The sequence below is a fragment of the Macaca fascicularis genome, chromosome 15, assembly GCF_037993035.2.
Source record: "Macaca fascicularis isolate 582-1 chromosome 15, T2T-MFA8v1.1".
NCBI lineage: Eukaryota > Metazoa > Chordata > Mammalia > Primates > Cercopithecidae > Macaca > Macaca fascicularis.
In genome coordinates this window covers 43453310-43557359 of record NC_088389.1, presented here as the reverse complement: position 1 = coordinate 43557359, position 104050 = coordinate 43453310, and the positions used below count along the sequence as shown (strand labels likewise).

The 104050-nt window shown below is 45.2% G+C and overlaps 3 protein-coding genes, 1 long non-coding RNA gene and 1 other non-coding gene across 11 annotated transcripts; 2 read left to right on the top strand and 3 right to left on the bottom strand.

The window, feature by feature from the left end:
• Positions 1 to 1494: 1494 nt before the first annotated feature.
• Positions 1495 to 10436, bottom strand: LOC135967386 (uncharacterized). The gene is made up of 4 exons (XR_010581465.2): positions 10142 to 10436; positions 9405 to 9626; positions 2762 to 2840; positions 1495 to 2213 (listed from the first exon to the last, which is right to left on the bottom strand). It is a non-coding gene; the product is annotated as an uncharacterized lncRNA (long non-coding RNA).
• On the bottom strand, positions 9395 to 9494 carry LOC123569300 (small nucleolar RNA U13). Its single transcript, XR_006692936.1, has one exon. It is a non-coding gene; the product is annotated as a small nucleolar RNA U13 (small nucleolar RNA).
• A 19177-nt stretch (positions 10437 to 29613) lies between the features above and the next one.
• ATP6V1G1 (ATPase H+ transporting V1 subunit G1) lies at positions 29614 to 39737 on the top strand. The gene is made up of 3 exons (XM_005580963.5): positions 29614 to 29799; positions 34288 to 34388; positions 38924 to 39737. The coding sequence occupies exons 1-3, from the start codon at positions 29718 to 29720 to the stop codon at positions 39095 to 39097; spliced, it is 357 nt and encodes a 118-aa protein (XP_005581020.1). The 5' UTR covers positions 29614 to 29717; the 3' UTR covers positions 39098 to 39737.
• A 13742-nt stretch (positions 39738 to 53479) lies between these two features.
• On the top strand, positions 53480 to 89111 carry TMEM268 (transmembrane protein 268). 7 transcript variants are annotated; one of them, XM_005580962.4, is made up of 9 exons: positions 53480 to 53594; positions 57982 to 58165; positions 65926 to 66035; positions 68466 to 68573; positions 69646 to 69795; positions 76544 to 76654; positions 80130 to 80210; positions 81695 to 81877; positions 86545 to 89111. In XM_005580962.4, the coding sequence occupies exons 2-9, from the start codon at positions 58060 to 58062 to the stop codon at positions 86722 to 86724; spliced, it is 1029 nt and encodes a 342-aa protein (XP_005581019.1). In that variant the 5' UTR covers positions 53480 to 53594; positions 57982 to 58059; the 3' UTR covers positions 86725 to 89111. The 7 variants fall into 7 exon arrangements, with proteins under 7 accessions (XP_005581019.1, XP_015292284.1, XP_073872805.1 ...); XM_015436798.4 differs by having other exon boundaries at positions 68463 to 68573; XM_074016704.1 differs by lacking the exon at positions 76544 to 76654.
• A 10644-nt stretch (positions 89112 to 99755) lies between these two features.
• Positions 99756 to 100911, bottom strand: TEX53 (testis expressed 53). Its single transcript, XM_045373723.2, is given in 3 exon segments — positions 99756 to 100083; positions 100804 to 100884; positions 100887 to 100911. Coding segments are annotated over 3 exon segments (210 nt in total). The 3' UTR covers positions 99756 to 99979.
• Between the last annotated feature and the right edge of the window lie 3139 nt (positions 100912 to 104050).

The window sequence follows — 104050 nt, the reverse complement described above, 5'->3', positions numbered from 1 at the left end:
TTAGGCTGTTAGTAAAATCTCATTTTGACATTTCCAATACAATTCTGTGTTTTTCAACTATTTCACTTCAATTCCAAATGCAATTAAAACCCCTTTTCTCCTCTTTTGTGTGTTATGAGCTAGCAACAGGAGCTCCCTCTGGGTGGACAGAGAATGTGATGACTTTGGCAGGCAGAGTAAGCATTGGATCTCAGCCCCTGTCCACATCTCAGCTGGGAACCCTTGTGCTGGGCACAAAACATTCATGGTCCTATGGGCACACTCCACAGAATACACACCACAGAAGGTGCCACGTAACCATTGTCCCTGGAGTTGTGAAGTGCCATTACCCTGGGCTGCTTCCTCTCCTAAGAGCTGACTGTGCTGCAAATACAGACAGTTCCACTATAAAATGATTTATGTGTTCCTAAAAATCATTGTGCTATGTAAAATTGTGTGATTAAAAATCATAGGGTAGGCCAGGCGTGGTGGCTCATGCCTGTCATCTCAGCACTTTGGGAGGCTGAGGCAGGTGGATCAGTTCAGGTCAGCAGTTCAAGACCAGCCTGGCCAACAAGGTGAAACTCCATCTCTACTAAAAATACCAAAATTAACCGGGCATTGTGGTGCACACCTGTAGTCCCAGCTACTAGGGAGGCTGAGGCACAAGAATCTCTTGAACCTAGGAGGCAGAGGCTGTAGTGAGTCAAGACTGTGCCACTGCACTCCAACCTAGGCAACAGAACAAGACTCTGTCTCAAAATAAAATAAAATAAAATAAAGTCATAGGGCTTATGGAAAAATGGAGTTAGGGCACACTCAAAAACATTGTCAGTGACACATTAAAAAAAAGATAGGAAACTAACAAAAATGGTAGCACAGTCTCACACATATTTGATGGTTAAGAAAGACATAAACACCATACTATTGTTTGAATGTGTCCCCCAGACTTCATGTGTTGGAGACTGAATCCCCAATGCAACACTGTTGAGAGGCATCACCTTTAAGAGGTGATTAGGTCATGAGGGCTCTTCCCTAATGAATAGATTAATGCTGTTATCATGGAACTGGGTTAGTTATTGTGGGAGTGGGTTCCTGATAAAAAGGATAAGTTCGGCACCCTTCCCTTCTTTCTCTCTCTTTTTCACTCATGTGCTCTCTTGGCCTTCAGCATTTCACCACGGCGTGATGCAGCATGAGGGCCCTTGCTAGAAGCCAGTGCCATTCTCTTGGACTTCCCAGCCTCCAGAACCATGAGCCAAATAAATTTCTGTTCATTATAAATTACCCAGTCTGTGGTATTCTGTTGTAGCAACACAAAACAGACTAAGACACACTACAATAAATGTGGCAGTTTATCTTGAATAAAACCTGAAGTTTAAAGTTGAAGAAAGGGTGACAGCTTGTGAGATACTGTGCAGTGGTAGAAATGTTACCAGAAAGGAATCCTAATCCAGACCCCAAGAGAGGGTTCTTGGACCTTGTGCAAGAAACAATTTGGGGTGAGTCCATATAGTAAAGTAAAAGCAAGTTTATTAGAGAAGTAAAGAAACAAAATAATGGCAACTCCATAAGCAGAGCAACCCCAAGGGCTGCTGGTTGGCTGTTTTTTATCATTATTTCTTAATTAAATGCTAAACAAGGGATGGATTATTCATGAGTTTTCTGGGAAAGGGGTGGAAAATTCCCGGAACTGAGGGTTCCTCCCCCTTTTAGATCATATAGACTAACTTCCTGATGTTGCCATGGCATTTGTAAATTGTCATGGCACTGGTGGGAGTGTCTCTTAGTATTATAGTAAGTGTATAATGAGCAATGAGGACAACCAGAGGTCACTTTCATGGTAATTTTGGTTTTGGTGGGATTTGGCTGGCTTCTGTACCGCATGCTGTTTTATCAGCAAGGTCTTTGTGACCTGTGGCAACCTCCTATGTCATCCTGTGTCTAAGAACACCTAACCTCCTGGAAATGCAGCCCAGTAGGTCTCAGCCTCATTTTACCCAGCCCTCTATTCAAGATGGAGTCACTCTGGTTCAAATACCTCTGACAGAAGGAGGGTCATCTGAAATCGGAACATCAGCTGTAACACCATTTGGAGGGAGGTGTGGCTTATAACACACTTGGAGAACTGGGACAGCTGGTAGGTGTTTGAAATGTATGTATTTGTATGTTTTGTTGAATTCCTATTCAGCATTCCTATCAATGCTGTTGAATTTTACTGGTGTCCTGTTATCCTGGAAGACAGCAATAGGTAAAGAAATCCCGTCACCCTTCTGTGTTCTGGAAACAGCTTACTACAAAGAGCGACACTTCACATGTGACTTAGATAAGCCTCATGGAAGCCCCCTTGTTAACCTATGACAAGGCCAGACAGATCCTCCAAACTGCTGTTCTCATAAGCCTTGTAAAATGCTTAGCTGAAGTATTTTGCCCCACTGATCAATCAGAAACAAAATCTTTGTTAACTAAACTTAAGTTAAGCTTCTCTCCTTCCCTGAGGCCCCTGAGCCTTGGCCCACCCTCAACCTCAGCCAGCAGACAGCCCCTCCCTATGAGAGATCCTCCTGGGAGCAGGCTGACATTCTCTGATCTGCTCTATTTCATCACACATGGCTTTTTATCTTAGTGTTCACACTGGTTTTTTCTAGCTTTGTTGACTTCTCTCCATAAAAGAAAAACTGGTTTTGCCTAACCCTGGAGATGCTTACAAATCTCGTGGTTAAAGTGTTCTTTCTTTTGCAATAGTCCACTGACCCTTGTGAAAAAATAAAAGTTTTCTTACCTTGGTCCAGATTGGTTTTTTACTTGACACTTTATGGCTCAGTTCAGCTGGAAGCCGTTTTCTGCTTTCACCTAGCGTCCTGTGGATGAAATCACACATAAACAAATGCAAAATTTGCATTACGCTCAAATTGTTTTTCAATATATCAATTGCATTGGAACAAATTTGCATTTTCAAAACAAATGCTAAAGCAGAACAGACTATAGATGTCTGGCCCAGACATTTTGAACCTCAGTGGTGGACACAGATTATTTACATGCCAGGTTCCCTGTTACCTGACAGTTTTGTTTGTCTGTTTGTTTGTTTTTTAACTTATGGAAAGAGAGATGCTAGGTGAGCATTTTGGTACTTGCAAAAATCCATGACATCTCAATCGTCTCTCACCCTTATCTTTATCTTTAAGTAAAGCCTTTCCTTTTTTTTTTTTTTTTTTTTTTTTTTTTTGAGATGGAATCTCGCTCTGTCACCCAGGCTGGAGTGCAATGGCATGATCTTGGCTCACTGCAAACTCCACCTCCCTGGTTCAAGAGATTCTCCTGCCTCAGCCTCCCAAGTAGCTGGGACTACAGGCACCCACCACCATGCCCAGCTAATTTTTGTAGTTTTAGTAGAGATGAGGGTTTCAATATATTTGCCAGGCTGGTCTTGAACTCCTGAACTTGTGATCCGCCTGCCTCAGCCTCCCAAAGTGCTGGGATTACAGGCGTGAGCCACCGCGCCCAGCCAAGTAAAGCCTTTCTTCATGGGCTTCCTCTTAGAATTGACCTCAGATTCATACAAATGATAGAAACTCAAGGTGAGAAGGGATTTAAAAATCATGTACTCTGACACCTTCATTTTACAAAGAAGGAAAGCAATGTTGCTGATCATGAGCTCCCTGAGGCAGACCCTGAGCTAGATTCATATCTGAGACCCTCGTGCCTAGCTCCAGACCTGGTACAATCAGGTACTCAGGTGTGCTTGCTGTTTTGAATCGAAATGAATTACCCAAAGGGAAAATAAAACGAAGGGCACCCATGAAGAGCTTGCTTCATGGCCTTTTTTTTTTTTTTTAAATCAGGGTTTCACTTTGTCACCCAGGCTGGAGTGCAGTGGCACGACCATATCTCACTGCAGCCTCAACCTCCTGGGTCCAAGTGATCCTCCTATCTCAGCCTTCCAAGTACCTGGAACCACAGGCACACACCACCACAACCAGCTAGGTTTCAATTTATTTCTTTTTACTTTGTAGAGATAAGATTCTCCCTATGTTGTTCAAGCTGCTCTTGAACTCCTGGGCTCAAGCAGTCCTCCCACCTCAGCCTCCCAAAGTGCTGGGATTACAGGTATGAGCCGCTGTGCCCGATCAGTGGCCTCTTGAATGACACCAACTGGCCAAAGGCTTCCTTCCAAGGCCAACCAACAATTCCCATTGTTGCCAGTCCCACCCTCCAGTTGTTTCCTAAACCACCAAAAATACAGAGCACCTTTGTGCTCAGGGAAGACTGAGTTGAACCTTTTCTGCTTTCCCTCTTTGATTGGTTTTGCCTGTATCAAAGTGGGTGATGTGGACTACAAATGGTCAGACTACACATTCTAAATTGTGACTCCTTTGAGAGTTTTTAATCTATCCGAGACACAGACAGGCACAGCACAAAAACAGAAACTATCTCAACTTCATTAGGGGAAATTTATAGCTTGCCTAGGGTCACCATGACGACCAAAAGACAGGACCTATTTGTAGATGCCAGTATCTGTAGAAGAGCTCAGGTAAGGGACAGAGCTACATTTACTGACAACAAACTATGTATCAGGTTGCTTAGCGCACATTGCTTTATTTAGTCCTCACAAACACATGTGAGATAGTGTTCTCCCATTCAGAACTGAGGAAATTGAGGCTCAGAGGCTGAAAGTCATTCATTGAAGACCACACAAGACTGATCTGAACTGAGGTCTGTCTGACTCTAAAGTCTCCATGAGTTGGGCCTTTTAAGATTGTGAGGGTAGCTGTGCTCAGGTTGAGGCAGGTGGTGGAAGTTGTTATAAAAGTGCACAGATGGCCGGGCACGGTGGCTCACGCCTGCAATCCCAGTACTTTGGAAGGCAGAGGCAGGTGGATCACAAGGTCAGGAGTTCAAGACCAGCCTGACCAACATGGAGAAACCCTGTCTCTACTAAAAATATAAAAATTAGCTGGGTATGGTGACGCATGCCTGGAATCCCCGCTACTCAGGAGGCTGAGGCAGGAGAATCTCTTGAACCCAGGAGGCAGAGCTTGCAGTGAGCTGAGATCATCGCGCCACTGCACTCCAGCCTGGGCGACAGAGCGAGACTCCATCTGAAAAAAACAAAAAAAGTGCACAGACATCTTGGCACTCTCAGGGAAGCCCATCAGTGGGGTGGGACAGTCAGGACTCAGGAGGACACTTGCCTCCTCCAGGATGCCACCATTCCCAAAAGCCAGCTCATTCATTACTCTTTCCTTTTTCCTACTTTAATGTCTTCCTTCTGTGCTCCTTGAGAAAAAGTCGGATTGCTTTCCTAACCATAACCATGTACACAGCAGAGTTGTGGCCAAACACAATGGCTGTCTTGGGTCAAGGCTCTTTCCTTGTCTAATCAGTTGAGTCTGGTGATTAGCATGGGTTCTCAGAAGAAAGGATTTGAATACAAGTTTGCCTTTGGAAGGTGCAGGGCAGACTGATAGGGGAGTGTGGAAGTGACACAAAGACTGCCAGGCGTGGTGGCTCACGCCTGTAATCCAGCACTTTGGGAGGCCAAGGCAGGCAGATCACCAGAGGTCAGGAGTTCAAGACCAGCCTGGCCAACATGGCAAAAACCTGTTTCTACTAAAAATACAAAAAATTAACCGGGCATGGTAGTGGGCACCTGTAATCCCAGCTACTCGGGAGGCTGAGGCAGGAGAATCTCTTGGACCCAGGAGGCAGAGGTTGCAGTGAGCCGAGATGGTGTCACTGCACTCCAGCCTGGGCGACAGAGCAAGACCATCCCCCCACCAAAAAAGGAAGTGATACAAGGAAGGGAAAGTGCATTATTAAGCAAGCTACCATAGTGGGCAACTAGAGTTTAATTCCCTGGGGGGAAACCCAGCATGAAACATATGCTTCAGAATTATCCCACCCAAAGGAGGAGGGAATAGATGTATTTATATACCAACTTCCTGCTGTTACTGTTTGAAGGCTGCTCTCTGAGGATACTAATTCTCAGTCACTTTCACCCTCCCCTGTGCTGGAAGGAGCCAACTTCCTCAGTTCTGTGGAAAATAAAAAAGCCTCTGGGCTAAGAGATGTAGATACTGGAAGTTGGGAATGGGCTGGAGCCCACTAAAAGGTCACAGAGAAACAAGTGGAGCAATGACAGCTCTGCTACTCCTGGGCTGCAGGTCACATGAGTAAAAGCATGGCAACCCGTGTGCAAGGATCTGCTGCCTCTGACCTCTTGGCTTATAAATGAACTGAGGGAGTGGCAGACACTGAGTGTGGTCTCGATTCTTCGGTCAACCCAAATAACAGAGAGAGAAGCTCTCTAAGAGAAAATGATGTTTGTTATTGAGGAATGAGCATTGCAATGGGAGTACACATGGGTATATTCAGGGAAGTAAAGAAAGACAAGGATTGTTTCGTTTCGTTTTGTTTTTGAGCCAGAGTTTCATCCTTGCCGCCCAGGCTGGAGTACAATGGTACGATCTTGGCTCACTGCAACCTCCACCTCCTGGGTTCAAGTGATTCTCCTGCCTCAACCTCCTGAGTACCTGGAATTACAGGCATGCACCACCACACCCGGCTAATTTTTTTTTTTTTTACTTATTTTTAGTAGAGATGGAGTTTTACCATGTTGGCCAGGCTGGTCTCGAACTCTTGACCTCAGGTGATCCACCCGCCTTGGCCTCCCAACATGCTGGAATTATAGGCATGAGCCACTATGCCCAGCCCACAGAAGTATTTTTTTGTGTGCTGTTGTAGCAACTTTTGTGCAAGGTTGTTTTTGTAGTCTCTTGTGACCGTTCTTGTTACCACGTGCATGTGCATGAGAATCCCCCTTCGTGGCTTCATTTGTCAATCTGGTTTGACACAAGTGATTCCATTTTGATTCTGACAACTTTTTTACATTTCTTTTTTAATTGAGATCGTTCTCTGAAAGCATCTTTGATTAATTATCTTATGGTTAGGTTTTGACTGTCTCTTGGTGTGGAGGTAACCTGTTCTGAGTTGTTAGTCTGGTCCCACATCAGAAGGAATTGACTGGCAACTAGGAGTAAGTGTCAAAACCCTTTTAGCTACATTTGAGCTACAAGGGAGGTTTGGAGGGGGTGCCTGTCAGGCTAAGTCTGTCTAGAGGCCATTGTCAAGTTTAATTTGGTCTGTTCCGTAGGCGTTGGCTAGCATTCAAAGCGCTGGGACAGTATTATTGTTAGAAGTCCTACTCCTGCAGAAATTTAACAGACAACAGATACAAAGTTTAAAAAGGAAAACACAAAGTATCATTGATACTAATATGAGAATTTTAGCTTGTCTAATAGCTTTGAACCATGAAGGAATGCTTAAAGGCAACCAACTAATACATCAAATGACTATGGCGAATTAGGTGAGACCTATTGCTTCCATGTGGCCTGTTTTCTTATTTTGTGTATTGGGGTCTCGACTTCCCCAGAGGAATTTATCCAGGTACAGCATGTAGTATTAGCAATAGCAAAGACACTGCCTTTTTCAGCTAGACAATCAAGAGCAATTCTATCATCTATGATCTCATGACTGGGTTGAGTTAAAGCAAAGAGTAGCAGTTGTATTAGGGATTTTGTTAAAGTTACCTATTGGATGGACTAAACCTTTTTTTTTTTTTTTTTTTTAGGCTATGTAAATATTCAGGATTGGCATGACAGCTGCAACATTTGGTCAAATTCCCTGCAGAAGTTGCTGACTGTGAAATTTTAATTATATCATTATTATGCCAAGTGAAAAAGTTAGGCATAAGCAAGGAAAAATTCAGAGGGGCAAGAGTTTCATTATGATGGGAAATCTTGTTCCATCACTTTAGGAACAGCATGTCCACAGCATGAAGATGTCAGCTGCTCACCCTGGTTTGTAGTTTAAATGTCTCTGGTTATGGCATTGGGTGGTTTGGTGAACTTTTGGTGTGGCCCACACATCAGGCATGAAGCTTGACCCTTGAAATTTACATCAAGTTGTCTAACTTCAGCTTACAGGGCTTTAGGAAAGAGCAGTTCCCATTCTTAGTAATTTCATGGGAGAAAAGTGGACTGGAGGAACCTAGAAGAATTTAAGATCCAGTTCAGTCCACAGGTAAATAATAAAAACTCAAACAAACAAACAAAAATACCCCACACAGGGTTACAATCTAATAACAGGTATATTTTAATTTTTCTTTAGAAATATAGAAACACAACTTTTCTTTCTACAGTCATTCTGATTTCTAACAAAGATAATCCTAGTAAGACAAATTTGTTGTTATTTGTGTTTTATCAAATTTGGCCTGATAAATTCACACAAGCACAGCAGAAATAGTAATTGACCACGTAGGAACCTCAGATTTGACTTTAAAAGCTAGAAAGCTAATCTAAGGCAGACTTCAGACTTTTTCTACTATACCTATAAATAACTTAAAAATATGACGTTAACATTTAAAAGCTTGGTAACGTAACCAATGTTTCCAATTGTACCTTGTTATTAAAAAAGCAGCTTCTAATTAAACTTATACAAACAACTTCATTGCCATAAAAATTAGGAATACTCACAAATAGTTTCCAAATTTTGGAGGGACAGAGAAAAAGTAAATGTTGCCAGTTTTGTTCACGAAAGTATACTTTACCAAATGGTTGTAAACTATAGCTAGATTGAGAGAGAAAGTCTCCTTAAATCTGGAAAACAAAACATTTAAGTAAAAAACTAACCATGTTTCAAATATCTGTCTTCATTAGATATTTAATCTCATGTAATTAATTTTTGTTCTGTTTAATCTTAGTTGTTAGTTTCATGAATTTATCAGTTTCTTCATGGGGGTCCTGAATATCTTTACTTAGTCCATTGATCTTAAACTTATCAGAAACCTATATTCAGGCATACTGGCCAGAGTCTTTTCCATGAATCTGATTGCAGATGCATTTAAAGAAGAATTAAAACTGTGGCAGACAGAGGCTTAAAACAGCCATGGTTAAAAATCTGATGAGGGTTCAGCAATTGAAAAGGAAACTCAGTTATGTTTATTGCATACAGCATTTTAAGACAACAACCAGAAAAATGACTAACAGCATCGCATTAGGACCATCAAACATTTATAAATTTTACATAATTTTTAGATCTTTCACATCAATAACATAGCCGTATAAATATAACTTAGAGAAGATTTAGCATCACTTTGTTATTTGATCCCATCTGTGCCTCCAATGCTTCTTATACAACTCAATACATCAAACAAGCCTAATTAGTTTAACATCTCTACAAGCTGAAAAATCCATCCTTTGAGGTTCTCCAGGAGCCCAACTAGAAAATCTCAAAGATAATTCTAGGTTGAAAAGACTTCATTTAGAACTCTGATATTGAGAAGCCAGCCAAATATGTCAAAAGGTATAAAACATTTAATTAAAACAGAATTGCAGATCATAGTGAAATAATAGTTGTTCACTTACCAAGAGTGACTGCAGATTTCAAGGTCTGAGGGTGGCACATCTCACACATGAGTGTGAACACTCAATCATCCTCATGAACTACAAAAGGATTGTGACTGAAGATTTTAAAAGTAAGCTGAGCATGGTGGCACGCACCTGTAGTCCCAGCTACTTGGGAGGCTGATGCTTGAACCTGGGAGGCGGAGGTTGCAGTAAGCCGAGATCACGCCACTGCACTCCAGCCTGGCAACAGAGTGAGACTCAGTCTCAAAAACAACAACAACAACAACAACAAACTAAAAAAGACAGCATGAAGCACAGGAAATTACCTTGATAAAACACAGAATCTTTGTTTCCTAGGCCAATTACCAAAAAATAAATACTCCTGCAGTGTAGTTGCTTCTTATAGGAAGTCCTTTTAGATAACCTGAAAATCTAACCTAATGAAAAGGTACTTGAATTCAATTTGACACTTGATGAGTGTGTATCCAAGGTTATGAGTATACACTATGTTATAGAAGAAGTAAACAAAAAAATAAGTACCTTGAGCAGGGAAACATATGGCTCTTAGAAAAAGTAAAAGCACATTAAGTTTCCTGGTTACATGGAATAATTCAGACATATCAAGAAAAGCCAATAGCACAGAATCAAGTTATTCTTGAGGAAAACATTGCTTTTCTAGGCCTTTAAGACAAACATATCAGCATTAGGCCTCAACAACAGAGTTAGAACCAGATAAAATAAGTACAGAAGCTTACCAAAATGTCAAGGGAGAGAGTCATTAAGTTAATTAAGAAAAAAAAAGTGTGGCCAGACGCGGTGGTTCATGCCTGTAATACCAGCACTTCGGGAGGCCGAGGCAGGTGGATCACGAAGTCAGGAATTCAAGACCAGCCTGGACAACATAGTGAAACCCTGTCTCTATTGAAAATACAAAAATTAGCCCGGTGTGGTGGCATGTGCCTGTAGTCCCAGCTACTCAGGAGGCTGAGGCAGGAGAATTGCTTGAACTCGGAAGGTGGAGGTTGCAGTGAACCAAGACCACGCTATTGCACTCCAGCCTGTGTGACAGAGTGAGAATACGTCTCAAAAAAAAAAAAAAAAAAAAAAGGTGTGCCTTCTTAAGAGGAGAAGGAGGAAGAGCAGAAGGCAATGGTGTATGACTTGCAAATCATGTGCAATGAGGTGCAGCAGAAGTTGCACTTCTGAGACATAAATCTGAAAATCTTCAAGAGAAAGACTCTAGTTTGAGAAATTAAATTACTATAGAGAAATTAAACAGAAACCATAAAACAGGAAGAGGTTATAGTTCAGAAGATGGTAAAAAATTTGAAGAAATAGATTTCTGGGGTTTTTTTTTTTTTTTTTTTTTTTTAGAGATAGGATCTTATTCTGTTGCCCAGACTGGAGTGCAGTGGTACCATCATAGCTTACTGCAGACTCAAACTCCTGAGCTCAACTGATCCTCCCACCTCAGCCTCCTGAGAAGGTGAGGGGCAAGGGAGGAACTACAAGTGTGCACCATCATGCCTGGCTAATTTTTAATTTTTTTTTGTAGAGATTGGGGTCTCATGATATTGCCTAAGCTGGTCTCAAACACATGGCCTCAAGCAATCCTCCTGCCTCGGCCTCCCAAAGCACCAGGATTACAGGTGTGAGTCACCACACCCAACCAGATTTCAGAATTAAAAATCAAAACCTCTTGTAATTTTTTTTAAAAAACTAAGAGCAATGACACTCAAGTAAACCCTTATCACTTTAAACATAGATAACTAGTTTTAGGTTTTGTATCAGTATATTCAATTTTCAGAAAAATTTATAAACAATTTCCTTCTAAATTTAGCCAACTTGATTACATGCAAAATTCATTTCATAAGATTCATCTTTCACAAACCTTTTGCAAGTTGCTCAAACATCTTATGGCTTGCTTAGGCCTAATTTTGTTTTAGATTTTCTTTTTTAATATTGAAACAAACAATTATTCTACCTTAAGACAAAAATTTACTTTTCTTTTTCTTTATCATTTTTACCACATAAGATTCTTTCTCATACAAATTATGTATCTTTTTCATCTTTCTTACCAAAGATATCTTCTCATATTTATAATTTTCTTTGCATGTCTCTTTTACTTATTGATTTCTTTCTGTCTTGTCTTTATTTTCATCTTAAATCTATATTTTGAAACAACGTTTAAATAATGTCCAAATTAGATATAATTATTATTTTTAAATTAAAAAACATATATTCATGTTCTTTTTAAAAATAATTTTGTACTGGCTAGGTGCAGTGGCTCACATCTATAATCCCAACACTTTGGGAGGCTGAGGCAGGAGAACTGCTTGAGCTCAGGAGTTTGAGACTAGCCTGGGTAACATAGCAAGACCCCATCACTACAAAAAAAAAAAAATTGTTAAACTAGCCTTATTCATCAAAGAATTACACAAAGATAATTTTGCTTTTAAGGCTGGATTTGTGGGTCTATGACCTTACAACATCTAGCAGAGACAAATATAGAACTTCCTGACCAGTAAACTCAGGCAAAAATTTATGCTAAGAATTCTGAAGACATTTTTATTTTAATTTTACCAACAATTTTTTTTTTGAGGTGGCGTCTCACTCTGTTGCCAAGGCTGGTATGCAATGGCACAATCTCAGCTCACCGCAACCTCCAACTCCCAGGTTCAAGTGATTCTCCTGCCTCAGCCACCTGAGTAGCTGACATTACAGGTGTGCGCCACCATGCCCAGCTAATTTTTGTATTTTTAGTAGAGATGGGGTTTCACTATGTTGACCAGGCCAGTCTCAAACTCCTGACCTCAAGTGATCTGCCCACCTCAGCCTCCCACAGTGCTGGGATTACAGGTGTGAGCCACCACGCCCAGCCTATTTTACCAATAATTTTAAGATTAGTTTACTTACAAAAGATTACCCACCAGGTGCAGTGGCTTACACCTGTAATCCCAGCACTTTGGGAGGCCGAAGTGGGCAGATCACGAGGTCAAGAGTTCGAGACCAGCTTTGCCAACATGGTGAAACCCTATCACTATTAAAAATACAAAAATTAGCCAGGAGTGGTGGCACACACCTGTAATCCCAGCTACTAGGGAGGCTGAGGCAGGAAAATCACTTGAACCCAGGAGACGGAGGTTGTGGTGAGCAGAGATTGTGCCACTGCACTCCAGCCTGGGCAACAGAGCAAGACTCTGTCTCAAAAAAAAAAAAAAAAAAAAAACGATTTATGCTCATGTGAACGTAAAAGCATTTGTATTAATTACTGTATTTCTAATAAATTACTTTTTTAAGCACTTAATTATTTTCCTTCAAGCCAATTAGAGATCTTTGTAAATTTAAAATCATATACATAAAATATGTAGACACAAAAAGTAAAAACATATAGATGAAGAAAAACAAAAAATTTACAGTTTTTACTTTAAAATTCTAATCATAATACAGTAAAACAGAGTAATATAAACTTGTCAGCTTATAAAAATACAGTTGGATCCAAATTATATCTCTAACAAAATGGGACAAGTTAGGTTCATGTTCATATGGCTAAACTTGAAAATTTTTATTTGTCCTGAGATGTAATATAATGAAGGTTGTGAACCAAATTTTGGGCAAAGCAGTTTCCATAGCAGTTTGGTTTTAAAAAGTCTTTTTTTTGTTTTAAACTTCTCCCCACCTTTTTTCAGTTTCAAATGAATTGTTTTAGTGAACTCTTGGATGTTTATATTTCATTTAGGGGTTGGAGAAAAAATGAAAACCTCCAAGTAGCCTTTAGTAAAAGATTTATCTTAATACAAGTGAAAAAATTAGCAGATTCAGAATAAACAACAACAGCAAAAGTACATACAGAGGTTAGAAGCCTCTTTATGCATCCAGCGTTTAGACTGCTTAACTCTGTAGTTGAGGTTTTCTGAGAAAAACAAGTTTAGAAAATTCAAATAATTCCCATAATGGCCACAAATTATCATTGGTATAGTTTGCCCATCAGTTTAAAAATGTGCATGAAAAAGGGCCATCAGTTTTGAACATCTTTCCAGCTGGAGTCCCATCCCAGAGAGTCTGGCATGCCTAGAATTTTAAGAATCCTGTCCCATTTTTTATTAACCTTTTGAAAGCAAAAGAAACCCCTATAAGCCCTGCTGGGAATGTCAGGGGCTTGGACCCGTGTTTTTTTTTTTTTTTTTTACAGTGTACAGAATACTTTTTTTATGCCTGGCAGATGGCCTTTGCCCGAAATTGTCCAACCTGTGACCAAGTTTTCCCTAGTCACGTGGACATTTTCTTGAGACTGGCAGGCACTCCCGTAGTAATCATACCTGTTTATCTTAACATGGGAGACTTTTTCTTCAGGGACAAGAGTCCCTCATAGATGGTGGGCAACTACCCTAGTGGCTTTTATTTTTTATTATTTTGAGATGGAGTTTTGCTCATGTTGCCCAGGCTGAAGTGCGATGGCATGATCTTGTCTCACTGCAACCTCCGTTTCCTGGGTTCAAGCAATTCCCCTGTCTCAGTCTCTCGAGTAGCTGGGATTACAGGCATGCACCACCACGCCTGGCTAATTTTGTATTTTTAGTAGAGACGGGGTTTTGCCATGTTGGCCAGGCTGGTCTTGAACTCCTGACCTCAGGTGATCTGCCCGCCTCGGCCTTCCAAAATGCTGGGATTACAGGCATGAGTCACCGCGCCCAGCCCCTAGTGGCTTTTAATAGGCCCACCTGTGCCCACCACTTAGAATTTTTTTTTTTTTTTTTTTTTGCCCTCAGAAGATGTTCAGAAACAAGCAGGGAAAAATAAAAGAACCCCAAGTCATTTGCAGATACACATAACCAATCCAAAATGAAACCAAAGTAAGATTGCCTCAAAACTTTTAAGCCAGGCGTGCGGACCACATGAAATATTGTATCAGGCATGCAGAAAAAAACAAAAGAAAATTCACCGGAAAAGGCATGCCTCACAGACAGAACATAAATTCTGTAGAAACCAGACTCTGCTCTGTGATGATGCTATCCTCATAGGAAGTGCTTGCCAGAAAAGACAAAAGCTTTTTATAGTCCCAAGAAGGATGCAAGGCCATTTATTAAGGAGGTCTTGGCTGGGCACAGTGGCTCATGCCTATAATCCCAGCACTCTGGGAGGCTGAGGTGGGCAGATCACTTGAGGTCAGGAGTTCGATACCAGTCTGACGAACATGGTGAAACCCCATCTCTACTAAAAATACAAAATTAGCTGGGAATGGTGGCGCATGCCTGTAGTCCCAGCTACTTGGGAGGCTGAGGCAGGAAAATCGCTTGAGCCTGGGAGGTAGAGGTTGTAGTTAGCTGAGATCGTGCCATTGCCCTTCAGCCTGAGGAACAAAAGTGAAAGTCCGTCTCAAAAGAAGAAGGAAAAAAAAAAAAAGACCTTATTACCAAACTAGATCCCAGATAAAGTCAAAGAGCTTCTATGAAAAAGAGGGAGGTTCAGCCTGAGAGAAGACTCACCAGAGGCTGGGCATGATGGCTTATGCCTGTAATCCCAGCACTTTGGGAGGCCGAGGTGGGTGGATCGCTCGAGCCCTGCAGAAACATAGAGAAACCCTGTCTCTACAAAAATACAAAAATTAGCCAGGTGTGGCGGCGCACACCTGTAGTCCCAGCTACTTGGGAGATCGAGGTGGGAGGTTGCAGATGAAGTAATTCAGGATTGTCCTGTGAATGTCAGACATCGTCCCTGCAAGAATATTGTCCTCTCTGGAGGTTCAACTATGTTCAGGTACTTTGAATATTGCTTATGAGAGATCTGAAAAGAACTCTAAGATGCCAGGAATTAAGTGAAGAATTGAGTAGCAGTAGATTGAGGCCAGAACCTACTGATACACAGATCACTATGCAACACATGCAGCAATACAGTCTGATTTGGAGGATACATGCTGGCGTCTACTGAGTATGCCATGCCAAAAAGGATTATGAAGAAACTGGACCTAGCATTTCTCATCACAATCCAGTGTTTGGAGTCCTGTCATAAAAACTGACTTCATAGTTATTGGGGTTAGAGAGGGGGGAAAGAGATCAACTTTCTGACTACCTGTTTTTTCTAGATGGCTGGCTTTGAGGTTTTACACCTGGCTGGCAGCCGGGTGCAGTGGCTCAGGCCTGTAATCCCAGCACTTTGGGAGGCTGAGGCAGGTGCATCACCTGAGGTCAGGAGTTCGAGACCAGCCTGGCCAACACGGCAAAACCTCGTCTCTACTAAAAATAAAAAAATTAGCCGGGCGTGATGGCACACACCTGTAATCCCAGCTACTCTTGAGGTTGAGGCAGGAGAACTGCTTGAACCCGGGAGACAGAGGTTATGGTGAGCTGAGATCATGCCACTGCACTCCAGCCTGGGCAATGAGTGAGAGTCTATCTCAAAAAAAAAAAAAAAAAAAAAGAAAGAAAAAAACCTGGCTGGAAACAGTAAGACTAAACATGATCATACAGGCGTATTTTTATAAGTGTGCCACCGTGCAGATATGGAAGACAGCGAAAATGATTAAGTGTATTTCTTCAGACAGAATATTTGAATTATATGTGTAACGAAAAAAAAGTGGGTTTTAGTTCTTTCTGGGCCTTGAGATTTTTAAGGAGTTGTTTAAGATTTGATGGTTTTTTTGGTGTAAGATAGTTCCATGATGCTTCAATTGCACACCTCTACATGTGCAATGCAAAAAAGCCTGTTTATATTTCATGCTTTTTATACTTTGAGAAAAAAAAAAGTAAAAGAAAAACTGTAATATTTGAAGGGGGGAAGTGACCAAGTAAAGGATACATTTTTAAAAATAGACTCATATTGGGAGGCCGAGACGGGCGGATCACTAGGTCAGGAGATCGAGACCATCCTGGCTAACACGGTGAAACCCCGTCTCTACTAAAAAATACAAAAAACTAGCCCGGCGAGGTGGCGGGCGCCTGTGGTCCCGGCTGCTCGGGAGGCTGAGACAGGAGAAGGGGGTAAACCCGGGAGGCGGAGCTTGCAGTGAGCTGAGTTCCGGCCACTGCGCTCCAGCCTGGGCTACAGAGCAAGACTCCGTCTCAAAAAAAAAAAAAAAAAAAAAAAATAGACTCATAGGGGCCAGAAGTGGTGGCTCATACCTGTAATCCCAGCACTTTGGGAGCCCGAGGTGGGTGGATCACGAGGTAAAGAGATCGAGACCAGCGTGACCAATATGGTGAAACTCCGTCTCTACTAAAGACATAAAAATTAGCTGGGCGTGGTGGCAGGCACCTGTAATCCCAGCTATTTGGGAGGCTGAGGCAGGAGAATTACTTGAACCCAGGAAGCAGAGGTTCCAGAGAGCCAAGATCGTTCCACTATACTCCAGCCTGGGTGACAGAGCAAGACTCTGTCTCAAAAAAAAAAAAAAAAAAAAAAAAGAGACAAAATGCATAGGACAATTAAGGATATCATTTTATTGAGGCTATTGCAATAGGGAGAGCCATGTAGATGTGAAGATCAAAGTATTGTGGCAAAGTAGCTTTGCCTTAGACCTTTATAGTTAAGAACAGGCAAGTCACAGGTGCATGATGAACAGTTTAGAATAGTTTTGCAATCAGGGGAAGTCTCTGCCAGCTGAACAGAAAATGTTTACTTTTGTCTCTAGCTAGTTTCAGGGGGACAGGAAATTCTAATCTTAATTGCTCATGAAAAAAGGAACACGGAGTTGAAGGGTCTGCATTTGACCTTGTCACAAATACCTGGAAGTCATGTGTGAATCCTATGGAAGGGAGTCTTATCTAAATTAGTGGAGCCTGGAGCAGTGGCTTACACCTGTAATCCCAGCGCTTTGGGAGTTCCAAGGTGGGTGGATCACCTGAGGTCAGGAGTTTGAGACCAGCTTGGCCAGCATGGCGAAACCCCATCTCTACGAAAAATACAAAAATTAGCTGGGCATGGTGGCACACACCTGTAATCTCAGCCACTCAGGAGACTGAGGCAGGAGAATCGCTTGAGCCCGGGAAGCAGAGGTTGCAGCCAGCTAAGATCGCTCCACTGCACTCCAGCCTGGGCGACAAGAGTGAAACTCCAACTCAAAAAAAAAAAAAAAAAGAGACAGAGACCTCCATCTCTACAAAAAATTAAAAAGCCAAGAGTCCCAGCTACTTGGGGGGCTGAGGTGGGAGGATTACTTGATCCTGGGAGGTAGAGGCTACAGTGGGCTATGAATGTACCACTGCACTCCACCCTGGGCAACAAAGTGAGACCCTGTCTCAAAACAAAAACAAAAACCAAAACCAAACACAGAAGAAAAAGAAATAAGTAATCAGTTAATTAATGGGAGGAGCCAGTGGTTCTTATAGGTAAGTGATTTCCAGCAACACACAAGGATGAGGGGAGTTTGAAAAACAAAAGGTTGGGAGATGTCTTAACTATTGCTGTTTTCCAGGAGCATAGGGCTTAGGTAAAGTTCAACATTGTTAATCTCACGAAAAAAGTATGAAAATTAAACAAACAAAAAAGGGACATGCACACATAGGCTCTGGTTCCCTGTGTTGGAGATGACAGAAAGAGCAATCTCTTAAAAGGCATTCCTGCCATTCTCCTGCTGCCTTCCCATTGCTTGCTTGCTTGCTTGCTTGCTTGATTTATTTGTTTATGATGGAGCCTCACTCTGTTGCCCAGTCTGGAGTGTGTGGTGCTACCTTGGCTCACTGCAACCTCCACCTCTTGGGTTCAAGCAATTCTCCTGCCTTGGCTTTCCTGAGTAGCTGGGATTACAGGTGCCCACCACCATACCCAGCGGATTTTTGTATTTTTAGTAGAGACAGGGTTTCGTCATATTGGCCAGGCTGGTCTCAACTCCTGACTCTCAACTCCTGCCCACCTCAGCCTCCCAGAGTGCTGTGATTACAGGTGTGAGCCACTGCACCTGGCCCCCATTGCTTTGAGATAAAGGCCAAAGTCCTTAGCAAGGCCTCCAGGCCCCACGGAACTGGCCCCTGCCTACTTATCTGGCCTCACCTTAGGGCCTTCTTCCCCTCTTTCTATGCACTCCAGTTACACTGCTCTTTCTGGAACACTCCATTCTCTCTCTTGCTTCAGGGCTTTTGCTCAAGTTGTTCTTTCTGCTTCAAAAGCTCTCCAACCCTCCTAACCTCAAACCCTGCCCCGAGGTGGACACCTCAAGCTTCGTTAGTTACCTCTTCCTCATTCTTCAGTCTATATTGTCAGCTGAAGAGTGACAAGGGTCACAAATTTTGAAGGCAGGGTTCTATTTCTCATAAAGGGTTGCAGCCTGCAAGGTGGGTCATTTTTTTTTTTTAATTGTTTTGAGACAGAGTTTCAACTCTGGTCTCGAACTCCTAACCTCAGGTGATCCGCAAGGTGGCCATTCTAACAGGTTGGGAAGCATAGCCTATGACAGAAGATGGGGAAAAGGCGCCTCAAGAATGGGAAGTGTAGAGGCCGGGCGCGGTGACTCATGCCTGTAATCTCAGCACTTTGGGAGGCTGAGGTGGGTGGATCACGAGATCATGAGATCAAGAGATCGAGACCCTCCTGGCCAATATGGTGAAACCCTGTCTCTACCCAAAATACAAAAATTAGCTGGGCATGGTGGCGCATGCCTGTAGTCCCAGCTACTCGGGAGGCTGAGGCAGGAGAATTGCTTGAACCCGGGAGGCGGAGGTTGCAGCGAGCTGAGATCGTGCCATTGCACTCCAGCCTGGTGACAGAGCAAGACTCTGTCTTCAGAAAAAAAGAATGGGAAGTGTAAAACAGAAATGTATGCTGAGCTGGTTGACTGAGTATACATATGCAGTAAGCTATAGAAGGAGTCATGAATATTTATGAAAGGAGAAACATGCACATGTGCAATTGAACTTCATGCCTCTTCATGGGTAGCATGTTCCAAAAATTGCGACATTAGCGTGATCTGAAGGAGCTGTTTTCAGCCCTCTGATGTCAAAAGGTGAAGCAGAGGACACAGAGCTCACTGTCCCTCACTGTGCAGCCTCTGTACCCTGCCCAGAACTGCTCCGTGGTCGGTGACCTCTTCACAGGAAGGAGAGCTGGTCAGTTGCTGTGTGGAAACTACAAAAGAGAGGGGGAGTCTGGTCACGGCCTCAGATGATTGACTAGAGGTGATAAAGGAATGAATTGTTTGTTTCTTGTTTCCTTTTTTTCTGTATTAATATTATTTTTAAATTTTTTCTGTAGAGATGGGATCTCACTATGTTGCCCAGGCTGGTCATGAACTCCTGAGCTCAAAAAATCCTCCCAACTAAGCCTCCTAAAGTGCTGAGATTACAGGTGTGAGCCACCACGCCTGGTCTGTTTCTTGTTCTCTAGAGTTGCTTTCTGCTTATTCCTTAGGAAAGAATTCTGGTTTAGGTTAGTAAGGAAGGGGCCTTTTGAGGCGTGTCTGACCTCCTGTCACGACATGACTGGGAGCTCAGCATTTAAGTTTTTCTGGAATTCGGTTGGCCAAGAGGGGGCCCATTCAGTTGGTTGGGAGGCTTACGATTTTATTTTTATTTCTCATGATCAAGTTACTTTGTTCAAAAACCCTTGGATATCAAAGTTCTGTTTTCTAGAGTAGCACCAACAGAAATATAACGCATACCAAATGTGTAATAATAAATTTTCCTGTTGGGCACATTTTTTAAAGTAAAGAGAAAAAGTAAAATGGATCTTTTTTTTGTTTTAACAATTTTTTATTTTATTTTATTTTATTTATTTATTTTTATTTATTTATTTTTTTTGACATGGAGTCTCGCTCTGTTGCCCAGGCTGGAGTGCAGTGGCTCGATCTCCGCTCACTGCAAGCTCCGCCTCCTGGGTTCACGCCAGTCTCCCGTCTCAACCTCCTGAGTACCTGGGACTACAGGTGCTTGCCACCACGCCTGGCTAATTTTTTGTATTTTTTAGTAGAGACGGGTTTTCACCGTGTTAGCCAGGATGATCTCGATCTCCTGACCTCGTGATCCGCCTGCCTCAGCCTTCCAAAGTGCTGGGATTACAAACGTGAGCCACCGTGCCTGGCCAATATTTTATTTTTAATTGTGGTAAAATACACATAACATAAAAGTTATCATCCTGACCATTTTTAAGTGTACAGTTCAGTAATATTAAGTATATATTTGTGGAATTAAACTCCAGAACATCTTCGTCTTGCAGAACAGAAACTCTCTACACATTAAATAAGCCCTGATTCCTCTCTTCCCTATTCCCCCACCGCCTGCCTTGCTCCTGGCAACCACCATTCTACTTTCTGTCTCTATTAGTTTGACTATGCTAGGAACCTCTTAAAAATGGATTAATACAGTATTTGTCCTTTTGTGACTGGCTCATTTCACGTAGCATAATGTTCTATCGTATGCACATATGTATATATACATAGCTATTGAGCACTTGAAATATAATATTTTTATATACATATATTGTGTTTAAATGTTAAACATATTATTTATGTAATATAAATATAATATTAAACAATATCTGTAATATATATTTTTTTTTTGAGATGGAGTCCTGCTCTGTCACCCAGGCTGGAGTGCAGTGGCACCATCTCAGCTCACTGCAACCTCCACCTCCCGGGTTCAAGTGATTCTCTTGCCTCAGCCTCCTGAGTAGCTAGGATTACAGGAGCACACCACCATGCCTGGCTAATTTTTTTGTATTTTCAGTAGAAATGGGGTTTTGTCATGTTGGCCAGGGGGGTCTCAAATGCCTGACCTCAGGTGATGCTCCTGCCTTGGCCTCCCAAAGTGCTGGGTTTACAGGCATGAGTCACTGCACCCAGCCTAATAATTTAAATATCTTAAATTTAAATACCTTTAAATAGCCTAAATAAATTAAACACTTCATTCCATAAAATAGAGTAAGTGTTCCAATGAGCTGAGCAGAGGAGTTTGGTTTCATTGATGGAGAAGGGCTGAAAAAAGCAGAATAAAATAACAAAACGTGGATTGGTCATTTCAAAGTTCTCTGTAAGGCAGGAACAAGGAAACAGAACAATAGAGAAATAAATGATTGTTTCTTTAAATTTCCTTTTCCTTTTTTTTAATTTAAAAACAATTTTTAGACTTCTACTTTTTATTTTATTTTTCTAGAGAGAGTTTTGCTCTGTTGCTCACACTAGAGTGCAAGACTGGAGGCAAGACTGGGCTAAAATCTAGCCAGTTCTCTGAGCATTTGGCCCAGAAGGAGCATTATTTTAATTTTTTAATTTTAAAAAATTTTTGAGACAGAGTCTTGCTCCGTCACCCAGGCGGGAGTGCAGTGGCGTTATTTCCACTCACTGCAAACTCCGCCTCCCAGATTCAAGTGATTCTCGTGCTTCAGCCTCCCAAGTAGTTGGGATTACAGGTGTACACCACCATACCTGGCTAATTTTTGTATTTTTAGTAGAGATGTGTTTTGCCATGTTGGCCAGGCTGGTCTCAAATTCCTGAGCTCAAGTGATCCTCTTGCCTCGTCCTCCCAAAGTGTGGGATTGCAAGTGTGGGCCCCCACACCCAGCCACAATTACCTCTTGAAGTCACTTGCTACATAGTCTCTAGACCAACTGATGCCAAGTAGTCACCAAATGCCATATGCTGGATGCCATATCCCATACCCTATAGCTCAACAATGTCTAGCTGTTATAGTAGCTAGTCAGGCACCCATGAGAAGACTAGATTGCAGTGGCTGGATCATACGGTAAACCATGATGGAGCCACTGCAATCCAGCCTGGGTGATATATATATATATGCATGCTGAGGTTTCCATGCCACCAAACCAGAACTAATTTGTTATCTGACCTTCCCATAAATCGCGCGAGAGAGGTAACAGCCTAACTTCCCGAACAGGCCAGTTTCAATTGGCATGATAATGAAGTTCTCTCTGCTTTAATCCTTAACAAAAAAGTAAACAAATAACCTGATGTTAACCAATCACTTGGCTGGGCATGGTGGCTCATGCCTGTATCCCAGCACTTTGGGAGGCCAAGGCGGGTAGATCCCTCGTGTCCAGGAGTTCGAGACCAGCCTGGGCAATATGACAAAACTACGTCTCTACAAAAAATACAAAAATTAGCCGGGTGTGGTGGTGCACACTCGTAACTCCAGAAACTCAGGAAGTTAAGGTGGGAAGATAGCTTGAGCCCAGGTGGTCAAGGCTGCAGTGAGCCTAGATCATGCCACTGGTCACACCCAGTGCCAGGGAAAGGCAGTCTCCCAGTAGATAGAAAAACCGGAAACTGGTGATGAATAGCCTTCAAAGTTGGGTGAGTGGGCTTAAACATGCACACCAACAGGCAAAATGGCAGTGTTTAACTGGTATATGACCTTCTAGGAACATTCGACTAGTAAGGGAAGATGGTCTCAAGCGAGCATGCATACAACTCCCGTAAACACATTGCGCACGCAGCCCCTCTGTAATGCTGGCAGGTCACTGTACGTGCGGACAGCCCACCCCAAAAGAAGAATCAGGAGAGAATTCTTAATGCAGAATTCTGGGATCTAATGCAGGACCCCAGAAAAATGTCAACATATAAAACCCCAAGTCAAAGGTCAAACTACACATTTGATCTCAATCATCCGCTTGGCCCTCTTCCAAGTGGGCTTTCCTTCCTTTCATTCCCACTCTAAAGCTTTTTACTAAACTTTCACCCCTGCCCTAAAACTTGCCTCAGTCTCTCACTCTGCCTTAGGCCCCTGGGTCGAATTCTTTTTTCTGATGAGGCAAGAATTGAGGTTGCTGCAGAACCCTACAGATTCACTGATTGACCACTACTAACATAGCCAGTTGCTAACCAATGTCATCTCTGTAAATCAGTGAGAATTCCTGTCGAACAACTTTGCATCAGCCCACTTCTTGCTTTTAAAACCCTGTTCAATAACAAAGGCCAAACAAAGCACTCTCCCAGGCAACTTGGAAGTGTGTCCAGGGCTGCAGTCCTCGAACTCTGCCCAAATAAATTCTCTATATTAATTTTGCCTTAGTTTCTTTCTTTAGGTGGACAGGATGTTGAGAATTAATGGATGTTGAGAATTAATGCATAGTTAACCCTTCCTCTCCCTTGATTTATAAGGAAGATAATTACTGTTAAGTAAAAATTATAGATGAGCCAATCATGGTGGCTCACCCCTGCAATCCCAGCACTTTGGGAGGCCGAGGTGAGAGGATTGCTTGAGCCCGGGAGTTCAAGACTAACCTGGCCAGCATGGCAAAATCCATCTCTACTAAAAACACAAAAATTAGCCAGGTGTGGTGGTTTACACCTGTAATCCCAGCTACTTGGGCGGCTAAGGCATGAGAATCGCTTGAATCTGTGAGGCGGAGATTGCAGTGAGCAGAGATCACGCCACTGCACTTCAGCCTGGGTGACACAGCAAGACTCTGTCTTAAAAATTAAATAATTAATTAATTAAAAAAATAAAATTTAAAAAGATGCTCCTTCTGGGTCAAATGGTCAGAGTATGGGCTGGATTTTAGCCCAGCCTTGCCTCCTTATGCAGTAAACAGCCTATCCCAGCATTTGTAGTGGCCTTGCAGAGTCTCTGGAAGGAGTCCCCTTGACTAAGGTGAACTTTTATTGACCAGATACACTAGGTCATTTCTTATTTTCTGTGGTGAGGTCCCAAATGCCGGTGGGACCTCGACCCCTGCTGGTGTCCAGGCTTTTGTCACTGTCATGAGAAGAAATTCAAGGACTAGTAAAAAAACAGTGAAAGTACAGAGATTTATTGCAAAGTGAGAAATACACACTCAAGAAAGGGAGGTGCAGGTGTTCTCAAGACAGAGAGCTGTGCCATCGGGTTTGGGATTTCTATCTTTATGGGTTTCCTTAACCAAGGGGTGGAATATCCATGAAGATTCCTGGGAAAATGTGAAGATTTCTCAGAACTCTTGCCGCCCAGTTTTACACCAAATATGAGTGTTCCTGGGACTGTCCAGGTACTGGTGGGTGTGTGATTTAGTATGTTAATGAGTGTATAATGAGGTCCTAGGAGAAACCTAGGTCAAATTCAGCCCCAGGTTGGGTCCAGTCGATCTTAGCCAGCTTGGCCTATACCCCGGTTTTTCAGGGTTTTATCAGCCCCTAGCTTATGCAGCCATTTCAAAAGTTTCCTTTTGTCAGTCATGTGAATCTGCTGCCTAGAATTTTCCTTTTCTTTTCTTTTTTTTTTTTTTGAGACAGAGTCTCACTCTATTGCCCAGGCTAGAGTGCAGAGGCACGATGTCGGCTCATTGCAACCTCTGTCTCCCAGGTTCAAGTGATTCTCCTGCCTCACCCCGCTAGTAGCTGGGATTACAGGCATGCACCACCATGCCCGGCTAATTTTTGTATTTTTAGTAGAGACGGGGTTTCGCCATGTTGGCCAGGCTGGTCTTGAACTCCTGACCTCAGTCTATCCACCCTCCTCGGCCTCCCAAAGTGCTGGGATTACAGGCATGAGCCACTGCATCCAGCCTGCCTGGAATTTTTTATTCTTCTGCCACTGCCTTGTATTATTCTTGTGTCAACATGGGGTCCAGATACCTAAATTCTTGTGAGTAGTGAGTACATTGTAAGCAAGTTACATGTGTTAACTGATTTAATCCTCACAATAATATTATTATACTATTAACTTCATTTTCTTTTTTTTTTTTTTTTTTTGAGACAGGGTCTCACTTTGTCACCCAGGCTAGAATACAATGGCGTAATCACAGCTCACTGCAGCCTTCAACTCCTAGGCTCAAGCAATCCTTCCGCCTCAGCCTCTAGAGTGCCTGGGACCACAGGCATGTGCCACCATGCCTGGCTAATTTTTTGAATTTTTTGTAGAGAAGAGGGTTCATTGTGTTGACCAGGCTGGTCTTAAACTGCTGGGCTTAAGTTATCCACCCACCTTGGCCGGCTAATTTCGTGTTTAACATATGAGGAGTTGAAGTCACCGAGTGGTTCCATTTGCTAAATTACAAGGCTGGGGATTTGAACCCAGGCCACCTGGCTCTCTTAACCAAGGCAGTGAGAGGCTCCACCTACCTTAGTCCTAGCCGAGCTGGGGTGTATGAAGAACAACCTTGCTGCTTCTCCTTGTTTCCAGCTTGTGTATGAACAACCAGTCCTCAGAATGGAAACACTCCTTTCTTTGATATGCTAATACATTCCTTGGTCAGGGCAACAAGGCCTGAGATCCACTCTGTTTCCTTCAGATGACTGTCTGAATCTACCTTACTGGTTCAAAATTTTCTCTCAGAGGACAATGGCTTCACCCTTATTTCCTAGTTATTGTGGGACACCTCCCCAGGGTACCCCAGTTCTGTCAACAAACACCCACTCAGATCATTGGAAATCCAAACCAGTCTAAAAATTTCAGAGGCGGGATTGTCTCATTTTTTTTTCTTTACACAATAAACTTTTGAAATGCTACAAGCAAAAAGAATTCTGGAATTTGTAGATATTTAGATGCTTTGAGGGACTGGGCTGTTAGAGGAACCCTAATGTGAAGGCTTTTGTTAAGTGGAGGACCAGATTTGTAAATAAACAATCACCCCCCAGCCAGATAAAAATAACAGCTTCCATTTCCTGGCTCTTACTACAGACTAGGAATTGCAAGAGCTTTACATCTGTCATCTTCTCTCTCTAATAACACCTTTATAGAGGTATAATTCACATAGTGTACTTTTAAAGTATGCAAATCAGTGTTTTTTTTTTTTTTTTTTTTTGAGGAGTTTCACTCTTGTTGCCCAGGCTGGAGTGCAATGGCATGATTTCAGCTCACCGCAACCTCCGCCTCCCAGGTTAAAGCAATTCTCCCGCCTCAGCCTCCTGAGTAACTGGGATTACAGTCATGCGCCACCACAACCAGCTAATTTTGTATTTTTTGTAGAGACGGGGTTTCTCCATGTTGGTCAGGCTGATCTCAAACTCCTAACCTCAGGTGATCCGCCTGCCTCAGCCTCCCAAAGTGCTGGGATTACAGGTGTGAGCCACTGCGCCGGGCCGGTTTTTTTTTTTTTCCTGTATATTCACAAGGGTATGAAGCCGTCACCACTAATTCCAGAATGTTTCCATCACCTGAAAAAGAAACCCCATGCCGGTTAGCAGGCACTCCCCCATTCCTCAGCCCCTGGTTAACCACTAATCTACTTTCTGCATCTATTTGACTATTCTGGATATTTCGTATAAACGGAACTGTACAATGTGTAGTCTTTTGTGCCTGGCTTTTTTCATGTAGCATGTTACCACGTTTCATCCACGTTGTAGCTTTATTTCCTTTTTATAACCAAATACTATTCTATTGTATGAATATGCAAATTTTGTTTATCTACTCATCAGTGGATGGACATTTGGGTTGTTTCCAGTTTGGGGGTACCATCATCTCTTTTAATCTTTATGCCACCTCTAGAAGTGTGTATTTCTGTCCTCCAATGATTGACAGAGTGAACTGTGTTTTCTTTCTTTTGATCTCTTTTTGTTTATACAGATGGGGCCTTCCTGCATTGCCCATGCTTGAGTGCAGTTGCCATTTACAGGGGCAATCATAGTGCACTGCAGCTGCTAATTCCTGGTCTCAAGGGATCCTCCTGCTTCAGCCTCCCGAGTAGCTGGGACTACAAGCACGCGTCACCATGCCCAGCTAATTTTTGTATTTCTAGTTGAGATGGGGTTTCACCATGTTGGCCAGGCTGGTCTTGAACTCCTGACTTCGTGATCCACCGGCCTCGGCCTCCCAAAGTGCTGGGATTACAGGCTTGAGCCACCATACCCGGCCACTTAAAGTACATTTTAATAAAGAAATAAACGCTGGGCGTGGTGGTTCATGACTGTAATCCCAACACTTTGGAAGGCTGAGGCCGGCGGATCACGAGGTCAGGAGTTCAAGACCAGCTTGGCCAAGATGGTGAAACCCCATCTCTACTAAAACTACAAATAAAATTAGCCAGGCGCAGTGGTAGGCACCTGTAATCCCAGCTACTCGGGAGGCTGAGGCAGGAGAATCGCTTGAATCCAGGAGGTGGAGGTTGCAGTGAGCCGAGATTGCACCACTGCACTCCAACCTGGGCTACAGAGTGAGACTCCATCTCAAAAAAAAAAAAAAAAAAAAAAAAAAAAAAAAGAAAAGAAAAAGGAAAGAAAAGAAAAAGGAAATAAGGTACATTTGCGGAAGTATAATGACTAACTCTGTCAGATGTTATCTTATGTGTAAAAGAGGCAAGGATTAGTGTAATTTATCATTTAAGGAATATAGTAACTCAGCCAGGAGACATGGGGGCCCGTGTGTCCTATTCTGTTTTATCTTCAAAACATCTTTCTGGTCCTGTTTCTTACATCAGAACAGAACAGAATTTCTGTACCTTCTTTCCAACCCCACTGCGAAGTCAATCAAATGAAAATGTCCTGAGCCATGAATCCAGCTCCTGGAGTGCAGAATCTTTCTATCAAGAAAAATTCTGGCATTATTTTATGTTCTCAGCACTCGCTGGACTCTAAGAGGTCAGCCGGTCCTTTCCTCAGCCCACAAGATTCCTGAAGAAGAGCAGTAGCTCAGAGGTTTTACTCTGCAGCCCTGACTGGATTCAAATATCCTGTCTGTGTGTTAACAGGGGCATGACTTTTGGCTCAGAGACTTTGGGACTCTCTGAGCTTCAGTTTGGCCAATATAAAATGGAATTAGTAACAGCGAGGAGTGAGTGAAGCAATGACAAGGGCCTGTCATATTGTAAACTCAAACTCTGGCTTCGTATTTCCCTATTCACCGTGGACGGGGAGATGTCTCCGTGCCAAGTTGACCCCCTCCCCAACTCCGCACACGCTGGCCCTTTTCCCTAATCATCTCCCACCGCCTGCATCCCCCACTGTGCTTTCCTGGGTAACTTCTTATTCTTTAGATCTTATTTTATTTTTTAAAAATTAATTGTATTTTATTTATTTATTTTTTTTTGATGGAGAATCTTGCTGTGTCGCCCAGGCTGGAGTGTAGTGGCGCAATCTCGGCTTACTGCAACCTCAGCTCCCGGGCTCAGGCGATTCTCCTACCTCAGCCTCCTGAGTAACTGGAATTACAGGCATGCGCCATCACGCCCGGATTTTCAGTAGATATGAGGTTTTACCAGGTTGGTCAGGCTGGTCTCAAATTTCTGACCTCGTGATCCGCCGGCCTCAGCCTTTCAAAGTGCTGGGGTTATAGGCGTGAGCCACCGCGACTGGCCTATTTTAATTTTTTTGAGACAGAGTCTTGCTCTGTCACCCTGGCTGCAGTGCAGTGTCACGACCTCGACTCACTGCAGCCTCCACCTCCCGGGTTCAAGCGATTCTCGTGCCTCAGCCTACCAACTGTGATTACAGGCGCGTACCACCACGCCCAGCTAATTTTTGTATTTTTAGTAAAGACGGGGTTTCACCACGCCGGCCAGGCTGGTCTCGAACTCCTCACCTGAAGTGATCGGTCCACCTCGGCCTCCCAAAGTGCTGGGATTACAGGCTCGTGAGCCACTGCGCCTGGCTTTCAGATCTTATCTCAAACACCACTTCCTTGGTACAGCATTCAGAGACACATCCACATCCCTCTCCCGTTACTAAAGGTTCCTTCTTACGGCATCCTGCATTTTTCCTTCATGACTTTATCACAGTTTGTAACTGTCTATTTATTTTAATTAACCTGTCTGTGTCCATAAACTGTGAGCTCCGCCGGGACCTGCTCTCTGCTATGTCCTCAGTATCAACAGTGGTCTAGGATCACAGCAGGCTTTCATCAAATATTTATGGGAAACAGTCCAGTCCATTCCTGAACTCGGGTTCAGAAAAGGATAGCGATCTGTCCAAAATCACACAGGTTAGCGGTAGACTTGATCCCAAGTCTCCTAACTGGCACCCCAAGACTCTACCCCTGGAACTGGCAAGAATCTTTCTAAACTACCCCCCGATAAAATTTTGAGTGCCAAAGAAAGTCCCAGAAAGGGAAGGAGTGAGCAGTGTGGAGAGTAGGAGGAAAGTGATTTGACTTGGCCCCTTCTCTCTTAACGTTAATGTGAGCATACTACAAACTGAGGGACTATAGCAATGACGACGTGGCAGAGCGGCTACACTGAGTGAACCGATGACCCGGCAGCCATCAGAAGAGGTTCGGGAGGGTAGAGGGGAGGAGAGTGGAGACCCTGCGCAGGCGCGGTCGAGGCGCTCCGCTCCTTTCTCCTCTGCCCCGCCCTATCTCTTCTAATCACAGAAGTCCAAGAGCGGTCAGCTGATGCTACGCTGCGCGGTCACGTGACAACGGGGGAGGGGCGAAGCGCAGGCGCAAGGAGCAGGCGCAGATGGTGGGCGGCTGTGTCAGCTGACCCAAGGGGCCTTCGAGGTGCTTTAGGCGGCTTGCCTTCGTCTCAGAATCGCTGCCGCCATGGCTAGTCAGTCGCAGGGGATTCAGCAGCTGCTGCAGGCCGAGAAGCGGGCAGCCGAGAAGGTGTCCGAGGCCCGTAAAAGTGAGTTTCAGGGTGGTGCTGCCCAGCGTGGCGCGAGTCGAAGGAAGACCGCTGGGCCGCAGGTGGTGGGTAGATTAGGCCCGAAAAACTGCGGGGTGCGGCCTTGGGTATAGTCGCAGAAGGTTGTGTGTTTCGAAGCTCTGAGGAGCTGAGGCTCTGGAAGGCTTGCGAATCGCCTGGAAGCCACGATGTGAGATGGTAAATTGGGCGTGGAAACAGTAATGGGTTACCGTCCTTGGGGCCTGGAGGCATGTGAAGTGGGCTCTCCAAACGGAGCTCTTTGTTCTTCCCCTCTCCCACTTAACGGCTCTGGGGTGGTCAGTCTCGGTGAATGGAGCCAGCATCCACACGGTTGCTTGGTCTGGAAACCTGGAGTCCTACTTGCCTCTTCTCCCTCCCTCGTTTGCCACCTTTAGTCAGTCGCCAAGGCTTGCGTATCTTTCACTTTTTCCTCCATGTCTACTACCAGCGTCTTAGTCCAGGACACTAGTTTCTCTAAAGGTACTGTGACTGTCTAAATCGTTGATTGGTGTGTGTGTGTGTGTGGTGGGGGGGAGGTGTCTGTGTTTCTGTGTAATATGTGGCAAGCGCAGTGCCCAGTGCATCAGTTGTCTCCCCTAACGTGGCATTCAGTGTCGCAGTGAAGGAAGCAGGTATTGGATCGCTTAATTAATTGCAGGAGAGATGAGGGCTGGAGTGGAGAAATGGAAGGTTGCTAAAGAATTTAAACAGGTGAGTTTAATCTAGACTGGGGAGTGGAGGAACCCGTTCTAGTCCCCTCCAGTCAATCCATTCTCTCTGCAATCAGTCATCCTTCTAAAATGCAAAGATTTGACTTCCTGCTGGCAAGGAACAAAATAAATAAATGCAGATATGATTTTCCTACCGCCTTTGCAGTCAGACGTTTAGTGCCTGCAGAAGAAAGCTCAAATTCCTTAATGAAGTTGGGGAGGCTCCCGTGGGTCAGGCTTGGTCCTTTCCTCCAGCCATACTGAATCATTGTGGTCCCTTAGAAGCACCATGATTTCTTTCATCTGCAGGTCTTTGCACACGCTGTTTCCTCTGATGGGAGAAGCCTTTTCCAATTCTCCTCGCCTTTGTTCTCTGACCCTTAGTCTTCCATCAGACCTGAAAATTTAGGAAGCACTTCTTCGGGGAAGCCTTTCCTGACTCATGCTTCTCACCCAGATTAGGCTTGGAGTCCCTCCCAAGTGCTGATTTCTGCCACGGCCGTGCAATAACCTGTTTGTTTATATGGCTCAGTCACTCGACTAAGCTGGAGAACAGAAACTATGTCTCATTTAACTTTATGTATCCAGTTTCCCATCTGGTGAGAAAGATGCTTCTTTCCCTATTTTACAGATGGTAAAAATGAGGCTCAGAAATGATTTGTCCATACCCTGGGAAGCAACATAGTTGGGACTCAGAAGCCTCTTTTTCCATGCAAGGATAAGATACTGATCTTAGTAGTTCTTGGTGGTTCTCCTAGTATAGGAGTTACTCTATCTGACATCCAACTAGATTGCAAGCATGTCTCTTCTACTTGTGCAATTAGGGGTTGTGTGGTACTTGGAAAGCTTTTTTTGAGGGTGTTGGGAATGGGAGGAAGCCTTTTGTTCTTGCTCCGGTGACTGGAAAGTTCTTTGTTCTTCCCAGAATATTTCCAGTCATGCCCTCGATAGAGTATTTTCAGAATGACTTCTCAGAGTTTGTGTTCTGATGGCTCACAGAAGTTGTATCTGTCGGGAGGGATAGGAGAATAGATTGGGGAAGTGCAGAAAAAAAAATGCTTGGAATATTGTAAGAATAATTCTGAGTACCCTGGTCAGGTAGGATTTATGTTTTATACCTTTATCCTGTCAAGCCTGGTGCAGGGTTTTGTGTATCTCAGGTAGCTGTGAATTTGTTTTAAAAAGTATTAGTTTGGCTGGGCGTGGTGGCTCATACCTGTAATCCCAGCACTTTGAGAGACCGATGTGGGTGTATCACCTGAGGTTGAGAGTTTGTGACCAGCCTGGGCAATATGGAGAAACTCCGTGTCTACTAAGAATACAAAAATTAGCTGCGCGTGGTGGTGTGCGCTTGTAGTCCCAGCTACTTGGGAGGCTGAGACAGGAGAAACGCTTGAACCCAGGAGGCAGGGGTTGCAGTGAGCTGAGATCATGCCACTGTACTCCACCCTGGGGAACAGACGGAGACACCGTGTCCCCCCTCCCCCCCAAAAAAGGTATTAGTTTACGGCTAACATACGTCTCAGATTTTTTTTTTTTTTGAAGACAGTCTCACTCCGTCACTCAGGCTGGAGTGCAATGGCACCATCTTGGCTCGCTCCAACCTCCACCTCCCGAGATCAAGAGATTTTGTGCCTCAGGCTCCCAAGTAGCTGGGCTTACAGGTGCCCGCCACCATGCCTCTCTCTATTAAAATACAAAAACATATAAATTAATCAGTACATAAATAAATACAAAATAAATTTTTGTATTTTAGTAGAGACAGGGTTTTACCATGTTGGCCGGGTTCGTCTCAAACTCTCGGCCTCCCAAAGTGCTGGGATTACAGATGTGAGTCGCTGTGCCTGTCCTGTCTCAGAATTGTTAATAGTTAGGAGCAGAGGTATTCGGAAGAACTGCAGTTTGAAAAATTGCCTTTCTTGATTTATAATTATGGTTGACTTGCCCAGTTAAGAGTTGGGAAGAGGCAGTATGTAAAATGGTCCCATCCAATTTTTTAATGAAATCATTGCGTTGGACCTTACATTTATTTTTTTATTTATTTTTATTGTTTTGAGACGGAGTCTCGCTTCATCACCCCCAGGCTGGAGGGCAGTGGTGTCAGCTGACTGCAACCTCTGTCTCTTGGGTTCAAGTGATTCTTCTGACTCAGGCTCCCGAGTAGCGCTCGCCACCACGCCCAGCTAGTTTTTGTGTTTTTAGTAGAGACGGGGTTTCACCATATTGGCCAGACTGGTCTCGAACTCCTGACCTTGTGATCCGCCCATCTTGGCCTCCCGAAGTGCTGGGATTACAGGCGTGAGCCAACACGCCTGGCCTGGACCTTAAAATTTTTAAAGACTTTGTGTTAATGGCATATTTCATTGGAGTGAAACAAAACACTGGCTCCCATATGTAAGGCCCAAGAAAAACAAGATTTAAGAGAAATACGATTTTCTGTTTAAATATTTTTTATTTTGAGGCCCCTATCAAAATTGAATGTTGAAGATGTTTGCCAAAGGCAGTAAACGGTATTATCTTGAGTTATAAATGCAGGGAGCCATGGGAGTTGGGAGTGATGTCTTGTGGAGCTACTGCATAATGTTTGGGCCATGAGTGTTTTTTGTAGATTGTTGGTTTTGAAAATATCTTTAGCTTTGAAATATAGCCCATTATAGCTTATGGAAGGATAGCATGTGAAGGATTGGGGTACAGGTGGCCAAAGCAGACAGTAATAGGCCAGAAATAATACTGGAGTGAACGTGGACTTGCAGAAATAGTCTTTGGAGTGCTTAGAGAGAGACCTGTTAATTGTTTCAGACTAGCGTCGGGGAATGTTGATGTCATGGGTCACTTCATTACAGGTCCAAAGTTCTGTTCTTAATCAGGAGGTAGAAGGTTAAGTTTATTTTCATTTATCCACACGGGTTCTAGACAGTTGATATACAATGATGTATAACAAAGCCTAATTTTAGATGCAGGATGTCTTTTGCTCTGAATTAAATAAATAGGTTGATGGATGGTCTAGAACCCCTCTTTTTTTTTTTTTTTTTGGTGAGTGGAGACTCAAAGCAGAGGGTATATGTTGGCTGTCCTTGTGGTCTGTTTTCATGTAGGCTCTGACCAAACCTAGAGATTTTTTCCAGCTGTATGTTAAGCCACTCACTTCTAGAAACCAAAATACCTGTGTCTCCTCTTCTCTCAGCTGCTTGTGCAGTCTGACTGTACAGTGTTCCTCATTCAGCATTCCTTCGCAAGTCACCACTGTCATTACTTCCTTGTGACAGGCACTGCTTTTAGTTTCCAATGTTACATCATCTGGTTCATTAGTTACATTATAGGTTGATGTCCTTGGGAGCTTATTAGGCTTCTTGCTAAGCATCTAAGTAGGGTTGCAGCTTTAATGAGCAGCATACTTACATGTTTACTTCTGGAGAAGAGTTCCCTAGATGGTTAATGTTACTCATTCTATGTTCGTTCTTAATAGTTGAGATTGAGAGAATATTCTGACACATTCTATAATTTTTTCCCATCTTTTTAATGGGCTGTAGTTATAGAAGGTATTCATTTTTGTTTTGTCACTTTCTAGTTAAGTACAGCCTATAGGAGGGAGGAACCTGTACTATTTGTTAGCTCTGCATTCCCTCTTTCCCATGCACATCTCTTCAGACTGTGTCATAATTTATTCTTGGTTTATTGTTATAATATACCATCTGAGTCTCTGCTTGCTTTTCTACTTTTAACCACTTCCTGATATAGCTCTCTCCTTTGAAAACAGGAAAGAACCGGAGGCTGAAGCAGGCCAAAGAAGAAGCTCAGGCTGAAATTGAACAGTACCGCCTGCAGAGGGAGAAAGAATTCAAGGCCAAGGAAGCTGCGGTGGGGCACCATTTGTTTTTGTTGCTGCTTTCGTCTCCTAATCCCCCGTCCCACCAAGGCTTTCAAAATAGCCAGCATAGCTCAGAGATCCTGGTTGAATTTTGAAAATGTGGTAGTCATGTGTTTTATTGACTGCTTAGGCATCTGTCTCTTAGGATGATCAGTTTTTCCACTCATATTGAGTCCTAATTTTCATTTATTCACTCATTTGACACATATCTGTTAGGCAGTTAACATGTCTCAGGTACTGTGCTAGATGCTAGAAATCAGCTGTGACCAGGAAGAGACATGGTCCCTTCCCTCATGGAGTGTAGCTTACCATCTGGTGGCCAGGGAGACTCAGTAATACAGTACAAATCATGCAGAGCTACAACTGAAAAGTGCTGTGACGGTTGTAAACAAATCAAATGGAGCCCCACTTTAGTATAGTATATATAGTACAGACATTTACCAGTGATACAGGCTACAGTATGGTGCATCCAATAATAGTACAAAAACAGAGAGTACAGAGGAGGCAGGGACAATTGTGGAAAGGGGAAAGGACAGAGGAGGACTTCACAGAGAAAAGGAACTATCAGGACTCTTGGGTGCAGGTAACAAAATATAATTAAAACTGATTCTAAATGGAATGTAATGGCCTATATAATTAAAAACCCAAGAGCTTAAATAATATGCTCAGGACTTTCTCTCCCCTCTGTGTTTGGCTTTGTATCATTCTCAAGTTCTACATTGTGGCCTCTAGTAGTTCCAGCATACACACTTCCAGGCCCAAGTCCAGTGATTAAAGGCACATACCTCTCTCCTTGCATTAAGTAGCAAAAATTTTGATCAATTTTTAATTTTTTCTTTTTAAGAGACAGAGTCACATTCTGTCATTCAGGCTGTAGCTCAGTGGTGTGATCATAGCTCACGGTAGCCTGGAGCTCCTAGGCTTAAGCCATCCTCCCCTGCCCAGCCTTCTGAGTAGCTAGGACTATAGGCATGATCCATCATGCTCAGCTAATTTTTTTTGTTTTTGTAGAGATAGGGTCTTATTGTGTTGCCTTGACTGGTCTCGAACTCCTGGCCTCAAGTAATCCTCACATCTTGACCTCCCAAGCTGGATCATCTTTGTTCTTGGCAATTACAATGCCATTAAAACTTGGCTGGGCACAGTGACTCACACCTGTAATCCCAACACTTTGGGAGGCTGAGGTGGGAGGATTGCTTGAAGCCACAAGTTCAAAACCAGCCTGGGCAATAAACCAGACCGCGTCTCTACAAAAAAAACAAGATAAATACAAATAAAACTTAACATGTTTCTGTGATTCTTGCACTGGGGCTGATAGGTGCTGTAAGTTGTCAGATTGCTCATAAAACAATGTAGAAATACCCTTGTGTGTCAGGGCAGCCATCATCTTCTTATCTTCTTTTTTTTTTTTTGAGATGGAGTTTTGCTCTTGTTGCCCAGGCTGGAGTGCAATGGCATGATCTCGGCTCACCACAACCTCTGCCTCCTGGGTTCCAATGATTCTCTCGCCTCAGCCTCCCAAGTAACTGAAATTGCAGGCATGTGCATCCGGCTAAGTTTGTATTTTTAGTAGAGACGAGGTTTCTCCTTGTTGGTCAGGCTTGTCTTGAACGCCCGACCTCAGGTGATCCGCCTGCCCCGGCCTCCCAAAGTGCTGGGATGACAGGCGTGAGCCACCACGCCCAGCACTTTTTTTTTTCCAAGATGGAGTCTTGCTCTGTCACCCAGGCTGGAATGCAGTGGCGTCATCTCGGTTCACTACAACCTCCACCTCCCAAGTTCAAATGATTTTCCTGCCTCAGCCTCCCAAGTAGCTGAGACTACAGGCGTGCACTAACATGCCCAGCTAATTTTTCTATTTTTAGAAGAGATGGGGTTTCATTATGTTGGCCAGGTTGGTCTTGAACTCCTGACCTTGTGATTCGTGTGCCTCGGCCTCCCAAAGTGCTGGAATTACAGGCGTGAGCCACTACACCCGGCCCGTCTTCATATTTTTACATTATTTTTTCTTTATTGTGGCACAGGCTTAGGAGGTCCCAATGACAGGTGCCCTCATATTCTTACATTGTGTGTTGTAGTTGATTATAGAGATGGTACTGGTATTGCACTGTAAAGCACAAGCTCTAATTCCTTTTTTTCTTTCTTTTTTTTTTTTTTTGAGACAAGCGTTTCACTCTTGTTGCCCAGGCTGGAGTGCAATGGTGTGATCTTGGCTCACTGCAACCCCCACCTCCCAAATTCAAGTGATTCTCCTGCCTCAGCCTCCCGAGTAGGATTACAGGCGCCCACCACCACACCCAGCAATTTTTTTTTCTTTTTTTTTTTGGTCTTTTTAGTAGAGAGAGGGTTTTGCCATGTTGGCAGGCTGGTCTCGAACTCCTGACTTCAGGCGATCCACCTGCCTCAGCCTCCCAAAGTGCTGGGATTAGAGGTGTGAGCTACCATGCTCAATCAAGCTCTGAATCTTTCTAGCAGTGTTCCATTTGTAACCTCTTTAGTTTTTGAGACAACTTAGCAGAGCCTGGCATATGGCTTATATTCAAGAAACAGGTAACGGGGTTCTGAACATAAAAGTATGAGTTAGCAACCGAGCTGTTATGAAATGCCCCGGGAGATTCCTGTAATATGAACAGTTATAGTATAGTATGAAGAGCCCTAAGGGCATAGTGGCTCCTGCCTGTAATCCTAGCACTTTTGGGAGGCTAGGGTGGGTGGATTGTTTGAGCCCAGGAGTTCAAGACCTGCGTGGGCAACATGGTGAAACCCTGCCTCTACAAAAAATACAAAAATTAGCTGGGCATGGTGGTGCATACCTGTAGTTCCAGCTACTCGGGAGGCTCAGGTTGGAGGATGGCTTGAGCCCAGAAGGTAGAGATTGCAGTGAGCCAAGATCATGCCACTGCACTCCAGCCTAGGCAACAGAGTGAGACTCCATCTCTTAAAAGGAGAAAATGGAGTGATAAAGTTAGGCACAGTGGTGTACACCTGTGGTCCCAGCTCTGCAGGAGGATCTCTTGAGCTTGGAGTCTGAGGCCATCCTGGGCAACATAGTGAAATCCCATCTTTTTGGGGGAAAAAAATGGAGTGATAGCCTCCTTATAGGTCATTGTGAGAAATAGGTAATGTGAGAGAATCTTTTGCAAATTAATGTTATACAAATATGAAGGGATGTTGTTATTAGCATATATATATGTATAGTGAGGCAAGAACAGATTAGGTGAATAAAAAGGGTCTGACACAAAAGTTACGTCTTCCAAAACCTTATAGGTTAAGTTCTAGTAAAGAAGGCACAGCAGTTAACAAAAAGCTGGCTGTACTGTGAAGACCATAGAAGGTAAAAGAAAATTCATGTCAGTGTGTGTGAAATTGCTAAGAGAAACTGAAGAGATAAGATGTTTACAATAAAAATTCAGGTAATAAAAAGGGGCAGGCCAAGGTGGGTGGATCACGAGGTCAGGAGATCGAGACCATCCTGGCTAACATAGTGAAACCCTGTCTCTACTAAAAATACAAAAAAAATTAGCTGGGTGTGGTGGCAGGCGCCTGTAGTCCCAGCTACTCAGGAGGCTGAAGCAGGAGAATGGCGTGAACCCGGGAGGTGGAGCTTGCAGTGAGCCAAGATCGCGCCACTGCTCTCCAGCCTGGGCAACAGACCGAGACTCCATCTCAAAAAAAAATAAATAAATAAAAGTGGGGGGGGGTGGTGGGGGCAGCAATGAGAAATTAGTTTTCCTCTCTTTCAGATCTGCAGTACTCCTCAGAGCCAGTCACTGTTAACAGGTTTCTTTTTTAAATTCTTATAGAATATTTATATTTGCAAGAACAGATGTGACACACTGGTGAATCCACTGTTGAACTTAAGAACTAAAACACTAACCAATAATGGTGAAACTCCTTGTATATTACTCCTAAATTGTATCTTTTGTTTATTATTCTTACTTGTTTTGTTTGGAGATGGGGTCTTCTTGGAATTTTGCTCAGGTAGGGCTCCAACTCACCATCCTCCTGCTTCAGTGTCTCGAATAGCTGAGACTACAGGCATGCACTACCATGTCTGGCTTGTGTTTATTATTATTTAGGAATTTTTAAAAACCATGTATCTCCCCACATTTAAAACCACAGATAATAAAACATACCACATTGATACTGTTGTATATCTTGCTTATATTTTACAGTTCATTGCAATTCCTGAATAGTTCTCTTATATAGAAGCAAGCTGAGTTTTTAGGTTGATTCCTGTCTTTGGTTAAGGCTAAATAGCAGACTCTTAGAGGAGAGATGTGAATACATGTCTTTGGAATAATTTCCTAGCAGTGGAAATGCTATGCAGTTTACTTTTGGTAGATGTGGCTCCCGTTGACTCAGGGAATACGTCACATGTGCTTCAGCCACAAGGTCACATTCTGAGTATACTGATTGGTGAGCCTGGGTTTCTCCAAAAGTCAGCAAGTAGCTTATGAGATGTACCTGACCAACCAGAGCATTGTTCTGATAATCCCTCTGTGACATCGCTCCCCATCTCCAGGCACTGGGATCCCATGGCAGTTGCAGCACTGAAGTGGAGAAGGAGACCCAGGAGAAGATGACCATCCTCCAGACCTACTTCCGGCAGAACAGGGATGAAGTCTTGGATAACCTCTTGGCTTTTGTCTGTGACATTCGGCCAGAAATCCATGAAAACTACCGCATAAATGGATAGAAGAAGAGAGAAGCACCTGTTCTGTGGAGTGGCATTTTAGATGCCCTCATGAATATGAAGCTTTAGCACAGCTGTAGTTACATTCTTTTGAAATGGCATTAAATTATTTCCATATATTATATAGTAGGTCCTTCCACTTTTTGGGCAGTAGCAAATCTAGCTTTTTTGTACAGACTTAGAAATTATCTAAAGATTTCATCTTTTTACCTCATATTTCTTAGGAATTTAATGGGTATATGTTGTCTTTTTGGCAAGGTATATATGCCTTTTGGCTCAAGCAACATGTATATCACTGTTGACTTTTTCTTTCTTAGATCTAGTTTAAAAAAAAAACACCACATAACCATTCTTTGAAGAAAGGAAGGGATTAAATATTTTTTTTCCCTAACACTTTCTTGAAGGTCAGGGGCTTTATCTATGAAAAAGTAGTAAATAGTTCTTTGTAACCTGTGTGAAGCAGCAGCCAGCCTTAATGTAGTCCATTCTTGCTAATGGTTAGAACAGTGAATACTAGTAGAATTATTTGGGCTGCTTTTAGTTTCTCTTAATCAAAATTACTAGATGATAGAATTCAAGAACTTGTTACATGTTATTACTTGGTGTATCAGTAATCATTTAAAAGTAAAGACTCTGTCATGCATTTCTCTCCCGTTCATTTTTTTCCTTGTCTCCATGATGACCAATGGTTCATCATTTTTGATAATGCATAATGCACTTTGACCCAGATGGTCTGCAGAATTTCACTTAGGACATCAGCGCACAAACAGCACACATATCACATACCCATTTATATACATAATTAGAAAATGTTCGTGATACATGCATCATATGATTTCACCCAACAAATGTTTTGGAAAACAGCAAGCAACTAGTCTGTAGTTTCTTTTCTCTAGAGAGCCTTGGCCTGGGGCAAGTTATTAAGCATATTTCCTTTCTGGTGGGCTAGATGATGTGCATTATACCTGCAGTACCTTCACACTAGCCCTTACAAGTTTTGTGGTGTTTTTTTTTTTTTTTTTTTTTTTTCTTTTTTGAGACGGAGTCTCGCTCTGTTGCCCAGGCTGGAGTGCAGTGGAGCGGTCTCGGCTCACTGCAAGCTCCGCCTCCTGGGTTCATGCCATTCTCCTGCCTCAGCCTCCCAAGTAGCTGGGACTACAGGTGGCTACCACCACACCTGGGTAATTTTTTGTATTTTTAGTAGACAGGGTTTCACCGTGTTAGCCAGGATGGTCTCAATCTCCTGACCTCGTGATCCACCCATTTCGGCCTCCTAAAGTGCTGGGAATACAGGTGTGAGCCACCACACCCAGCCTAGCCCTTACAAGTTAAATGTCCTGTGGCCCTCTTAGCCGAAAGTCTTTGGTTGCAAAAGTAATTGCTTATAGGTGAAAACAGTTGAAAGAACATGGGATTTCCTTGTTCTGATACAAGACAAGACAACTAGATGACCTTAAAAACCCTCATATTTAATATGACTCAGGATTTTTTTTTTTTCAGACCACTGCTGTCTCTAGTTACTGTTATTTCTCTGTTCCTTTTTATAGAATTCCTCAAAAGAGTGACTGGATGAGGTTTTGTTTTTTTGTTTTTTTTTTTTACTGTTAAAACCCTCAAGTCTTGCTATCCCACTGAAGCTGTGTGTCAAGATCAGCAATGCTGTCCAGGTTGAGAAAGCTCATCCTCTTCCTCCTTGACCTTCCGTACTTTGACAGGGTTGACCGTTCCTTCATTTAACCACTTTTGTTTTTTTGAGACGGTCTCGCTCTGTGACCCAGGCTGGAGTGCAGTGGTCTGGTGTGGTCTCAGTTCACTGCAACTTCTGTGTCCCCTGCTCAGTCGACCCACCTCAGCCTCCCGAGTACCTAGGACTACAGGCACACACTATCACACCCAGCTAATTTTTCTGTTTTTTTTTTTTTTTTTTTTTTAAGACGGAGTTTTGCTGTGTCACCCAGGCTGGAGTGCAGTGGCGTGATCTTGGCTCACTGCAAGCTCCGCCTCCGAGGTTCACGCCATTCTCCTGCCTCAGCCCCCTGAGTAGCTGGGACTGCAGGCACCCACCACCACGACCGGCTAAGTTTTTGTATTTTTTTTTTTTTTTTGGTAGAGACAGGGTTTCTTTTTTTTTTTGAGACAGAGTCTCGCTCTGTCACCTAGGCTGGAGTGCAGTGGCCAGATCTCGGCTCACTGCAAGCTCCGCCTCCCGGGTTTACGCCATTCTCCTGCCTCAGCCTCCCGAGTAGCTGGGACTACAGGTGCCCGCCACCTCGCCCAGCTAGTTTTTTGTATTTTTTAGTAGAGACGGGGTTTCACCGTGTTAGTCAGGATGGTCTCGATCTCCTGACCTCATGATCCACCCGTCTCGGCCTCCCAAAGTGCTGGGATTACAGGCTTGAGCCACCGCGCCCGGCCATGACAGGGTTTCACCGTGTTAGCCAGGATGGTCTTGATCTGACCTTGTGATCCGCCCACCTCGGCCTCCCAAAGTGCTGGGGTTACAGGCGTGAGGCACCGCGCCTGGCCAATTTTTCTGTTTTTAGTAGAGGCAGGGTTTCTCCATGTAGCCTGGGCTGGTCTCAAACTTCTGGGCTCAAGCGATCCTCCTGACTTGGCTTCCCAAAGTGCTGGGATTACAGCTGTGAGCCACTGCACCCAGCCCACTTAGCTTCCATCGTGCAGTATTATGCTTCATTGCTTCTCATTCATTCTCTCCCTCGTTCTTCCTTCAGCTTTTTTTTTTTTTTTTTTGGAGATGGAGTCTTGTTACCCAGGCTGTGGTGCAGTGGCATGATCTCGACTCACTGCAACCTCCCGGGTTCAAGTGATTCTCCTGCCTCAGCTTTCCTATTAGCTAGGACTACAGGTATGCGCCACCACGGCCAGCTATTTTTTGTATTTTTAGTAGAGATGGGGTTTCACCATGTTGGCCAGGATGGTCTCAATCTCTTGACCTTATGATCTGCCCTCGGCCTCCCAAAGTGCTGGGATTACAGGTGCGAGCCACCACACTTGGCCTCCTTCTGCTTTTATCAGTCTCTTCACGCTGCTGATGAAGACATACCCGAGATGGGGAAGAAAAAGGTTTAATTGGACTTAAAAGTTCCACATGGCTAGGGAGGCCTCAAAATCATCGTGGGAGGCAAGACACTTCTTACATGGTGAGGGCAAGAGAAAAAGAGGAAACTCCTGATAAACCCATCAGATCTTGTGAGACTTAATATCACGAGAATAGCATGGAAAGACCAGCCCCATGATTCAATTACCTTCCCCGGGTCCCTCCCGCAACATGTGGGAAATCTGGGAGATACAATTCAAGTTGAGATTTGGGTGGGGATGCAGCCAAACCATATCATTCTGCCCCTGACCTCTCCAAATCTTATGTCCTCACATTTCAAAACCAATCATACCTTCCCAACAGTCCACCAAAGACATACTTCAGCATTAACCCAAAAGTTCACAGTACAAAGTCTCATCTGAGGCAAGGTATGTCCCTTCACCTATGAACCTATAAAATCAAAAGCAAGCTAGTTACTTCCTAGATACAATGGGGGTACAAATATTGGGTAAACACAGCCATTCCAAATGAGAGAAATTGGCCAAAACAAAGGGGTTACAGGGCCCATGCATGTCTGAAATCCAGCAGGGCAGTCAAATTGTAAAGCTCCAAAATGATCTTTGACTTCAGGTCTCACATCCAGGTCACACTGATGTAAGAGGTGGGTTCCACCCCTGCGGCTTTTGCAGGGTACAGCCTGCAATGATCCTGGGCAGCTCTGCCCCTGTGGCTTTGCAGGGTACAGCCTCCTTCCCAGCTGCTTTCATGGGCTGGTGTTGAGGGTCTGTGGCTTTTCCAGGTGCATGATGCAAGCTATCAGTGGATGCCATTCTGGGGTCTGGAGAACGGTGGCCCTCTTCTCAAAGCTCCACTAGGCAGTGCCCCAGTAGGGACTCTGTGTGTGGCTCTGACCCCACATTTCCCTTCCACACTGCCCTAGCAGAGGTTCTCCGAGGGCCCCACCCCTGCAGCAAACTTTTGCCTGGGCATCTAGGCATTTCCATACATCTTCTGAAATCTAGGCAGAGGTTCCCAAACCTCAATTCTTGACTTCTATGCACCTGCAGGTTCAACATCATGTGGAAGCTGCCAAGGGTTGGGGCTTCCACCCTCTGAAGCCACAGACCGAGCTATACATTGGCCCCTTTCAGCCAGCCATGGCTGGAGGGGCTGGGACATGGTGCCATGTCCCTAGGCTGTACACAGCACAGGGACCCTGGGCCCAGCTCATGAAACTACTTTTTCTTCCTGAGCCTCCGGGCCTGTGATGTGAGGGGCTGCTGTGAAGGTCTCTGACATGGCGTGGAGACATTTTCCCAATGGTCTTGGGGATTAACATTAGGCTCCTTGCTACTTACGCAAATTATTTCTGCAGCTAGCTTGAATTTCTCCCCAGAAAATGGGTTTTAATTTTCTATCAAATAGGCTGCAAATTTTCCAAACTTTTATGCTCTGCTTTCCTTATAAAACTGAATGCCTTTAACAGCACACAAGTCACCTCTTGAATGTTTTGCTGCTTATAGAAATTTCTACCAGATACCCTATATCATCTCTCAAGTTCAAAATTCCATAAGTTGCTAGGGCAGGGGTAAAATGCTGCCAGTCTCTTTGCTAAAACATAGCAAGAGTCACCTTTGCTCCAGTCAAGTTCCTCATCTCCATCTGAGACCACCTCAGCCTGGACCTTATTGTTCATATTGTTATCAGCATTTTGGGCAAAGTCATTCAACAAGTCTCTAGGAAATTCCAAACTTCCCCACATGTTCCTGTCTTCTTCTGAGCCCTCCAAACCGTTCCAGCCTCTACCTGTTACCCAGTTCCAAAGTTGCTTCCACATTTTTGGGTATCTTTTTAGCAGCACCCCACTCCTGGTACCAATATATTGTATTAGTCTGTTTTCATGCTGCTGATGAAGGCATACCTGAGACTGGGAAGAAAAACAGGTTTAATTGGACTGATAGTTCCACATGGCTGAGGAGGCCTCAGAATCATGGTGGGAGGTGAAAGGCACTTCTTACGTGGTGGAGGCAAGAGAAAATGAGGAAGAAGCAAAAGCAGCCTGAAAACCCTATCAGATCTCATGAGACTTATTCATTATCATGAGAACAGCACAGGAAAGACTGGCCCCCATGATTCAATTACCTCCCCCTTGTTCCCTCCCACAACACGTGGGAAAGTTGAGACTTGGGTGGGGACACAGCCAAACCATATCACCAAGGTTTTGTTCTTGGACTTCTCTAATGTTCTATTGGTGAGACCACATTCATTTCCTGGCTTTATTACCTATACTGAAGACCCAAATTCGTATCTCAAACCCATTTCTCCTGAGCTGTAGTCATTAAACTGCTTATTTGATATTTTGACTTGGATGTCTGGTAAACATCTCCATCTTAACATGTCCCAAACTGTATCCAGTTTTGTTAAGGCTTTACTCTCCTTATTGCTAAGTGTAGCAACTCCTAATCTCTGCCAACTGCAAATACAGATCTACCAAACTGGAGAAACATGAAGCAACACTCATGTTCAAGGGCTTAGACTCAATTTTTAAATGGGATGCCACCAATATTTTTATTCTGGATTAATAGAGTTGTGCTTATTTATATAACTGCTTGACTATTAATACTGACCCAAGCAACTCAATGTTGCTAGTCACAGAAACCAACAGCAGAGAGGTTTTATCTTTTTGAGATGCTCTTTCACCCAGGCTGGAGTGCAGTGGCACGATGATCAGGGCTCACTGCAGCTTCGACCTCCTGGGCTCAAGCCATCTGCCTACCTCAGACTCCGGAGTGCAGGGATTACAGGCATGAACCGCCATGCCTGGCCGGGAGGGTTTCTTTTTGTACACTTAATACATTATAGGGCTTTGTAGCAGTGTCCCTGGCCTCTACCCACTAGATGCCAGCAGAACCCCTTCAGTTGTGACAACAAAAATATGTCTCCAGATATTGTCAAATATCCCTTGGGTGCCAAAAACCACCCCCACATTAGAGAAGATAAGGCACTATACAAGGTGTCTGGAACATTCTACGTACTCAGTAAATGTTTCCTAATTTTCTAAAATTTGCTGTTCTTTTCTCAGACTAATCATTCTTGATTACAAGTTTAATAATAGCTGCATTGGTCAGGACAGGACAGGCTCTGAAATCTCTGTGGCTTAATGTAACAAAGGTTTATTTCTTGCAAAGTCTGATACAAGTTGGGTGACGTCAGGGCAACTGTTCTCCATGTGACCACTCAGTGATTTGGATTACTTCCGGTTTGTGTCTCTACCATCTCATCACATTCCATTATTTCAGTAATGGGAAGAAAAAGTTGGCAAGCATCAGCTCTCACCTGCTTCAGTCCTCAAATGACACTTGTTCTCAGCTCATTGGTGTAGGTCACGTGTCACAACCTAACACAAGGGAGGCTAAGAAATAAGGGGGGAAGGGGGAGCCCATGAATATTCCATGGGTAAAACCATGTTTCTGCTACAATTGCTAACAGGTGTTTTTTTTTTTTTTTTTTTTTTTTTGAGAGAGTCTTACTCTGTTGCCAAGGCTGGGGTGTAATGGCACGATTTCGGCTCACTGCAGCCTCTGCCTCCCAGGTTTAAGTGATTCTCCCACCTCAGCCTTATGAGTAGCTGGGACTACAGGTGCCCACCATCACACCTGGCTAATTTTTGTATTTTTAGTAGAGATGGGTTTTCGCCATGTTGGCCAGGCTGGTCTCGAACTCCTGACCTCAAGTGATCTGCCCGCCTTGGCCTCCCAAAGTGCTGGGATTATGGGTGTGAGCCACCATGCCTGGCCTGCTAACAGCTTTCTATGTGCCAGCTAGTTGTAAGAACTTTTACATTTATATTGACTAATTTAATTCTTTTTTTATGGGATATGAGACTGAGAGAGGTTAGGGAACCAGCCCAAGGATGTGCAACGTTGGAGCCAAGATTCAAACTTGCAGTCTGGCTTTTGCATCTGTGTGTTTAACCATGGTGCGTACTCAGTATTGAACAACTTCATAGCTGTACACCTTTTATGTATCTTACCCATCTGATTATTTTCCCTTTACCTCTCCCAAATTGTAGAGTGATGCTCCTCAGTTGCCCTCTGGGCAATTTTATGTCCTGTAAACCTAGAGAGGAGGATGCCCTGATAAAAGGCATAAAATATGGCTCACACCTGTAATCCCAGCACTTTGGGAGGCCAAGGCCAGTGGCTCATTTGAGGCCAGGAGTTCAAGACGAGCCTGGCTAACATAGCGAAACCCTGTCTCTACTAAAAATACAAAAAATTTACTGGGGTGTGGTGGTGCACACCTGTAGTCCCAGCTACTCAGGAGGCTGAGGCACGAGAATTGCTTGAGCCTAGGAGGTGGATGTTGCAGTGAGCTGAGATCGAGATTGCACCACTGCACTCCAGCCTGGGTGACAGACGGAGACTCCATCTCAAAAAAAAAAAAAAAAAAAAAAAAAAGACATAAAATAGTTTACAGTAAGCCATTGTGTAACCTTGTGGTAACATCTCACAAATTCCCTGAATAGTTACCCCTCCCACTTTCTGAATGGGGGAGGGAGAGGGAAACTTGTAAAAAAAACTTGTTAAAAAAAAAAAAAAGTAACTTGTCTGAGGTCACACGTCCAATCTCTGCTTCTATCAAGGGAAACCCATTATGTTCTCTGCACATATATAAACACACAGCAGCCCTGCAGGTTAGACACCGTAATCCCACTTCCATGGATGAGAAAGCTGAGGCCCAGAGGCTTACAGAATGTTCAAGGTCACAGAGCAAGGAAGTGACAGAATTGAAGTCCCATCAGATCAGCCTGAAGGCTGCAAGGGAAAACCTACCATGTTCTGCCTTCAGGCTTTTCTCCCAGGATATTGGTGGACTGGGTACTTGGCTTCCTGTAACCCCAGTAAAGCCTTTGGGCCTGATTGGGTAAGGCCCATAACTAACTTTCTGCATTTCTTGGTCTTTATTCTACTCAAGGAAACTGATGGTACCAGAAGTCAACAAAAGCTGTTCAACAGTAAAGACACGCTTTGATCAGTCTTGCGTGTTTCTTGTTTTTCCACCTGTTTATTTTTCTCCCCTTTAGGGTCATTCTGGCAGATCTCAGAGTGTTTTTCTCTTGTCAACTGATCTCACAGCACTTCAGTGGCTCTGAAATTACTGAAAAAGCTTCAGCACAGGCAGGCAGCTCTAGTTTTGCATTTTTTCCCCCTTCTTGTGCAAATACATAGGTCTTAAGAGGCAGGTTAAGCACATTCTTTATTGAAAGATTTGGCCAGTGGTTCAGTGAGATCTAGAAGCTGAAAGATCATCAGGTCAACATCTATCTTCTCTGGCTTTTAAAAAAATTTCAGATGCCACCGGCTCCTGGGCCAAGTGTGAATTTAAAGTCATAGTTTACTGTGTTTGAAGGGATGATTGATAGGGATGGGTAGGCTTGAAGAATTAAGGAGCAGGCAGCCTCCTTTTCTTCCTACTTGAAAATAACTTACAGCTGGGTGCAGTGGCTCACACCCATAATCCCAGCACTTTGGGAGGCCAAAATGGGTGGGTCGTTTGAGCTCAGGTGTTCGATACCAGACTGGGCAACATGGGGAAACCCTGTCTCTACAAAAAATACAAGAGAAAAAAATTAGTTGGATGTGGTGGTGGTGCCGCCTATAGTCTCAGTTACTTGCGGGGGCTGAAGCAGGAGGATTGTTTGAACCCGGGATGCTGAGGTTGCAGTGAGCCGAGATTGTGCCACTGCACTCCAGCCTGGGTAACAAAGTTGAGACCCTGAATAAAAAAAAAAAAACAAAAAAGAAAAGAAATAACTTACAAAGAAAATAACTTACAAAGAAAGAAAATAACTTACAAAGGAGGACGGCAGCATTCTAGATGCTGCTGTTGATAACTTTAGGAAAGAAACAAGGCTGATTGTTCAGAGAGCATGACTGGGTTGTCTACCATTACCTTAGGTAGTTTTTAAAGATGAAAAGACCGATAGTCTAGTTACCTAGTTAAAAAAGCCCAATTGCCTTCAACTGCCCTTCCCTTTTCTCCCCAGCCGGAGACGGAGTTCTCCCTCTTCTGACTTTTCCGACCCTGCCGCTTATCTTTCTGTTCATAGTGTAGAAACAGATCCCTGACTCCTATCCGCCCTGGGGGAATTGCTGGCCTTCCTAATAGGAATTCAGAGGATTTTTTTCTACTGACTTAGGCCCGGTTTCCTGACAAACAGCATGTGATCTGTCTGACTTCCAGCACACCTCCTGCCAAGCACAGCTATGTATCTAGTCCCAAGCTCTCACGTATAGTTAATCTACCTCTCCCATAGTGGAGTCTGTCATTTGACGATGTGACTTCCGGGAGCTGAAATCAATGTAATGGAGCCACTAGCAATGGAACATTCTGTGGGACACACTTTCAGAAATAATTTCTAAAATAACTCACATTTATTAACATCAACTTTATACCAGGTGCCATTCAAGGCACTCTATATACATAATCTAATTTTCCTACCATCTCTATGAGGTATGTATTATTATTTCTATTTTGCAGATTAGGAAACTGAGGCTACAAGGTCACAGAGCTAATTTGTGGTGAAGTCTGGATTTGAACCCAGGTCTGTCTGAGTTCCCAGCCTGAATTACTACTGCATGCTTTGATTCAATTTGTTCAGGCCATGGCGATGTTCCAAGTAGTATGTCTCCAAGAAAAGTTTAGGAAGTCAGTGAATCCATAACTGGCACACGAGCTCCAAAAAAAAAAAACCAAAAAAACCCAAACGGAAAAACACCAAGATGTAATTTTTGATCTTTGCCTTTTCACTTACTCATCCAGCAGTTCTGAGACTCCCCCAGTACCATCTGCTGCAATACTAAGGTTCTGCCAGGCTGGAAAGAAGTTCATTCGCTTACTTCATTCAAGTTATCAAATAGTGTTGGCAGCTAGCCCTCGGCCCTGGGTCTGTAACCCTTGCAGACACAACAGGACAGATGGAGCAACTGCTGAGTAAGGGTGGCTTTGGCTGGGGTTTGTGGTTATTTGGATTTATCTATAGTTGAGGCCCTGATGATTTCATACATATTTACTCATTCACTATTTCATATGCATTTAACAATTACTGAGGGCAGGGTTAGGGGCAGGGGGATAGCGACGAACATGGGTAGAAACAGCCCTATGCCCAAAAGGCTTACTTTCTTTTTGGGAAAGGGGACACTGAACAACGATAATACCATGTGATGGGTATGGGATGAGTGTAGGTTAAGCAAGAGTAGGGCTGGACGCAGTGGCTTATGCCTGTCATCCTAGCACTTTGGGAGGCCGAGGCAGGTGTATTACTTGAGCTCAAGAGTTCAAGATCAGCCTGGGCAACATGGCAAAACCCTGTCTCTTACTAAAAATAAAAAATTAGCCAGGAGGAATGGTGGTGCATGCCTGTAGTCCCAGATGCTTGGGAGGCTGAGGTGGGAGGATTGCTTGAGCCTGGGAGGTCAGGGCTGCAGTGAGCTGAGATTGTGCTGCTGTACTCCAGCCTGGATGACAGGGTGAGATCCTGTCTCAAAAAATAAAAACAAACAAACAAAGCCAGAAACAAACAAACAAGAGTAACTATGAGAATGAACTATGAGAATGGGGGAACTGGCCCAGGCCCAGGACAGGGCAGGGCTCCCAGAAGAAAGGCCCTTTCAGCTGAAACTCGAGAATGAGTTGGTTGGTCAGGTGGCACGATGGGGCTGGGGTTTGGAGACAACTTTCCAGATGGGAGAGAATGGCAACCACTGAAAACTAGAAGTGAGAGAACAAGGGGAAAGGGTTATAGGAGGAACTGAGAGATGCTCTGTATTTTTGGAGCATAGGGTTTTTACGTGCTGGGAGAGAGTAAAGATTAGTCCAGGGTAGGCTGTGGGTGGGGAGAGGCTTGGGCCCACCACAAGGACATTGTCACTGCTGAAGCGTGCTTTCCAGCAGACCTGACTGGATTTCACCCTACTTTCACTGGATTTTATTGCCCTTTCTCCATTCTCCATGGAGCACCCACTCCCCCTTGCTATGCCAGGACTGGACACTGGTGAAATTTCAGAGATACAAACACATGATACCTTGTTGTCCATGAATGCACGGTACTTTTACTGAGCACTTTCTTCTAAGCACTTTATCACTTCAATTAATCCTTGCAATCTCCCGGATTAGCAGATATTGTTATCTGCCTTTCATAAATGAGGGTATTGAAACTCAGAGAGTGAGCTGAGCTGCCTGCCCATGCCACATGCCAGTAAGTGGAGGAGCCTGGTGGGCCAGCTCCAAAGGCCCCTGTCTTTTGCACCTCCCTAGTATAGGAGATTGATGTGTCAGCATCTAAGTTCATGCTGGAGTGACCAGCAATGAGCATGAAGAGTAAAGGCAGCCTGGCAGAAAGGGCAGGGGGACCACATCTGGCTTCATGGAGGAGGGAGACCTTGTTGGAGATGTAGGGTTTAGATAGATTGCGATCAGGCCACACTCCTGTTGCAGGATCCCTTTTAGTATCCTATCATCAGTGAGTTAAGCTTCAATATCTCTTGACGCGCTCTTGCTCCCACGCCTCTAAATTGTTTTCTGTTTTTGTTTTGTTTGGAAATCAGGCACACTAAATAGGGACTTGGTGTATATTGTTCACCCTTGCCCAGTACAATGCCTGTCCCTTAGCAGGTACTGAATGTCCATTTGTTGATAAATAAATGAATGAACTTCATTTTTAGTAGCCCACTACCTGGATCCTTACTTACCTGGTGAATGAGGGTGCCTGGGTGGTATCTACCACTCAGGTTGTCAATTCCTGCTCCTGTCTCCAAGCATGCTGTCTCTGAGGGCTGGCCGAGCATGTAGCCAGCTAAGTTCTGGGGTCTGAGAGTTTCCCAACAATCTGGCAATATCTGTTGAAATAAAAAAATGCATGCACGGGCCAGGTGTGATGGCTTACCCCTGTAATCCCAGCACTTTGGGAGGCCAAGGCAGGCAGATCACCTGAGGTCAGGAGTTCGAGACCAGCCTGGACAACATGGTGAAACCGTGTTTCTATTAAAAATGCAAAAATTAGCCAGGCATGGTGGCTCACCCCTGTAATCCCAGCTACTCGGGAGGCTGAGGTGGGAAAATCGCTTGAACCCGGGAGGTGGAGGCTGCAGAGAGCCAAGATCGCACCACTGCACTCCAGCCTGGGTGACAGAGTGAGACCCCATCTCAAAAACAACAACAACAACAACAACAAACAAAAAAGCATGCACATTCTGACTCAGCACATCTACTTATAGAAATGGGCCAGGCAGGGTGGCTTGCACGTGTAATCCCAGCACCTTGGGAGGCTGAGGTGGGAGGCTCACTTGAGTGTAGGAGTTTGAGACTAGCCGGGGAGACATAGTAAGACCCTGAACCTACAAAAACAAAACAAAACAAAACAAAACAAATTAGCCAGTCGTGGTGGCATGCACTTGTAGACCCACCTACCAGAGAGGCTGAGGTGGGAGGATCCCTTGAGCCTGAGACGAGAGGCTGAGGCTGCAGCGAGCTGTGATTGTGCCACTGCACTCCAGCCTGGGCAACAGAGAATGACCCTGTCTCAGAAAAAGAAAGAAAAAGAGAAAAAGAAAAGAAACAAGGAAGGAAGGAAAGAGAGAGACTGAGAGAGAGAAAGAAAGGAAAGAAAGAACGAAAGAGAGAGAAAGAAAGAAAGAAAGAAAAAGAAAGAAAGAAAGAAAGAAAGAGAAAGGCAGGCAGGCTGCGGTGTGTTTGCATGTACGCAACAATGCTGCTATGTGCATCAGGGCAAGGCCTGTCAGCAAGGCTGGAAATCACCTCCATGTCCACCAAGAAAGAAGGGCAAAGAAAACAAAGACCCTTTCTATCAGGTTGGTGCAAAAATAATTGCGGTTTTTGCTTTTTTTTTTTTTGAGATGGAGTTTTGCTCTTGTTGCCCAGGCTGGAGTGCAATGGCACGATATCGGCTCACTGCAACCTCCGCCTCCCGGGTTCAGGCGATTCTCCTGCCTCAGACTCCTGAGTAGCTGGGATTACAGGCATGCGTCACCACGCCCAGTTAATTTTGTATTTTCAGTAGAGACGGGGTTTCTCCATGTTGATTAGGCTGGTCTCAAACTCCCGACCTCAGGTGATCCTCCCGCCTCGGCCTCCCAAAGTGCTGGGATTATAGGCATGAGCCACCGGGCCCAGCCTGCAATGTTTTTAATGGCAGAAAAACGCAGTAACTTTTGCACCAACCTAATATAATATAGGGACGTTTATGTGCCCCTTAAAAAGAAATGAGGCAGTGTGGCATGTTCTGGCAGATGAGCGCCAAGGTACTTTGTTGTATGAAAAAGCAGAGTGCCCAACAGAATAGAAAAGGCCTTTTGTGTAAACGCACACACGCACAGGTACATACGTGCTCTGAGAAAAAATACAAGGAAAGCACAAGGTCAGTGCTTTCCTCAGGGGAAAGGGCACTTACTTTTAACTGTAGACCCTTTGAAATTATGAAAGATGGCAGTGGGAGTGAGCCCTTGTGAGTATAGCAACTGGGAACACGAGCGAGCAGTTACGTGTCTGGTAGTTGTGAACATTTCATACACACTATCTCATTAAATCTTCACACAACCTCATGAAGTAGCTATAATTATCTGCTTTTTACAGAAAACGAAGGCACAGAGAAGTTAAATAATTTACCAAAGATGATATAAGAAATGCAGAGACCCGGGTCATAGCCCAGATAGTCTGACTCCAAACCAATGCTCTTAATAATACAGCACACACACAATTTTCCATTAGAAACAAGTTCCCGGCCAGGTGCGGTGCCTCACACCTGTAATCCCAACACTTTGGGGGCCCAGGCTAGAGGATTGTTTAAGGTCAGGAGTTTGATAGCAGCCTGGGCAACACAGCGAGACCTCCGACTCTAAAAACAATGACAAAATCAACCAAACAAAAACCAAACCCAAGTCCCCAGTAAACTTCTGGTCTCAAATACTGCCTCATCCACGGGTCCCGTGACTGTGTGTGTGACGGGGGCTGGACCTCCGGAGTAAGCCGCTCCTTTACAGTGGGGAGACGGCGGGAACCCGTGCCCTAAGATGCCGTGCACGTGGTCGGCTGGGCGCTGAGACTCCTTCCGGCGTCCCGCGGGGCGCTAGGCTGATGAAACGCGGCCTCCAGCTCCGCTCCGTCGCGGGCCCGGGAGCCGCATTCCCTCGTGGCCCCAAAGCGAGCCCGGCGGGCGGCTCCTCCGGGTTGGGCAACTGAGCAGGGCCGGCCGGGCTGGGGGCGGGCCCGGGAAGGCGGCGCGGCGCCGCGCGACGCGGGAGGCGGGCGGGGCGCGGGGCTGCGATGCCCAGAGGCTGCGGCGCCCAGAGGCTACGGCACGAGGGGCGCGGCGCCCCCGACCTTCCGCGTCCCGGGGTGGCGGCGGCGGCGGAGGCGCGGGCGGTGAGTGTGCGCGGGCCCGGGCGCGCGCCCGTGTCCTGCGATCCGGGATTGGTGCCGCGGGGCTCCGGGGCTGGGAGGCCGCCTGGGCGCCTCCGCCTTGGCCTGCGTTCGGGCCAGACGGCCTGGGGTCGGCGCCCCGGGCAACCTGCGGGTGGCCTCCTTACGCCCTGGGGCCCCTGCCCCCGCGTGCCGGCCGTGGGAGCGGCTCTGAGAAGCCTCCTGGAAGCCCGCGGTTGGGGAGGGCCGGACTGATTTCTGGGGTGAAGGAGATCCCCCCCTCCTCAGCCGACCTGGACAGTTCCAGAGGGCGGAGACTGAGACTGGGGCGAGACAGCTGCCCAAGGCCAAGGCCGTGTATGGCGGGACAGCTCCGGCTGGCTTGAAGGAGCCTGGGTTTCAATTCTGGCTCAGTCCAGGACCGGCCCCTTGACCTTGGATGGTACACTTTATTTTCTGGGTCTTAACGTCCTCACCTGTAAAATGGAGAGCTCGGACTCATTGTGTCTCAAGGTTTTTTCGCCCCGAAACTTCTGTAACAGACCCTTTTAGGGTCTCGTGTTGGGCTTTTCACAAACAAAACAAAACCTGACTTAGGAAACTGACGAATCTCAGTGCTAGTTCCCTGGGAGGCTGGGCCCTCGGTGTCTGCAGAGATGGAGGACTTTGCGCAATAGGACTTAAGAGTATGTTCCTTTGCAGATGCTCTCTACGAGCTGAAAAAGAGGGGAGCTGACCTTGTGCAAGATGGATATCTGGAAGTTCTGGTTAAAATGCAGAATCAGCAAAGGAGACTCAGAGAAGCTCTAGTTTCCTGCTTAGTTGCAGGGGCCTCAAGGCTGTGCTCACTCCCTCTGCTCTGCCTCCACCCTGGTATCTGTCAGACCCTCTGTGTTGTCCTAGGGCTGGTGCAGGGCTGAGCTGGATGGGGAAATGGAGTTCAGGACATATGATAGGCATCTGCCTTTGGGGTCTTGCCAGCACCCCTCCTGCCCTCTGCAGCTTCCTGGTTGAATGAGGGGCTGCAAGGTGACCACACAGGCTGCCCTGATGGGCCCATCCTGGCCTCTGGTCCATATCCCTTTCTGCTTGGCACTGGCCTCTCTTGGCTCTCACCTCCACCTTTGCCAAGCCCAGGAGCCTCCTTCCTCCAGGAAGCCTTCTGGAGAACCCTTCCTCCACCCCAAACGAGGTGCTCCCTCTCACTGCCTTGTTGCAATTGTTTGTTTTGTAATTGTCTTTCCCTGAGTTTGTCATTCCTACCATTTGGTGATCCCTAGCAGGGAGGGCTGAGTAGGAACTTCCGTTTTTATTTCCAGTTTCGTAGTCAAGAAAGCACAGGGCCTGGCCTGAGAAGGTGCTTAGGAAATGTCTGTGGAGTAAAAATGATGGCAGCTGTATTTCTTCAGTGATTCCTATTTGCCCAGTGCTATTTTGAGTGATTTACATGTGTGAACTCTTTAAACCTCACAACCACCTGAAGTTACTGTCGTTTTCCCCACTTACATGTAAAGAAACTGAGGCAGAGAGAACTCGCTCAAGGTTACACAGGTGGGAAGCAGCAGGACAGGGTTGGTTACTTTGAGCTATTACAGGAAACAGCCTCCAGGTGAATGGAATAAAGCCTGCCGATTGGTACTTTGTGAGAGGCTGATGGGGCCAACTACGGTGCTGTGATTTCTTCCGAAAGACAATGCCTCATGGTGGGATTTTTGCCACGAATGGAACCTTCCACGCAGTCTGGAAGGATGCTTGTGCAGCTCCAGCCTGGGCATGGTCCCTCGTGGCTCCCTGGTCCCTCAGGCCTTTTTGAGACTCTAGTCAGCTTTTCTGGGCTGTAGGCCCCTAGCTACGATGTCCCTATGTGTCTTGTCTGGAACATGGATCTCAGAATTATATCTGCCTCAGGGGCCTAAGAGATGATCAAATGAAGCAGGGAAGGGCTTCAGTGATTATCAAGTGCAGGGCAGAGATCCTTGTGGCTATTTTTGTTGGTAATAGGAAGGAAGGAAGGCATGATGAGAGTGAGAAACACTAAGCATATTTAGGAGAGTCTTCTGCTGTGGGCCAGGTGAGGAGGAGAAGGCCCCAGTGTAACATCTCAGGGCTGACTTGCATTTATTGCTTGATCTTGCCTGGGAAATGCAGTCTCCCTTGACTCACTCTTTTTTGTTTTGTTTTGTTTTGTAAGGGTGATTTCATGAACATTCTCAGAGACAGTTAGTGCAGAGGGGCAAGGGCATGGAAATTATGTGCCTGGACCCTGGAGCCAGATGGCTTGGTAGCATGGCCTCCCAACCTTCGGCAAGTCACTTTACATCTTTGACCTGCAGTTTTTTCTCCTGTAAAATAGGAAAATCATGTTGAGGACAGGGGCTGGTCTGGTGAGCAGAGTACTGGATATTATGCTTGCATTTCCTTCTGTTACATCCCCACAGCAGCTATATGAGTTGGACCTCTCTATCCCCATTTTACAGATGAGAACAGCAAGGTGCGGATTGTTAAGTACCTTGACAGCTAATGTCAAAGAGCATGTATGTGGCAGAGTGGGAATTCAAGTCCAGGTTTTCTGGCTCTAAAGTCTTCCATGTTTTCATAGGTTGCTGCTTTGCAGCCTTAAAGCCCGGTGCAGGGCAGGTATATGATAATTGTTAAAGGCTCATCTTTTACATATTCTTGGTTGGGAGTGGAGGCTCCTAAGTGATCTTCCAGAGCTGAAAATTGGGGCCAGCTTCAGGTGCATGCAACCTGTGCAGTCACACAGGGTCCGCCACTTAGGAAGCCCCTCCCATTTTGTTTAATGCTGTGCTGTTGCCATCTTTAAATTCTTCATTATTTTTAAAGAGGAGGCCCCACATTTTCATTTTGCATTGGGTCCCACACATTCTGTAGCTGCTGCTGTTTAAAGTATTGAGAGAAGTGAAAGATGATGAGGGCATGAGAGCCCTGTTCCCTCTCTAGGGGGCCTGATCAGTGGCCATCAGCCCTTGGGCCAGCTTGGAATCATGAAGATGTGTGCTGACTGGACACTTCATGTCCTCACAAACATCTAGAACCATGGTAGCAAAAGACGATTCTAGTAGACTTTTCACCATGTGGTTAGCAGGGCTGGTGTGTCATCCCAGGGGACTTAGGCCTGATTATCCTTGGTGAGGGGTAATTTTCAGGCCTGCTGGTGGACACATAACAGAGGTAAATGTGCAGGTTGCCGCTGGAGAGAGTGGCACTGGAAACTCAGTTTCTCATCAAGGAAACACCCATGACAGGTGTTACTGCCTTTTTTTTTTTTTTTTTTTTTTTTGAGATGGAGTCTTTCTCTGTCGCCCAGGCTGGAGTGCAGTGATGTGATCTCGGCTCACTGCAACCTCTGCCTCCCAGGTTCAAGTGATTCTCCTACCTCAGCCTCCCAAGCAGCTGGGATTACAGGTGCCCACCACCATGCCCGGCCTAATTTTTGTATTTTTTAGTAGAGATGGGGTTTTTCCATGTTGGCCAGGCTGGTCTCAAACTCCTGACCTCAGGTGATTCACCCACCTCGGCCTCCCAAAGTGCTGGGATTACAGGCATGAGCCACTGTGCTCAGCCTACGTTTCTTATTCATTTGTCTTTCCTACCATCTGATTTTTGTTTGTTTGTTTGTTTGTTTTTGTTTTTGATTTGAGACATGGTCTCTCTCTGTCACCCTGGCTGGTGTGGAGTGGTGCAATCTCGGCTCACTGCAACCTCTGCCTTCCGGGTTCAAGCTGTTCTGCTGCCTCAGCCTCCTAACTGGGATTACAAGCATGCGCCACCACACCCAGCTGATTTTTGTGTTTTTGGTAGAGATGGGGTTTTACCATGTTGGCCAGGCTGGTCTCAAACTCCTGACCTCAGGTGATCCACCCACTTTGGCCTCCCAAAGTGCTGCAATTACAGGTGTCAGCCACTGTGCCTGATTTTTTTTTTTTTTTTTTAAATTTGTATTTTGCAGTGTCTTATGGGAAGCTACTTGAAATCCTGTGTGTAAACAAGACTCCCTGTAATGAATATACCTATCCTGTGCCTGGTTGCCTGGGGCATCCTCCATAAGGGAACAGAAATCCCAGCTGCCTGGCAGTGGTGCCTGGTCAGCTCTTGAGTACTCTGTGGACCCTTGGCTGTGCCTGGGCTGGAGGAGACCCAAGACCAGAAGGGAAGTTCTCAGTTTGGGCCTTGGAGGGTTTTAGTTTCTCTTCCTCCTCCTTCTCCTCCTGGGAATTTTTGTCAGCATTTTCAGAAAGGCCAAATTTGGCAAAAAGACTCTGGGTGGCTCTCCCTGGCCTTTGGTGACTTTGGCCCTGGAGAGAGCCCCTAGGAAGCCCATCTTGCCCAGTCCCAGGCCTGAAGTTCTTTTTTGTGCTGTGTTTTGAAGGCATATGATGCTGAACTGGCTGCTCCAGAATGAACCACAGCTCTGAGAAGGGGAAGTAGAAACAGCTGGCACCCTGCCATGGCCTGTGAACCACAGGTGGACCCGGGGGCCGCTGGCCCATTGCCCCCCTCCTCCCCTGGCTGGAGCGCCCTGCCTGGAGGGAGCCCTCCCGGCTGGGGGCAAGGTAAGATCACAACCTTTCATTTTCCACCCCCTTTCTACCTCATGCTGAGCTGCACTCACAGGGCACAGAAGTTTCTTTAGATAAGGTCAGGGGGAGGTGTCTTTGAGGCCACATTCTGTCATTTTTACCAGTTCTGTCTCTTGGGCTTAGACCAAGCCACCATCCCTCTCTGCTGAGCCCCTGCTGAAGCTTGCCTGTTGGTCTTCTCTTTTCCATTCGTTCTCTACATGGCAGCCAGAGAGCTCTTTATTATTTATTTATATTTCTAATTTATTTTTACTTGTTTAGAGACAGGGTGCTCTGTCATGCCGGCTGGAGTGCAGTGGCGTGATCATAGCTCACTGGAGCCTCGAACTCCTGGACTCAAGCAATGCTCCCACCTCAGCCCCCTGAACAGCTGGGATTACAGGCGTGCACTACCACATCCTGCTAATTAAAAATGTTTTTTGTAGAAATGGGGCCTTACTTTGTTGTCCAAGCTGTTTTCAGACTCCTGGCCTCAAGCAGTCCTTTGGCTTTGGCCTCCCAAAATGCTGGGGTTACGGATATGAGGCCCAGAGGTTTTAATTTTTTTTTAAATTTTTTTATTTTTTGAGATGGAATCTCAGTCTGTTGCCCAGGTTGGAATGCAGTGGCATGATCTTGACTGACTGCAATCTCCACCTCCCAAGTTCAAGCAATTCTCCTGCCTCAGCTTCCTGAGTGGCTGGGATTACAGGCACCCACCACCATGCCCAGCTAATTTTTGTATTTTTAGTACAGATGGGATTTCACCATGTTGGTCAGGTTGGTCTCGAATTTCTGACCTCAGGTGATCCGCCCACCTCGGGCTCCCGAAGTGCTGGGATTACAGGCATGAGCCACCACACCTGGCCCCAGATATCTTTTTAAAATACACATTTAGTCCAACCATGTCACTTTCTGCTCAGTGTTTCCCATGGGGCTTAGTGTGAAGACCTGTCAGTATCGGCTTGCAAGGCCTGTCTTCATGTTCTTTGCTGTGCTGTTCTGCCTCAGGACATTTGCACCTGTGTTTCCTTCCGCCTGTTGTGCTTTTCCCCTGCCTCCTTTCTCCTGATGAATTTCTATTCATCCAGCAGACATGGCGGCTCACACCTGTAATTCCAGCACTTTGGGAGACCAAGGCAGGCAGATCACTTTGAGGTCAGGAGTTCAAGGCCAGCCTGGCCAACATAGTAAAACCCTTTCTCTACTAAAAGTACAAAAATCAGCTGGATGTGGTGGCGGGCGCCTGTAGTACCAGCTACTAGGGAGGCTGAGGCAGGATAATCACTTGAACCGGAGAGGCAGAGGCAGTGAACCAAGATCGCACCACTGGACTCCAGTTTGGGTGACAGAGTGAGACTCCATCTCAAAAAAAAAAAAAAAAAAGGAATTTCCATTCATCCTTCAGAACTTAGTTCAAATATCCCTTCCTTTTTTTTTTTTTTTTTTTTTTTTTTTTGAGACGGAGTCTGGCTCTGTCGCCCAGGCTGGAGTACAGTGGCCGGATCTCAGCTCACTGCAAGCTCCGCCTCCCAGGTTCACGCCATCTCCTGCCTCAGCCTCCCGCGTAGCTGGGACTACAGGCGCCCGCCACCTCGCCCGGCTAATTTTTTTTTGTATTTTTTAGTAGAGACGGGGTTTCACTGGGTTATCCAGGATGGTCTCGATCTCCTGACCTCATGATCCACCCGTCTCGGCCTCCCAAAGTGCTGGGATTACAGGCTTGAGCCACCGCGCCCGGCCAATCCCTTCCTTGAAGAATCTTCCTGGTGGCTCAGTCGAAGTCAGGACCCTCTGATATATTCCTGTTTCTCCCTCTAGCATTTATCATAGTCTGTAAATAATTATGTATAAAGTGTTGAAGTCTGGCTTCTTCACTAGAGTGTAAGCTCCCTGAAGGAAGTGGTTTCTGTCTTTTTCATCCCTGTATCTACTGTACCTAGCACAGACCTTGGCCCATAGTAGATGCTCAATTTAAATATTTTGTTGAATGAAAGAATTAATGAGTAGCTGGATATGGGCAAGGGGAAACAGCATCCAGAATTGTGGGGGTCCACAGGAATGTGGAGGGTTTTTTAGAGACTTTGAAATTTGACTGCTTAAAAACAAAGGCTTCTTTTATTACTACTGTTGTTAGGAAAGCACTGTGTGTGTATATACGTAAGGAAAGCAGTGTGTACACAATAGTAGGACAAGATGGAATGAAATAATTTTTCTATCAGAACTTTGAAGACATTGCTTCACTGATTTTTGGCACATCGGTTCTTGTTCCTTTGTAGGAAGCTGCTGCCCCCTCTGTGCTTGCATGCACACGCACACACGCACACACAGACACACACATTTTTCTTTGGTAGCTTTTCTTAGCTTAGGTGTAAAAACAAGTATTTTTAAGTGGAGGACTTGCTGTTCTCACTGTAAGGAACAGATGAGAGCTGGTATTGCAAAGAATCCAGGAACTCTTGGTTGGAAAGGCAAACAAAGACATCCTGAAAGATCTTTGCATTGCTTGGGCAAACATTTAATTCAGTGTACAACGAACTAGACCTGGGAATGGTTCTGAGTCTCCATGCGTGGAGTCCAAATCAAAGCGGAGTTTTCATTCTTCCTGTGGAGTGGAGAGCTGGTCTGAGACTGGATCTGCTTGACTGCCTGCATTTTGTGCACTACCTTCCCTTGTCGCTTCTCGTTCTCACTTTCATTTTCCCTGTTTACAAGGGAGTTTCTTCACTTTTCAGAGGCTCAGTTTTCTTTTCCATGCTGATGGTACTGAGCTTTGGGGGCTCTTGGAGGATGAAATGAAATCATGAATGAAGCCCAAGCGTACTGCCTGGTGCTTAGGAAAGGGCTGCATACCCAGAACCTGTTCTTATTGTCTGCCTTTCTTTTTGTTTTGTCTGGTTTTCCTCATTTGCTTATTTTAAAATTTATTTTCAGGCTGGGCATGGTGGCTCATGCCTGTAATCCAAGCACTTTGGGAGGCCTAGGCGGGTGGATTGGATCACCTGAGGTCAGGAGTTCGAGACCATTCTGGCCAACATGGTGAAACCCTGTCTCTACTAAAAATACAACAATTAGCCAGGTGTGGTGGTGCACACCTGTAATCCCAAGCTACTCAGGAGGCTGAGGCAGGAGAATTACTTGAACCTGGGAGGCAGAGGTTGCAGTGAGCCGAGATTGCACCATTGCACTCCAGCCTTGGTGATAAGAACGAAACTCCATCTCAAAAAAAAAATATTTTTATAGTTTTAGTTACTTACTGATTTTTTTTTGAGACAAGATCTCACTCTGTTGCCCAGGCTGGAATACAGTGGCGTGATTTTGGCTCACTGCAGCCTTGACCTCCCAGGCTCAGGGGATCCTCCCACCCCGGTCTCCCGAGTAGCAGGGACTACAGGCACGTGCCACCACATCTGGCTAATTTTTTGTATCTTTTTGTAGAGGCAGGGTTTTTCACCATGTTGCCCAGGTTGATCTCAAACTCCTGGGCTCAAGTGATCCACTTGCCTCAGCCTCCCAAAGTACTGGGACTACAGGTGTGAGCCACTGTGCCTGGTCAGTTTTATCTTTTCATATTTTATTTTTATGAAGCCACCTTAAATCCTTTCTGGAACAAGGTATGGGAGAGTAAAAACACAAATAAATCAATGTTGCTTGATTTTAATTTTGAGTTGTGGCAAGCTTGCTTTTAAAAACACAAATAAATAAATGTTGCTTGATTATAACTTGAATTGTGACAAGCTTGCTTTTAAATTATGAAAATAGCAGCCAGTTATTTTGTACCCATCTTGTGCTGAGCACTTTATTTTTATCACCTTAATTATCTGTAAAGTCCTCTGCAGTGAATGTGTGCATCCTTTAAGCGAGGAAACAGGTTTAAGTTGCTTCTTCAACTTTACCATGTTAGTAAGAGACCGAGCTCCAGTTTGAACTCGAAAGCTATCTAGCTTGTGTTTTCACCACCTCACCACCTCGCCTCCTTGTTCCTACCACTTCCAAAAAAAAAAAAAAATGAGAGAGAGAGAAAAAGCAAAATAAATGTCTTTTTGGCAGGATGTAGAATTTAGAATTCTTTTTTTTTTTTTTTTTTTGAGAGGGAGTCTGGCTCTGTCGCCCAGGCTGGAGTGCAGTGGCCGGATCTCAGCTCACTGCAAGCTCCGCCTCCCGGGTTTACACCATTCTCCTGCCTCAGCCTCCCGAGTAGCTGGGACTACAGGCGCCCGCCACCTCGCCCGGCTAGTTTTTTTTGTATTTTTTAGTAGAGATGGGGTTTCACCGTGTTAGCCAGGATGGTCTTGATCTCCTGACCTCGTGATCCGCCCGTCTCGGCCTCCCAAAGTGCTGGGATTACAGGCTTGAGCCACCGCGCCCGGCCAGAATTTAGAATTCTATGGAACCCTTGAGATCAGAGATGATATCCCAGGGTATGAAAAAAGAACCTTTTCCTCTCTGGGTGCAGTGGCTCAGACCTGTAATCCCAGCACTTTGGGAGGCTGAGATGGGAAGATTGCTTGAACCCAGGAATTTAAGACGAGGCTGGGCAACATAGTGACCTCGTCTCTACAGAATAAAAAATTAAAAAAAAATTAGCTACATGTGGTGGTGCATGCCTATGAGCCCAGTTACTTGGGAGGCTGAGGTGGGACGATTGCTTGAGCCTTGGGAGGTGGAGGTTGCAGTGAGCTGCGTTAGTGTCACTGCACTCCAGCCTGGGTGACAAGAATGAGATGCTGTCTCAAAAAAAAAAAAAAAATCTTTTCCTAGCTTGTTAATTTGTTTATACACCAAACATGTATTTAATGTGCCTCCTGTTTGTATCAGATCAGGGGATTCAATGATGAACAAACCAATGCGAGAGTGTATAGTCTGGCAGAGAAGATAGATTTTATTCAAGTAATTTCATGCATATGTAATCAAATAATTGCATACATAGGTATTTAGCTTTGGTGAGTATTAAGGAGAAGAGCATCAGTTATGGTAGGTTTAGCAGAGGATTTAATCAGTTAGTAGTTTAGAGTGTCAAGGAGGTCGCTCTGGGGAAAGTGAATCAAGCTGGGATACAAATGATGCATGGGCTGTAACTGGGTGAAGCTAGGTAGACGTGTTCTAGAGAGAGGAACAGCATATGCAAAGGCCCTGGGGTGGGGGAGAACACTGTGTTCAGGGAGTGAAGGAGGCTGGTGTGGTGAGACACAGAACGAGGCTGAGGGGCTCAAGCTGAGTCTGGCGGGAGGCTGGTTTTCCTAAGGGCTGGAAGAACATGGTAACAAGGTTGGCTTTTGCAAAGCACCAGGAAGCTATTGAAAGTTTTACTCAAGGCGTTGGTATCATCTGATCTGCACCCTGGCCACTGTGTGGAAGATGCATCATAGAAGTAAAGGTAGGTTTGCAGCAGAAGCCACTTAGTAGGCTACTGCAGAGGGCCAAGGGAGAGGTGAGGATGCCAGGAGGGCATGGAGTGGACAGATGTTTTGTTTGCCCGGTTGGCAGGACTTGGTGATGCACTGGGGGAGCAGAGAGAGAGAGGGTTGGGATGGGCCAGGAATTTCCAGGAAAGTATAGTGAGTCATTTGGCTTTGAAGATTCAAGTACTGTTCAGAGCTAGACTGGGGTGACAGGTGGTTTGGGCCAGCAGACAACACACTTATGCTTTAATCCCTTCTGTCCTGCCTCATTGTCTAAGCAGCAGCCACAGAGAATATGTCAAAATATCCAGTCCTCAGCAGTGTGTGGCTGAAACCTGGGACCTAGAATCCCAGGGCTGGAATCTTTCCCAACCCCCAGACCTCCTGGCTGCTGACCAGTGGCTCACAGGGCCTTGTACTGTGGTGCAAGGAGATCTCGATCCTTTTGTCCAGTTTCTCTACTTGGAACTGCAGGCGGGTAGGTTTGGCTTCGTGCTGCTGCCATTCCTCCCTGGCCGTGAGGGGTTTTCAGTCCAGACCTTTCTCTCCAGCTGGTCTCATGGTCTGGCTTCATCCCACCCTTGGAGGGCGAGAGCTTTGTAAGCAGTTGGGAGCAGCCTGGTTTGATGCATGTTTTTTGAGGGAATAAACACATATTTTATGCTTTTGACATGCTGAGTGTGTTACAGCCATATGTAGGAGGGATTACCAGTAAGTCAGTGTATTAGTTTTCTATTGCTGCTATAACAAGTTACCTCTAGCATACTGGCTTAAAACCACAGATTTGGGCCAGGTGCAGTGGCTCATGCCTGTAATCCCAGCACTTTGGGAAGCCGAGGCGGGCAGATAACATGAAGCCAGGAGTTTGAGACTAGCCTGGCCAACATGGCGAAACTATGTCTCTACTGAAATACAAAAATTAGCCAGGCACAGTGGTGCATGCCTGTACTCCCAGCTACTTGAGAGGCTGAGGCACAAGAATCACTTGAACCTGGGAGGTGGAGATTGTAGTAAGCTGAGATCGTGTCACTACACTCCAGCCTGAGTGACAGAGAGAGACTCTGTCTCAAAAAAAACAAAAAAACAAAAAAAAACACACAATGATAACAACAACAAAAAAACCAACCACAGATTATTTTATTTATTTATTTATTTATTTATTTAGAGATGGAGTTTCATTCTTGTTGCCCAGGCTGGAGTGCAATGGCGCGATCTCAGCTCACTGCAACCTCCACCTCCCAGGTTCAAGCAATTCTCCTGCCTCAGCTTCCCCAATAGCTGGGATTACAGGCACCCACCACCACGCTTGGCTAATTTTTGTGTTTTTTGTAGAGACAGGGGTTTCACCATATTGGCCAGGCTGGTCTCGAACTCCTGACCTCAGGTGATCCATCTACCTTGGCCTCCTAAAGTGCTGGGATTATAGGCATGAGCCATCGTGCCCAGCTGGATTTGTTATTTCGTAGTTCTGTAAGTTAGAAGTCTGACACTGCTCTCACTGAGCCGAAATCCCCATGTTGGCAGGACTGTTTTTCTTTCTGGACGCTCTGGGGAGAATCCATTTCCTTTCTTTGTCCAGCCCCTTGGGGCCACCCACATTCCCTGGCTCATGGCCCTCTCCCTCCATGGTCAAAGCGATTGATGCCACATGCCTCCTTGCCTTTCATCCATAGTCACATCTCCCTCTGACTCTACTTCTGTCCCCCCCTTCCACATTTAAGGTTCCTTGTGATTTCATGGGGCCCATCCAGATGATTCAGGATAGTCTCCCTATTAAAGGCCAGCTAGTGAGCCCCCTTACTTCCGCCCTTTGCCATGAAAGGCAGTATATTTGCAGGCTCTGGGGATTAGGGTGTGGATGTCTTTGGGGCCATTGTTCTGCCTACTGTGATCAGTGATTTCTTTCTTAGACTCTCTGAGCCTACTGGGAATTTAACTTATTCAGCTGAGCATCCTTTGCAGTGCTGAAATCAAGTTCCACTGCATCACCCCCGCTTAATGTAGTTTTTCATTCTCTGTTTAAATGTTCCTTGTGTTGGGGAGCATTTTTTTGTGGGGACAAAAAATACCTATTCTTTGTGGGGACAGCTTTTGCTCTTGGGAAGTTCTTCCTTATGTGGTCTCACATTGTGGTCCTAGTAGCCTCCTCCCTCTGGCCTTAATTTTGCCTCCTGGGGCTTCCCAGTCAAATCCAGTCCTTCCCTCAGGAGGATTTGAGGATGGCCACAGTGTCCCTCCTTGTTGCGAGGAGGTTCTCATGGCCAGAGACGTGATGCCATCAGGCTTTGGACTCACCCCACAAGCATGGTATGGTTATCACTCAGCCAGATGAAGTTTCTGGTCTGCTTCCAGAGCTCCACAATGGCCAGGTCCTCACTGTTCTCCGGATTGACAATACCTGTGCACCCATCTCCTTCGACCTGGGAGCCGCAGAAGAGCAACTGCAAACCTGGGGCATTCAGGTGAGTGCTGATTTCCTTGAATCCCTACCATTTTCTCTTTCATCCATTCATCCATGTATCTTTTCATCCAGTTATTCACAAAATCTTTATGAAACAGTCTGTGCCAGCTGTCATAGGGCATATAAGGAAGGCGTGTTAGAACTGCTCTCTCTTTCCTCTCTTCCCAATTAATTCACTTAACAAATGTGTATTTTTTGGGTGCCCACTCTGTGCCAGGCACTTAACTGGCTAAACATAATAGAGGTGGACAGGACGCAGATCCCAGCGGGGGAGATGGACGTGTGTGGGAGAAATTGGGACCGTATCATATAAATGCCACAGGAGAGGAATGCATAGGCAGTGAAGACATTCACAGGAGAAAATGAGAAACTTGCCTGGGGGAAGAGGGCAGTGGTTGTGAAAGCTTTGCAGAGGAGCAGATGCTTGATCTGGGATCTTGAATAAATAGGAATATGCTGGGTGGAGAGGAGGAAGGGCATTTTGGGAGAGGGAACTGCATATACCAAGGAAAGTGCATATGAATTCATTAGATAATGATGCAGTACCTTCAAGCATAGTGATTTGAGGCCAGGCTTACAGACCTGTGGAACTGGATACAGATTTAGCTCAGACGCTCACTACCTATGTGACTTTGGGAAGGTGACTTAACCTCTTTGAGCCTCAGTTTTATCATCTATAAATGTGGCTAATATTGATACCTATTACAAAGGGTTTTTGTTAGGATTAAATGCAATAATGCTTGAGGAACCCTGGCATTGTCTCTAGTATATAGTAAATGCTCAATACATTGTAGCTATTATTGTTATGAAGTACCTATATGTATGGGTTTTACTCTTTTCCCAAAGTCCCCAACATGGTCAGGCCTTTCCTGTGCTAGCCAAGGAGGATGAAGGATTAATTACAAATAGGGAAGATATACTGCTAATTTTAGCCTGAAGGTTTTAGAATTTACTTCTCTCTCTCTCTCTCTCTCTTTTTTTTTTTTTTTTTGAGACAGAGTGTTTCTCTGTTGCCCAGGTTGGAGTGCAGTGGCACAATATGGGCTCACTGTAACCTCTGCTTCCTGGGTTCAAGTGATTCTCATGCCTCAGCCTCCCAAGTAGCTGGAACTACAAGCATGTACCACGGCTGGCTAATTTTTGTATTTTTTAGTAGAGACGGGGTTTCACCATGTTGAGCAGGGCTGGTCTCGAACTCCTGATCTCAAGTGATCCGCCCGCATTGGCCTCCCAAAGTGCTGGGATTACAGGTATAAGCCACTGCGCCTGGCAGACAGGGTTTTCTTATGCGTGAACAGTTTACATATTGTTCTACCGTGTTCCTAAATATAATTTTTTTTTCTATTTTATTTAATTAATTAATTAATTTAGTTTTTGAGACAGAGTCTTGCTCTGTGACCCAGGCTGGAGTGCAGCGGTGTGATCTCGGCTCACTGCAACCTCTGCCTCCCGGCTTCAAGCAATTCTCTTGCCTCAGCTTCCCGAGTAGCTGGGATTACAGGCATGTGCTACCACGCCCAGATAATTTTTCTATTTTTAGTAGAGACAGGGTTTCACCATGTTGGCCAGGCTGGTCTCGAACTCCTGACCTTGTGACCCACCTGCTTTGGCCTCCCAAAGTGCTGGGATTACAGGCGTGAGCCACTGCATCTGGCCTTCTTTTTTATTTTTATAAAAAGAGACAGGCTCTTGCTATGTTGCCCAGGCTGGTCTTGAACTCCTAGGCTCAAGCAGTCCGCCCGCCTTGCTCTCCCAAAGTGTTGGGATTACAGGCATGAGACACTGTGCCCAGCCTAAATATAATTTTAATGGTTAAGTTGTGTTTTCTTAGGTCTACTCTCACAGGGCCTTTATATTCTATAGACACTTTTGTTTGAGCAGGAAGATGTGAGTGTTCAGTCTTTTGGACGGCATTAATAGATATTGATATTGCAGTATTGATAATGGCAACTCTATATTGAGTGTTCACTGAGGGACTGGCCCTTTGCTCAGCACAGTACATGTATTATCTCATTTAATATATACCTTAGTTCTACAAAGTGGGTACTTTTATTATGCTTATTTTACAGAGGAGAAAACTGAGGCTCAGAGGAGTGGGGTTACTTGCTCCAGGTCACACAGCACATGAGTGGCAGGGCCAGAGTTTGGGCCCAGGGCTGTCTGACTCTGGGGCCTGTGCCTTAACCATCAGGCTTCTGTGTCTGCTGCAAGGTACTGAGTCTGAGGCTGTATGGATCCTTCTCCAGATGTCGTGATGCCGGTTCTTCCCTGAGCTGAGAGCTGCACCATGTGACTTCCAGTGCTCCAAGCTCCTCATTCTGCCTCTGGGACAGCCCAGAATGTGCCTAATCCCCCTTCCACATGATAGTCACATGAACTGGAAACTGGCTGTCCTGTGGCTAATTGATCTCTTTCCCTGGGTTCCAAGCAGGTCCCGGCCGACCAGTATAGGAGCCTGGCTGAGAGTGCTCTCTTGGAGCCCCAAGTGAGAAGATATATTATCTACAACTCGAGGCCTATGCGGCTGGCCTTTGCTGTGGTAAGGGGGAGGTGGCCCGCACACTGACCCTGCCCTGACAGCTTGTGGCACCACCAAATTCAGCACCGTGTCTTGGAGACTGCTGGTGTGGGTCAGAGGCTTGGGGGCTGTTGGCCCAGGTGCCTGGAAACGAGCAGCACGTATGGACATTGATTTGGGATCAGCGGAAATTTATGGGAGAGAGTTGTAACCAGGTCCTTGCATAAAGGATGGGAGTCAGGGTTTACTGTGGGCAGAACTTGGGATTGGAAGTCTGCAGATCCACCCAGGCTCTGGACTCAATGTCTGGCTTTGGCCAAGATTTTCCTCCTCTCCGGAACTTGGTTTCCCCATCTGCTCCACAGATGGGTTATTTCAGCTCTATGTGTGTGTGTATACACATCTGTATATATAATGTAAAAAATATACATCTTCATATTGATACATATAAACACTGACATACATAAATGACAGAGCCAGAATTTAAATCCAGGTAGTCTGGTTTCAGTGTCTGTGCTCAGAAGCACTGTGATTTGCTGCTGTTTTGTATGTATAAATGGTCAGATAGCACACCTGACTCCCAGGTCCCATTTCCAGGGAGAAGGGAAAAGGGTGGGAACCAGCATTGATTCATTACCTGGTGAGTGCTGGGCTGCTACTTATGTGACCTTGTTAACCCTTATTACAATGCTGTGAAATAGGTGTTATTATCCCCATTTTACCGATGAGGAAACTGAGACTTAGAGGAGTTATACATTGTCCAAAGCCATGTAGTAGTTGAAGGATCATTGTGGTCTTTGAACTGATATTTGTCTCACTTTGGATACACCTGTGTTTTTCTGTTTTATTTAAAATTAAGGTAAACAAGGATTAGGGGTAGCTGCTAACCCTTTTTGTCTATTTTTTGCTTATGAACAAGGAACATGAGCTCATTCTCACAGACCTAGATGTCCGTATCACTCTCTTACTGGTGCTGTGAGCTGTCTGAATCCAAGGAGGGTGTCAGTAGTGTCTGAAGGGTGTCCGTTTGAATGGAGCTGCTTTATGTGAGGACTGAAGTTCCTGACCATGATCTCTGTCTGGCGTCTTGCAGGTTTTCTACGTGGTGGTGTGGGCTAATATCTACTCTACCAGTCAGATGTTTGCCTTAGGGAACCACTGGGCTGGCATGCTGCTCGTGACCCTGGCCGCGGTGAGCCTGACCCTGACTCTTGTGCTGGTCTTTGAGAGACAGCAGAAGAAGGTGAGATGTCTGGAGATCCCTGCCATGCTCCCTCCAGAAGGGCGGTGCAGGCGTGAGAATCAGGTTTTTCTCTTTTGCCTCCCTCAAAGAATTTCCCTGGCCATGAAAATTCACACTAGCCCATAAGCCCAGTGACTAAAAGAAATCAAATCGTATATGTGATTGTCCTCTCTGCTTTTTCTGTCTAATCCCTGTGGATTGTTTTTCTGGAAGCAAGCTGTGTTTTGAGAATGTGGGAGGAGGGCACTAATAGCCCATATCCTGACAGTACTTTAGTTAACTGAGCCCTTTCATGCACTTCCTCCCACTGGGTGCTCACAACAGCCCTGTGAACAAGGGAGGGTTACTGAACCCACCCTGCAGCACAAGGTGCCTGAAGTTGACCTCTGGGGAGAGGTAATTTATGTTATTCCCTCCTGTGACGGGCAGATGCCGACCTGGTGCTCTATTGACAGTCATGTCTCTAATCCCAGCAATGACCTTTGAGGCAAGGTGGGTGGTCTGAGAGTTAGGTAACTTGTCCTGGATCCCACTGTTAGTGACAGAGCCAGGGTTCAAACCCTGAGCCTTCTGGTTCCTGATCATGTTTAGAAAGGAGGTGGATACTTCCAGCTTGATGTATGATTTTAATTGTATTCTGTCTCTTCAGTGTCTGTCTTTTGATATGTAGTGAGCACATCATATGTAGTAGGTCCTCTGTTAAATGCTTAACACATTAACTCATTAAATCCCGTGACATTAAATCTGGGTAGACGCTGTTACACTTCTTTTGCAGTTGAGGAACCCTAGATTCAGGCTCAAAGAGTAGCCCCGGCCATGCTTCTAATAAATGCCAGAGTTGGAAATCAAGGCTAGGGCCTCAGATTCCAAGCCATGTTCTTAGTCACTACACTAGAGAAAACTGTTGGTTTCCTTTCCTTTCCTTTCCTTTCCTTTCCTTTCCTTTCCTTTCCTTTCCTTTTTTTCTCTTTCTCTCTTTCTCTCCCCTTCCTTCCTTCCTTCCTTCCTTCCTTCCTTCCTTCCTTCCTTCCTTCCTTCCTTCCTTCCTTCTTTCCCTTTCTTTCTTTCTTTCTTTCTTTCTTTCTTTCTTTCTTTCTTTCTTTCTTTCTTTCTTTCTTTCTTTCTTTCTTTCTTTCTTCCTTTCTTTCTTTCTTTCTTTCTTTCTCTCCTTCTTTCTTTCCTTTCTTCCTCTCTTTCTCTCTTTGTTTCGACAGAGTTTCGCTCTTGTTGCCCAGGCTGAAGTGCAGTGGCGCAATCTTGGCTCACTGCAAACTCTGCCTCCTGGGTTCAAGTGATTCTCCTGCCTCAGCCTCCCGAGTAGCTGGGATTACAGGCACGTGCCACCACACCCAGCTAATTTTGTATTTTTAGTAAAGATGGGGTTTCTCCATGTTGGTTAGGCTGGTCTCGAGCTCCCAACCTTAGGTGATCTGCCTGCCTCAGCCTCCCAAAGTGTTGGGATTACAGGCATGAGCCACCGCGCCCGGCCCAAAACTGTTGGTTTTCTATAGCTGCTGTAACAAATTATCATGAACTTAGTGAATTAAAACAACAACAATTTATTATCTTCCAGTTCTGTAGGTTAGATATTTGACATAGGTCTCACTGGGCTAAAATCTAGGTACAGGCAGGGCTGCTTCCTTCTGAAGGCTCTGGGGGAGAATCTGTTTTCTTGCTTGTTTAGCTTCTAGTGGTCCTCTGCATTCGTTGGCTGGTGATCCCTTTCTTCATCTTCAAAGCCAGCAATGGCAGATCTAGTCTTTTTTGCATCTCCTTCTCTGGCTCTTTTGCCTCCCTCTTTTACTTTTAAGGACCCTTGTGATTACCCTGGGCCAGCTGGGTAATCTCAGATAATCTCCTAATTTTAAGGTCAGCTGATTAACAACATAAAGTTCATCAGCGGCTTTAACTCCCCTTTGCTGTGTAGCAACATTCGCACCGGTTCTGGGGAATAGGATTTAGACATCTTTGGGGACCATTTCTTTGCTACTGCACCTATGTTGTCTTTCCACCTACTTGGGAAGTTCCTGTTCCTCCGAACCCTGATCCCTGGCACAGTGCTGGACTCTGATCTTGCCTGACTCAGAAAGGGAGGGCAGGATGTTGGGAAATGTAAATCAGCATTTGGGGTGTGAATTCCACTTAGTGCGTGTGTTCACGGAGACACATGGGAACTTTATGGTGCACTCATTCTGAAAGGATCTTTGTTGGGCTTTGCCATGAGACTGATAAAGTAATGCTGCTCTTGGGGTCTGTTGAAACTTTCATGGCCCTTGTGTTTGACCTATAAAAAATAAATAGAGCTGGCTACTCCTGCAGCAAGAACTTTGTCTCGGGGAGGGGAAGAAGCAAAGTGCTTTGTTTTATTTAGCAGGAGCAAGCAAAAAAGATTGGCACCTGACAGGTGCTTCAAGGATGCGGATGTAATTCACATGGTGGAGGGAATGCCTGCTTTGGCTCTCTGCCTCTGTCTCTTCTTTCCTCCTTTTATTCAGCCGGTATTTATGAAGCCCTTGATAGTACCAGGACCTTGTCCACGGCCACACAGCCAGGAAACAGCAGAGCTGGGCTTTGGTCCAGGACTAACACTATTGAATTTACTGTCCCAACTATATATATATATATCCTTCCATCCGTCTGCCTGTCTGTCTGTCTCTCTCTCTCTATCTATCTCCATCCATCCATCCATCCATCCATCTGTGCATCCATCTATTCATCCATCCATCCATCCATCCATCCATCCATCCATGCATCTATCTATCTATCTGTCCATCTATCCATCCATCCATGCATCCATCCATCCATCCATCCATCCATCCATCCATCCATCCATGCATCCATGCATCTATCTATCCATCCATCCATCCATCCATCCATCCATCCATGCATCCATCTATCTATCCATCCATCCATCCATGCATCTATCTATCCATCCATCCATGCATCTATCCATCCATCCATCCATGCATCATCTATCTATCCATCCATCCATCCATCCATCCATCCATCCATCCATCCATCCATCTATGCATCCATCTATCTATCCATCCATCCCTCCATCCATCCATCCATCCATGCATCTATCCATCCATCCATCCATCCATCCATCCATCCATCCATCCATCCATCCATCCATGGATCTATCTATCATTATCTATCTATCTATCTATCTATCTATCTATCTATCTATCTATCTATCCATCCATCCATCCATCCATCCATCCATCCATCCATCCATCCAAGACAGGGTTTTACTCTGTGCCCGGCACAGATCCCAGAAAATGAGCAAGGCTTATGTGCAGCATGGAGTCCCAGGTGCATCCTGGCAATGCCATCATCACTGCCCATTTAGGAGACTCCTTCTTTTCTTCCTAATAATGTCCATCATTTCATGAGCACCTATTGTGTGCTGTATGCTTGGGGCTTCACGTCTGTGCTCAACAACAACCTTATAAGGAGGCAGGATACCTCCATCATTTGCTAGCTCTGCAACTTGGGGTGAATTATTTAATCTATCAGGGCCTCAGTTTCCTCATCTAGAAAATGAGATAATAATTTTAGCTCCCTCATAGGATTATTGTGAGAATTAAATGACTTAGACACACAAAGTGTTTATAATAGTACCTGGTGTAAAGTAAATGCTTTGTAAGTATTAACTGTTATTAACTCTGTTTGCCAGTGAGGAAATGGGAGTTCAGTAAGGTTAAGTAGTCAGTCCATGGCCACACAGCCCTTCTCGGGTCTTCTTTTGGGTCTCAGCTCCAGGACCTCCTCGTCCTCGGATCCCTTGTCACTCAGGACTATGCAGATCCCCTCTTCCTGGCCATTGTCACTCTTACTGTTAGCATCCTCCCTGTGTTGTTACTTGGTGTCCTTGAGAGCCTCAATGTCTTGCATAACTGTCTTGTTTTCCCTTTGGTGTACTGTTAGCCTTTCTCAGGATTGGAAGGTTTGGGCCGGGCATTGTGGCTCACACTTACAATCCCAGTACTTTGGGAGGCTGAGGTGGGAGGATCACTTGGGCCCAGGAGTTTGAGACCAGGCTAGGCAATATTGTGAGACTCTGTCTCTACAAAAAATGAAATCAGCGGGGTGTGGTGGTACATGCCCATAGTCCTAGAAGGCTGAGGCGGGAGGATCGCTTGAGCCTAGGAGTTCAAGGCTGCAGTGAGTTGTGATGGCGCCATTGTACTCCAGCCTGGGTGACAGAGCGAGACCCTGCCTCAGAAAAATAAAAAATAAATAAAATAACAAAAATAAATAAAATTAAATTAAAAAAAGATTGGAAGGTTTGTAAAGGCAGGCAAGTCCCGGCCTTGTAGAGTATAGCACATTGCTAGGACACATGAGAAGTTCCAAGTTCCTACAAATATTTATTTGTGGCTAATATGGCACAGTAAAAACATGATGATTTAAATTCACTGTCATCCTCACTGTGAAATTATCAGCTGATATGTGTTAAGTGTTCAATTCTTTCAATTATTCTACATGGATTAACTCATTTCATCCTTTTTATACCCCTCTGAGGTAAAGGCATTATTATCTCCATTTAGGGGTATGAAGATGGAGACAGAGAGATGTTTAGTAATTTGCCCAAGGTTTTATGGGCAGTGAGAGATAGAGTTAGGAATTGAACTGTTGGTGATGTGGATTTCTAAAAGGAAGAAATCCACATCAAATCCAAATCCACATCCAAATCTCCTTACTACAGATCTAGGCAAAACAAAATCTAATTATTCCTCAATTTTCATAGTAGAGGCATTCCTGGAAAACTCAGTGTATATTAAACTCATGCAAATAATCACTTTAAGTGGCTGGGCATGGTGGTTCATGTCTGTAATCCCAGCACTTTGGGAGACTGAGTTGGGAGAATTGCTTGAACCTAGGAGTTTGAGACCAGCCTGGGCAACATAGTGAGACCCCATCTCTACAAAAATTTTAAAAATTAGCTGAGTGTGGTGGCATGCATGTGTGGTCCCAGCTGCTTGGGAGGCTGAGGCAGGAAGATCTGAGCCCAGGAGGTCAAGGCTGCAGTGAGCTGTGATCGAACCACTGCACTCCAACCTGGGTGACAGAATGAGACTAGGTTTCCCCTCCAAAAAAATCACTTTAGGTATAAATGTAAACTGGAGTTATGTTTGCCAACCAGATAATTCTAAGTAGATTTTTTTTATCTGTATGTATACTCAGTGGGACATTTGGAGTCCAGGCAGCCCAGGGGACAGTCTTGAACGTGCAGAATGGTTTCTAATAGGACATGTCTTTCAGTGGAAGGCATGGGTTTAGTACGCCTGGCCCTCCTCCACTAACTGCCGGCATTGTCCATCCAATCCCTGTGACAACCAAAGCGTCCTTCTTGCATTTCCAGAATCTCCCTTACAGGGTGCTGCCCCTTTTGAGAACTATTATTCTTGATCAGGCTCTCTTCTAACTGCGTCTGAAAGTCCTCTTGTGCTCACTTCCCCAAACCAGCATTTGAGGTCCCCTTGTCCCTTCTCTTCTCCCGCACCTGTTTAGCATCCACTTTTCCAGCTGAACGTGTGGCATCCGTTGGTTTGGGTGGGAGAGCAGGAAGCTGATTCCCAGAGACCCTCCTGAGGACCAGGCGCTGTGTTAGATACTTTAAAGTAGGTGCTTTCTAGATGGAGCGAGTGCTTCACTTACACAACAGATTTAATGTGTCAGCTCAAACAGATCAAACCCATCTCATCTCCCATCTTCCGCAAATATCTTATGCACCTTGACAGAGTCCCAGGCCCTAGGTTAAGTACATCACACACAATCTCAGTGAAGTCTCACTCCATTCCTAGGAGGCTGAGACATTCTTTTATTCTACAACTGAAGAAAATAAGGTTCAGGGAAGGGACATGCCTTGTCCAGGGTCATATAGCCAGGAAGCAGCAGAGCTGAGCTTTATGCCAGGGCCGTCTGACACTATTGGATTTACTGTTCCAACTATCCCCCATCTCATTTTATTTTTCTTTCCTTATTTTTAAGAGATAGAGTCTCACTCTGTCACCTAGGCTGGAGTGCAGTGGCACAATCATAGCTTACTATAACCTCACACTCCTGGGCTCAAGTGATCCTCTCGCCTCACTCTCCCAAGTAATTGGGACTACAGGTGGATGCTACCGTACCTAGCAAATTTTTTTTTTTTTTTTGAGATGGAGTCTCGCTCTGTTGCCCAGGCTGGAGTGCAGTGGCATGATCTCTGCTCACTGTACCTCCGCCTCCTGGGTTCAAGCAATTCTGCTGCCTCAGCCTCCCGAATAGCTGGGACTTCAGGCGTGCATCACCACGCCCAGCTCATTTTTGTATTATTAGTAGAGACGGGGTTTCACCATGTTGGCCAGGCTGGTCTCGAACTGCTGACCTTGTGATCCACCTGCCTCGGCCTCCCAAAGTGCTGGGATTACAGGCGTGAACCACTGCGCCTGGCCCCACCTAGTTAATTTTTAAACAATTTTTTATAGAGACGGCATCTCGCTACATTGTCCAGGCTGGCCTCAAACCCCCGTTTTCAAGAAATTCTCCTGCCTTAGTCTCTCAAAGCACTGGGATCACAGGCATGAGTCACTGCACCTGCCTCCACCCCAGCCCATTTAATAGGGGAGGAAATGGGACAGTCCTGAGGGTGGGGATTGTCCCTTGGCATCTAGGGGTGGGATGGTGTGTTTCTACTGCCCAGAGCCCGGGAGTTCCCCAGTAGCGTGGAGGTCTGGTGATGGGCCTGGCATTTGTCTTACAGGCCAACACCAATACGGACCTGAGGCTGGCAGCTGCCAATGGAGCCCTCCTGAGACATCGGGTGCTGCTGGGGGTGACAGACACGGTGGAAGGATGCCAGAGTGTGATTCAGGTGCTGTGTCTCATAGTGACCTCTTCCTGATGGCCCAGTTTTACGTTGGGCTAATGGAGAGCAGTGGCCTCATGTTCTCCCAACCTGCACAGTGTCTGCAGTAGTCTGCTAATGAGATGGCTGTCGGCAGCCCTTTCCTTCCTCCCTGCCCTGGTGTTTCTTCCTCAAGACACCTTCTCTGTTTTGTAACCAGTGGCCTGGAACCTCCACGTGGCAGGGCTGGAAGGGAAGCGCAGATAGCGCCCAAACCTTGCTGCTCACCTGGCATTTATTCAGCAGACAGACGGAGCCTCCTATGTGCTGTGCCCTCGGTTGGACACTGACGACATTGAGGGGCCCATACAAGGTCCCTGTCCTGGCAGAGGATGACAGGCATACAGTGAGATAGTCCACAGTAGCCTCTCTGGCCTTATAGCAAAGGGACAGCCCCCGACAAGGCTGAGAGGCAAGGTACACAGGGTCCCTTTGAAGGGCTGCACGGAGCTGACCATGGCTGGGGCTACACCAGAGTGACACAGCGGGGAGAGATGAGGCCGGAGAGGCAGGTCAGATGCTGAAGGCCTTGTCTGCCTGGCTTGGTCATTCTCTTTGCCCCAAAGGTTGTGGGGAGATCTCAAAGTGACTAGTATGGAGTCGCAGGGTGGGTCGGAACACAGTTAGGGCAGATCTCCTGATCCTGGCTGAACTCTCCTGTTCCTCCATCCATGCCTGATCTACCCGGTGGAATAGCAAAACCTCCTCGGCACCACATCTGCCTTCTCACCAGTCTTTGCCCCTTGCCTGGTGGGAGCCCAGGGGTAGGTGTGCACGGGGGACCTGGGAAGAGGCTCCTCACGCACCTGCCTCAGTTACTCCATGAATGTTTATTGAGAGCCTATTATGTACCAGGCACTGTCCCAGGGATTGAGGCTGCAGCAGAGAACACATGCAGGTCCCTATGTTTGTGGAACCTATCACACCCGAGATGGTGTAGATATAAGATGATCTTGCCTAACATTGGAGTGAAGCAGATGGCATCACAAGATTCTCGGCAGTTCAAGTGTGACATTGTAGACTGGGAGCTCCTGGAATGTGGGGGTCCTTTTTAGCCTCGTTTATCTTCCAATCTCCTTTATCCATTGGTATGCAGAGTGACTTGGCATGTGTTAGATGAATGCGTGGATGGATAGATGACTAAAGAATGGGCTGCGGCCGGGCGCGGTGGCTCAAGCCTGTAATCCCAGCACTTTGGGAGGCCGAGACGGGCGGATCACGAGGTCAGGAGATCGAGACCATCCTGGCTAACACGGTGAAACCCCTTCTCTACTAAAAAAATACAAAAAAAACTAGCCGGGCGAGGTGGCGGGCGCCTGTAGTCCCAGCTACTGAGGAGGCTGAGGCAGGAGAATCGTAAACCCGGGAGGCGGAGCTTGCAGTGAGCTGAGATCCGGCCACTGCACTCCAGCCTGGGCGACAGAGCGAGACTCCGTCTCAAAAAAAAAAAAAAAAAAAGAATGGGCTGGGCGTGGTGGCTCACGTCTGTAATCCCAGCACTTTGGGAGGCTGAGGCGGGTGGATTGCCTGAACTCAGGAGTTTGAAACCAGCCTGGGCAACATGGTGAAACCCTGTCTCTACTAAAAATACAAAATAATTAGCAGGGCATGGCAGCATGCACCTGTAGTCCCAGCTACTTTGGAGGCTGAGGCAGGAGAATCACTTGAACCCAGGAGGTGGAGGTTGCAGTGAGCCGAGATCGTGCCACTACACTCCACACTCCAGCCTGGGCAACAGAGCGAGACTCTGTCCCCCCCCCCAAAAAAAAAAAAAAAAGAATGGACACATCATCTGGGCACAGTGGCTCATACCTGTAATCCTAGCACTTTGAGACGCTGAGGCAGGTGGATTGCTTGAATCTAAGAGTCAACACAAGCCTGGGCAACATGGCAAACTGTTTCTACAAAGAGTACAAAAACTAACTGGGCATAGTGTCGCATGCCTATAGTCCCAGCCACTTGGGAGGCTGAGGTGGGAGGATCACCTGAGCACGGGAGGTCAAGGCTGCAGTGAACTGTGATCCCACCACTGCACTCCAGCCTGGCTGCCAGAGTGAGACCCTGTCTCAAAAAAAAAAAAAAAAAAAAAAAAAAATGGACACATCTTTTTAGGCAACTGGATTCTTTCGGTTTCAAAATAGTGTCTTGGGATAAGATGATACACTATCTGGGATGTCCTTCTGTCCTTCAGATTCCCTGGGGGGTGCAGTGGAGGTGGGGGTGTTGGGGATGGGTACCAAGTGAGGATGAAGATGAAACAAGAGTGGTCATGAGGTGACCGAACAGTTGCAGCAGGAGGATGGGTTGCTGTCATCTACTTCCGTATATGCTTGGAAATTTTCATAGTAAAAAGCTTTAAAGGAATCATTTGAGAAATCCTCCCTTGTGGGTAAGACATTGGGAGAATAGTTGGCAAGAAGGCTGTGACTTTGGGCCTCATGGGTCAGTCATTAAGAGGAAGGAGGTCTGGGAACCAGAGAAGGTGGCCAGTGGATGGGAGTTTGGGACAAGGGCCACCAGTTTCTCTGAGAATTTCAATTAGGATGTGCAGCAGCTGTGGTCTTGACAGGATGTTGTAACATGAACGTGGAGGATTTCGGTCTGGTTAAGTTTAGCCTGGCTGGCCCCTGGGGTGGAAGGGGAGGCACAGATGGGGTACGGACTTCTCACCCTGCTTCTCTCCCCACAAGCACCCAGGTTGATTACCTCAGACCTGGTTGTGGGCTGCAGGTGTCAGCTCTGAAGGGTTTCACTCATTTGCATGTTCACGCCCCGCCCATTGAGGATGAAGGTGGCCTCAGGTGGACAGGTGATGTCCAGGAGGGTTCAGAGTCTGTCTGGGATGCTCGGCAGCTTGTGGGAAATGGAGCCACAGCCATTTTAAACAGGGTTTAACTTTTTCTCTTTTCCTTTCCTTTCTCTTTCCCTTTCCCTTTCCCTTTCCTTTTTCTTGAGACAGAGTCTTGCTCTGTCACCCAGGATGGAGTGCAGTGGTACAATCTTGGCTTACTGCAACCTCCACCTCCTGGGTTCAAGCGATTCTTGTGCCTCAGGCTCCTGAGTAGCTGGGATTACAGGCGTCCACCACCACACCAGCTATTTTTTTGTATTTTTTGTAGAGATAGCGATTTCACCATGTTGGCCAGGCTGGTCTTGAACTCCTGGCCTCAAGTGATCTGCCTGCCTCGGCCTCCCACAGTGCTGGGATTACAGGTGTGAGCCACTGCATCTGGCCTAGGGTTTGACCTTTTCTAAACCTGCACACAAAGCCATTTTTCTACCAACCATGCAAGTGAGATGTGGTCGTGGTGTGGAACTCTGGGAGGGAGCCAAATGGCACGTTCCTGCCAGACAGCAGGCTAAATAGGACTGTCTCAGGGAGGGGGAATTCAGGGTTGGGCTGGCTTTGAGCCACAGTGGTCACTGCTGCTTCTCCCTACAGCTTTGGTTTGTCTACTTCGACCTGGAGAACTGTGTGCAGTTTTTGTCTGATCATGTTCAAGAAATGAAGACTAGCCAAGAGGTAAGATATCTTCAGTGAAAAAGCAAAACAAAGCAAAAGCCAGGAGGCCAAGTTGTATCGATTGCATTATCTTAAGGGTGGGAAAATGTCTAAGAAAAAGTTACTTGGAAGAATACCTACGAGCAATCAGTGCTTGTTTTTGCCTAGGGAATTATGGCTGCTTTTCTGCTTCTTTTTAACTCATTGCTTCTTCCACATTTCCTATGGTGAGCATATATTTCTTTTCTTTTTTTTTTTTTTCGTTTCTGAGACAGAGTTTCACTCAGTTGCCCAGGCTGGAGTGCAGTAGAACGATCTCGGCTCGCTGCAACCTTCGCCCCCTGGGTTCAAGCGATTCTCCTGCCTCAGCCTCCTGAGTAGCTGGAATTACAGGTGCCTGCCATCACACCTGGCTAATTTCTTGTATTTTTAGTAGAGACGGGGTTTCACCATGTTGGCCAGGCTGGTCTTGAATTGACGTCGGGTAATCCATCTGCCTTGGCCTCCCAAAGTGCTGGGATTACAGGTGTGAGCTACCGCGCCCAGCCATATATTTCTTTATAATTATAATACTAATAATAAATTTTGGTGGATCCCAAAGTATCATGCATTGAGGCAACTTTTACTTGTTCACAGTGCCTTTCTACCATTTATTAAGAAAACCAGAGGGATCTTGCTCTGCTTCTGCAGAGGAGGAAACAGTCTCCAGGATGACCTATTACCGGCCTGTGGTCATAAAGCTGGCTAGTGATGCCCAGGTTTGGAGGCCAGGCCTCCTGTCGCTGAAGCCTGGACTCCTTCTCTAGGATCAGCCTTTTCTGAGCCCCGGCTGCAGTGGGTCTTGAAGTCAGAGTTGTAACTTAGCCCTGAATCTGGCTCATTAGTTCCTATGTGGCCGCAGGCAGGGCTTTGAGTCTCAGTTTATTCATTTGCAACATATGGATAAAGATACCCACATCCCAGGCTGTTTTGAGCAAGTGAGGGCATGAAAGGAAAGGCATTTGTTTATTTGTTTGTTTTGAGGCAGAGTCTTGCTCTGTCACCCAGGCTGGAGTGCAATGGTACCATCTTGGTTCACTGCAACCTCTGCCTCCCAGGTTCAAGCAATTCTCATGCCTCAGCCTTCCGAGTAGCTGGGTCTACAGGCATGCGCCACCACGCCCAGCTAATTTTTGTATTTTTAGTGGACACGAGGTTTCACAATGTTGGCCAGGCTGGTCTTGAACTCCTAGCCTCAAGTGATCCGCCCGCCTCGGCCTCCCAAAGTGCTGGGATTACAGGTGTGAGCCACTGTGCCTGACCATAAAAGGAAAAATATTTAGAAACTATTAATGACCATCTGTAGGGAATTATGTAATACCACCCATGTGACCAGCTTTTTCTGAGGTCATCGTCTGAGTCTGAGACCTCATCCTCTGCTCTGTCTGCAGCCTGGGGAGGGACTCAGCCTCGCAGATACCACCTGATTTAGGCACTCCTGAGCCCCTTCTCTGTTTCCTTTGCAGTCCTTGCTGAGGAGCAGACTGAGCCAGTTGTGTGTTGTCATGGAGACTGGGGTGAGCCCTGTAACAGCGGAGGGGCCTGAGGACTTGGAGGATGCTCCTCTCCTGCCTGGCAATTCTTGTCCTAACGAGAGGCCACTCGTGCAGACTGAGCTTCATCAGCTCGTTCCTGAGGCCGAGCCGGAGGTAACAGGCACTGGGGATAGTTGGGGCCATCCTCCCTCGGGGGAATTGCATATGTGGAGGCTTCCTAGATTCCCCGGGACATAGCTTCTCTCAGTTGGTAGACACTATACAAATCTAGCTCAGAGTTTTCGATCTTTTCATTCTTCACCCTAGCACTTAAAAAAATAGTTAAGCATTTTATATTTGTTGGGACTTTTTGTTGCATTATTTAATATCTTGGATATTCTTTTTGATGGTTGCATTGGATGGGTAGTTGCATGTTGATAGATTATAACTTACTTAACCATGAACATATTGACAAATATTTGGATCTTAGTCAATTAATCAATTATTTATTCATCTATCCAACCATTCATTCATCTACTTTAATTGCAGTTAGATAGTTGACTCCTCTTTGCATTTTTTTTTGTTTCGTTTTATTTTGAGACAGGGTCTCACTCCTGTCACCCAGGCTGGGGTGCAGTGGTGTGATCACTGCTCACTGTGGCCTCAACTTCCCAGGCTCAAGCAATCCTCCCACCTCAGCCTCCTGAGTAGTTGATACTGTAGGCATGTGCCACCATGCCTGGCTAATTTTTTGTATTTTTATTAGAGTCAGGGTTTTGCCATGTTGCCCAGGCTGGTCTCCAACTCTTGGGCTCAAGAGATCTACCTGCCTCGACCTCCCACTTCTTTGCATTTCTGTTGAATTCCAATTCCTCCCGCCCCAGAGTTCCCTTGGGTCCTGCCATCCACGCTGCCTCTTGGCTATGGCTCAGCACTGGCAGACCAGAAATCTGAAAATGTGGTTTGCAGCTTGTGCTACCTTCTTCTCATCATGAGGACAGACCCACTGTCGGGGAGACAAGCAGTGATGGTGACCTCAGGTGACATTTGAAACTTCAGAAGAGCACTTATATCTTTTTAGCCAAGAGGTTTGGGAATTCAAGGTCCAAACCAGCCCAGACTTTCTTTTTTGTACTGGTGGGGAGTAGGAAGCCTGCAGGTAGCACTATTTAAAAAAGAAAGTGACAGGGTGGTGCGGTGGCTCACTTGAACAAAGTGCTGAGATTACAGGTGTGAGCCACCATGCCTGGCCTCTATTAAAATCTTTTATCTTTTTTTTTTTTTTTTTTTTTTGAGACAGAGTCTCGCTTAGTCGCCCAGGCTGGAGTGCAGTGGCGCGATCTCGGCTCACTGCAAGCTCCGCCTCCCGGGTTCACGCCATTCTCCTGCCTCAGCCTCCCGAGTAGCTGGGACTACAGGCGCCCGCCGCCTCGCCCGGCTAATTTTTTGCATTTTTAGTAGAGACGGGGTTTCACAGTGTTAGCCAGGATGGTCTCGATCTCCTGACCTTGTGATCCGCCCGCCTCGGCCTCCCAAAGTGCTGGGATTACAGGCGTGAGCCACCGCGCCCGGCCCAAAATCTTTTATCTTTTTATATAAATTTTTAAATTTTTATTTAGAGACGGGGTTTTACCATGTTGCCAAGGCTCGTCTTGAACTCCTGAGCTCAAGTGATCCATCCGCTTCGGCCTCCAAAAGTGTTAGGATCACAGGTGTGAGCCGCCGTGCCCTGCCAAAATATTAAAAAAAAAAAAAAAAAAAAAAGAGAGAAATGATAAATGTATTAACCTCTTCACTTTATCCTATTGATTTTTTTTTTTTTAAGAGAAGAGATTGATAAGGTTATGTACTTTCTTGTGACATGCATCTGTGGGTTTTTGTGCAATAGCCCATTAAATATGGGTCTTTTAAATGATTATTCTCAGATTCATTCCAACTAATAGTAATACAATTTCCTGTCATGAGTATCAAGTGTGTGTGCACATGTTTTTAAAGTAGCTGCCCTTATAATTTAGTTAGGAAAAATATAATCGATGCCCAAGTCTCAACCTGTGCCAGATGGTCACATTTCAGTAGGAACCCAGGGCCTGTAAAAGATGGAAAGACCGTAATAATGACCTCTTACATTTTTACGGATTTTTCTCATGCATAAAATTCATTAGCATACTCTTCGAGGTATGAATTATTTTCCCTTCTTCCTTGATGGGTGAAATAAGGTTCCAAGAGGTCAGCTGACTTGCCCAAGGTTGCCAGAAAGGGAGAGTGCAGTAAGCCCAGGGCAGAAGCCAGCCCTGCTGATTCTAAGTAAGCCAATGTTCTTGCTATGGTTCTTTGCTTCTTATATTATTGATTTTAGAGTAAATTGGCGAGAAGACCGATCTGAGCTGGTGAGTGGTAAACTATTTGGTGTTTTATATTTTCTAGCACAAAGGATAACTTGAAACAAAAGCTAATCTTATGAACCATGTGGGGTTTCTGCTTTTTTGAGTGATAATGACGGAAAGATATTGATGCCATTTGTGGAGAACTAGGCACCGGACTCAATGCTTTCTGTCTATTAGTCTCTCCCTTTTTTTTTTTTTTTTTTTTCCCCCGAGATGGAGTTTCACTCTTCTGCCCAGGCTAGAGTGAAGTGGTGTGGTCTCAGCTCACTGCAAACTCCACCCCCCGGATTGAAGCGATCCTATTGCTTCCACCTCCTGAGTAGCTAGGATTACAGACGTCTGCCACGATGGCCGGCTAATTTTTGTAATTTTAGTAGACACGGCATTTTACCATGTTGGCCAGGCTGTTCTCGAGCTCTTGACCTCGGGTGATGCACCTGCCTTGGCCTCCGAAAGTGCTGGGATTACATGGGTGAGCCAATGCACCCGGCCTCTATTAGTCTCTTTAATCCTCACTCTAACTTACAGGGGTCAGTGCTACTATTTTCCTTATTCTACCAATGAGGAAATGGGCTCAATAATGTGAAGTGACTGCTCTGGGTTAGTCATAGAGTGGCTGAGTTGAAATTCCCTCTTGGCCTTTTTGACTTTAAAGCCTATTCTTAATTACTAACTCTACAGACATACCTAGTGTAACCCACACCTTATTTCATTACATTCAGAGTGGACACAAGTATTGTGAAAGAGCTTCAACACTATGCTTAAGGAATTTAAGCATTTCCCCTGAGATCCCATTTTCTATACCAGTGAATGGATCTTTACAGACCAACTGTGTTAATAAGAATGTGCAGTAAGGCCTAGCACAGTGGCTCACACCTGTAATCCCAACACTGTAGGGAGGCCAAGGCAGGAGCCCAGGAGTTCAAGACCAGCCTGAGCAACATAGTAAGATCCTATGTCTTTTTTTTTTTGAAACGGAGTTTTGCTCTTTTTGCACAGGCTGGAGTGCAATGGTGCGATCTTGGCTCACTGTAACCTCTGCCTTCTGGGTTCAAGTGATTCTCCTGCCTCAACCTCCCAAGTAGCTGGTATTACAGGCATGTGTCAGCATGCCCGGCTAAATTGTTTTTGGATTTTTAGTAGAGATGGGGTTTCACCATGTTGACCAGGCTGGTCTCGAACTCCTGACCTCAAGTGATCTGCCCGCCTTGGCCTCTCAAAATGCTGGGATTACAGGCATGAGCCACTGTACCCGGCTGTACTGTGTCTTTAAAAAAGAAAAAAAAGTACATTAAATGCAATTTTTAAATTCTTTTTTACTTAAAATTTTTTTATTGTGGCAAATATACATAATATAAAATTTACCATCTTAACCATTTTAAGTATATGGTTCAGCAGCATCAGGTACATTTACATTGTTATGCAACCATCACCATCAGCCATCTGCAAAATATTTTCGTCTTCCCAAATTGAAGCTCTGTGCCCTTTAAACACTAACTTCCCCTTTCCTTCTTCCTCCCTCCCCTCAACCCCTAGAAACCACCATTTTATTTTCTCTCCCTGTGAACTGATTACTCTAGGTGCCTCGTATTAGTGGAATCATACAGTACTTGTCCTTTTGTGATAAACCTAATTTTGGTAATCAATCTCTTTTTTTTCCCTTTTTTATGTTTTTCTTTCTTTTTTTTCTTTTACTGTCAGTGTCATATTTAAATGTAAGCAGTTTCTTTTAATATGTTAGGAGTACTTGTGTAAACAAATCTACAAGGTACCTCATATGAATTAAAGAATTCTGCTGTAATGGGAATATTCCTCTCCCCACCTCCACATTTAACTAGTAATTTTCTTCAAGTGAGTCACTTTGATCTCACGTACTTGACAGACTCATAGACATTTGAAAGTGGAAAAAGAATGTATTTGTGGCTGGCTAGGTTTACTTTCTTTTTATGCTTTTGAAATATATTTTTAATTTAATTTTTATTTTTGTAGAGACAGAGTCTTGCTCTGTTGCCCAGGCTGGTCTCAAACTCCTGACCTCAAGTGATCTTCTTACCTTGGCCTCCCAAAGTGCTGGGATTACAGGTGTGAACAACCATGCCCGGCCAACTAGGCTTAAAAAATTAGATAATTAGAAATTAGGTAATTTCTCTAGGGCTTCGAGGTTGCGTATTTTTTTTGTGCGTATTATTATTGCCATTCAGTAATTAGTTACCCACCTTGGCAATGAGGACACTGAAGCTGCAGGAGCCCCACAGGCCATGGATTGCAGAGCTGGGCTTCTGGACCAGGCTGACATCTTCTGAGAGTCCCAGGTGCTGACCTGGCCTGGTTCTTCCTAGTGAGCATCACTCCTGGGTCCAGGGGCAAGAAAGCAGTGTGGCCTTCCCCTGGTGCCTAAGCCGTTTTTCCTCAAGGGGCTCCCCTGTGGTATTCAATCTGCTTCCCTGCCTCTTCTAGGAAATGGCGCGCCAGCTGCTGGCAGTGTTTGGCGGCTACTACATCCGGCTTCTAGTGACCTCCCAGCTCCCTCAGGCAATGGGGACACGACACACGAACTCTCCGAGAATTCCATGCCCCTGCCAGCTCATAGAAGCCTACGTCCTGGGCACAGGTTGCTGCCCGTTCCTGGCCAGGTGACCTAGGGATGAAGGTACTCATGTTCCTCCAAGACTGAGCAGTCGGGAAGGCTTCAGGAGCCCAAGATGGCCAATGGGGAGCCCCAGGTGAGGAGAGAAGCATCTAGGGGCACTCCAAAAGGGGCTCGTGATGTCAGCCACTGGGGTGTTGTGCTCACTCCAGGGCCCAGCACACAAATCTCATGCTGTTTGACATCTCATGCTGACCCCCTGGCCTTTGCAGGAGCTGATGGTTACAGAGCTAGTCCCACCAAAGCTACTCTTTCTGCTGCTTAGAACTGTGGACACGTATGGAAGGACTGGACCCCTATCGCTTTCATTGTCCAGAGAGCCCAGGAGGCATGAAGATGACCAGACAGGGCAAATTATGTGTCCAAAACTTGGCCTCAGATGTTTCCATTTCCAACCCCTTCATGCCAGATGGGGAAACTGAGGCTCAGAGAGAATACTGTTCTATGTGGCGTTGCCTTGAACCCCTAAAATTATCAGACTGCCTTTTTCCAATATAAAGAAAAAATGTTTTCAGAATTCTCTCAATTTTTTATGTTTTTCTCCCCCATATTTTGTGAAAAGCAGTGGTACGTGTACATGTTGTCTACCAGTATACAGGCTACAGAAGACACAGAAGAAAGAGATCAAGGGCAGATAACTGTTGACAGGAATATTTGAGAAAGATTGATCCTGTTTGACTTGAGGACTTACTTTGTTCACAGGCATGCACGCTTGTGGCTGTGGTTTTATATTACAGATGTAGAACACTGGTTATGTTTCCCGACACAAACACTGTCCTGGAATGAAGTGTGATCAGCCACTTGTGGAATTCTGTGAAGAGCTCAGAGGCTTCCAAGTGATCTGCTCCTGAAACAAGTTTGAAGACCTATTGTTTCATCGACCCAAGTCCAAATGCCCTGACCTGGTATCTGAAGGATCCCCAGCCCCCAAGACCTAGCCTTCATCTGCGATTTTGGCTTCATCTCCCACAAAACCCCTTTATGGGTTGAAGCTCTTTCCTGGACTGACATACCTATTCCTTTCCATTTGTTGGACTCCTATTCATGCTTCAAAGTCCAGCTTTCTTAAGCCCTTCTTTAGGAAGCCTTCCCACACAGCCAACCCTGCTGCTCTCTGCCTCCTTTAAATTCTTGATACAGCTGTTGCCTGTTCTGATGTTTTATGGTATTGATTTTGTTTTCCTGTGTATATGCCAGTTTTTCTAACTAGACTGTAAACTCCTTAAGGACAGAGACTACACCTTGTACTTTTTGTGCATGACCTGGACCACTAAGGAAAAAAAAAAATCCGGTAGATTGATTGCTTTGCCATCCTCACAGCAGCTTTTGCAGATTGCTGTCCAAACTCACTTGAATGATGACATTGCTATGGACCTGGGTTCTGGACCTGATCTGCCAGTTCAAGCTGTGTAATTTTTGGCAAGTTGCTTTCTTTGCCTGGTCCTCAGTTTGCCCATCTATATAATGGGTGGATTGGATGATTTTTTTTTTTTTTTTCTTTTTAATTGAGATGGAATCTTGCACCATCACCCAGGCTGGAGTGCAGTGGCACGATCTTGGCTCACTGCAAACTCTGTCGCCTGGGTTCAAGTGATTCCCATGCCTCAGCCTCCTAAGTAGCTGGGACTACAGGTGTGCACCACTATGCCTGGATACTTTTTTTTGTATTTTTAGTAGAGATGGGGTTTTGCCATGTTAACCAGGCTGGTCTTGAACTCCTGACCCCAGGTGATCCGCCCGCCTCGGCCTCCCAAAGTGCTGGGATTACAGATGTGAGGCACCACAACCGGCCTGGATGATTTTTAAGGGCCCTTCTAGGTCCAAAGTTCTGGGAATTTCTAGCTTATTCTGCCCCTTCGTAGCTCTTGACCTGTCTATCCAGATGCAGAAACATCTGGCAACCCCACATGGCTGAGATGACCTGGGCCTAGGATGCCCTTGGACAGAAGACTGGCCTACCTAGCAGACCTGGAATTTTCTTCCTGATCTGCTGCTTCCAAGTTGTGTGACCTTGGCTAAGTCACTTAACCGTTCTGATTGTCATTTCACTTTTTAATAAAGTGGATCTGGAGAGCAAGAAATGTAATAAGCACGTGGCTCACCATTCAAGAGATGAGTCTGACCATTCACTTTCTGTGTGCCAGAGAAGAGAGACCATGGGTATAGACCAGCCCCTGGAAAGGCTGCTTTAGTCAAGGCTGAGAGCAGTTTTGCTCAAGGAAATTATTCACGGAGGTGACCACTGTCTTTCTGACCTGGCACAGAGGAAATGTTGGCTGTGAATATGACCAATAGAAAGAAGCCTGTATTTCTCATTCAGTCCTAGAATCCTGGTAAGTAAATAACAGAGAATAAAAATGTGTTTGTAAATGACAAAGCAGCAGTTTTTCAATTTTAAGGTCTACTTAAGAACCTTTGATGTGTGTTTCTTTTCCTGCCTTTTCCTTTCTTTAGAATGGATGATGGTCTCACCTAGTGGGTAGGGCTTTCAGGGTATGCCCACAATGTACATTTCTCTGCATCTGTGCCTCAGTTTCCTCACTTATAAAATCCCTATGATCTCTGTCTCACCTACTTTACAGGGTTGCTGTGAAGATCGCATACTACACACAAGAATGCTCATCAGTTTTTAAATTTTATTTAATTTTTATTTATTTTTTTTAAATGTAATTTTTTCAGAGAGATAGGGTCTTGTTGCCCAGCCTAGTCTTGAACTCCTGGCCTCAAGTGATCCTCCTGCCTTGGCCTCCCATGGTGCTGGGATTACAGGTGTGAACTACCATGCCCAGCCAGCTCCTAAGTCTTAAGGCTCTGTGTTAGTGATAGTTGTGGCCATCGTGGAGGCAGTGCGATGTCTTCGAGTGAGAGTGAAGCATGGATTCTAGAGTTCCATTTATTCTAATTCAAGTTCTTCCACTTAAGAACAATGTTCTTCCTCTCATTGAATCTCATTCCTCATCTGTAGGATGGGGATGAGAGCATGTACTTGGCAGGTTGTTGTAGTAAGGATTAAATAATGATGTAAAAAAGTGTCAAGTGCTTGCAACTTTGAATTCTAAACTTGAGTGAAAACTCAATAAATTGTTGCTTAAAAATTTTTTTGTCATGTATATTGTAGATACCTGATGTATATTTTTGTTGATGTAGCAGGTCATTAACAGTTAAGGCTATTCAGTCTGCCTCAGACCTCACCTATTTCAGTGCCATGGGGTATATTTATGTCAATAAAGATTTTAGTCAAATCTCTGGAATTCAGCATCCAGAGATAACATAGCAAGGAGATAAAGAGCAAACCGTTGATTTTGGGCCAGATACTCACTCTTTCTGTACTTCCTGTACCTAATTTCCTCATCTACTAAGGGGGGAGTGTGATAATAAGGGGGGTTAATGGAAGCGATTGATGTGAAGCACAGAGCCTGGTCCACAGTAAGGGCTCAGTCAGTGGGGGACGTTTCTTCTGCAGCTGCTGGCTGCTGTTGGCTTCTAGTTTATGTTATCCTATGTTATCTTATAGTTGAGTGTTTTTACATTTAGGTCTGTAATTCATTTTGAGTTAGTTTTTCTGAAGGATGTAAGGTCTCTATCTGGATTAAGTTTTTGCATATTGTTCCAGCACCATTTGTTGAAAAGACTCTCTTTGCTCCATTGTATTGCCTTTGCTTTTTTTTTCCCAAGGATCAGTTGACTATACTTATGTGGGTCTATTTCTGGGCTCTCTATTTGTTCCATTGATCTATGTGTCTGTTCTTTCCCAAAAACACACTGTCATGATTACTGTAGCTTTATAGTAAGTCTTGAAATTGGATATTGTGAGTCCTCCAACTTTGTTCTTCTCTCTCAATGTTGATTTGGCTATTGTGTGTCTTATGCCTTTCCATGTAAACTTTAGAATCAGTTTGTCAATATCCACAAAACAACTCACTGTTTATTTTGATTGGGATGGCATCAAATCCATAGATCAAGTTGCAAGAACTGACATTTTCACCATATTGATTTCTGTCTACAAACATAGAATCTATCTTCATTTATTTAGCTGTTCTTTGATTTCTTTTATCAGTTTTGTAGAGGTTTTTCCCTTTTCCTACAGTTTTTTTTTGTAATTTTTCTTACAGATCTTGTACATATTTTGTTAGATTTATAAGATTTATACCTAAATATCTTATTTTTTGGGGTGCTAATAAAAATAGTATTGTATATTTAGTTTCAAATTTCATTTGTTCATTGCTAATATATGGGAAAGTGATTGACTTTTATCTATTCATATTGTATCCTGCAACCTTGCTATAATCTCTCATTAGTTTTAGGAGTTTCTTTGTTGATTCTTTTGTTGATGAGATAATCATCTCGGAACCTGTAAACAAAGACAGTTTATTTCTTCCTTCCTCATCTGTATATCTGCATACTTTTTATTTCCTTTTCTTGTCCTATTTCATTGGCTTGGACTTCCAGTATGATGTTGAAGAGTAGTGGTAAGAGGGAACATTCTTGCCTTGTTTATGATTGTAGTGGGAGTTTCTAGTGTCTCACTATTTTTTTTTTTTTTTTTGAGACAGAGTCTTGCTCTGTTGCCCAGGCTGGAGTACAGTGGCGTGATCTCAGCTCACTGGAACCTCCATCTCCTGGGTTCAAGCAATTTTCCTGCCTCAGCCTCCCGAGTAGCTGGGATTATAGATCTGCACCACCATACCCGACTAATTTTTATACTTTTTTTTTTCTTTGGTAGAGACGGGGTTTCTTCACATTGGCCAGCTTCGTCTCAAACTCCTGACCTCAGGTGATCTGCCCTCCTTGGGCTCCCAAAGTGCTGGGATTACTGGCGTGAGCCACCATGCCTGGCCTTCACTATTAAATATAATGTTAGCTCCGGACTTTTTGGTAGGTTTTTTTGTTTTGTTTTGTTTTGTTTTGTTTTTGAGACAGAGTCTTGCTCCATCACCAGGCTGGAGTGCAGTGGCCCCATCTCGCCTCACTGCAACCTCTACTTCCTGGGTTCAAGCAATTCTTCTGCCTCAGCCTCCCAGTAGCTAGGACTACAGGCGTGTGCCACCACACCCAGCTAGTTGTTTTGTGTTTTTAGTAAAGATCAGGTTTCACCATGTTGGCCAGGATGGTCTTGATCACTTGACCCTGTGATCCGCCCGCCTCGGCCTCCCAAAGTGCTGGGGATTATAGGCATGAGCCACCATGCCCAGCCCTAGTAGTTTTTTTGTTTTGTTTTGTTTTGTTTTGAGACAGGGTCTCACTCTGTCACCCAGGCTGGAGGCTGGAGTGCAGTAGCACGATCACAGCTTACTACAGTCTTGATCTCCGGCGCTCAAGCAATCCTCCTGAGTAGCTGGGTCTATACCATACCTGGCCAATTGTTTTTTTTTTTGAAATGGAATCTCACTCTGTCACCCAGGTTGGAGTGGAGTGGTGGGATCTTGGCTCACTGCAACCTCTGCCTCCCAGGCTCAAGTGATCCTCTCACCTCAGCCTCCTGAGTAGCTGGGACCACAGGCATGCATTGCATGCCTGGCTAATTTTAGTATTTTTGGTAGAGACAGGGTTCTGTCATGTTAGTGTTGCTCAGTTTGGTCTTGAACTCCTTAGTTCAGGTGATCCACCAACCTTGGCCTCCCAAAGTGCTGAGATTACAGGCGTGAGCCATCGTGCCTGGCCTGGGCCACCACATCCAGCCAAATTTTTTTAGTTTTTTGTAGAGATGGGGGTCTCATTTTGTTGCCTAGGCTGGTCTTGAACTCCTGGAGTTGATCCTCCCACCTCAGCCTTCCAGAGTGTTGAGATTTCAGGCCTGAGCCACCATGCCCAAATGAGATATTCTTTAACAAGTTGAGAAAATTTCCTCTCTATTCCTTGCTTACTGAGAGGAAATTAGCTTTCTTTTGAATAGTCATTGCATAGTATATCTTTGTTCATCCTTTTACTTTTGACCTCCATATTCTTACATTTAAGGTTTCACCCTTGTAGGCATGTAAGATTTGCTTTTTTGAAATTAAGATTTTTTTAAATTCGGAGTATTTACTACACTATGTCTAATGTGTTTATTGATAGACTTGGGTTTGAATGTACCATCTTACTAATAAGTCTTTCTATTGGTTTTTCTCTTACTGTGTTCTTTTCTTTTTTCTGTCTTTTTTCCTTCTTTTGGATTAAGGTTGTTTGTTCTGGGTAATTTCTCCTTTATTAGCATATGAAGTATACTTTTCTTTTAGTTCTTATCCTAGATTTAACAAGCATCCTTGACTAACTGAAGTGTATTATAAGTGGTTACTTCTACCATTTTCTGGACAACCCAGCAACTACACAATTTTTTTTTTTTTTTTTTTTTTTTTGAGACAGAGTCTCCCTCTGTGGCCCAGGCTAGAGTGCAGTGGCACAATCTTGGCTCACTGCAACCTCCTGCCTCCCAGCTTCAAGCGATTCTCCCGCCTCAGCCTCCTGAGTAGCTGGAATTACAAGTGTGCACCACCACACCCTGACAATTTTCGTATTTTTAGTAGAGACAGGGTTTCACCATATTGTCCAGGCTGGTCTCGATCTCCTGATCTCAAGTGATCCACCTGCCTCAGCCTCCCAAAGTGCTGGGATTACAGGTGAGAGCTACCAGGCCTGGCCCCAACAACTATACAGTTCTTTCACCTTTCTACCTGTTGTGGTAGTCTTGTCATGGATTTCAGTTTTCTCTGTATTTTAAGCCACAACAGACATTCTTATTAATGCTTTCTAGAGTCAATATTCATTTAGATTTATTCACGTTACTTTTTATTACTCTTTATTTGTTATTTCTTTTTTATTACCCTTCGTTCCTTTCTGTATTTCTGTGCATCTATTTTGGATCCTTCTTCTCCTGGAACTAACTTTAGAATTTTTCTTCAATATAGTATCACATTTAGTATAGTATATTTAGAAATACCTTTAGTGTTTTCCTTTCAGTACGGATCTTGTGATGAATTCAATTTTTGTTTGCTGAGAAGTGTGTATTTTGTTTTTGTTCTTGGAAGATATTTTTGGTAAGTAAGGAATTCTAGGTTAGTGCAGTTATTTTCTTTTCACCTTTTGAAAATGTCTTTGGTTTCTATTGTTTCTGTTGAGAAGTCATCTGTCAGCCCCATTGTTGCTCTTAACATTTTCTATGAGTTTTAGCAGTTATATTCTGATGTGCCTAGCTGTAGCTTTTAAGGTATTTTTCTTGCTTGTGCTTGTTCACAGCACATCTTGAATCTGTGACATGATATCTTTCATCACGGCATTCACCCTCTTCTCTCATCTTGTTCAGGACTCTAATGATAAGTGTTAGACCTTTTCACTATATCTCTAAGACACTTCTTGGTATTTTTCCATTCTTTTGGCTCTTTGTGATTCAGTCTGGATATTTTCTACTGACTAGTCTTCTCCATTAATCTTGTCTTCATTTGTGTTTAATCCTATCAATTGAGTTTTTTTGTTAACCCTATGTTTCATTTAAAAGTCAATCCAGTTTCTAACTTTTTTTTTTTTTTTAAGAGGTAGGGTCTTGCTTGTTGCCCAGGCTGGAGTGGGCACAATCACAGGTCACTGCAGCCTTAAACTCCTGGGACCTAAGACTCCCAAGTAGCTAGGACGATAGGCAGGTGCCACCACGCCTGGCCAATTTTTAAATTTTTTGTTGAGACGGGATTTTGCTGTGTTGCCCAGGCTGATCTCGAACTTCTGGCCTCAAGTAATCCTCTTGCCTCTGCCTCCTAAAGCACTGGGATTACAGGTGTGAGCCACCATGCCCAGCCTGAGTCTTTAATTTCATCTATCATAACGTTCAGTTCCACAATTTTGTTTTTTAAAAAATAGTTTCCAGTTCTCAAATGAAATTACCAATCTTGTCATCTATTCTTCTCAATATTTAATTGTACTGCTTTTTTTTTTTTGAGACGAAGTCTCGCTCTATCACCCAGGCTGGAGTGCAGTGGCGCGATCTTAGCTCACAGCAAGCTCCGCCTCCCAGGCTCACGCCATTCTCCTGCCTCAGCCTCCTGAGTAGCTGGGATTACAGGTGCCCGCCACCACGCCCGGCTAATTTTTTTTTGCATTTTTAGTAGAGACGGGGTTTCACCGTGTTACCAGGATGGTCTTGATCTCCTGACCTCGTGATCTGCCTGCCTCGGCCTCCCAAAGTGCTGGGATTACAGGCGTGAGCCACCACGCCCTGCTAATTGTACTGCTTTTAAAGTTCATGTCTGCAAACTCCAATATCTGTTTTTTTTTTTCCTTTTGCTCTTCAGTCAGTTGGTCTTATTTTTTGATATTCATGGTAATTTTTCATTAAATGCTAGATATTTTGAAAAATGAAATATCAAAGGAGATATACAAGGCTCTGGATCTTCCCTCAGACAGGATTTACTTTTACCTCTGGGAAAAGTAGGCTTGAGATAAACTTGACCCTGGGCTTTGTAAGAGCTAGTCTAGTTGTGATTACACCTTACTCTCAGGCTGTAGCCCTTCAGGGGTTTTAGCTAATATATATATATGTATATAAATATGTGTGTATATATACATATATGTGTATTAATATATATTAATATATAATATATTTATATTATATATATAAATGTAATATATATATATCTCTCTAACCAGGACTCCTCTTTCATGGTGAGTCCTAAACCTCCAATTTTTGTTACCCCAAGCTGTGAGACTTCTGAAAGCTTTACTCTGCTTTTCAGCTACTTGGACTCTGCTTAGGACTTGGCAGGTGCCTCAAGGGGATAAGAAGGCTTCATTGTTCATCTCCTCTCTCTGTACTTTCCTCTTCAGCATCTTGGCCCCTCATGTCCTCACTATGTTGATATCTCTCTGATGCATTCAAACACACTTAAGAAAAAAAAAAACAATTGCTTTTAAACTGCTGTCAGCAGGAGGGTTGGTCTGATATAAGCTAGTTTGCCATGATCAGAAGTAAGTCCAGCTGTGGCCTCCATGATTATTGTTATTGTTGTTATTTGAGAATCCTTCAAAGAAAGATGTCACCCTGTGTCTGAGAGCTCTTTAAAAAAGTCACAGGATGGAGGCTTCTTTGCATCCCTTCTGTGAAGGAGTTTCTAAATTATCAAAATAGGAAGTGACATTTAAGGAGCATCTTTTTTGTGTAAAGCACTGCTATAGTTGTTGCAGGAAGCAGCTCCAAGAAATAAGGAACATGGGGTTTGCTGGAGAAGGAAAGTGGGACCCTGGCATGGGAGGAGGTGAGGAATGCACAGGACAAGGGGAATCTGGGTAAGAGGGTGGGTCCAGTGGATACAGTATGAGAACGGGCAGTGGAAGAGGACTCTGGACATGAGGTCTGGGAAAGTGAACTGTATCTTCACCCAACGGATGCCAGTGGGGTCTCACTCATCCCATGGGGAAGAGGTGCCACAATGCTGTGAGCTGACAACTCCGCACACATGTGGTAAGCCCCTCTGCTTCCTTCCAGCTATAGTTCTTTTACCTTTTCCTGCTAAATATTGCCAACCTTCTTAATAATGGCCATCCAGATGTCCCACAGGCCCCTCCAGCTTGGAATAGCCCAAAATTAAGTGATCTGCTGTGTGTTGTCCACTTGGCCTCAATACCACAAGGACCTCATTCTCCAGAATCTTCTTTCCTGTACGGTTCTGAGTTAGAATTGGCCAGCCTTGCTTGAGAAATACGACTCAAGGCCCTCTTCATCCTTACTGCTGCTGCCCTACTGTAGGCCTGTATCACTGTCTGTCCTGATCACCTAGGCAGTTGCTTAATTTGTTTTGTTTTGTTTTGGTAGAGATGGAGTCTTGCTGTGTTGCTCAGGCTGATCTCAAACTCCTGGCCTCAAGTGATCCTCCTGTGTCTGCCTCCTGTAGTTCTGGGGCCACAGACATAAACCCTGCCTCTTAATTGGATTTCTGCATTAGTCATGATCCAATTGGGAGACAGAAACCACATAACAATTTGAATTTGAGAAGTTTAATGTAAGTACTAACTAGAACAGGGGATTGGAGTAATGAAGGAGTGGTAAGAAGTCAGGAGAGCTTTAAAGAATATAGGAATAATGGACATAAGGAGCAGCCAGCACCCCTAGAACTAAGAAAGAACACCCCCAGGCTCTATCCCCAGCTGAGATCCAGATCTTGCTGGGAAGGGGGTGGCTGTGGCTTACAATGGCAGAGAAGTCTGGGAGAATGTTCTAGAGTCTGCCCTTGGGTGCCAGGGATATCTGTCATGGAACGGTGTCTGATTAGAGGCACACCTCCTATTTGTGGGGGACACTAGGAGAAGCTGTTAGTTGCAAAGTGCTACTGACCACCATCCTCTGCAGGATTCCTGTTCTGGAAAAGTTGCCTGCACTGCAGGAGGGTGATGTTGGAGAAGCTGTGAGTTGTGTGCTGTTAAGATGGGCCCCTTACAACCAGGAAGGAAGGCCCCTTCCTCCTCCAATGTCTCTAGCACCCCCTCCTGACAGAGCCTAACATTGCACCAACTACCAACATAAAAATATTTAAAGGGCCAGTTCCATTTTTGAAGAGCAGGCAATGAACAGTCAATTTGGGGTCCAGAGCAATAACTGAATGTCATTCTACCATTATCGAGGGGCTGCATAACCAAGTGGTTAAAAGTGTGGACTCTGCAGTTGCGTTTTTGAGTTCAAGTCTTAGCTCTGGCACTTTATGTGAATTAGTGTAAACCTTAAAAGATTTATTTAACCTGTGTCTCAGTTCCCTAATCTGTAAAATCAGGTAGTAATAGTTCTAACCTTTTTGGGTTATTTTGCTGATTGGGTTGATATTTATGAAGCACTTAGAAGAGGACCTGGCACAGAGTAAGCAATGTACCGGACTGTCTATTGCGATTATTATACTCAAATCGTGGTGACACGCACCTGTAATCCCAGCTACTTGGGAGGCTAAGGCAGGAGAATCTCTTGAACTCGAGAGATGGAGGTTGCAGTGAGCTGAGATCACGCCACTGCACTTCAGCCTGGATGACAGAGCGAGACTCTGTCTCAAAAAAAAAAAAAAAAAAAAAAAAAAAAATCCGTCCTTCAAATTGTAGCCAGGATGGGCTTTTCATTGAAGGTGTGACTTTTACTCCACAATCCCATGGCCATATTCCTTTATTCTTCACTTTTCTGAGGCAGGGCAGGCACAAGGAGTGTTAATTAATAAGTTGTCTTCTGGCCAGGTGCAGTGGCTCACGCCTGTAATCCCAGCACTTTGGGAGGTTGAAGTGGGCGGATCACCTGAGGTCAGGAGTTTAAGACCAGCCTGGCCAAAATGGCAAAAACCTGTTTCTACTAAAAATACAAAAATTAGCTGGGTGTAGTGGCACGTTCCTGTAGCTACTTGGGAGGCTGAGGCAGGAGAATCCTTGCACCTGGGAGGTGGAGGTTTCAGTGAGTGGAGATCATGCCACTGCCCTTCAGGCTGGGTGACAGAGCAAGACTCCATCTCAAACAAACAAACAAAAAGGCGTTGTCTTCCAACTCACCTTGTTTGTTATGGTCTAATGTCCCCTCAAATTCATATGTTGAAATCTTAACTCCCAAGGTGATGGTTTCAGAATTGCAGACTTTGGGAGGTTTAGGAGGATTAGGTCATGAGAGCAGAGCCCTCATGATTGAGATTAGTGCCCTTATGAAAGAGCCTGAGAGAGACCCCTCACCCCTTCTGCTATGTGAGAACACAGCAAGAAGCGCCCTCTATGAGGAACGGGCCCTCACCAGACACTGATTCTGCTGGAGCCTTGAGCTTGGATTTCCCAGCCTCCAAAACTGTGAGAAATAAACTTCTGTTGTTTGTAAGTCACCCAGTTATGGTATTTTATTTTAGTAGCCCGAACAGACTAAGGCACTGTTCATAGTACAAAAGTCGGAAATCAGGACTGTGTCACTTTGTTGCTTAAAACTCATCTGTGGCTTCCCATTATTTTCAAGATAGAGTCCAGCTCCCTTTCCCTGGATACAAAGCTCTTGGTGTTCTGCTCACCTCCCACCAAACCCTGGCTCAGGTTTTCACTTGAGTTACTCCAGACTTGGTACTTTGCTACCCTCATGCCTTCCCGGGTCGTGTCCCTATTTTCCAACTTTGCTGATTGTATTCCCTCCTTCTGGAATATCATCCCCTCTCCTTTTGGCTAACTCCCTTTCTTTTTTTTTTTTTTTTTTTTTTTTGTTGAGACAGAGTCTCCCTGTGTCGCCCAGACTGGAGTGCAGTGGCCGGATCTCAGCTCACTGCAAGCTCCGCCTCCCGGGTTCACGCCATTCTCCTGCCTCAGCCTCCCGAGTAGCTGGGACTACAGGCGTCCGGGCTAGTTTTTGTATTTTTTAGTAGAGACGGGGTTTCACCGTGTTAGCCAGGATGGTCTCGATCTCCTGACCTTGTGATCCGCCCGTCTCGGCCTCCCAAAGTGCTGGGATTACAGGCTTGAGCCACCGCGCCCGGCCGGCTAACTCCCTTTCAACCTTCAGAAAACTGAAGCCCCATCTCCTCCAGGAAGCCTTCCATGAATCCCCAAGTCAGTGGCAAAATGCTTCTTTGTCATTTTGCTCTCCAAGTGTTTGCCCTGTTATGGCAGAGTGATACACTTCTGTGCCTGGCTCCCTGGCTAATGTGGAAACCATGTGGGGTCCTCTGCATGGTAATCACAGTCGCATGCTCCGTGTTTCAGCACGAGCAGTGCTGCGTATCTGCACCGGCTACGTGTTGCATAACTCTAGGGCTGCTGTTTGCAGAGTTTTTCACAACCTGCCCTGCTGTTCCCTGTGGCCCTGAGCGTCAAATGGAGTCGCACAGTAGGTGAGCAGAATTGTGTGCCCTCAAGCTCTGGACGTTTATGACAGCGGCCTGTTATGCAAACTGGCCTCTCCTAATAGAGCACTTCCTTGTTAGGTTGGTTAGGAGTGACTGAAAAAAAATGTGTTAATGTGTTAAAATGATAAAACCGCATTTCTTTCCAAGAGGTGCCAGGGTCTAATTCTTGGGAATCACAGAGGTAGGGCTGGCAAAGGGGGAAGGAGGAGAGACACTTCCTCTGATGTGACCACAGACTTTAATTGGAGGCAGCTCCCCCAACGGTGGCTTTTTCAGAAGCTGGAGTGACTCTTGGTGGTGGCACAGGGATGGCTTAGACATCTTCTCCTCCTGCAGGGGAGTTTCTGAATCAGTCTTCATGACTCCTGTCCACCACCCTCTTCCTCATGGAAGCGCAGCAGCCATGCAGCCTCAGGGACCACGTGGGTGCCGCCGACTAGAATGCTCATGGCCTCCTGAGGGTGCACGCCTTGAGCATCACGCGTTTGTCATGGGGGAGGCGTGGATGTCTGTTTGGTGCAGCACTGTGGAGAGAATTTGTGTTCAGATCTGAAAGAACAGAGGAATAAACTTATCCTGGGTAAAGGCTTTGAGTGATACGTGAATAACCTATCTTGGCCATACTCCACTCAGAGACTCCTCAGATCATTCATGGCTTTAAAAATAAAAGTTTGCTTGTGTGAGCTAAGAATGATCTCAAGCTGGGTAAAGCAATGGAGATTTTAGAGTTCACTCATTACCTCAGCATGGCCCAGCTGATCCTAATACACATCCACAGATATCATTTGCTGAATGTCTTCTTTGTGTGTGGCCATATGCATTCACTTACACACAGTGTCTCCCTTCATCTTCTAACAGCCTGCACAGTGGGCGATATATTATCGTTATCCTCATTTTGGAGAGAAGGATGCTGAGGCTTAGAGAGGGAGGGTCGGCGACATGCCCAAATTCAGTAAGCAGCCGAGGCAGAGTTTAAACTACCATCTAATAAAATACCACAAACTCAGTGAGAAATTAAATGAATCAATAAACTACTATGGAGGACTAAAGCCAGTGATTTCAACGAATATCTGCTACCTAATAACTAATCTCTAATAACTCATAGAGTCTTTAGGTTGTGTCGTTACAGGTTTGAGTATGCCCTTTCCACACTCCCAGAAGGCTGAAGGAAATCTGGGCATGTCCCAGCAGGAGGTGGCTGGGGAGGCCGAGGCACAGAGAATCATCAGATGTTCCCGACACTATCATACACCCACTCCTGGAACCTACTAAAGGACCGTGGATGATGCTGTTGGAACATTCTTGGATTGTGGAAGCCAGCAGTGGTAGAAGACCCCTCGCTGGTCTTCGGCAACAACAGAAGATCTTGGACCCCATGTTTTGGTGGGCGGTGGGAGGAGGAAAGGGCACTGGGGCTCCTGGCTCTGCAGCTCCAATCCCAGAAACCCATTGTTATTTAAGCACTGGGTCATAGTGGGCCCTCCCCTCTCTCTGACCTGCTGTAGCTCCCTGTGGCCAGCAGTTCCAGGCCCACCTGCCTGGGCCCACCACTCTGAGGGCCGGTCTTTCCTCAAGCGTGCACATTTCTCCTACCTGTGGAAAGGACTTGGAGCCTCCACTCTGCCAGTCTTTACCTGTAGGGTCGCCTTCTTGAACCGCAGATGTTGGAGGTCCGGCACAGTTCTCTGGGCAGCGTCGTTTTCTAGATGAACTTAAGACTGTAGCTGAAAAACGTGAATCTCTTCTTTGCCAGGTCCCATAGCAGCAGAACCCCAGGAGATGCGGCAGCCCATGGAGACAAGCTCGTGTTTAAGAGTCAGATTTGCCTTCTCTCTAGGTGTGTGTGTGCTCTTGGGTGGGTTCTGTAATCTCTTCGTGCCTCACTTTATTTTATTTTATTTATTTATTTTTTGAGACAGAGTCTTGCTTTGTAGCCCAGGCAGGAGCGAAGTGGCATAATCATAGCTCACTGCAACCTTGAACTCCTAGGCTCAAGTGATCCTCCTGCCTCAGCTTCCTGAGTAGCTGGGACTCCAGATGTGTGACACCAAACCTGGCTATTTTTTTTTTTTTTTTTTTTTTTTACTTTTTGTAGAGACGGTATCTTGCTATTCTTCCCAGGCTGGTCTTAAACTCTTGGCCTCAAGTGGTCCTCCTGCCTCGGTCTCCTAAAGTGCTGGAATTACAGGCATGAGTCAATTTGCCCAGCCACTGGCCTCCCTTTCTTATCTGGAAAATGGGAACAGTAATACCACCTTGGAGTGATGAGTGTTTAATTGTCTGTAAACTGGCCACTCTGATGGGAGGTGCCTCAAAGTGCTTTCTGTGCTCATTGTCTTCCCATATGGTTTGTTGGCTCCATTATTCCAGCTGGGCCCAGGTCCCACGGGAGCATGATGATGCAGCTCAGCTTTGCTGGTCCCAGTCCTGGCACTGCCACTAACTTGCTGTGTGGCTTTGGGCTAGCCCATGCTGAGGTCCCCCGCATCTGCCACAGGAAGTCAGTGTGCTGCATCATCCATCTTTCCAAGGATTCTCCCAGCTCTGATGACCCAAGGTTGTAAGTCTATCTTATTCCCAACCTCCTTTCTCTTTTCCAGGCTCTGGCCATCTGCTCTTGCTCCCCTTTCTCTGTGGCTAAAGCCCCACTTTGGAAATTTCCATCATCAGTGGTCGTGTGTCAATCACAGCACACTGGGTTCACTCCATGGCCTCATCCTTGGGCAGTGGCTTCCCACCTGTCCAGTGCTCCTCTCCAGCCTCAGTCACCAGCATCTCTTACTTGGATTATTGCAACGGCTCCAAACCATCAGCATTAAGCATCAACACAGATGAATCCTCCTCCTACAGACATTAGATCATGTCACACCTCTGCCCAGAACCTCCCAGTGGCTTCCAGTATCATGCAGAGTAAAAGAAAAGTCCTTCCCTGGGCCTCTCGAAACAACTCATAATCTAACCATTTATCCACCTGTCCCTCACTGTCTACTGCTACTTTACCCTTCATCCCTTTCCTGCCACACCAAACATATTGCTCTTTGCATTTGCTCCACCTTCTGCTGGAATGCTCTTCCCCTAGAGATCCACAAGATTCATTCTCTCACTTCTTTCAAACCTTTGCTTAGAGAACACTTTATCTTTTTTTCACTGCAAACTCCGCCTTCGGGGTTCAAGCGATTCTCATTCCTTAGCCTCCTGAGTAGCTCGGATTACAGGCACGCACTACCATGCCCGGCTAATTTTTGTGTTTTTAGTAGAGACGGGGTTTCACCATGTTAGCCAGGCTGGTCTCGAACTCCTGACCTCAGGAAATCTGCCTGCCTCGGCCTCCCAAGGTGCAGGGATTATAGGTGTGAGCCACCACACCCAGCCATGAACACTTTTTCTAGTGAGGCCTTCTCTGGCCCATTTACTCTATTTAATTCTCTCCATTTATTCCCTCTGTTTAAGCCTCCTCCCCACTCCCAGCACTCTCTATTTCCCTTCCCCACCTCATGCTTCTCTGCAGCCCTTGTCATGTTCAGAAGTAGCCTAGAATTCATTTATGTTCTTGTACTCACTTTCCCATTAGTAAACCCAGGAAGGCAGGGAGTCTTCTGTGTTCGCTGCTGAGTCCCCAGTGCAGGGTGTAGGACAGGTGGTTAACAGCATTTGTGGCATGGTTGGATGAACCTGTATGTATCTCACTTTGGTTCAGGGTTCAAGCAGGTGCTGTCACCAGGGAGTAGCAAGGAATGTCACAACCAGCAGGACACCACCTGCCTCACCCATCTGCCAAGTTGATTAATAGCTTTATGGATGACTTATAGGGTTGCTTTTGGCTGCCTGCTGGTGGGACCACCTCTCTTCCCCACCCTCTCCATCCCAAACGTGCTTTTCCTCCTCTCATGTTTCCTATTTTGGGGACAGGTACCACTATTCATTTTGTGTCTGCAGCTAGAAATGGGGCACCCCTTACCTCCCGTCTGTTCACATTCATCAAGGTCTTTTGAATCTATCCCATAAATATCTCCATTGTCGCACCCTCCATTCCCATTGCCCTCACCACTAGCACCTCCTGTCTTTGGATCCTGACCACTGCTTTCCCACTAGCCTCTCTGGTGGCTCATCTGCAACCAGAAGATCTGTCCCTGGTGCCAATCCTGTTAGATCACTCCTCCTCTGCCTTAAACCCTCAGTGGCTCCCCTGTTCTGCTGTTCAAACTTGTCTGAGGATCTGCCCCTGTGAACTTTGCCAGCTCCACTGGTTCCAACTCAGTCACTACTCTTCAGCCATAGGAGCTGCTGGCTGTGCTCCAGACTTTCTCTTACTGTTCTATCCCTGTGCCTCTGCACAAGCTGCAACCTGCACCTCCATGTCCTCTCCTCATTACACTTGAAGACAGCTCAGGTGTGACCTCCTTCAAGAAGCTCAATCCTTCACCCCATTCTCCCTTCCATGAACAGGCTTTAAAAAAAAAATCTCAGAAAGTTATGGGAATAGAAACAGCCATGATGTCAAGAACACTGACATTCA

Bases quoted from the DNA above. Each gene is read 5' to 3' on its own strand.
- ATP6V1G1 (XM_005580963.5), top strand. From the start codon at position 29,718: ATGGCTAGTCAGTCGCAGGGGATTCAGCAGCTGCTGCAGGCCGAGAAG. The intron at 29,800-34,287 runs GTGAGTTTCAGG...CTTTGAAAACAG, and splicing joins GGTGTCCGAGGCCCGTAAAA to GAAAGAACCGGAGGCTGAAG. The intron at 34,389-38,923 runs GTGGGGCACCAT...CCCCATCTCCAG, and splicing joins TCAAGGCCAAGGAAGCTGCG to GCACTGGGATCCCATGGCAG.
- TMEM268 (XM_015436798.4), top strand. From the start codon at position 58,060: ATGGCCTGTGAACCACAGGTGGACCCGGGGGCCGCTGGCCCATTGCCC. The intron at 58,166-65,925 runs GTAAGATCACAA...GTCTGCTTCCAG, and splicing joins CCCTCCCGGCTGGGGGCAAG to AGCTCCACAATGGCCAGGTC. The intron at 66,036-68,462 runs GTGAGTGCTGAT...CTGGGTTCCAAG, and splicing joins TGCAAACCTGGGGCATTCAG to CAGGTCCCGGCCGACCAGTA.